This window comes from Phalacrocorax aristotelis, chromosome 8, assembly GCF_949628215.1.
Source record: "Phalacrocorax aristotelis chromosome 8, bGulAri2.1, whole genome shotgun sequence".
NCBI lineage: Eukaryota > Metazoa > Chordata > Aves > Suliformes > Phalacrocoracidae > Phalacrocorax > Phalacrocorax aristotelis.
This window is the reverse complement of record NC_134283.1, coordinates 38,211,155-38,349,975: the sequence shown is the minus strand read 5'-3', so window position 1 is coordinate 38,349,975 and position 138,821 is coordinate 38,211,155. Positions and strand designations below refer to the sequence as shown.

Here is a 138,821-nt window from a genome sequence, read left to right as displayed (position 1 = left end):
CTTTACAGCTGCTATCCCTGTAAAAAACGAGGGTCTGCCTTCTCTGCCTTCTCAGTCCCCTGGCAGGGAGCCCCAGGGCTGGCAAAGGGGCTCGTGCCAGCACCACACAGCCCCAGGCTGCAGAAGAGGAGGTTGATGCACAGATCTGCAGGCAAAGGAAAGCCGCCGGGGACTTCTGATCATCTCATTAACTCACGAGAACAGCAGAAAATAATTGCTCGTGGTTCAATGCAGTCCATCTGTGTGGGATTTTCTCAATAATAACTGCATATGGCCTGGTTTTAATGTTTTTCAATGTTTTTTAAACTGAAACATTTCCTAGTGCTGAAGCCCGGGCAGAAATCAGTTCCAGCCCTGGGGGCAGCGAGGGGATTTAGAGGCACAAGTCTCAGGGTGACTTTTTAACAGGGTTCGTACATACTATCCTGCCCATAATGCTCATGTAATTGATGCTTTTGAATACTCCAAGGAGGCCGAGATCCTCTGAGGCTTTGAAAGTATGTTTTACGGTATTTTCTGATGTGATATATAAAAAAACCCTAATCATGAGTCAGGCAAGCAAAGCCTCTGAGACTGACTTAAAATTATTTACATGCACACACACCCCTTTTTAAGTGATAGCATTTAAAGCTTTTTAAATTTTATTTTTTTTTTAACAAAAGCTGATTTTTCACACAGTCACAGGACTCTGGCAGTTTTGGTGTAAAACCTGCCCCGCAGCCTGCTGCCGGGAGGGCAGGACGCGCCAGTTGGCCAAGGCTGGGCTGTGCCTTCCTGCAGAAGGGTTCAAAGCAGGAGCTGAATTGTCTTATTTCCCTGCAAGATGCAGTCTGAGACTTAACTCTGGCCAAACAGCAAGTGGCTGTGGGGAGTTTTGGTCATCAGGACAAAGCGATGGGCTCTGTCCTTCCCAGACCCTGATTTTCCCAGTCGATGAAAGCCAAGCAGGTAACTGGAGCAATGTCCCTGGGATAAGGGAACTTCACAGGCCTCTTGCAAACACACAAACACAAACACACACACACAAACACACACAAAAACACATACACACACACACTCTCTTGTTAAAGCCGGCTCTATTAAAGTGACGCTCTGACCCCTGCCAAAAATCTGTCCTAATAATTTCCCCATGTGGTGAAACGCTGGGCATTTATTGCGGCTTTGCTCCACCGCCTTCCCCTGACGAAAGCACCGGGGGCTGCGCGCCCTTCCCGCCCCACAGCTCAGCCCCGTCGCCAGCAGCCCCAGCCCCTATCCTATCTGGTAACTGGCGAGGGAGTGAGAAATAACCCTCCTAATCCCTTATCAGGTTTGTGCACTTAATCCCTCTTTTAAGTGGCACCAAGTTAACTGGCTCCCTTTCCAGCGGCATTGCTTGGGTGGGAGTGATGCACCCTGAGAGGGTCACGGTGGCCCCACCGGGCCCCTCTGTGCCTGGACCGTGGTGTGAGGCTGCCGAAGCCCCCGGCAGCAGCCAGCCCCAGCCGCCTTGTCCTGGCTCTTCTGCTCGGGGCTGCCTCCATGAGACAAAGCAGACCCTGCTCCCCCTGGCCTCCCCATCCCAGGGCTCCCACAGGCATAGCAGCACCCAGCCCAAGGACCCCCTGATGGCATAAGTTCGGTGGCACAGCCAGGAGCTATCCTGGGGAGGGGGTTTTCCAGGGCCACCATTGGAAAGCTTGAATAGCACAGGAGTCCGAATTTGGCCCGAAGCATTTCAAATATGCCTTGCTGTAGCCTGGAGCGCTGAGCCTGCCTTAAGTGGGCAAGGGATTTAGTAATCGCAGCCTGCCGTCGTCCCACCAAGGGCATGCGAGCCCTGCTCTGGCCGCCACAAAATACTTGCTGGAGGCTGAGTATTGCACAATTTTCCACCTATCCCCGAAGCCTGCAGTGGAAAACTCGGGCTGAGCCCAAGCTGTTGCACCTGCCCCAGCTGTGGCTCATGTAGTGGGGGACTTGTGGGGTTTTCCAGGGGTTATTGGCTATTTGGATCATAATGTCCTGGGGCCAGCTATTGAGATGAGTGAGAGTCCAAGAGAGAGAAGCAGGAAATAGAATAATTGGATTTTGGGGAAGCCAGCATGGTGCCACTGCCTGTGCTGGGTTTCCCTCCAGCACGCCCAGAGGGTCTTCCAGCATGGTAGCAGGCGTCTCACCAAGACCCACATTTTAGGACCTGCCACCAAAACTGAGACCTCCCCTTTCCCACACACTTACTGGCTGCTTTGGGTTTCACAGCTGTCCCCAAAAATATATAACGGGGAAACATGGAGATTTTGGTGCAGAAACACTACAAAGAAGCTTCATTTAAAGGTTGCAAATTACTTTAGGTGACCTGAATGGTTCTGGTTCAGTTTGATTTTGGAGGAGATGCTTTCTAGATTTTAACGATTTTTTGGTTAACCCCTTCAAATCACAGAAAGTGAACTTAGGGTGGAGAGGAAACCTCTCTCAGACATGGAAAACCAAGTTGCATTTTTAAATGGCGCTTGGCCTTTCTCAGCCTGTACCCCACGCATCCCTCCTGCCTTGCTAAAGCCGTTCTGAGTTTGATTGGGATTTATAAATAATTTTGTTTACCCCCAAATTTACACTTCTTATAGTGAATATCTACTTCTCCAACTATTTTTGTGTTGCTGATGGGTGAGGCCAGTTTGGCCATGGAAATGAAAAGGTGGTGGTGTGTTCTTTCCCTGCGTGGCTTTGCCAAGGCAATGGGAACTCCGTGAGCAGTGGTGTGACCCAGCACAGCCTGGCCGGCACCTGCAGTGGGGACACACGCCAGGAGCAGGCTGATCCATCCTGGAAAGGGGGTGACATGCTGGAAATGGGTTAACCTGCTGGAAATGGGTGACATGCTGGGAATGGTGTGATGCATGCCAGGAAGGAGTGACACACTGGGAATGGGGTGACCAGGATGGTGTGGCACACATGCTGGGAAGAGTGTGACACATGCCAGGAACAGGTGACACTTGCTGGGAAGGGGGTGAAAGACATGGAGAAGGGGGTGACCGAGTGGAAAGGGAGCGACCTATGCCAGGAAGGGGGTGACCCCCACCAGGAGAGCAGAGCAGGACAATATGTCCCAGCCCAGCAGCTGCAGATGGCATAGGACAGCCAGGATGGCATTGGTGTGCATTAGCATGGCTGGATCCTGAAGTTTCAGGCCACCTTGTCCATCACATGTGTGTGCTTACGTGCGGGGCAGCCCCAGTGCAGCGCAATGCACCGCGGAGCCACTGCTTCCCTCTGCCCGGAGGCAATACCCGCCACTGGCGCTCGAGCTGTGGCTAATGTCCTTTCACCGTGTATTATACAAATAATATAAATAACTCGTCCTCAGACTTCAAACATGCCACTTCAGATGTATGGTGGGAGATTACAGAGTTTGTTAAAGCTCAGGTCTTCAATCATCCAGGCAGCTTCGAAGCTGCTCACTAAAATACAGATCAATGCTTCAATTTTATGGGAGGCCTGTCCCATGTGACCAGACTCAAATCCCTTATTTTATGGCTTGCTTATACATTCCTGGTGAAAAACGGTTTACATTTTGGGCCCCGGGAGCTCTCCTAAATCAGCTGCCAGGTTTTTGCAGCTGGTAGTAAAGGGAAGCGCTGTCATCGAGCTGCCCGGAGGTGAACAAACGAGCCGCCAGGCATGGGACTGACGGCTCACCCCGAGCCATGCGCCAGCTCCCTGGCTGCTACTGTGGCAAGGACACCGCTCCAGCAAGGGAACACTGACCATTGCACCCTGGGCACCCCCCAGCAACACCAGCCCCACAGCAGCATCTACCCCAGGGAGACCCCAAAGCTCCAGGGCTTTGGAGACACGTGGATGAAAGGGTTAAGCCATGCTGGATGGCTGGAGAGGAGAGGGATACTAATCCCCCAGCTCTGGCCGCTGCTAATTATTTGCTGATTCAGCTGCGGAGCTGAGCCCAGCCCCAAAGCAGGGCCTTGGCTCATGCCTGCTATCAGCGCTGGGGATGCGCGGGGCTCAGCATTGCCTGTTTTCTCTGGAGAAGCAGAGCTGAGCGTGGCGTCTGAGCTCTGGCTGCCCTTCTGCCTTCAGAGCCGCAGCATGTCGCAAGCAGGTTTTGCAGGGAAACTGAGGCACGGGTTATCCCTGGGCAGACCCAAAGAAGCCTGATTTTAGCCTCTCTCATCTTCCCACAGTGCTTCATCCCTTCCCTTCACCGATACATGAGAAAGGGGGCTGAGGCACTTTGGGGTCTCAGTCCCCTTGGAGGACCCTGAGCCCTGGCAAGGACCGGACCTGCTCCCTGCCATGATGTCATGGGGACCTGTGGGGACGTGCCAGGGGGGCATTGCTCGGCAGCACGCTCCCGCCTTTGCCGACTGCATAGCCTCCCCTCCTTTAATGAGCACAACAAGCTTCCAGCATTTCCGGGCAGCAAAGTCCCCTGAGGTTACCACTAACAAAGTCCCTTCCAAAGTACACAAACCCGCCATTGTCAGTTGCCACCTCACCCGGGCGGCTTCGGTGTTGAGTTATGGCCAGGCCGCTTAGCTCTCGCTGGCTAAGCAGAGCATGCGGTCAGTAGCAGGCGATGGCCGTAACTCCTGCCTGTACAAACACCTCCTCACCCTGGCTCCTTCCCAGCGGTGCTGTGACAGAATGCAGCTGCTTTGGTGGAGAAGGGACCTTCAAGCTGCAGAAGGTGGAGGTCGAAGGAGCCTAAAGGATAAAGGTGAGTGCCCAGTTGTGCTGATGGGGTGGTGAACCCAAGAGAGCCTGAAGCGACGGTTGAATGTGGTGTTGGTTGGTTGTGGATGTGGATGGATGTGAATGGGGTGGGAGGATGGCTGAGCCCATGGGGCACATAGCATTTCCCTCCCACTGCTTTCTGCTGAAGCTGATGGCATGGAAGGAGAAAGCCCCATGGGGAGGTTGCACCCAGCCCATTCCCCACCTCTCCTGCATGAGGAGGTTTGTCTTCTCATGGCCTTACCACAGGTTTTCCTCCAGCGTGGCCGTTCCCCCAGCCCAGCAGTTGAAACTGGCCCCACAGAGAGCATGTTGCCTCCAGTGAGCCCCAAAGTGGAGAGTGGAGCTGCTGCTTCCCAACAGAGGTGTCTTATGATACCTAAATCTGTGATGGGATGGTTGGATGAGATGAGTCTGAAACCCAGGTGGGCTGAGCTCCTCCAGCTCCTGCCCAAGTGAACCTCCGTGGTACTCAGGCAGTACCCTGAGAAAACCCAGCTCCTCTCACTGAGGCACCCAAACCAGATAAAACCAGCCCTCAGCTCCTGACCCTGCAGTGCCGAGGTGCTGGTCTCCTGCTCTGGGCATGGCTGGGCAGGGTTCTCTGTCCCGCACCCTGGTGATGGCCAGGGCAAGGCTTCAATAAAATGCCAGGCAATCTTATCCCACCCTTATTAAACAAAGCTGAATTTCCATCTTGAGGAAAGCAGACAGCATCCTTCCGCTTTCAGCTATTTAGGGGATGGTTGGGATTTTTTTCACTGTTGCAAATGGGTAGCTTCATAAAGAAAAAGAAAAAAAAAGCCATATTCATCTTGCTTTGAAAATGCTGTAAATAAATCAATTCACTCCCAGGGATAAGCTCTGCCTTCTCTTTGCGGTTGACTCCTGCCAGTGCTAATTGGAGCCAATAGGCACATCATGAGGGGAGCAACCCCCTTTACAGGCAACACTTCAGCCTGGCGAGCATGTTTACAGCCTTATTTCAAAGCCTTAAGGAGGAGGGATCTGTCATAAACCCTGGCAGCTTTCGCCAAGCAAACAGTGCTGCTAGAATATTTAAAAACCCAGTGTTTGGGTGGAAAAATATAGAAAACACATGTGTTTCCATCCGAGCTCTGCTCGGAGCTGGATTTGTGGCAATGCGGCGCAGGCGGGAAGCTCAGCCCCCAGCCCTGGCAGGGACAGCTCTTCGTCACCTCAGGACTAGCAGGTCCTGTCCCAGCAGGGACAGGGAAGCAGGCCCTGAGGACCTCCTGGGACGCCCACCCTGCCCATGGCAGGGGATCCATATAAGCTCAGTGCAGAACTCAAGGAGACATATTCCCTATACTGTGCCTCTCCTTAAATGAGCCCTCCAACTTTTGGGGTGCTTGAAGACAGTGATCGAGAAGAAAGCCACCTTTCCCAGTCAATGAATGAGCTTGGCATTGGTTTGTTTTTTCTTTTTAATGAAAAAAATTTCTTGAGGAGACTATAGAAGTTAGAAAAGATTATTTCAGGGTTACTTTGAAGAAAATAAGAAGAGATTTCCTGCATTAAAGATGTCAGTAAGGTTTATAGGAAAAATACTGTGCAGGGATTGGTGAGTGGGTGAAGGAGCCACACACTGGATATGGGATGGGGGGAGCACAGCCCCACAGGCTGGAAGAGCAGCAGGACTGGCTGCAGCCAATGCTTCCCAATACTGGACACTTCATCTCTTCCTGTGGTGCCTTCTGCTCAGCACAACTGCCTCATGTCTAACACTTGGGGATAAACTAAGTGCAAATAATTAAAAATAAATCAGGTCTTCCTTGCACAGACCCCCTTGACTGTGCCCTTTGCCACCCACCCCCCCACACACAGTAGCTAGCAGTGCTATTTCCCACCCTCCACAGGGTTAGGACCTCTCTGTCCCAGCAGGGTAAGGAGCAGGAGGTTGGCAGGGCTCCAGTGGGGACACAGCACTGCCACAAGCCTCCCCCAAAGATGAATGGCTGCCAGTTTTCTTAATCCAGCCACTTTGGAGAAATTGTTTGTTCTCATCCTGTTTGAAACAGCTTCAAAGTGGCTCCAGTCTAGACTGTGCCAAGATAAATTACAAACCCAAAGCACTGATATAAACCATAGGGGAAGGAGTCATTTGCTCTAATGTAATTAAAACAAGATATCATAATATATGTAAGTATGTATATGTGCAGGCACACACTCTCCTAGCAGGGAAGAAACAAGATGCTAACACACCACTCCCAACAAAAACCCACCCCATCTCCACTGCAGTGAGGGCTTCTGCCCCCTTTAAAGGGTTGAGCAGGGAGACCACGCCCCCAGCTCCCACCAGCCAATCAGGCTGTGCCAGGTGACTTTGACATCACCACCTCTGGTATAAAAGGGAAAGGAGGTGAGCTCTGCTGTAGGTGGGTGGTTGTTCCCATCTGTGATGCTGGGGTGTGGTGGGTGGGTGCATCCATGATCCCGCATGCATGGCGGTTGGTGCCCATATGTGGGGTTGCTGTGCAGTGTTGTTGCGGGAAGCAAAGGGAAGGGCAGCAGTGTGGCAACAGAGGCCCAGGTCATAGTCGTGATAGGAAGAGAAAGGCAAAAGGTGGTCTGCCCCAAAGATGAAGTAGGAATGTAAGTCTTCCAACATCAGGATGCCTTTCATCAAAGTGCATCTGATGGGGCCCTTCCTCCATACTTCCCATGGGAGCAGCTATGGAAAAGGGCCTTTCTCCACAAAAAGTACAGGGTGAAATGAACACTTCTTCCTTCACCTGGAATAGGTCTGATTTGTGATGAACTAAGTAAAAAAATAAATCAGTAATGCTTCCACTTCAATTTCAGTGCAACTCATGTGAAATAGATCGGGATCCCCTTGCCCTTTAAGTCTTAACTCATTTACTAATAATGAGGAGGGAGGGGAGAAATGGAGTAGAAAGAACAGGCTCTTACATACGGGGAAAAGGAAATTAAATAAAATTAAGATTATTCTAATTTTGAGTCATTTTGTTGACAAATAAATGAAAGAGTTGTTGATGAGTAATGCTTGTATAAATTTAAAAGACTTTTAAAAAAGTTTATGATCATTAATTTTTCACCATGACCTGGCATACAAACAAAGCTCAATGAAATTGAATCCTATAAAGAGAAACAGAGGCAGTTACCAGTAAAGGTGTGTGTCATTTTGGTTTCAATAGCATTACATTTGAAGATTAAGATGCATGTATGTACAGCTGGAGGTTAATATGTGTATGAACATATGTATGTATATATGTTTGTGAGTGCATATATATTGCTGTACATCATCATCCCCCGCCCCCATACTGCCCTCCCCAAGGCCACTGCTGTGCTGCAGCCTGGCTTTAACCTCCCTCGGATGTCCTCTCTGGGTCTCTTTCCCCACAGCCTGCAGCAGTAGATCATCCAAACGCCATCTCAGGTGTGAGATGCTTTCACCCCTGCATCAACTGCAGCACAATTCTTTTTCCAGTTAATCCTGAAATACCTTTTCCTCTGGTGCTGCCCAGATGCCGTCCCCAAAGGTGTGGTGGCGGTGCCGATGGGGCGACAACCCTGCAGCTGGGATACCCCGATGTGATGTCTGACGGATGTGTGTGGAGTTTCAGCTCATGCCACAAGAGGTCTCACGGATTTCATTGGGACCATCAGAGGAATAAAATCCCAGTTAATGCAAGCAGGGGTAATGCTTGTGGGACTTCTCCGAAGCAGGTGGAGCATGGTTGTGTCTGGGCTCTTACTTTCCTTGGGAACAGCCCTAAATCTCCCACCTGACAGCCCACAAGCCAGCCTCTAAAGCAACTTTATGCCTGGTGGGACAGTTGTGTGTGAAAAGCAAATGGCCCTCATCACTTCTGGCAAATTACTCAGAACACATTTTTACGGGAAGTCTTGGGAGCTCACGGAGCAGAGAGCCCACAGCCATCAAGCACAACCCTGCCTGGGGATGAGCTGCTGCTTTTATTGTGTTGTGCCCGTCACAGTGCAGGCCAACCTGCTTTGTTCCTCGCCTGCATCCCATTTACATCCCGCAGGAGACTTTGTCAGATCCACAGCTCCGCATGGGCAAACCATGGTCCCAGCATCACGTCCTGCCCACGTCCCCACCCTGGGCTGCCCCCAGCCTCCCAGCACCCATGCGGGCTCTGCGGCCATATAAATTTCGGCTCGGTGCTTTGAAGTCACCAAGGAGGAGAGTTGTTGTTGTTTGTGGTGTGGCTTATCACCACAATGCCTCCTGCCTGTCTCTCGCCGCACGGCCCTGGCCTGCCGTCCATGCAGCCCTGCTGCCAGGGACCGCCAGGCTGCCAGCGCCGGCTGATAAGGATGATGGATGTGGAGGAGGCTGGCTCCACCATGGCCAGGGCGCTTCCTGGGAGTCGGAGCCGGCCCAGCGCTCCCTGAGCCCAAAGGAATGCATGTTTGAGGGATGGAGAGCCGGCACGGGATGTAGGCGGCTCCCTGCCTGGCTGAGGCCTCCACCAGCCCCAACAGTGTTGGCGTTGGTACCACACATGGGTACCGCCACATCAGCCAGGGTCCTTCCCATATCCCCTTGCCCATGGAGCAGGGTGGGCAGTGCAGACCCAAATCCACAGCCTGGCAGGGGGATAGTGGGGGGACATGTCACCCACCCTGCTCCTTCACCTCCAGGGTGGCTCTGCAGCCCACCTGGGTCCCCTCCATGGGATGAGGTGGCTTTGGCAGGTGATGGAGATGGACAGCCACCATGTGGCAGGGGCAGCACCACACCTATTAGCACCAGCCTCATGGCATGGGGAGACCTGCAAGCAGATGGCCCTCACTTGTCGTGCCAGGGAAGTGCTTTTGTTTAAATTAGTCTTCCTGGGGCTGGAGCGGAGCTGAGTGGGATCTGCACACCCTGGTCCCTTTCAGAGGGCGCAAAGGCTTCAGCATTGATAGGTCCCTACCCTGGGTTTAGGTCATCCCAGCAGGGAAATGATGCTGCATCACACCCCTTCATATCTGGGTCTCCCCAGCCTTCAGAGAAGCTCTTTGCAGTGATTTTCACAATGAAGCCACTGCTAATATACCTGGAGCAACTCCCTCCATGGGTCAGCACTTGTTCCTGGCTCAGAGCAAGCCAAGGGAAACATTTTCGTGCAGCTCCTGCAAGGACCATATTGTAGTTTCTTTGCAATGCTATGCTTGCTTCTCTCCCTTAACACAATTTTTCTTTACTTCCATTTGATCCAAAGCTCCCTCCTTTTTATATTTCTTTCCCATCCCCCTTCCCCCATCCTGCTCCATGGAGGACAAAACACCTTTGCTCCCAGGTTCGAGCTGCAGAAAGCAGCCAGACCAACTCCCCTTCCTCTGGCAGGAGTCTGGATTTGGTCCCCTGTAACAGGCAGCATAACGAAGAGCCCAGAGCATGGAGGTTACTGCTAGCCCATGTCCCCAAAGGATTGCTCACCCAGCTGTCCCAAATGCAAACCTGGGATAAAACATGCTAATTGCAGTGCTTCAGTCAGACAACGATAAAATCAGATGCCTTTCCATGCCAGCCTCATTACTAGGGTTTCTTAAAGAGGTTGTGCTTGTAATTAAATAGCCATATCTTGGCTCCCAAAGACAGGAGGAAAAGGCAATTTGAAAATGTATTAAAACAGGGGGTTTGGCAATTCTCCTGGATTTAGAACAATTCATGGATTTAAATTGTTCCATTTCAAATATGTGTGCTTGCTTTCAATAGAATTAAATAAAGATGTGTAAGATGGAGGGAAGGCAGAACTTTCCTGGATGCTTTTCCCTCTCTGGCTGTCAGGGGAAAGGGTAACACTGGGCTTGGAGAATTTATTTGGTAGAGTGTGTTTTCTGGGCTGCTCTGTGTGGCTGATGCTGTGACTGACTCAGCTGGTAAGTACAGGAAAGCAAGAAGTCCTATTAATGCCAAATTTTCTGGCTTCTGGTTTTACGCTTACCTCCTGCACTCCCGACCATGATCCCGCCACTGGTGGGACCGGCTCCCTGAGCACGAGCCGTGACTGTCTGGGGATGGGCAGGCTCCTTGTCCCCAGCTGCCTTTTCTACAGGGATGCCACATTAAAAATATCAGTCTAAAGGCTGATAACAAAGGAATCCTTGGGCACTGTGCCTTTATACACACCCTTTGATTTGGCATGAGACATTGATAATATCATCATTATAAAAGTTTCCACATCTACAGGGAGAAATGCATCAGGTAGTTGAGAACCACATTTAAATATAACACCTTTTTTTACTCCAAGAGCAGTAGAAACCTAAACCCTGAATTGCTCTTTATACAACATCTCTCATGCTGGGAAGGTTTATCTCAGTGATAGCAGTCAAAGCTCCTTACTTGATTGTGGGTAGCTGCTGGGGAGGAAGTGTCCAGTAGCACCCCAAAAAGACATCCTCTCTTTTAGATACCTTCAGAAGACGGCAACCTCTTTGCAGAGCACTTGCGCACATTTGCCTGCTTGTGCATTTATTAGTTGCTTATTTTAAGCCCAAATAACAGAAAAATCCTCTCCCTTCTCCCTCTGGCTCCTCTAGCATCATATGTGCGTGTGTGTCAGTGGGCAGCTGAGAGGTGAACAGGAGATCAACTATGAGATGACTTATTCGGGTATCAGGGAGGATGGAGGAGTAGTTTGAATCCAGCCCAAATCCTGAGCTCTGTAGGCTTGACATAAGCATTTAAGCCTTTGGTTGGGATCTGGTGATAGAAGAGGGCTGGAAAGCACATTTCTTTTGTGGTTAAAGGTCCTTTTGTCGGTCCATAAATCCAGAGGGAGGTCTGTTTATTCTGTTTACTGCAGTTACCTAACCTGTGAGCCTCTGCATAAATCATGGCAAGCTGTGATTTAGAGAGGAGCTGGTCTCCCCGTGGCGTGTGCACCGTGTCCCTGCCCAGACCCCCACGCAGGCAGTGTGCTCCTCCAGAAGCCCAGAGATAAGAGCAATAAAAGCTGCAGCTCCCTCTCCAGCACCAGTACCACTTCATTTTCCTTGGCAAGATCATGCATTGCTGCTAACGGATGGAAAGAGGAACCTGAGCCCAAATTTTTTTTCCTTTCCTTATTTTTAGGAAGCAGAAGGCATTTCCCGGGGCTTCCTGGCTGTGATGTCCCATTTCCACCCCATCACCCCTGGGGATGTCTGAGCACTGCTGTCTGATGGTGCTTGGCCAGACAAGGAGGTGGCCAGGCTGATAATCCCACCATGGGTGCCTGCTGTGGGCAGCTGGTAACCCAGCCTTCCTCACCTGAGAGGTGCTGACTCCCCGGAGCCGAAAGCGGCTGCCAGATAAGGGAGTGACTGGCAGATAACGGCGCCAGCTTCTCCGTATGAGCCCCCTGGGGAAAACTGCCTGTGCTATGTGTCAGCAGGAAGAGGACGGTTCAGGCAACTGAGGGGGAAAAAAAAACACCTTTGAAAACCCAGCCCTGGCATGCCAGGCTTGGTTGCACAGGCTTGGCGATGGAGGAGGGATGACGCAAAGCTGGAGGATGGCAGCCAGAGACCCAGCTCACCTGGGGGGGATTGAGCCCCCAGCCCTGGGGAGGGAGCATCCCTGCTTCCCACAGCCCAGGCAGCATCTTCTAGGGTCCCTTCAGCCCTTCCTCCGCTTCCTCCCACCCACCTCCATTAAGCAGCCACAGGATTCCCTTGGCCTTCTCCGTTAGGATGTTGCTGCCAGTTTTGATGCTAACCATTGCATTCCCCTGAGCCCTCCCCATTTCCAGGCTGGAGCAGTGCAGGGGGGGATCAGCCCAGGTCCCCGCTGTTTAGTCTACCAATCAGATTGGTGACGAGGAGTCTAGCGGCTGGCAGAAAGCACTTTCATAATTGCTTGGATGCCGGCTTCGAGCTGTTCACCTAGTGGATCTTTCTTTCTTTAAATCCTAGAGGAGGGGTAAGGGGAGGATGATTGGCAGGGGTGGTTAAGTGGAAAGTGTTATATCCCTGGCATTGAAGTCTGGGCAGCTGGAGATGGCTCTCTGCTGACCTCAGACATGAAGGGATTTGGGGTGTTGCTCAGTGGGAAAAGTAAAGGGGCAGCTGGGCAAAGCACAGCATCCTTCAGGCAGGTCAGGTTGGCTCACTCCACCTTCAGGTTGGAGCATCCTTGGCTGAAAAGCTGGGCAGGCTGTGCATGGCTCTGGGCATGAAGATGTGTGTGCAGATGTGTGCGTGCATTTGGTGGCCCCTTGCAGGGAGGGTGAGGGTCCAAGGACACCCCAGCCTGGAGCCTGCCAAGCAGCTTGGACCCTTTGGCCCCAGCCATGATGCAACGTGATGTTCTGCCTCGACTTAAGGGCTTGAAGCGTTGAGGAGCTCATGCCCCACGTCCAGCAACAGATGAGCCTCATTTGCTGGAAACCAGAGCTGTGTTTCTGAGCAAAAGAGATGGCAGAGAACTTTGCTGCACATGGCATCATTGAAAGGCACACCAGGGCCAGTCTGTGCCAAAGAGGGAGCCCAGATAGCCAAACCTCACTCAAAACCTGCGAGTCATCTGCCTGGCTTCAACTCACCTGTGCACTCGAGCGCGTAGGCAAAGCAAGTGACCTCGGGTGGTGTCCGGGCTGTTGGGGTTCCTCCTTTGGACACTGATCAAAGTGAGCCCTGCGGGGCTCGGGATGCTGACAGCTTAAGGAGTCAGTGCAGCAGCAGGGATGATGAAGGGAACAGCCCGACCTGGCCAAAGAGATGGGGTTTGTTTTCTCTAGAAAGCCAGAGACGGAGGGCGACATGATAAGAGCTTCCCAAGGCCTCCGAGACAACAGTGATCAATCGGTCTCGGGGTCTGCTGGAGCTGAGCCAAGATGTAATCAACTTAATTTGCAATGAGAAAGCTCAAAGGTTAGGTATTAAGACGAAGGATTCAGGCACCATAGGAGGACAGTCAAGCCTGGGCCAGGTTACATGAAGCGTATTTTAAAACTGAGCTAGACAAGGCTGTGTGGGGAGCAGTCAGGTGCAGGCATGGGGCTTGGAAGGACTCTAATCCCCTGAGCTCACTGGTCAGGCAGGGGACAGGCAGCTGTGCCATGAACCAAGGATCCCTGTCCTGTATCCCCAGCCACCACCCTTCCAGCAGCTCAGCCTGTCTCCAAATTGGCTGGACAGGCTTCACCCAAACCATCCAACCCTCCACCGCAGCACAGCCTGGGCCATTCAATGTCCCCGTGGCAGGTCCTGCCCTGCAGTGGGACAGGGACTGGTGAGACCTCCCCAAGCCCTCCCTTGCCCCACAGCACTGCTCCAGAGGTGGCATTTCTAAGCCCAAGATGGGGAAACTCAAAGGCTTTTAGACACTTACAAGCTATTTAACAGGAATTTTCTAAGCCTTGTTTTGGGCTGGTGCCTTTTGGCATTTTAAAGAGAAAAATTATGAGGGGACTGAGGCTTATTAAAATCCAAACCTCGACCACTCCTGCAAAAACAACCCTGCTTGTTCCAGGCTGGGTTTTATGGCAGTTATATGTGTGCGATAAAAATTGGCTGGGGCTAGCGGCAGAGTGGTGTGGCTATTGCCATATCCCAAACCGCATGTTCACGGGTGTGTTAGTGATTTGCTGAAGCACTCTGACTTTGGGAAGGTTTCATTCAAACAGAGAGGGTGGGGAGCGGTGCTTGTTTGGGGTTTTGTTGGCTCATTTCACGTGAAGTTAGTTCTCCGGTTAAATAAGCAGAATTAATCAAGATCAGTAAAAAGAAAAGCACTTTCCTGCCTTTTTGGAGGGTGGCTCCAAGGAGCATGCATGCTCCATAGCCACCAGCTGCTGCAGGAAAATTCCCAAATCCTGTATCTCCCCAAGCTCATGCTCCTGCCCACATCCTTTTGGTTGGTGCCTGCTGTCTGCTGGTGACTAAGGAGGTTTATCTGCAGGGCTTTGCAATCAAAGGGCTGCGATAGGCAGGGTAGGATTAACCCCAGAAGGGGAGGAAAATCCCTAGCTGGCCTCCTGCCCCATACATCAAACACCGCGGTCCTGTGGCTAATCTGCTGCGCGGCCCAGCAGTTAATCATGAAGGAGCCCGTCCATTTGAGATGGAGGAGACCTGAGATCTGGCTCCTCTAGCCCCTGGCTGGGCTGACACGGGACCCTCCATGAACCCCCATGGCCTGGGTCAGCCTTGCGGCTCCTGCTAATGCCCATCACTCTCCTCTGGGCTGCTCTCCCGAGCTCTCCCACCCCAGACCCCGTTGGGGCTGGGGGTCCATTTGGCATTGCTGTTCATGCAGAGGGAGCCTGATGGGATGTTTCGTCCCATAGCTGTGTGACAGACTGGGGACGAGGTGTCGGACACGGCCGCTCCAGCTGCCGAGCCTCCCATCCCTCCCGCGGGCAGCTCCAGCCCCTTGGCTGCCTGCCGAGCCCTCCTGCACCCCTGGCCCGGCCTTGGCCCCATCGCTTCGGGGATCAGGTGCACGGCGGCCCGGGGACCAGGCGGGCCGTTAGCTCCATCTGTTGACAGGCAAAAAGCAGCAGCCAGCACCGGCGGTGGGCTGGGAGAGCAGCTCTCTGCACTGCTGGGCGCAGCGCAACGCGGTGCAATGCAATGCAGTGCAACGCAGGGCGGGACAGGGCAGGGCAGGGGTGCAGTGCGGGGCGGTCTGATGCTGGGGTGCAGTGCAGGGCAGTGCAATGCAATGGGATGCAATGCAGGGGTGCAATGCGGGGCGGCGCAGCGCTGTGCAGGGGTGCCGTCTCCCCTGGGACTGGAGCGCTTCCCTGGGGTTACAGCAATCTTTAGGAGCCTACCGGAGCAGAAGCCGTGGTGGTGAAGACGAAGGTGGGGTGACCCAGCTTCTTGCAGGAGGTGTCAGGGACAGTGGTGGGAGCAGGGCCCTGCGGGGCTCAGAGGGGACAGGGTTTGGGGACAGCCCTGTCATGCACCCCTTGACTCCCTGACTGGAGGCGGGAATTTGGAGGGGGGGGCTAGAAGGGAGACCGCCACATCCCTTTGCCCTTCTATTGAGGTGGCTTGTGAGGCCACCCTGGGACCTGCCCTTCAGTCTCTCTGCCTCACTTTGTGTCCCCATACATGGCTTCCCCCATATAGTTTCCATCTCACTTGCTAATGCTTTTTGCTGATGATCTCTCTGAAGCTTTGCCCAGTTACCATGAAAGGCAGCAGCCCACAGCACAAGCCCCACAATCCAGAGTGTTTATGAACTCACCACCTGTACAGTTGCCCCCTTCATTTTGGACCAACCTGCATGTCCTGCAACCCCAGCCCAGCCCTTTCCCTCCAGTGCTGAGTGCTGGCTCACACCCGCTGCAGCTGGCAGCAACATCATGTGCTGGGGACAGCCCTTCCCTGGGCAATGCCACCATCTAGAAATGGCACTGAGCCACATGGATCCCCCAGGAAGATTTATCCCCCACCAGGACTTCAGAGGGAGCCGGACAGACTTGTAGACAAACGTGTGCACAGCTAATGCCCTGGTTGCTGAACACAACAACCAAGAGTGGCTGTAGCATCCGCCTGGCAGGTGAGTGCTCCCTGAACAAGCAGAGTAGTTTGATATTTGGAGAAAAGCTCAAGGTGAGATTATGGGGAAAGATCCTGATTTTGCAGTCGTACGAGTTTCCTTAGGGAGGAGATGGCCATCCCTGCCCTGTCCTGCAGCAGGCAGCTGAGCATGAATGCTCCAGGCTGAGCTGTTATAATCCACAGCCACCCTCAGTTTAGAGGGGAACACCCCTGGGACCTGCAGCAGGCAGCCAGAAGGGGAGTAACCAACCCAGCATTGGGTACTTGTGCTGCCAGACCTGCAGCTGCCAGCTGGGCATGTTTTCAGGAAAATGCTCAGTGACGGCCAAACCCCTGGAAAGCCAGTGAATGCCCCACCTCCCTTGGTACATCGTCCTGGCAGCTCATCCCCTCTGGTCATGGCAAGGAGCAGCGCTGGAGCGAGAGCGCTATGTCAGGCAGGATGCAAACGGCTCCCAGGGTGCAGGCAGCACTGTCAGGCTGGCAGCAAGCGCATCTTGCACGTACATCCGTGTTTGGCTGGCGGCGGGAGGACAGGACCTCCAGGGAGGTCTCTGCTTTGCCCTCCATGGTGCTCCACTGATCAGCACACGTCCATGAAGGAGTGCCAGACCTGTAAGTGATGGGAGCTGAAGGCCAAGCAGGCAAGCCCGACCTGACTGCAGCTCTGTCTTAAGTCTTGAAACCCTGCTTATCCACAGTGGGAAAAACTCAAAGGAGCAACGGGGGAGGTGCATGTTGCCCGTGCTGCAGGGACCTCCCAACCACTGGTGACCATCACCCACCAGCAGTTTGGCCAGCAGCATCCTTGGGCAGGGGGTGACCCAGCATCAGCCACGGGGCTCAGCCTGGGAAGCTGGATTGGGCCAAGCCCCGAGCAGAGCCACTGGCCACAGTCCACATGTGCCACCCCCTGGACACTTGGCGTAAACGACTGGAAGCGACTTCCAGGCCCGACTGCCGTTGGTGGGAAAGGCAGATGTTTGAAACCCCTGGGACTCACCCCCTGGCATGGCGGGGCCCAAAGGGGCACCGAAGCTCAGAGGCAGACCTCTGGATAAGGGGTGGCATGGGGTGACCTAACCATGCCACCCTGCAGCCCCGCCAGCCCTCAGCGCATCCTCCTAACCAGGGTCTCACTGTTTTTGGGGGAGTTTGGTTCTCCTGTCCCTGAGGAGCACAGGGAACCACAGGGAGCAACAGGGTTTAGGAACTGTTCCATTAAATTCTCTCCAAATTTGCAAAGACTGAAACCTCCGGGCTTTTTTGTTGTCAGGTTTCTGCCAGCCCACCCCTCCAGGGTATAGCTGGGGTTGGTGGCATCTGGGCTGTCTGTGGAGCTGAGATTTGGCGAAATGGGGGAAGAAATCAGCTCTCACTGGCCCTGAGAGCAGAGGACACAGAAACAAGTATGGGAACCCATGGAAAATGGGATTTTATATAAATGTATTGCACATATTTGCACCTTTATGTACACAAAGGTTATTGCTCTTGCAGAAGCGTTGCTGTTTCACCTGGCACTGGCAGTGTGGGATCCGGGCTCTGGGAGCTGAGATGCTATCTCGGGGACTAGCTGGCAGTCCCAGCCAGAGTCAGGGCATATCAACCCGTACTGTGCTGAGGACACTTTGCAACTGTCTGGACATGTTCCTCAAATTTATTCCTGGGCTGAAGCCAGGCAGGAGGAGGCTTTCTGCATGCAGCTGCCTGCCAGCAGAGCTTTGCCCACCCAGGGCTAGCTGCTTTTCAAGCAAACCCTTTGCCCCCACAGGTCAAATGCCTCCCTTTCGAAAGGGAGAAAGGGTTGGTTTTGATGTTTTTGGGTGAAAGGGAGATCCCCCAGATGAGAAAATCAGTGTTCTTGGTTTCCCTCTGAGCTGGGCAGCGCTTGGTCCCGCCGGCCCCGGGCTCGCTGTGCAGCAGATGGCAGCAAAGCCGGGCTCGGGCTGCGCCTCGGCTCCCCCGGGCTCTCCCGCTCCCAGGCTTAGCCTGGAAGAAGGCAGCAGCAGCATTTCCTTCCAAACTGATTTTCCTTGCAGGGCGAGGGACTTTTTCCCTGTCTCTGCCGTGCCCTGGCTCCTTTCCCAGCAGGAAAGGGGAAGCACACTGGCAAACTCAAGCCGGCTCTGGGCTGCTCCCTGTCCCCAGCCACCCAAAGACACCACCACAACCTAGCCAGTGCTCTGTGGGGCACGGTGACAATCCAAACATCTCTCTCCCTGCCCCATCCTGGGGTCTCATCCCTCCCAGGACAGATAAGCAATTCCCACTGCATCGGCCAGTTGTTTTGGATGCCTCTTGAGAGGGGCCAGGGAGAGGGGGGAAGGGCCCCCCAACCACTCTCTGGGAAAATAATTTTAAAAAGCAAAGCACAAGGCTGTGAGAGCTGTAAACAGGTTTTCAGCTGGGTTTTTTATGACACCTGCACCGATGGCTGGAAGCACAGTCAGAGCCCATGGGGCTGCACAGACGGCCAAGGCAGCCGAAGCTCTCCCTTGGCACCCAGCGCCAGGGCGGTGCCAGAAGGGGCCTGAGGACACCCCCTTCTCGGAATGCTCAGGGGTGCCTGTTTTTGGGGGTGGGTGATTTTGTTGAGTCACAGGTCAGGGCTGGCAAGCGCCCAGTGCTGCACCACCAGCCTGATGGAGGCTTGGGGAAGTGTCACCCTCAAAAAAACAGTGGGGGAAAAAACTGTAATCCCTGGCAGGAAGCTGGGAACATCTTCTCCAGCCCACTGGGCTCCCCTAACATCCCTCTTGGTTAAAAAACAAAACAAAACAAAACAAAAAAAAGACCACAAAAATTAGGGAGAGAGCAACATCTGCTTTGCGAGTGCGGAGCCCTTGCAGGTGGAGCAGCTCCTGTCAGCAGGGTTGGCATGGGGATGGATTAGGCTGTTCCCAGAGGCATGGTGGGGGCTTCAAAACTGGGCCCAGGCCCTGCTTCAGTGCTGTATGATTTTAGGAAGCCCAAGCCTGGCAACAGGGGCACATGAAGGCTGCTGCAAACAAGTAGCAGGTCTCAGAGCCTGCAAGTGTCTCTGAGCAGGAGAGGAAGTGGCTGGGGTCAGCCAGAGATGCTGGTGGTGCAGGATCTGCAGCTCCTGGTGCTAAGCTGCCCCCTGACATGTCTCCTTTACTCCCTGGCTCTCATCCCTGGAAGAAGGCATGGGGGCATTTCTCCTACCACCCAGCCCAGGGCAAGGGAGGGAGCACCAGCACCAGCATTGCTGCTTCCCAGAGAACTGGCTGTGCAGGGAAACCCACCACAGCTGCACGACTTCTTGGGCTGCACCAGCATCTGCTGTGGTGGGAAATTCTCCCTGTCAGAAGAAGCCCCCTCTCTTCCTTGACAGTTCTGCCTTGTGGGGCACCAAGTTATCTCTGGTGCTGGGGTCCTGGGTGCCTGTGTCACCGCACCCAGCCTGGCTCGCAAGAGATGCAGTTAAGAGCCAGGGCTGCCCTTTCCTGATTACACACATGGGTGCTGAAGCTTTTATCGTAGACAAAGCCCTGCTGTCTCACTCAGTCCCTTTGGCCGCTCCCGAGAGCCCTGTTGTGCTCAGAGCCCGGCTGCACTATCTCCCCTCTTCACGTGAACCGCACCACTTGCAGCCTGCCTATCTGAAAAGCAACACCAAGCAGGACAGGGTCCCTGGCCTCTGCCCAAGGGAAAGTGCCATTTGCTGCTACTGGGGAACCGGTTCTTTCAGGGAAGGACAGATCCTGATTGCTCTCATGCTGCTGTTGTGACCCTCTGAACACCAGCAGCTGCTCCTGGGACAGGTCCAGCCCAGGAGCTGGCTCCAAGCCCTGTCCTATCCCTGGGAGTGGGATGAAGGGGCAGGATTGCCCTCCAGCAGCCAGCAGACCTTCAAGATGGGATGAAAAGGGTTATGCAGTGTATGTTAGAAAATGTTTAAATGTGAGCATCTGACCTCACTGCAATTTCCCTGGGTGTCTTCCTGGTGTTTGGGCTACCACACAACCAAGTAGGTCACTAGAGGGGTTGCATGGAGAACAGCTTCACTAGGGTAAGCATCCAAACAGCAGCACTTGGGAAAGCTCCACGGAAGCATCTTCCACTGCCCTGTGAAAGGACAGTGCCATCCCAAATAGTCCCCAAAGAGCAGCTGTGGCCCCTGCCTTAGTCACTGGATCCCCTGCTTGGAAAGGGGGCAACATGGAAGTGTGTGGTCCCCCAGGGAGCATGGGGAGGGGAGACAGGCTGGAGAGCCCTGGGAGAAGGTATCTGTGTTTGAAGATCAAGCAGATGACATGCCCGGGTGCCCAGCAGTTAGTGTGAGCACCAGCGGCCCAATGCCCTGGCCTCCACCAATATTATCAGCAATTGTGGCGTGCTGTCACCATGTGCAGAAAGGCAGGAGGTGCCTTAATGAGGCTCACTAAAGTAAATTATTAAATTAACAGCTAAGGCAGTGCAGCTGCCAAAACAACTAGCGCTGGTGCAGGAATCGCAGTGCTGTGCGGAGCAGGACGGCTCATGCCTGCCGGAGGAAGCATGGCTGGCAAAACCGCCTCGGGATGCACTGGGAAAAGGAATGGGAGAGCTGGCGATCTGGCAGGCACAGGAGGGGAGGGATGTGTGTGTGCAGGGGCTGATGCTGCCCTGGGTTTCCCCCTCTCTGGTGGCCCCATCCCACCAGGCAGGAGAGAGTCAAAAGCAGCCTCTAACATGGCTTTTGTCCTCTCGTGCTGTACTGGGAAGGTCTCATGCCCCACCAGCATTAACTGTCCCCAGCTGCTCTGCAGCCCCCAGCTGCCATCCTGCTCCAGCTCCGGGCCACCATCACATGCTCCTCCCTACTTTGATAAACTGCGGAAATATTTTGGTTTGGCACAAGCTTTGGTTTTGCGTCTTTAGGAGAGGAATTACAAAATAATATGATAAGGCTGTAGACTGGAAGCAAGCCTGTTTTGAGTGTAAAGAGGTCTCTCCTGCCTGGCCGACTTGTGGAGCAATCTTGATTTAGGACATAAATTGCTGCCAAGGGTACCTGGAGAGCTGAAAAGCCCTCAGCGCTGCCTCGGGGTAGTCCAGTGCCAACCTTGTGCTGGGTCTACTGGAACAGAGACAAGACTTTGCTGTGGGAGCAGGAGCTTAGAGGCAACTTGCAGGGGTGGAGAGGTGTAAAATGAGCTTTTCCCTGTTTTTGTTGTTTGTTTTGGTTTGGTTTTTTCTGAGGATGGAGAGGACCTGAAAGGTGTCCCTCTCTGAAGAGGATAAGCTCCTGTCCGGCTCCTGTTGTTTCCACTGTGAAGTCCTGGCCCTCCTTGCTGTCAGAAGAAAATGTGTTTCGGAACAAATGGGGTTAGCTGAGAAGCATTAAAATCAAACAGACTGAAACACAGGTGAAAAGTCCAGGCTCTGATTGTACACGCTTCATGTTGCATTTATTTTGCTCGTAATTAACTTCCAGGTCTACCAACCAGCCTGGCAGCCTCACATAATAAAATCCACCTGTGAATTCTGCGTTTCTGGCCTGAGATCCTTTTCAACTAACGTGGCTGGAGCTGGTCAGTGGTTGTCACACAGCAAAAACCTCCCTCAGTTAATGTCATCAGGACCTCTTTGTTTGCTTGATATAACTGATATTGCTTGATATAAACATTAAAACAAATGCATCAATGCAGAACATAGCCACTGCACGCCCAGCCTTGCAATTAAACTTCCCATCCCACATTAATTTCCGCTGACAGCATTGGGGGCAGATGACTCGGGTCTCTGCAGTGGGTCTCTTTTTCCCTCATTGCTCACTTGGCTGTCAAGAACCTCAGTGGCTTGTTGCGAAGTACAGGGGTAGAACTGGCAAGGGCAAGAATAAAATCATAAAACACAGTCTCTCACAGCCTGGATTCCTGGTCCCTGGACTGTACTGGCTCTCCATGGGCAGTGGATTCAGGATCATCTCGGATGCTTTGCAGAAGCATGTCCATGAGCATCCCATAGTCTTGCTTGCCCCCTGGAGCCAGGAAAACAGACATGCTATATTCTAGGGTTAATTAGAGATACTCCACTTGATGCTTTTGCAACTGCTGGTCTCGATGAGCCTTTCCTACAGCAACAACTTCAGGCTGACTTTTTTAAACCACTGATGGAGCAATTACTTCCCATTGCTCCTGTCTCCAGGACCAGGTGAGGTTCTCCAGCCCTCCTGAGGACCACTACAGAGCCAGGGAGCTCCCTGCAACCTTCCAGGCACTACGGCATTATCTGACATCCCCAGTCCAAGTCTCCACAGGGGGGGGAGCAGGAGGACCGGGGGTTCCCCTTGCCAAGGCCAATCTCACTCTGCTGTCCCCAGCCCTGTCACCCTGCTGGCTGCTCGGCTGAAGGGAGGGCTGACACGGACACTGCACGTCTGCCCCTCCACAACCCATTCCCATCCCATGGGATGGATGGATCAAAGCATGAACATGAGGCTTTTTAGCTGCCGTGTTTGTATACACAGGCCTGCTGCTGACACAGATCTCTTAATCCCCTTGCCTGTGTCCTGCAGACCATGCTTGTACAACGGTGGCCACGGCTGGGTGCTGGCACTGCACTTTATTGAAGCTCTTTTACCTCTGACTTGCTGATCAGCTGCTGACGGGGTGTTATTGGGATGCTGCGGCGGGCTCAGTGGCGGTGCCAGCATCCTGGTGAAGGGGACTGTCCCCAGCTTGACTTGGTGGCACCAGGACAGGCTGGTGGGGGCAGGGGGGAGGACTGGTGCATGCTGCTCAATGCTTTGGCATCGCTTTGCTTCCAGTTTATCATCTCTACCACTTTGTGGGACTTCAGCTCAGAAGCAGAGGTTGCTCAGCTCACGATTCAGCAGGCTGATTTTTGCTTTGCACCAGCAAAATATTTGGGAAAGCAAGCACAAAGCTGGTGAGGCTGGGTGGGAGTTACAGCCAGAGAGCCTGGATCACTGCAGGGCACAACTGGAGAGGAGGGTACGCTCAGAGCAGGCTGGAGCCATGGCACAGAAACCTCCCCGCAATGGGAGCAGGGAAGGGAGCAGAAATGTGCTTTTGGAGGAAGACCCTCATCACACCAGGAGCGTGACAGCATATGCCCCTAGTTAAAGGATAGTGATTTAGTTGCACCTGGGAGCCAGGCAGAGCCAGGCATGGAGCTTCCCCCACTTCAGCCCCTATGTTCTTGTGCACGATGCAGCTCTTGGTCACAGAGAGATCCACTGTCCCCTCCCGGGGTCCTGTGCCACCTGCGATGTGATGGCTGGTGCTCAGGGCAGGCAGCCAGGCTGGGCTGGGGAGGGAGCAGGTGTGCAGAGACCCTCCACTGCGGGTGATGGGAGGAGACCTGAACACCGTGAGGGAGAGCCAGCCAGGCAGTTCGGCTCCACCATTCAGGACTGGCTCCCAATGGGCTTTCCTGCCTGGTTCCTCCTCCTCTGGTACCCCGTGATGCCCATCAGAGCCCAGGCTGCTCGGTGCTTGTGCCTGGTGCTGAAGTCGATGTGGCTGCAAAAGTGGAAAGGAAAGCATCGTGGTAGGATGCCTGGTGCACTCAAAAGTTGGGGGGCAAAAGCCTGAACTCTTGCACACAAAATAACAAGAAGCTTTAACTTCTCTTCTTGCTGTTTCTCAGGTCCCTAGCTATCCCAGGAGGAGAACCGCACTCATCGGATCCATACATATCCATGCAGCGCACAGATCCTACCGTGCTGCTTGGCAGAGAAACACTGGGCAGCAATGTAATTGTGCTGTGGCTCAGGGTGAGATTCAAAGAGCAAAGCCCAGGGATTTGCTTTGACTGCAGAGGGGTAAAACAATATTTAAATAACTGCCAGCCACTGAAAGGAGCAGGAGTCTCATGGGAAAAGACAGAATTTGTGGCCGTGCGTGGCCGATGGTTTTTATCGTGAACATACAACCTGCAAAGGGAGTGAACAAAGCTGCTGGGAGCTGCCTCTGATTTAGTATTTCATAACTTTGGTGGTTGACTCCAAGCATTTTGGCTGTTAATTATCCTTAGGTGCCTAGAGGAAAATATCCCAGCAATTCCACCTGTAAATCTTATTGATTCTCACCTTGAGTCTTTGGGAGCTTTTAGGGCACCTGCACAAGCTGCCACTCTTTGAATTAATTGAGCTCTGGTGCCTTCCCGTACATTAGGCACGAAGCAGAAAGATGTATGTCCCCAGCCAGCCCTGGCACAAGGTGCTGATGGCAGAGAAACACAGACTCCTGGGACTCACAGCACATGGTCAGCATGCTTTGTTTCTCGGTGGGGGTGGCACGTCCCCAGCTGGCCTGACCCAGGGGCCTCCATGCCTGCTGTGGGCAGCCAGGACCTGAGAGGGATGCAGGACATTTCCTCTGAAGCATGAAGAGCTTAAAGCATTTTGAAGAAGGATGCTACAGCATTTATCTCTCATTCCTCTTTGTACAAGTGTCTGAAATATTTTTGCTGACATTTCTGCTGGCAGAGGGGTGGCATGGACGGTAAATATCCATCAAGCAAAATATCAGCCTTGTGGTCAACTTATGCCATGTGTTCATAAGCACCTGGAAAATGAAATGGCTTAGCGGACATGTTAAGCAGCCAAGGGCTAATGTATCTACAGCCAAATATACAAGGTAGGAAATTCTGGTCTAGAGGAGGTGTTGCTGTCTATAACCAATGTCATCTATAACTAGGAAATGGGGGGGGGTGTCAGAATTTTTCTTGAGCAGACAAGGTTATCTATTGGCTTTGAGAGAGTCCTACAAGAACTGTAGCTTTTGGATGAAAAAATTGTGATGATAAAAGCAGTTATGTATCATTGGATATTCCCCCCCCCCCCCAGTCTTTTATTAAAAACATGCAAAAACTGGCATAGCGGACTTCAGATTTTTAATTATGGGATACTTACTCTCATTTAAGTCTGACATCCTGATGCCAGGAAAATCCATGTCGTGCACTCTCAACACAGACATGTTTGCCACACCACTTCCCAGAGGGCAGAAGATGGGTGGAAGCAGCAAGGGGCCAGCAGCTCCACAGAGCTGCTAGGAGCTGGTTTCTACCCCATGCGTGGCATGAGTGGCCTCAGCAGCACAGTGCCTGCACTGGCTGCAACATCAAACTGCCAAGCCTGAGCCCGAGCCCCTGGGCCGTGGAATCCTGCTAAGTGAAAGCACTTTTTAATGGGGATGTAATGGAACTCGTTAGTGTCTGCTGTTTTATTACAAGGGTTGAAAATTACTTATTAGTGTGAATGCGTTCACTCTTCATGCTGATCCTTCATATGCTTTGCTAGAAGGGTCCAAGCACATTTACCTCAGAGCCAGGCAGTATCTTCCATCTCTCTGGGTCACATGGCTGCAGATAGAAAACATCTACAGGACTGTCCATGAACACTCAGTGTTTTCTCATCCCCTTGCCCTGGCAGGAGAAGTAAAGAGTTTTCCGCTCTGGCTGCATGTCATGCTTTTTGTGCATGGCCCCCCTCCCCAGAGAAGGCATATGAGCTCTGGGGTTAAAAACCCTGAGCAAGGAGAGGTTAAAAGCTGGGTTAAGGAAGGAGATGTTGCGGGAGGTGTCTCCAGCAGAAACCTGCAGGAACAGGCGCTTTCTTCTGGTTCTGAGATAAAGCGGGTTGAAATTCCAGTACTTGGGGTAGTAGAATAAAAGGTTTGGGGTATTATTTTAAAAACACTTGAGTCCTTTGTGATGGCTACAATGTACCACGAATAGGTGTCTGCTGGGGTTGGGAGGTACCTGCCATGGCAGCGTGACAGGGGCTTGCTGGCAGCCTGCCCTCGGCCCCAGTCACTGCTGGGGCTGCAAACTGGGACTGGCATTTGGGCTTCCCCCAGTGTGGGAAAGAACCTGATCCAGAATGAAATCGTTGGGTTAGAGTTTCCTGATGAGGATCCTTAGGGCAAGCTGGATATTTTTCAATGGGAAACTGTCAGGTTTTCTGAAACTGAAAATTCCCAGTTAGACCTTAGGGTTGTAACTGGTGGCCTTGAGACCTGGGAATGGTTCTGCACCAGCGTGATGTTTCTCTTACAGGAAAAAGCTCTGGGTGCCCTTTGAAAAGTTTTTTCCCCTGTGGATGCCAGAGGTAGCCCTGCAATTTGGTTGGCCACGCTGCATTTGCAAGTCCCTCAAGAGCAGGGCTGCTGCGCACCCCTCTGGGGCAGCTGGGTTTGCTGGAGCGCAGGGCTGCTGCAGGAACATTTGCCCAACCTTGAGTACATCGTCCCTGACAGTGTTTCTGCCTGGCAGGGTTCACGGAGCAGTAACGACTACGTGAATAAGGTAAAGCATATGGCTCAGGATAGGAAGTTTGGGCTTTTCTTTGCAAAATCTCCTTTCCCTTTCGCAAAACATTAAGGGTGCCTAAGCCTTAATATTCTACCAACCGTGCATAAAGCTTGGGCTTGCACCTACTCCTCACCAGGGAACAGCGTGTCCAGTACTGGCCGGCAGTGAGCACTGCTGGTCCGAAGGTGCTGGGGAATAAGAAGATTCCCTTTGGAAATGCAGTCCTGGTCCAAGTTGCCCATGAGATCAGTGCAGCCCACTGATGCAGGGAAATGAGATTTGGCCAAGAGTGCACTGCAGCTGCCGATGGGCATTCGGTCCTCAGGACCAGGCTAGAGCAAAAGTAAAACTGCTGGAAATGTGTGTAACGCTGCTCCACTGTCCCCAGTGCCTGGCAGGCTCTGCTACTTGCTGATGTAGCTGCTGTCATTGTAAGACTTCTGTTGCCTAGCTGGGCTCAGCTCTGGTTTTTACGTTGCTGCTGTAGGGAATGAGAGTGAAAAAATGGTTTCCCCCCCCCCCCCTTTTTTTTTAGCGTTAGTTATTTATAAACACAACTCACTTGGGAGAATAATACTCCAGGTTTGGCCACAAATGCCCCAGGGGTATAAGTACCTCCTTAAATACCAGTCAGTTCAGAAACTGTTATCACAAAGGTGTTTGTTAAAGTACGTTAGCTGAAAGGTTGAATGCATCGGTAGCTCTGCCATGCCGCTGGCTTGGTAGCATCCTGGTCTGGGCTTTCTGAGGACTAGGGGGAAAATGCATTGGGTGAAGTGCAACAGCTCAGCCTGCTCTACTTGGGTCACAACATGGTGCTCATGTGAACAGAGACAAAATTAGACAAGTGGAAACAGGAAGGGGCTGGGTTACTACCCAGACAGGATGGTGGAGGTAAGGGGTATTTCAGTCACTTCTGCTGCATTGTGCTTCCCCCCTACACACACCCCTCACTCCAGGCCACTGAATTAAAGTTGTTCCCAAAGGGAGGGTCAGGACCCCAGGCGAGGTCGCCAGCCTGGCAGAAATTAAACTGGGGGATATTCAGGGCCAGGAGAGACCCAAAGATGCTCAAAGAGGTTAACAGCCGCCATGGAAGCATCTTTAAACCTCCAGGACAGTGTCAAAGCAACCAGGCATCTGCGATAAATATGCAAGCCACGCTTCAGTCAGGGACAAATAAGTGAGTTGTTCTGCATGGAGCAAGGGAGGTGGGGAGCTCCTGCCCAAATCACTGCTCAGTAGAGGAGTTTCCCTGGAGACTGCTTCCTCGGAGCCTGCACAGCCAGCACAGGGCTGGGAGGCAGCACCCGGAGCTGCTTGGCATGGCCTGGGCAGGCATGGGGACGCATCTGGGATGAGGGATGAGGTGGAGAGGCAGGCTTGGGGATGATGGTTAGGTGCTTTTGTTGAATTTGGGGAAAGCAGAGCTGGATTTGTTCCCAGTGAATTGTGCCACAGAAATTCAACGACTTCTTAGCTGCTTCTCCGTGAATCCCCAGAGCCAAGGAGCCAAATGTCCCAGTGTTGTAGATGCTGAGCAGAGCAGAGGAAGATGGATCCGGAAGAGTTCAGGACACCGAGGGAGGAATGGGGTGTGTGGAGGTTGCTAGACACGGCTGGTGTGTTTGCACTAGGCAGAGACGGTGCACACTGAGCTTCCCTTCACATGACAGATGAGTGTTTAAGAGCCAACCAGCCAAGGTGATTTGTCCCCATGGCTGATGCAGAAAGGTTGCACGGACACTTCCCTTTCTCCTTCCCTGGCCCATGCATTTGTTTTCTAATATTTAAAACTATTTGGCCTGGCTGGCCATGGAGCAAGCGTGGAGGGTGACACTCGCCCAGCTCCCTCCTGCCTGGCAGCCCCGGAGTCAGTTTGGCTCTCAGCCACCGCAGGCTCCTTCCTGCTCACGTGGCAGGCAGGGTGGCATTCCGAAAGGACCGAGCGGCAGGAACGCTGGGGGACGGGACAGGGACCCCCCTGGGCTGCATGTCCCCTACCTGCAGCCACCTTCCTCAAACAGCAATGGGTTGTGCTCCCCATCCAAGAACCCACTCCTTAGAGAGGGTAAAGGTGCCACCTTGGCTGGTAAGGAAGGCAGCCCGCATTGATGGGAGTTGTGCAGCCCTTGAGCCGTGCTGGAGAGGAGTGAGGTGACCCCTTGACAAATACAGACTGGTCCGTATGGAGTACAGGACATGGCTCATGTTATTGCTACTCAGGTATCAGAGCATCCCCTCAGGACATTCAGCCAGGCAGCCAGGCCAGCAGCTGGCCCTTCTGGAGTTATGATCAACTTTATATAACTTCCTTTAGGGATTTGAAAGCCAGATTCTTAGATGTATTTGGGATGTGGCACACGCTGGCGATCCCCAAGGCTGCAGTACACAAGGGTGCCCTCTGAGCCAAGAGCTTGGTTCTGAGGGGTGCAGGGAGCCACAAAGGTCTCAGCGGAGCATCTCCAACAGCCTGAGACTCCCTCTGGGCATCCGCCAGCCGCTTGACGCTGTTGCCCTTCGAATGGGGTGCTGAGCTCATGTTTGTATGTCGCCCTCTTCTCCCTAACAGCTCCGCTGTGAAATCAGCTTTTCATCCTTCTCCACGCACTGCCAGCTGGGAGCTACACCTTCGGTGCCTTGTCATGCCATCGGGTCTCCTGCGGGGTTTGCACACCTGTCTCACTGGGGCTACGGGACATGCTGGGGCTTCCAGGCAAACCTTTGTACGGAGAAGCGGGCCGGCGTGCTCCTTGGTACAGAGAGAAGGCCAGGAAAGGCTTTCTATGAATAAAAAAAGGCAGCAATGAAGGGCCACTGTGAATTAGGCAGGTCGCGCTAAGTGATAGCAGCGGCGCAAGTTGCCTTTTAAATGTGTGTAATTTGTGTGCGCTTATGGACAGGGTTTGGCCTCTCTGGCCTGCCGGCTGTAAGAATTAGGGGACAAATGCTGAGGACGACGGTGACCATGATGAGCAAGCGACATACCGTCAGCTGAAGGTTAATCCGGTGTTTTAACCTTCTCTCATGGAAGCCTGCGGGCTTTGCTGGGCCCAGGGCAGAGAAGGGGGTTTCCTCGGGGTTGCTTCCCCAGGACACGCACCAAGGCCCTTCCCGCACCTTCCACTGGAGACGAAACCATGCGGTCTGTTATCCCCGGCCGTGGGTACCAGAGACCATCCCTGTCCCTCGGCTCCGGGTTGAGGCGCGGAGCAAAACCCCCGCGGCAGCCGCCGCTCTCCGGTTCGCACCCGGTTGGAGGCGCCCCACTGCCAACCCCCCCAACTTATGTTTCACGCAACAGCGTGTCGCTGCCGCCGTGGGGTCTCCGAAACTGGCGGCAGCACCCCCGAACCGGCGGGGCCGGGGTGCAGCCCGGCGGCGGGGCTCGCCCTCAGCGCGGAGGGAGGGAGGGGGAGGGGGTCGGCACCACCCCCCCCCCCCCCCCGCGGCGCGGTCCCTTTAAGCGGCCCCCCTCCCCACCCCGCGCGGCCGGGCGTTGCATCAGGCACGTGCGCGCCGCCGGCCGGCCCGCGGGGGCGCGCCCCTCCCCGCCCCGCCCCTCCCCTCCCCTCGCCGGCTGCGCGCACGGGCGGGCGGGCCGGCGCGGTGCGCGCCCCCGCGGCAGTCGCGTGGTCCCCGCGCGTCTCCATATTGCGGCGGACGGTTACCGGGGGGGGGGGGGCGGGGGGACGGCGGGGCTCGGGGGGCGCCGCTGCTGTGCGAGGGGGAGTTCCCCGGCGTGGGCGGGGGCGCGCAGATGGCGACGCAGGTGGAGGCGCTGCTGCCCGGCGCCCCGCTGCTGCCCGCCGAGGAGCGCGCCCTGGTGCTGAAGCCGCCGCAGGACGGCGGCCGGGAGAAGGGCGAACCGCCCATGGGCCCCGACGGCGGCCCCGCGGCGCCGCGGCCGCCCAGCGCGAAGCAGCAGAAGGAGGAGAGCAACAACCAGGAGAAGGAGAGCCTGCTGCGGGCGGGCGGCGAGGCGGAGGAGGGCTGCGAGGCGGGAGGCGCCGGGCGCCGGGAGTTCATCGAGGCCCCGCCGCCCAAGGTGAATCCCTGGACGAAGAACGCGCCCGCCGCCGCGCCGGCGGTGAACGGGCAGTCGCCTCCAGGTGGGTGCCGGGGGTGGCAGTGGTTGCGGCGGGTGGGTGTGGGGGTTGCACCGCCGACCGCGCCCCGACCGGCCGCGCCATGCGGCACGGCGTGGGGAGGGCCCTGCGGCCTGCCGGGGAGCGGGGCCGCGGCGGCGGGCGGGCAGCGGGGGTGCGGGTGGTGCGAGGCTCTGGGGGTGTGTGTGGGGGGCGCTGCCGGGGGTAGGAAGCGGCGGTGCCGTTCGTGGCCATGAGGCGGGGAGCGCGTGTGCGGGGGAGGGGAGCGCGGCCCGGGCAGCGGCCATGAGGAGGAGGCGGCGGCGGCGTGGGGGGAGCGGTGGGTGCTGAAGGCCCGGCGCGGCGGGCCCCTGTCGCTCAGCGGCCGCAGGAGCCGGGCCGCGGTGCTCGGCGGCCGCAGCGCTCGGTGTCCGGGCCCCGTGTCGGCGGGCACGCCGCGGCCGCCCCGCTCCAGCTCCCCCCCCCCCCCCCACTCCCAGCATTCCGCCGCAGCGCAGCGCAGGCAACGTGGTCGCTTCCCCCCGGGCGCCGCCAGCCCGCGGCTTCCCCCGGGAGGGCGGCCCGGCTACCCCCGGGGCGTGTGACTGTGTGCGGGGGGACGCGGCCCGGCCCCGGTCGCGGTCCCGTCCCGCGGCCTGGCGCTGCCCACGTGTGCGGCGGCGGCTCCCCCGTCGCGCAGGCCGCGGCCGCCTTTCTCTGCCGACTCATGGCGGCGGGGCCGGGGGCTGCGGCCGAGCGCGGCTCTGCCCTCGCACGCCTGCAGCCGCGGACGGAGGCTGTCAGCAGCGAGGCGTCCGCGGCCCCCGCGGGGTGTCCCCCCAAAACTGGGTCGCGTGGGGAAGCAGAGGGGCAGCCCCCAGCGGCAGGGAGGGGGTGACGCTGTCCAAATCGCGGCTGTGACCCGCTGCTGTCGTCAGCAAAGGCTGAAATTGCCGAACACCATTTCCACGGGAGCTGGGGTAGGTGCTGCTTCTACCAGGAGGGTACCGCTCATAATACCTGCTTCAAGTGAGTCGGTGCTGAGAGGAAGACGCAGAAGTTTTCACTAAGCATCTTCTTTGGGAAAGACTTAATTTTTCCAGCCTGCCTCTATTCACTCTAAAATCACGCTGTTAGATATGACATCAGATTCCCTATTGCTGTATGTGCTGGTGTTTTGCAAGAACTGTTACTGCTTAGCCTGACGATTTATCAGAGGTATTGATCTTTGGAAGACGGACAGCTCTGCAATTTCTACCTGGAAAGCTGTCATCTTAATGGGAACTATAGAGGAGAAGTTAGTCGTGCCAGGTAAAAGTCTGTGTTCTGACGGTTTGGTGGTTTGTCATTGTCCGTGCCAATGTGAGCAAAGCTTAACAAAATCCAGGACAGTGGTGTTGTCTGCGTTTGCCTCTTGCGCTATGACATAAAACTGATTGCATCGCTCCTTTGTGTGAAAGCTGCACTCCATCGCGCTGCCTTCCTATGTAACAGTCCCTAGAAATGAACCAAAAGATGCAAAAACAGAAGACCGAACATTCCTTTTTGAGGCTCACGTCTGAGGCGCGTCTGGATTCGTTACGTGGCCCATCACAAAGGTGGGTGACTCGTCAAAGTGAGCAGGCACGAGGCAGCCTGACCAACATAGGGATGGGGCCCTTGCAACTCCTGAGGTAATTTTTTTTGAGGGAGAGAGTATGTCAGTAGCGTGTCCACCATATGGTAGGGTAAGGCAGTAATGGAGTAATGCTGCAACACTTGGAATTTTCTTGGGCCTGGCACAATCGTCCCGGTATTCCCAAAGGCGTTTAAATAATGGAATTAGTTAGTGGTACATTTTGGGACGCTTGGCAGCAGCGGTGGCTCCTGCAGTGCCCTGGATGCTGCCACTTGGCTCTCCGCTCTTGGGGGATTGTTTCTTTTGCTGCCTGTTCGTTAGCAGAAGAGAAGATGTGTAAAATAAACACGTCTGGCAAATTCCCACGAGAGGCAGGCTGGCAGCTGACCCTGCCTGGTGGCCTTTCGCCCAAGTACCTTCTGGTAGTGTTTGTAGGCTCCTGTCCTGCCTTCGCTGCTTTGGATGGAGGATTCCTTTTGGCAGGCACTTAGAAAAAAAAAACTGGAGCATGAGTTTGTGCAAAAGACAGTGCCGGTGAGGTGAGTTGTCATGATGCAGGGACCTCCACGAGATTGCCTAAGGAGAGTCACTCCTTTATACACTTGAAGTGGATCGAGAGCTTTTAAACTCTGGGAAGTTACTGCTGGACATTTTTGGTTTTTCAGCAAAGCTTAGACAGCCATGGCCCCTGATCCAGCAGTGTTCCCAGAGCAGTGCTTGTGTGCTGGAGATATTAAATGTTTCCAGCCCTGATGCTGGCAGAGGTGGTGAGGAGGCCAGTAAGGACAGCTCTGTAAAGATAAAGAGATCCCTCTATGACTTGTTCTACAGGCTTTGAAAGCCCTAATTTTTTATAATGGTTATATTAATTACAGGCCCGTAGAGCAGATTTAATGGACAAGACCTGCTCCTTAGGTGTTCGCCCATACTGTAATGGTCTGTGTTGGAATGAATGCTTCTAAAAGTAAAGGGACTGAGCTCTGGCCCAGAGAAAACAGAGCCACCTTCAAGATCTTTGTGAGTTTCTGCTGTCTCTGTCAGAATATGGATAGGGAAGAGTGTAACAAATCCACCTCTGCTTGTTTAGGGCTGTCTGACTTGCTGCAGCTGTGAAAGTTTAATGCATTGGGGGGCTGATGTAGGTAGGGACTGAAGAACAGCATCACTTTTTGACGGGTTAGGATTCGTCTTCAGAAATTGGTGTCTTGCTACGTGCTGCAGCATTTTTACGCTCAAGGTTGGCAGTGAGGTCTGTAGCAGGGTGTTTGAGTAAATGTTTCTGTTTTTTCAGGAAGGAGGACTATGGAGGCAAAGCCTCTCCTTGCTTCTTAACCCCTCCTCCCTAAAGCACAACAGCGTGGCAGTAAGTGGAGCAACCATTAGATCGAGTTAGACAACGACGATACTGCTGATGCTGTAAGCGAGGCTGAGGCTCAGCTGGAGTAGCACACCAAAAAATCCTCCCTGGTGCTTCGGCAAGATGTGTGTTACGTTTCTTTCTATTCGTTTGCTTTTCATACTAGGGGTACAAGAGAGCAGAGGAGGATCCTTTTGAGTGCTGAGAGAATGCACGGTCCTGTCCTATGTGGCAAGCCTTGTATTTGACACTGCCTAGTGCTTGTGAGGGACGCTGGCAGAGCTGGTAATGATGCCTCATTTTTACTCTCTAATGATCCGGTAGCGAGGTCTGTGTGACTGTCCCCTCGTTATTATACGTTCTCTTCTTATCATGTAAATAAATGCGGCCAGCAGCCTGACTGGTGAATGCATGATGGTAGTGTGTGTGTCTGCAGTAGCGAAGGAAACATTTTCTGGCAAAAACAGCTTTGCACTTTTGGCTATAAACCAAATTCAAAGTATTTTCTCAAATTCTTCTACAGAGGAGAAATACGGCTTGCAGTTAAGACAGCTCGACCTTCTGGAACATGTTGTTCTCCTCTGCTGTGCCCTGCACCAGGGCCGGTGCTGATGCAAGCATTGGTGCAGACAGGTGTTAACAGCACCCTATTTTGAAAACTTGCTGGATTTATTTCAAGAAATGTTGCATCAAGGCATTTGGCACTTTTAATTTTTAAAGCCATTTACATCCTGGAAGCAAGAACACGCAGGTTTTAATGACTGCCACTGTAACTGCCAAGCATTGCCCGCACTGACTTTTATGCCAGTTTTCATTCTGGTTGCAAACGCTCAGCCAGGAGAAAGCGGCATATTTCCTAGTGGAGATGCAGGAGATGTTTTAATTTCTTGAGTAGAGTTCCTTGCTTGCCGTTTGGCAAATGTGCTGGGCGGATAAGCAGTACTTTCCAGAAGGCACACCTTAGCTGCTAGCAGCAAGCACCGGAGGTTAGCTGACTATTGTTCAGAGAGAGTGTGTTGCTTTATGCCAGAGCAGAGGCTGGGTTGGGTTGGCTACCGGTACTGAGAAGGCAGGGGAAGATTCATTAGCTTCTCACCCCTCGCTGACTAACTCCCCATAGGGCTTTCCTTGAAACCAGGCTCCAGTACGGGAGATAAGATGCATGGGAAGCTTATTTTACCTTTGGCATTTCTTTGCATTCAGAGTAGATGTGAGCATCTGCCTGCTTCGGTATCCAGCTCTGTAGCACTGCACACACCTATTTCCAAAGTATTGGGCAATTCTCACTCTGTCGTGGCATGTATTTGTGGAGCTCTCCTGCCTGTTTGTTGCAACAGAGGTGCTATCGCAGCAGAAGTCCTCCCCGCTCCACCGCCCCAAGTTTCCTCTCTGAAATACTGTTCTGTCCTGATCCCACAATTCGTGTTTGAGTAACTTTTCCCATCTTGTCAGGGAGGATGAGGGTAACTGGAATTTGCTGCTCCAAAAAAAGGTAAAGGTTAGTGTTCTCCCTCCCCCGCATACCTTTGCTCTTCAGCTTTGTGCTGGACCTTTGCCCTGTTCTGCACTGTTTGTTTCGGGAAGGCTGGGGAATGCGGCTCAGCTCCTGAGAGCTGACTCGCTGGCCCTGGTTGCCGGGCTTCGGCCCTTGCTTCTGTCATGACCTCTGGTTCCAGATTGCCAGGTCCGAGGTGTCACTGGAGGATTCTCACCCACCACCTCCTTACCCTGACAAGTCATCTTTTCAGCTGTTTGTTGTCTGTGGTACCATGGGGGTTTGCACTGGGATTGCATCTGGGATCACTGGCTTGGGTAGCGGAAGGACAAACTTGGGTCAGATGTGAAGAGAAATCAAGTGCGAAAAGCAGGGCTGGGAATGGGGGCACTGGGGCTGCAATGCTCTACTCTCCCTTCTAAATTATGACACCTGAGCCTTTTGCTGTGCTCAAATAGTATGAAATTATCCTCAGGGGTATGCCAGATGCCAACTTGGATAAAGTTAGGTTGCTCTTTGCATACTTGAAACTACTTGGTAATGAATCTCCAACACCACCTCAGTGGTAGTGCTTGTTTGGCTAAATAAGGAATGGGCATTTCAGTAGAAAGCTGTGCTGTCTAGACCAGGTTGGATGTTTCAGTCCTTACTACAGCTGCAAACAGCAAGGGTTTAAAAAAAAAAAAATCATCTGAATCAAAATTTAAATACACTTGAATGCTGCCAGAGGAGTGTGGTGTCCTTTAGGGTAATGCATCTCTCAGGAGCTCTGCTCCCATCTCAGTAACCAGGTAAACAGAGGCACGGTGGCCTTGCTGTAGATCAGGCACATAACTGATAGGACAGCTGGGAAGGCTTTTTGCTGTGCTTTTCTCTGAAGTCCAGGTGGGAGCGGTGAGCTTTGTTCATTCACAACCACGATATGCATTTACATTATGGTCTTTAAAATTTTCTTTATCCTCTGGTTGTTTTGGTGTTGGAACCTTTGCTGACTTCCTGCCAAGGGCTTAAGTGTCACACTGCTGGCTCTGTCAAATCCCTGGCTTGCTGTCCACACAGAGAGCTTGGGAAAAGAGGTGGTGCAACCTTGATGATACCTGCTGGGCTCTCTCCTGGTGGTATTGCTATCTAGGTGGACCTTTGCATGGGCAAGAAGTTGTCTCCTGGGTTTGGGTAGAGCTGTGGGTACTCTGCATCTGGCATGGCCAGCTCTGCATTTTTTACTCTCCTTGCTTGACCGGGCTTCAGTTCCAAACTTTTTCTACATGTCCGAGCCCTTGTCAGTGATCTCTGAGGGGAGTTGTGAGATTTTTCTCCTTGCATTGAAATAACTGGCTAATCTGAACATCTAGTAGCAAATGATGCAGCTGCATGACTTGAGCAGGTCAGAGGAGAGGTAAAAGAAAGGCTTTGAAGAATTTAATGCAGTGTTGTGAGAACGTAAAGCAGCTACTTGTGTATTTAGGCAACAATAACTGGTGACGAGAACAAATAGGAACTGAATTTGGCCTTGAATAAATCAATTACCAGACTACTTTGTGGGGAGAGTCCCAGGTCAGGGTCTCTCTGGATTGCTTGGTTGAAAGGAGGAGTGGGGTGTGCCTGTGAAGGTCCTGCAGCTGTGGAGTCAAAACTGGCACGAGGCGTTTGGTGAAAATAGGTTTGGTGACTGCAATTCTGATATGGTGCAAAGTACATGTGGGGTTTTTTTTTGGGAAGGTTTGTGGGAATGGTGGTCGAGTGAAGTGTCAACATGTTTCTAAACAGAGGCTCATCCTGTAATTGCAGGTTCCCAGAAGATCCTCCTAACTGAACTTTCCTCTATCGGAGTATACCTTTGTGCTACAGTTTGGGGGGCTTCTGTGGGCAGGCCTGGGTGGATTGCCTTTTCTGAGAAAATTGGCACATGATGCGTTGCAGCTTTGCTGGTTTCATTATTGCACCGGATTGCTGGTACTGGTTTTGCTGCTGGAGCCATCCTTTGCAAGTCACCCAGCCCAGCTTTGGTGTGACGCTTGCTATGGATTTTGCTAGGATCAAGAGCTCTTCCTCCAGCATTACAGCTACGTGCGCTGGGGGATATTCTGCTGGGACATGCAAGGAGAAAGGGCTGTAACTGGCTGATCTAATACATGCATTATCAGTGGTTTACCTTCAGTGTCCTTATGGTCTGGAGCAAAGCTGACTTAGCAGCAGCTTGCCTCGACACCTCCACGTGTTGCAGTGCTGTACGGGAATGCGCAGTGGGCAGCTGGCTTCAGTACTCCGTGGTGTTTGTGATTTTTTTGTTTTGTTTTGTTTGTTTTGAGTCATCCTGTTCCTTTACATGGTCACAAGTCGGAAGGATTGGTAGAGATCTCTGCTGCAGATAGCTTGGCACTGATGGTGTGTGGGAGGTGGCCATGGTGGCCCTGGCTGGGTTGGATACTCTGGCATGATGGCTCAGGTGGAAGCCTCCATTTGCTTTAGAAATGGCCAGTGGAGGTGGCTGTTGCTGTGACTGAGGTCTGTCAGTGCTGTTCAGTCTGGTTCTGATGGCGCTCAGAGGTGACACAGGCACCCTTTCTTCTCTTGATCCAGAAAATGGCACTCTGGTTCCATCCGGAGCATGCATGGCACGCACAGCGTGCTGGCGGGTGCAGCTTGCCCCGACCTGCGCCCCTGGGGAAGCACATTCACTTCCTGCTCAGCACCCCTTGAAGTGGCTGGAAATGGGTCTGCAACCTACTTTAGGAGGCAGAGCTGGCCCGTGACCTTGCCACATGCCCGCAGGTGCTTCTCTGTGTTCTTGACTTGCTTCCCAGAGTGGCCCTGGCCTCTGATGCAGCATGGGGGAGGCATCCCTGCCCCACAAGGAAGGTGGTGGAGGGGAAGCATCTCCGGTGCTCCACAGTGTTACTTGTTGGGTCTCTGGCAGGCTCTGCAGAGACCCCTTGGTGATGGGGTGAGAGTGATAGCCAGGGGGGTGCTGGGGAGAAATGGGGGCTCGGATGGGCCTCGTGAACCTCACGTGTCCTTGCCACAGGAGCCAGAGTTAAACCGTGATTGGAAAGCTGGGCAGGGGGGTGGAAATGTGCTGCGTGTCCTTCCCACTGGTCACTGGTGCAGCCGAGGGGCTGTGTAAGCCTGGGGGGCTGGCACACACGTGGGAGTCTGGCGCTGCTCCGCTGTTCCCTGCACAGGTACGGGGGTGCAGCCCCAGAGGCTTGGGGGGTGGTGGGAGGAAGCAGAGTCGTCCCGAGCGCTTTGCTGAGCACGTTTTTCCAGCTGAACGACAGCGTGCGCCGTGCTCCTGCAGAGTGACTCTGCAGTCTGCAGGGCATGGCTGCGTGCTGGAAGGGATCTGCCAGTGAGAGGGAGGACGCGGGGGGGCTGCTTATCTCTTCTCCTTTCCTGGTAGTCATTTGACTTCTTTGACTTGCCTGCCGGATGCATGCTTGGAGAGAGCAGATGATTTTCAGGGCTAGATAAATTAGGTTTTAAGAAGTCTGAAACACTGAGAAGAGAGGTGAGTTTTTTCTGACTAAAAATGTGGGGAAGCAAGTATGAAATTGGAAAAGCCACAAAAATGAGGAAAGGGTAGAGTTTTCTTGATGGGAAAGTAAGAGGAAAAGGTGTGTGGGGAGGCTGGTGTCTTACTTGCCTGGTAACTTGGAGGTGCCAGAAGGTGGATATGTTGCTAAATACTTAGCACTCTCTCCAAGCAGATTATTTGTAATATATATCCAGCCTTCACACTAAATTAACCCTACTTTTTTTTTTTTTTAATTTATAACTGTTCTTTTGAAAGCCTCTGGTCAGCGGTGCAAATGAGTGATTATTAATTTACCAAATGTTAGTTACCAAACTATCTGGTTTGCGCACTTAGAGATGGTGAAACTAGCGATGGAATGAAATAGTGAGAACTTACAGTTAAGAAGCAACACTCGTATATTTGATAAGCCAACATTCCCTTCACTTCAGACTACAGGAATAATTTCTTCATATTCTCCAAGGTCAGATAGTCCATTTTTTGTATTAAATGTTGCAAAAGAAGCACTAAGTTTATTCCTGCAAGACACTTAGGATTCTCACTGCAAGAATTTTATACCTTTCCTGTAGCCCTTCCAAATAGTCTCAAACTCAGCATAGCTCAGGAGCATTGTCTGTTCATGTCAGCTCTCCTGGTCTCACAGAACAAGCCTACTGAAAATAAAGACTTGACCATAATAACAAACAGCAATGCCCTGGGCCTTATCTAGCACAAAAAGAGTTATTTAAAGGAGTGGATAAAGGACTGCACCCTACCTGTGTACCTCCAGGTGGGCTCTCGTCAGCAAGTTGGCAACAAGGCTGTGCAAGGGGACAAGTAAAGGAAAAAAAAGAGCAAAGAATTAAGTGTAGAGTGACACCAGCATGCATGATGCTGAGAACTTATGTGATTGTAGCAGCAGATATTGAAATGTGGAGAAATGCATCCCAAAAATGCTGTTGGGAGGTTTTACTCTGGCAGAAACAGAAGTGATAGGATATTTGTGTGCGAGATCCCACCCAGCAAGACAGAAAAGCAAATCACGGAGGTGTCTCCACCATGTGCTTGGATGACAAAGCATGAGACTGTGCTGGCTGTAATCATATTAAATTTCACTTCCCAACTCCCAGCTACACCTTGAGAGCTCAGGGGAATACCTAATATGATCTAACACATCTTCTGAGTGCTCAGAAATCCTCTGCCACTGCAGAGGGTCTTGCACTGAGCTGAACAAAAGGGGGACCAATTTCTTTTTACTTCCCCATTTCAGGTGAACTCTTCTAGCTCCCCTTTTTTAATCAGAAAATGGCAGATGTGACATTTGCATGCTGTGCAGGGAGGAATTTGCTGTAAGTGACCCATGTTTTTAAAATGCAAAATTTAACCTGTAAGTACAACTGCAGAGATGATTTGGAAGAGATGTGGCAGATTACAGACGGACAGCCCTCTTAACCATAGTTGGAGCTGAAATCTGAGTTGATCTAATTAACAGCAGAGAAGTGGTACCAAGCAAGGATGGGGTTTTGAGGGTGATTGGAAAAGCTGTATGTTTGATTAAAACCAACCAGATAGCCTGGACCGGAGGGCGGAACATCTGGGACTGTGAGTCTCATGATTTCTAATTCAGTTAAGAGATTTAATTATGTTGTCTTCACTGTGCTGTCTTGTGTATCCTAGAGACCCCCTGCTCGGCGCTCTGCCTGCAGCCCTAAGGTGGAGAGCGCCTTGCAATTTTCAGTTCCTGGGGTTTTCACATGGGTTTATGGCATCCCTGCCTGATGTTACAGGGCATACTGATACTGGTGCTTTTGAGCAGGTGGGGGCATCCTCTTTCATGGAGAGGCTGGATTTCTGGCTACGGTAATGGATTCTGCTCTGTAGGGAGAAGGATCTGAGTTGCCCGCTGCTTACTGAGCTGTCCTTAGGCAAAGCTTCTCTGTGGTGTCTGAGACTGCCTGCCCTTGATGTGTGTGCAGAAAAGCGTGTTGCAGCACAGCGTGCAATAACCCTGTCAGAGGAAAATGCCATCATGTGAATGTTTCCACGGTGTGGGATCTAGTTGGCTTCTGGGCCACACCAAAATTGTTCATGTGTTTCAACAAGAGTCCCTGAGACATGTTAATTTTGCTTGACCATGCCTGAAATTTTACTGCCTGTTCAATATCCAGTAGCTTGAAGGACGCTTTGGGGAGTGTGACTGATCATTGGGCCCAGACTCATGTAGGGTGGGTCTCCTGGAAGACTGGAGGCTTCCAGTGGTGTCACTTCAGGCTTATTGGTGATTAAAGGATGTGAAGCAGAGAGCTGGGTCACCAGCTGCTTCATGGGAACAGTAACCAAGCACCTTTAAGGTGCCTTGTACTTCCTCTGCAGCTTTTTGTTGTGTGTGTGAATAGGAGTCCTAGGACTCATGTTTGGAGCGTCAGCACTTTGCTGCTTCTGTTTTGGAGGCGAGGGGAGAAGGGGTTAATGGGAGAGAACACATAGTGTTTGTTCTCCCCAGTGCAAGCACTGATAAGTGGATGGGAGTAAAAACAGCCGTGACCTTACAGTTATTCCTCGTGTGCCTGCGCGTATGTGAGTGTTGGATTCGCAGGACTGTCTGTTTGGAGAGCTCTTGTGTTTCTTGTTTTTTTTTTCTGGTCAGGGTGACCAGATGCATTCCTCAGAACCCTGTTGGCATCTCTGGTGCTTGGAGAAGAGACCTGGACCCTCTTCCAAGTAGATCCCTGTAAGGTGTCTTTGCCAGGCACAGAGCTGGTCCCACTGGTGACCGCGTGTTCAGCCAGGTACAGCCGTGCTCAAGCAGCTCTGCTCCCCTTCTGTCCGGAAGAGACTGAACCTCAGCATTAAGGTACTAATTTAGTTTAGCTAATTTAGTGGTGTGAAGTTAAAGCTAGGGAGGTATCTCGGACAGATAATGCTTTGATTTTGGAGTAGGTGATTTTTTTTGTTTCCAGGGATGTTCCTCTTGCAGCTTGGTGGTGCTGGAAGTCTTCATCACTTCTCAAGTACATGAAGTTAGCACGGGCACCCCAGCTGAGCTTCACCAAAACTACAGTTGTTTATACACTGAAAATCTATTTCAAGCATTTGTTTCCATGTGGTTTGTGGAAAATCGATGTCAGAGTTCATACTGGCTGCAGCTCTTTAGCCATATGTGTGGGTGATGGGGGTGTCTGAGAAGGAACTTCGTCTCTTCTCTGGATGGAGAGCAGAAGAGCACTTACTGGGGTCCGGTGGTCTGGATACCCTTGCAGAGAAACAGATTTTGGAGACGATAACTGCTTCTGTAGCTGTTCGTCTTTTTCTTGCCCAGATCTTATTGGTGTCTTAGGACCCAACCAACATCAGGTTAGGGTTGATCCATCTGTCTCAAGCTTCTGCTCCTCTTTGAGGGGGTAAAGATACTTTTTATTACAGTAGCCGAGTGTTGTTATGAGGCATGGGAGGTGTTTGCCTGGACCTGGCAGCTGGGGAGGGTTTGGAAGATCTGGGTGGCTGAGAGCTGGACCCTCCCCAAGCCTGCTTGGCAGGTAGAGAAGGAGGGGAGCAGGAAGCAAGTGAGATCTCAGGAGGTACTTAATTGGCCATGCTAATCTTTTTGGGGTTTCTTGCTTTGCTACTTTTTCCTAGCAGACCTCACCCCCTTCTCTGCTGAGCGTTGCTTTGAAGAGGCCCATAACTGTCTTGGGAACCTGTGGAGGCACTGCCTTGGCCTCTGAGGGGGAGCCAGGTGATAGGGATTTGAGCTGAAATGTTGCCTGGGGACGGAGAAGAGATTCAAGCAGCATTGGTCTCTTTGCAGCAGACACTGGACTACATAATTTGGACCTTCTCCCTGCCTGCACTATTTGCACTGGGAGGATTGCCCGTCGTAGCCAGAGGAGCAGAACTGAATCATCCCTGCTGGGCGGCAGGTCAGGTTAGGAGGAGAGATCCCCAGCGATCCTGCTGTCTACCAGCATTTCCCTTCCCTGTCCCTCTCTTGGGAAGCCAGCACAACCCTGCAGCTTTCAAGCCGTTGCAACTGAGTTCTGGTCATGTCTTTGCTCCCAAGGTCCTATATGACCTTGGAGAGGTCATTTTTTTGCTGACATCTGAGTCTTTTGTCTGCAAAACGTGGATAATGATTTAGTTAAAACTTCACGGGTCGAAAGCCAGAACAGATCAGCTGGTGTCTTCCCGTAGCAGTGGCAGTGTGGATGAGCCCCGTGTCCCGCTGGGAGCGGCCGAGGAGCACGCTAGCATGTGTGCTTCTACCTGTGCGTGCAGAGGAGCAGCCCTCGCTCAGCACACCGGTACCAGTCGGTGTGCTTTGGTGACTGGCATGTGACATAAAGCACACTGGGTATCTTTCCCTCCAGTTTGGAGAGCAGAAGGGTAATTGCAGGGGAGAGGGGTGGCCAGTGGGGTGCAGGGAGCTGGTTCTTGCTGGCACTCAGCCTGAGGCCGTGCTGCCCCTCTCGGCAGTTACGCTGCGGGTTGCTGTGATAATGAGTCAGCGTTTCTCTTGTGTCAGGGCTAATGAGCTGCTCTACAGCCGCTGCCTCCCGGGCCCTGCTGGGACGAAGCAGTGTCCGTGGCTGAAAAGGGGCGCTGCTGGTGGGGGGCCTGGGGCCAGGCAGCGGGTGGTGGAGGAGGTCCCTTCCCAGCAATAGCTCCTGAGAAGGCAGGCTTCCTGTGAGGGCGTTTGGATTCAGCGCTGAAGTGTGGCTGGTGGAGTAGCCTCGTTGGCAGCGTGCTTCTGCAGCGAACGGGGCGAGCGGTGGAGGGGAGGAGCGGGCTTATAAATGGGGTAGCCTTTCTGGACTTGTCCCAGATACCTGAATAGCTGCAGTGGCCAGGTAGCCCCTGGGGAGGGGGTATGTGTGTGGACGCATCAGCTTTTCTCTTTAAATGCCCCATTTTAGCATACGGTCTCCTCCTGCGTATAAAAATACCATCAGGCAAAAATTGGGATTCTGTATCCATCCCCCAGCACCACCTAAAATAAGGATGACTGCCCTCAATTTAGTTATGCCTCCTGGGGTTTTTGTGCAGCAACTCTGGGTATTGGTGCTCAGAGCAAGCACCTCTGTACTGTGTCTGCACCCTCACGTGACACTCCTGAAAGGGATGCTCCGTGCCCGTCCCGACATCCTGCTGGCTGCAACATGCGCCCTTGACCTCCTCCTGCTTGCTCCTTCCTCCACCCGCCTTTGCTGATAACAGGGAGAGTCATGAAATGTGCTTTCTGCTGAGCTGTTGTAGGCTGCATGGATACAGAGCTGAGGAGGATGGTGAAGGGCTTGGCAAATACCTGGCTCTACAGAGACCAGCACTATGATGGAAAGATTGCTGGTTCCTGTGGCGATTTATAATCCTTCTGTTTAGATACTAAGTCTTTCTGGTTTTGGGCCCAGGCTGAGAAACAAAGTGTCTGCATGCAAGAAGGGGAAGGAAATACGAGACCATGGGGCCAAAATTTCATGGGTCTTCCTTGTTTGCATCGCAATATTGTTAGTTCTTGCTCTTTCCCATTTGGCTGCCTGGGGGCTATTTTGTATCGGCCCAGTCTGGCAGTCTGGGTTTGGCTGGGAGGTGTGGTGCAGGCAGGGGCAGAGCTGCCTGCTCCTACGTGGGGAGTGCCCACTGCCAGGCAAGTGGCCTGTTGGATGGTGGAGAGCTGCTGCAGAGCATCATCCTCCACAGCATCTGGCCTGCGTCAGGATACCTGGCATCAGGGTCCCTTGTGGGAGGGAAGCAGGTGGGAAAGCGGTGCTGTGGTGGGAGGAGTTGGTGGGGCTGGTTTGCTGGCTTCAGCTTTCCATCTTGGGATTTCGCTTGAGCAAAATCCCAGCCTGGTCTCAGTGCCTGGGGCCTTTGTGTTTGATTTTTAACCTTGGGAGTGCTGGGAAGGGAGCTGATCTGGACAGACGGGCTCAGTCCTGCAGTGTACTAGATGGGCTCCTTGGAGAGCAGCCTTAGGGGTTTATCTCTGCCCTGCCAGCCACACACACTTCTGCTTCCTTCCCCACCATGGCTTTCTCGGGAAAAGTAAGTGCTGCCTGATTTAAACTCCTCTTGGGCACCTCAGGTGCTGCCCTGAATTGGCAGGCTAATTTCTAATCTAGTTAACTTGTGCTTGCAAGGGAAATAGGCGTCCCAGAGGGTCGTTTTGCCTAGTGGTCCCTGACCAGCCTTGCCTCATACGTGTCCTCTCAGCAGCCCTATTTTTCAGAAGAGCAAGCCCTGCAGACTGATTGCTCTCTGCTTGCTCTCAGCAGTGGGGAAAGCTGCCTGCAAGCCCAGTGTTCTGGGTCTCTGCTCTGGAGAGCTTGGAATCAAATCAGCATTAATTGTAGGTGTGATGAGTTGTCTAGGAGAGACTGAGCTTGTCCAAGAGGCGTAGGACTGGAGGCAAGTGTCCTTCCTCATCAGGAGTTGCACTGGCAAACCACTCAAGGTGAATGTGAGTAATATCTGCTCCTGGCCATCATGTGTGGTCCTTGCTTTCTACTGACCTAAGAAACTGAAGAGTTTCCACTGCTTTCTCTAGCAAATGTAATGGCAAATCTGCCATTGAGTTATTGTGTCTAAGTTCAAGAAGCCAAGTGAACCGTGGTGCGCATCTCTAGAGCTGGCTGGGGCAGTGGGGGATATAGCGGTGAGCTGAGTGGAGGCCTTGAGGGAACCCAAGCTTGGAGTCATATCGGTGGCATGACTGACAGGAGATGTCCCTGAGGGGTCACCTGTAGTTGCTGCCTGATTTGGTAGCAGCTGTGGTTTCTAGGAGTGGGTAGCTTGGACCTCTTGTGGATGGCAGGTTGTGCAGATGTCTGGCCAGGCTGCGGCATGCATTCGATGAAGAGTTAGTTGGACAGCCTAGTAGGAATGCAAACCAGAGAACTGTACCTGGTGGCATCTAGCAAGGGGAATGGTTGCCAAGGCCCATAGTTCTTGGCTGCCACACAGGAATTCCTTTTCTCGGCTGCTGTATTATTTTATTATTATTATTATTATTAAAATTTTGGGTTTTGGTAATAGCTGTACAGCTAGCTGATCCAAACAGGTGGGATAAACATAAACCAGTGCTTCCACCTTGTTCCTCTGCAGAGAAGTTGTATGGGAGTTGCCCAAGTAAGGAAATGCAGAAATTGCCTTTTGTTTGGGACTTAGATCAAGTACAGGGTGTTTCCTCTCACTGTTGGAGGAGCCTGACCTTGCCACTAACCATCACAGAAATACAAGGTGTTTAGATGAGCCTGGGTGATTTGCTGGTGGAGGGTTGCAGTAGAACATGCCGTCTGCAAAGGATCCAGACTGGTGCTTGGAGGATTTTCTGGATATGTTGGTTTTTCCCTGAGACCATACCTTCGTCTTGGCCGCCACAGACCATAACTCTGCTTAATGTCGGAGGGAATTTTATTTTATTCCCTCCTGCCACCTTACTTGCTTCTGCTGCTCATACGTAGGATGAAAGCATCGCTGCCTGAGGATGCCTTGACCACTGTGCACTGTCAAAGGCAGAGAAATAGGAGCTCTTTGGTAGAGGCGTGTTTTTGCTGTTTCTGCATTGATTGAGCCCAGGCCAGAGAGCATTGCCCCGTCCAAGGGGTAGCCCTTTCTGCAATTCTTGTGACTTTTCAGCAGAATGTGTGTTTTGGGCAGCTGATAAGCAGGAGCCAGGGGCCTGCCCCTGTCCCAGGAGGACCTTGGCTTGCTGGTAGCCTCCCTTCCCCCTCTTAAGGGTTCCTTGAGGAAAGCATAGTGTATTGCTCTCTCAAAAGTGCTGTTTCTGTAGCTTCTTGGGGAGCCTGTATCAACAGGGTTTCTCCACACATGCTGTCCTGCATGCTCCTCAAAAAGCCGAAACATTCGTCTGGTCCATTCAGCTACTTCAGTGGACATCTTCCTCTCAGCCATAAATAGGGTCCATCAGGAGAAGGATCTGTACTTCTAACTGGAAAGAGCTTGCGGGGTGGGAAGGCTGAGTAATCTGCTTTGGGATCCGAAACTCTCCAGACTCCAGCAGCTATGTGCAATGGGCTGTGCTTGCTGGCAGAGCCACCTGAGATGGGAAGGCGAAGGTGTTCTCTTGGGGTGATGCGTGACGTGCTAAGGCACCGGGCGCCTGTTTGGGTGATGGGTGCATGCTTCTGGCTGCCCATTCTCTGGTACAGGTGCTGTGTTGGAGCCAGGCACAGCTGTTGATGTCCCTGTGGCTATGAAAACCAAGAAACATCATGAAAATGCTCACTTTGCTTTTTGCTTTGGCTGACACCTGCACTCCCCAGCTGGTCACCATGGTAGATGTTCTCTGTGCAGGTTTCCATTTGACAGTGCTGGCCAGGGGGAGCATCGGGGTGCCACTGACTAACTCATTGCGTGGGGCTTTGTATATCTCACGAGCTTTTTTTGATTACTCACTGCTGTCCGTTAAAAACCAATATGTAAGTTGTTTATGAGAGCAATATATTTAGGTAAACACTGTCCTCTTCAAAATCTTTCTCACAACAAGCAGTTGAACTGAGGTGGGTTCCAAGCTGGATTGATGTTTAACTTGGGATACTAAGAAAATACTTCCTCTGTTTAGCTAAAGCAAACAAATCAAGAGAGGAGGGACCTTTTAAATATGATTTGCACTCCAGCCACAACCAATACTGATCTTTGTCTTCTTTTTTTTTTTCTTTTATAGATATATTTCCAACTGATGGCCAGTCTGGTATGTATTAATTAAAAAGGGAGCTCTTCAAACTTCCCTCTTCCATGCCTTCCCTGCACTTCTCTTTCTGTAGAGTCAGCGCTAACCAGATTTAGAAGACTGGTACAGGAATATGCAACAGATGTTATTTAAAAAAACAAACAACAAAACAAAAAAAAACCAAACAAAAACCCCAAACAAACAAACAAAATCACAACCCAAACACCCAAAAACCCCAAAACAAAAAAAAGCCCCTCCAGTATTTGGCTGTTCCTGTATGGCAGTGACACGTTTTACGCTTTCCTGTAGTGATGACTACAACTGCAGGAAGGTTACTTTCCTCCCATTATGTTGTAGCATGGCAAATTTGGCTGCCCAGGGTGAAAGAATTTGGGAACTCATAGGTCTTGATCATAACATGTAACTGACAACATTAACATCTCATGATGCAAATGTAACTCGGAATTGCTGCTGTCAGCCTGTGTGTTAGTTCTTTACAGCTTGATGGGTCCATGAACCTGAAAATATATGTTTGAATTTGCAATACTCTGAAAAGATGCAGACTTCCCCCTTGGATTGTTTAGTCTGTGTGTTGCTGTTGAGTATTGCTGTTAATGACAACCAAATTACACACTGTGGTGCCATCAGTGAAAGACCAATGAAAACTTCCTGGCCCCAGTAATGTGTGCAGCCTTGCGAGGAGGGACCCTATAGAAACGGATTGGGCTCCTTCGGACCTTCAGAGGGAGGGGGGGCTACTCTGGGTGTGGGTCCCAAATCAGAAAGGGGATGTAATTTTGTAAAAGCAGGTATTGATGATCTCAATTCTTTCCTTTCTCAAACTGTCGGGAACTCTTCATCCAGGTTGATGTTGTTGAAGTGCCAAGACTGAAGGAAAGGTTTTATGTTCTACCCAGTGATACCAAGACCAGTCAGTAAGATCCTCTTGTCTGAGCTATAGTGCGTTGTGGAGATGTCCACAACTCCAGAACTGGGAATGGGGGTCAGTGCCTGGCTTGGCCTTGTGCAACTTCGGACATGTCACAATGTCCACCTCCTACCTGCATCTTTGTCTTTGCATGCGATCCCATTTCCCCAGTTCATGCAATAGCACGAGGATAAATTACTGCTGATTGCGGAGGCAGTGTGTGATCAAGGTTTGGAAGCTGGGGAATCCGCTCCATTGTCTTAGACCTGATTCCAGTAAAAATAACTCGGTGGTTTTGAGCGGTCTGGGTTAACGTTGGAGACAGTGCAATCTGACTTCATAAACTGAACAGATGTCTGGAAGTTGTGCAGCTGTACGTGTTTCCAGAGCTCTAGCCAGCTAATGAGGGCATGGTATATAACTAGATCAACTGGAGTGTTGCAGGAGATGCCTCTGTAGGTGTTGGAGAAGTAACCCAGGTAGTAACCCAATCCATTTGTAAGTCTCTCACGATTTTCTTGCTTTTAGAACATGTGTGAGAGTGAAATATTAAGACTGGTTTTGAAGGAGCAAACGTATGTTCCCATGTGTTGGGTTCATAAGAGGCTTTTCTCCACCCTGCTGAAGATCTGCCTTCATTGGATGTTGGGTTTTGTCTGCCTGTGCTACAGACTCAGATGTCCTTTGGCTGGCACAGCTCCATCCTCTGGTCTCCAGCTGGTTGGGGACATTCACAGCTGCCTCCAGGGTGGGGCATGAGTTTGTGTCTGCAGCAGATGATAGGGTTTCAGTAAGTGCTTGTTACATGTCAATACTGTTGCAGAAAACATTACCTACAGAACTTGGGTTTTTTTCACAATTTTATATTTTTAAGGAGCTTAACTGAAAGCTTAAACAGTATTCTTCTTAATAGTAGCTGCACAGGACACTGCACAGTCCTTTCTCATGCCTCCTCCAGAAAAGCCTTAAAGCTGGTGCCATACTTTTTCTTCCCAAGCACTAAGTTTCTCTGGAAGCCCTGATATCTGAAAGCACAGTGTAGTGTGAATGCAGCAGGGGAAGGCAGGGTAGCACCACTGGCAGGGGGCAGCAGGCTTGCCTGCAGCATACCTGCTCCTAGCATCAGAGTTGTTGTGCACTTCTGAGGTGGCTGGGTTTGACTCCCTCACCTCCCTTTCATTGCTGAGGTTGTTTAACGAGTTAAGTTGCTCAAGTCTGTTACTGCAAATCACCAGGACTCCCGTATCTGTGTCGGTGCCTATTTTTTAAGGTTAACCTTGTGAGGCCAGGTGGGTCTGTATGGGCCTCTTGGTGAGAAGTCCATTGTTCTTCCGCCCAAGGGAGTGGTTAGCATAGTGATGGAGGATGCTGAGTTGCGGTGACAGAGTTGGGACTTGAATGGGTAGGGAGCCTGAGCCAAAAATCAGCCATTTTGTAGGCACAGCAGCTGCAGCGTGCCCCAAAGCATGTTCTTGCTTGTTAGCGTATGGATGCTGGAGGCGTTCTGCCCTCAGCCTGGTGTCACGTGCAAGCGCTGTGGAGGTGAAAGGGCAGCAGTGTTTGTGTCCCGGTTACCTAACAGCGCTTGGAAATAAAGCTGTTCTCGGAGAGAGGCGAGTGACTTTCCTACTGTCTAGCACAGCCGTTCCTCAGTCCTCTCCTCTCCCACATCCAGCGACTAGGATCTGGCAGCTGTAGGGTGCTCTTCAGAAGAAGTTACTTCAGACTTTGTGATCTGAAGTTCAGGTAGAACACGGAGAGATTTCAACACCCTTGGGAGGTGCGGTGCTGGGTTTGGTGGTGTGGTGGCAGAGCAGAGGGATGGTCTCTCATACTCCCTGCTTCTGCTGTTAGAGGAGGGCTGTGAGGGCACATCTCCACCTGGACCTCTGCAGACATGTTGGCCGTGAACGTCTAAACGCTCTGTGAGGATGCTGATGCTGTCCACATCCCAGGACTTGTTGCCACATAGGGTGGTGAAGTTTGCTGCCTAGTATTTAAGGAAATAATGTTGTTTGCTTTAAGCAGATCTCCTGCTAGGTTCGTGTGCTGTTCTTGGTTCTAGTTGGTCAGGAGGTACTCTCCTGGCATGGTATGCCACAGCCAGCCCTCCTCAGCAGTGGTGGATCCCAGCCTTTTCAGTCTCACCTCTCAGGGGGCTGCCTGTGGGAGATTTAAATTGCTTTTCTCTGTGCATCTGTAACACTGCTGTGCCCTTTTTGAAATGCAGAGACGAGAGCTGACTGCAGGGTGCAGTTGCAGATGAGCCAGTGTTCAGCACAGCAAGTGATGCTCTGTCTTGATCTCGCTACTCCTGATTTTATAATCTGCTGCTGCACCCTGAGCTGATCATTTTGGAGAATTGTCAGCAGTGGCTGAAACTCCTTTCTTGAGTTATAGATGCGACTTCAAATTAAATGCTGTGAAGTTTTCTATAAAGAGATGTGGGTGATACTCCCACTCCAAGGAAGTGGTTTGTAATCCTTCATAAAGAAAAGGAGGAGAAATGGATCTTAAAATTAGGAGAGAAAGTGCTGTGTTGCATGCTTTTGTAGCTAGGTATTCCCAACTCCTTTGGGAAGGCTCACTCTGATTAGGGTGTTTTTACTCTTTTTTGCTGTGTATTGAGACAGGGGAGGCAGCCACCTGTAGCACCTGGATTGGAGAGAGTGGTTGATGCAGCAGGATCCACATAATTGTGCACCCAGGAAGAAAGTTGGCAGCATTTGTTATTATCAAAGTTACTTAGAAAAATCTTGAATTTCAGTGTCTGGCTTAAGGTGGGGGGGTGTAAGTGAGGATGCTGTTCCTTGCGCTTGGAGAGCGTGCCCTGAAATCAGCTCAGCTGATCCTTAAGTAGCAAAAAAGGAGCCTTTCTGCCTGCTCTCAAAGGTTGGAAGGATGTTTGGCTGCCTGGTTGTTGTCACGGTTTTAATGTTCTGGATTTGCCAGTGGGAAGAGGCTCCTGTACCTGTGCTTAGTTCAGTCCAAGTGGTTACGGGACTATAGGGTTACTTCAGCTCATTGCTGAAGACTCCCTGCTTACTGGGTGACCTAGGTCTGGTCTCCCTGAATTCCTGGGAATGTTTCCTGCACCTGGTCCTGCCACCAAATTGCTATTGCTTTCCCCTGCCCCAAGAGATGGGGCTGGATTTCTGCCTGGTGGTGGCTTTGTCTTCCTTGGCTGGGCAAGCTGAGCTGCTGTTCAGTCTCCTTTTACTTATATGCAGTCAGGGAGGCAGATTTGCAGCTGACCTGGTGCAGGCTCTGAGGGTGAGGCCTGGCAATTGTTTTGCAAGTGGCCACTGCACAAGGGACGTGCTGGTCCTGCGGAGATCCCTCTGCAGAAGTAGCCAAAGTCAGGTACAGGAATCACAGTGGGGAGGAACTAAGAATGATGTTATTTAAATTAACTCATGGTCTCCTTTCTAGAAACCCAGTCTCTGGCTCTGTTGTTTGAGATGATAGGTTTTCCAGAGGCATGTTTTGTGCAGAGTTTGCACCTTTGCCTTGTACGACCCCTCGCCCCCCTCTGCTGGCATGGGCAGTGGGGAGCCACACGGTCCCCTCCTAGACAGCACGAATGCGTGGAGCTGGAGGGTCTCGCGGCAGGCGCTTGGCTCTCAATTCCATCTCTTCGTTGTTAAATATTTGCAGTGAGACATACCAGATGCTTCCCAGGAAGGGTTTTGTCAGCTTCCAAGTCCCCAGATTCAGCTGCAGAAGGGGCTGACAACAATTAAAGGGATCGCATCCGTGTGGTGGCCTGGGTTCGGCAGCGACACGGTGACCTCTTCTCACTTGTGCTATGGGCACTGCTGGTTGTGCTGTCTCATCGGCTGCAGCAGGATGCGGGCAGAGAGCACCCCTCAGCTGATGACAGGAGATTAATGATGTCTGGTCCTCGGCGTTGTTTTTTTTTTCCTTTCCTTTGAAGCTCTTCCATGGCAGTGGGAGGGGGAGTGGGTGATGCTCTTGGCTTTTGTTGCCGCACGTGTTTTTTCTGCGACCCTCTCTCCACGGCGGTGGCATGCGTGTGTGACCGCTGCACAGCTGCCTTTGTTCCTGCTCTGTTCTCCGCATGGCCGTGTCTGTCTCGTTTGCCCAGCATCCTGTAGAGAGAGATGGGTGGGCTCTCAGGGAGCACCACCTCTGAGCATTGCCAGCCCTGCGAGTGCAGAGGCTCTGCACTGGTCACACTGGTCAGGTTCCCAGTGTGTCTTCTGTTTTCATTATAAGGTCCAGGACCTTGGGCTGGGCCCTGTTTGTTGCTCTTGGTGCTTATCAGCTTTTGCCACTGACAAGGTGACCTGCTGCGCAACGCTGAGGATGGGGAGGGAAGGTCCCCCAGCCCGAGCTGCTCACTGGCCTGGACCCCCTGGGACAGCCCGTGCATGTGGATGCACACCAGGCTCACTCCCGTGCCGGGTGTCCCCATCTCCGTGTTACAACTCCTGGCTGGATGAGGGGCTTCCCAAATACCGTGGAGGTAGGACTTCTGGACGTGGCAGGTCAGCTCCTCCAAGGGGCGGGGACCAGGGAGGGGCGGGCTCGCTAGGTCATCGTTTTTCCAACTAAATATAGTTGCCCGTGCTTTCATAAGGCCGGGATTTTTGCATCACGTGATTGTCTTATCCCTCCCAGCCGGCAGTCGGTCAGAGTAGGGGATCGTGTGTCTGAATGGGTAATAATTAACTGTTAACTAGCTTTTCATTAGAGCCTGGCAGAACAGGCAGAGCGGTGCAGCAGAGGTAAGCAGGAGCAGAGGAAACTGCTCCTGGTCCCTCCTGGAGGGTGGACACCCCCCTTTAATTTGCTAATCAGTTGCCCCCAAAGGTGAGTGGGTTGGTTTTGGGTTGTAGTTTTGGGGTTGTTTTTTTTTTTTTGCTGTGTTTTATAAGGAGCCGCGAGTCCTGCCATGCCTTGTGTGTCTGTCCTTTCTTTCCTGTAGTTCCCACTCACGCCACCCCTCCCTCTCCCTCACCACTGATTTTTTTAGGTCATGAACTGTCAGCTGGTCTCTGAGCCGGCTTGGAGGAGAGCCTGACCCTCCAGGTCCTCCACGATTTGGCCTGCCTGCATGCCCCCAGGCCCCTGCAGCCTTGCCTCAGGCGCCCTCCTATCCCAGCGCTGAGGTGTCTTTGCTGTGCCTCACCGCCCTGAGCGGCAGCTGCATCAACTCACGCCTTTTCTCAAGGGCCCCAGCCTGCCAGCAACAGACTGATGCAGTGTTTGCCCAGGAGCACCACCGGCCTTTCCAGCCTTTTCTCTGAACCTTTTAACCTGATGGAGAGCATTTGCAGGTGTCCTCGGAAGCTTTTCTCTCTTCTGAGGTGGCAGAGGAATTGCTGGCTAAATGCTCTGCCAGCTGGAGACTTGTCTGCAGCAGACAAGCTGGGTCAGGCACTGCTGCTGGCGGAGCCTCTCCCGCAGGGGTGGCAGGGTGATGGGTGTCTTTTGCCCTGCTCAGGGAGAGCAGGGTGGCTCAGCAACTGTGGGGACTTGAGCCAGCCCAGCTCCCTGGTTTTGACAGTTTCTGGAGTCCGGTTATCTGGGTGACCTTGGCTGCGCCCCCAGTGCGATGCTTCCTGGGTCTGGGAACCACCAGATTTCCCAGCAGAGACCCTTTAGTTTAGGGCTTGGTTTTCCTTAGAAAACTGGTGGGGTTCCTCTGCTGTCTTGTTCTGCTTAAGCCTGGCATCTCGGGGATCAGTGCGGTGCATGAGCATGGATCGGGTGTCAAAAATTTCCTAGAAATCCTCTTCGGGGAAGAGCTTTGCTTGAAAAGGCAGTGGAAAGATGTCACTCACCATTGAGAAGGTTCATTTGCTACCTTTAATAGTAGCCATCTGTGCCAGGAAGAATCCACGGTGCCCTTGCTGTTACGCCTGTCAGCATTTCGTAACCTGCTCCTTCTGGAGTGTAGCTTGGCCACAAGTTGAAGGGTTTTTGTCTTGGACTGGGAGGCTATGGGGAGGAGGGTTATGCATTTTTCTAAGTCCAGACCCTTCCTTCACCTGCCCTAGAAGTAAAGGTCAGACCCTGCAGATAACTTGTGCATGCAGAGCCTGTAACAGTTATGTGCATTTAAAGTGCAATACAGTTTGTCAGCTCGCTGTGACCAGGCCTGTGTTACATCTGGTGCCCACTTGCTCTGAAGGTCTCTGTGCAGGTCTGCACTGCCTCTAGGGTGCTCTCAGCAGAGAGACCGGCTCTGCAAGTGTCTTGAGCTGCCTTACGTCCCCCTGCTCCAGGGCTGTCTTGGGAGTATCAGCTGAGGGATGCAAGGGCTTGCAGGGCTGGGAATGTAACTGGGGTGCCCACGCTCCCAGCCTGTGATGGTGTATTGAACCTGCCTGTGTCCCTGGCCTCTCTGCCTTCACTTTTCCAGGGCAAACATTCCAGGGCAAACTCCTGAGCTCTCAGAGCCTGCCTAGGACACCCAGGTGGGAGTGTTCTCATACTCTATGGAGCTGTCAGATGCCCTTTTTGAAGTTATTTTTAGCGAGCGATCTTTGCAGCAGTTGCAGAGAAGTGTAGGCAGCTCCCTGCTTCCTTTGCTGTTACAGTAGAGCTTGTAAGGTGGAGCTGTCTGCTGAGGAGCTGCAGAAAATTGGTTGGAAGGCTTTGAGCCATGGTGCCTGCAGCTTGTCTCTTGTTCCTGCTGAACAAGCTTCCCACATGCTTTACAAGCCCGAATCGTGCTCCGCCATGCAGCTTAAGAATCCGGTCTTCTGCTTGGTCCTGACCTTGCCCATTCTACAGCAGTTTTTCTTGCACATGTAAGAAACTTCTGATATTGCAGAGGTGTTGCATATATTCCTCTTACTTCTGTGGACAAAACCAGGTGCTGTGCTGCCAGCTGGGAGCTGCAAGACTGTGTGCTGCAAGTGGTGGGGCCAACCGTGGTTCTCCACAGTCCCCAGGAGCAGACGGGAGCCCTTCTTGTGGACACCAACTGTTTTATGCTGGAAGATGTCGTTGTGATAGTGTCTGATTTAAAGCTGTTGAAGAACTCCATCCCAGTGCTCCCTTGATTTCCCCCTCCATGCACGCACCTCTAGCTACAGCTGTGATTTGGTGGGAGGTAGAACCATAAAACATTGCAAACCTAGAGGAGGTGCAGTCTGCATGCCCAGTTTTCCCTGACCCTTGCTGGTTTTGTGTACCTTATGATGTCTTCAGCAGAACATGAGTGTGCCAAGCAGTCACCCCAGGCTTTTTAGCTTGTGCATGGAGATGCGGAGGCAAGTGTTTCCCACCTCAGTCAGGCATTAGTTCTGACACGTGACTGAGGCCGATGCTGGGAGCAGCCCCTTGGGAGGCAGGAAGAGGTGGAAGCTGCTACTTGGTCTCTGGAGGTATCTGCATGTGTCTCTGCACAGAGTGCTACGAGATTGCTCCTGGGGGGAGACCCAGGTCCCCTCTGCTGCCATGTGCTGAGCATTCCCATCTGCCCATGCTTCCCAGCCCCATTACAGTAAAGGTGTGTTGCCCATGAATGCCATCTTGCTGATGAAGAAATGGGTGTAGCAACCCTGGGTGGTGGGCAGAAGGCGTTTGCCTGTCCCTCAGGGCTTTCTCTGCTTGTAAATTCAGGGGTGCTCTCTGTGGGATGGGCTTTCAACAAGAAAAGCCTTCAGCGCTGTCTGCAGCTGGCAGGCTGCTGGTGGGAGGGGGAGGGCTGTTGTTGGCCTGCAGTACTGATCCTGCAAAAGTTTCTGGAGAAGGCATGGTGTTGGTGGGCACGAAGCTTACTAGCTGTGTCCTTTGGTAGCTCAGTCAGGCTGAAACCCCGAGCTGTGGAACTTGAATGCGTGGGCAGTGATGGGTGCCACAGGAGAGCCTCTGAATCAATGTCTTGCCCTTGCTGCTGCGTGGATCAGGCCACCCTGGGAGAGAGTTTGCTTGAGACCCAGGGGAAGGACAGAGACAGGATTTTGGTGCCCTGGGTTTCCCACATTGGCAAGGTGGAGACACACCTTCATATAGTTGTTCTCTGTTGGCTCCTAGGTCTCCTTTGCAAGAGGATTCTTGTAGCCACAGTGGGGTCCTGGCAGGCTTGGCTGTTGCTGGCTGCCTGCTGGGTCTCTCTTATGGGAATTGCGTCGCAGGTCAGTGCTGTCCACCACATCTGTCCTGTGCATGGTACTCTAGGAGGGACTCTCTTGCCCTCCTGTAAAGACACTGAAGCAGCTAGCTACCTCTGGGGGAAACGGCTAATCCCTGGACTGATTTTTGGTGCCTGGAAAATTAGCGTGTATGTACAAATAGCATGAGTGAGTAGTAGTCCTCTTAGGTGTAAGCTGTCTAGTGGTTTCTATCTTTAGCTTTCTCAGAGGTTGTCATACCTGGGTGTCCTTTAGTCTCTCAGGAGGTTCATGCAATGCCTTTTTCTTGCCATGTCGTTTTGGCTGGGGCACTTGCAACCTGCCCAGACCCCCCAGCTGGCTCAGGGCTCAGCTCACCCTTGCCCAAGCTGCACCTGCTCTTCCTCACCTGGAGACCTTGAAGGAGCATTGCTGGTGCAGCTGTCCCCTAGCACTGGCTGCAGGCTGCAGTCCTCAAGCGTGCCAGGAGCATTCCACGGAGTCCAGGGAGGAGGAAGGATTGTTTGGAGACTGTCGAGTGGTGAAGTTGATCCCGGTCGACTGCTGGGCACGTGGCTGGCTGTATGGTACCCTCAGGCTCCTGCCAGGGCTCCAGGGAAACTGGGGATACCAGTTTGGCTCTTCCAGCCCCAGCGTGACCTGCAACATGGAGCATACGCCCCTGCCTTGGCCTCTCCAGCACAAAGTCCGTACTCTTGGCTTCAAAAGCAGCTTCATCAGCAGTTTCTCCTAGGTGCCAGGCTGTGGGTTGGAGCAGCTCAGGGGAAGGCCAGCTCCTTTCTGTTGACTTGACTGCCAGGGAAGGAGGGGCGTGCTGTGTCAGGACAGAGCGCATGCCAGAGCTGAGGACTCTGCCTTCCTCTGTGAGCCTGTCTGCCCTCTGAGGCTGTCCCAGCTGATGCTGGGGTGCTCTGATCCCTTGTCCATGTTGCACATGAGTGGTACACCAGGACCAGGCTCTACAGTGTTTTTGCTAGAGGTGCAGGTATTTCTGCTGAATAACACCAGGTCTCTGCCCAGCCCTGCAGATTTATTCCACCTCTTCTTTTGCCTTCTCTAAAAATCCATTACAAGCTGCACTGGATGGAAGAAAAGGCAGGGAACCAGGCCATCTGGGCATTGGGTTTGATTTCCCCAGGTAAGGTAGTAAATAAGTCTCCTAGGCTGAGCACAGTGGTCCTATGGCACATGTTCCTCTCACGGGGGGACACATTTAGCTGTGGAGCTTCTGTCGCTCAGGCTGTCTGGTCTTTGTGTAGTGGCTCTTCTCCTTCCAGGTACGAGGTGTTTGCTCACCTGGATGCCCCCATGAGCTTCCCGCCTCAAGGGCTGCTGTGCCACAGCCAGCCACGGGCTGGAAGGAAAGCACAAGGTGCCTGCGCAGCCTTGCCCTTCTTGGTGCTTGCTGGGTGCGTCAGGGAGCAAGTGTCAAAAGCCAGTGAATGCTTTGGCTGTGCCTTGGCCATGGGAGGGGTTTGCAGTACTGGCATCAGGGCCATGGTGCTCCCACCTGTGCCTTGTCCCCATAGTTGTTAGGAAATAACCTCTTCTTGGCTTGGCAGCCCCAAGGGCAAATGAACTAGTTCTGGCTGCAGGCAGCAGATCAAAACCTGAGACCTGCTTTTCTGTTCCTGGCTGTGCCAGCATCTGGTCTGTGACTGCAGGCAAAGATGCTGAGCCCTTGCCAGTCTCGCACCACTAAAGTCCCAGCTCCCACTGCAGCTGTTTTGTCTGTCCCCTTGCATAGAGGGGCCCTATTTCGGGCGGGGGGGGGGAGCGGGGGGCAGTGCTAGTACAACTGAAAATTACTTACTGCCACTAAATAAATGCAAAAGGAGGCTAGTGAAATGCCAGGAGGTCTGAGACATCTTCCAGCAGTTTTAAAGGGCTCTGCTATCAACCCAGGCAGTATCTAGTAGCCCTTGGTAGCACTGCTTGTCTGGAGCTCCTGTGGTGGGGGAGCAACACCCATCTGCTCTGTATTTCCCAGGTTGATGCAGTGACGAAGGGCAGTGGGGTTTTCCTGCAGCGGGTCTTTTCAGCTGTGTGCCACAAGATGTGTTGCTGTCCTTGTAGGAGGGTTTTCTTCTGAAGCCTGAGCACATGGATTAGCCTAAATGTGTTTTGGGTGGGTTGGGTTTGGTTTTTTAAACACTTGGGTTTGCTAGAGTCTCTGCAAGGGAACATGAAGAGCAGTTTTGGGTTTGATGTCCAGGAACTTGACACAGAATCGCTGATGGGTTGGAGCTAGGGCTCTTGGTTAGGTTGGCATGCCCTGGAGGGTGCCAGGCATGCACAGCTTCTGCTCACCATGGCTCTTGTTCTGCAGATGCCATGTGTCTGTCAGTCTACCCACTAGCACAGTCACACCCCCTTGGTCTCCTGCCTTGGTCTGAGCAGTCTTTGCTGTGACTTGCACATCTTGACTCTATCCACGCTGGCAAGAGCCGCCTGCAGCTCCCGCTCCTCCTGCCTTGCTCTGAGCAGTCTCCACCATGACTTGCAGATCTCAACTCCATCCACACTGGCAAGAGCGCCTGCAGCGCGGCACTGGCCTGGCTGCACTCCCTGGAGCAGCCTCCCTGCCAGGCTGCAGCTTTGCTTTGCTTTGTGTTTTGTCTTCCGCAGCACTCTACAAATGCTAATTAGTCTTCTCAGCACCTCAGCTAGATAAGGGATCCCTGTTCCTATCTTGCAGATAAGGAAAGCAGCAGAACTTGTTTCAAACAATCTCCTCCCTCCCCACAAAGATGATAGAACCTGTGACACCCACGCCTGCAGCCTGTGCCCCTGCATCCTCTTTCAGTAGTAGTTGTGAGGGGGCCTCTCTTTGACTGGTCCCCAAAAAAGCGCAAGAACAGCTATGGCCGTGAGGCTCCTGAGCTGAAGTAGTTGGAGGAAAGGGCTGGATGCTGTTGCCACGCACCCCGGGGCTGCAGTGCAGTGCGAGCAGACACCCAGGTGAGATCCTCGTAGCAAGAGGGAGCCCCTCTCTCCTCCAGCCAGAGATCCGTGCCTAAATAGGCTGTAGAGCAAGTTCAGTTATTTTTTTCCACGGTGCCAGGCATGTCAGTGCTGTCGGAGCAGGCAGGGGTGCTCCGTACCTGTGGAAAACCGGGCTGGTTGTGGGTTTGTGCTGTGGCACTTGGTGCCTTTTGAAGCTATATTTGGTTAGTGACATCTGTGGGCGTTGAGTGGAGAATTCTAGGGACTGTTTTGAAAGCGCTTGGTCTTCCTACGCTAGCAGGAAAGTTTAAAAGCCTTGTGGCAAGCTTTGTGCTGTGGATCTGGGATTCTCAATGAGGTGCATGTGGAACAAATGAGGGACATGTGGGACTGCTGCAGCTCGTGGGGGGAGGCAGTGCCGATAGGCTGGGGAGATCCTGTGGGGAAAGAGGAGGATTTGGGGACCCAGCTGAGGGCTTGGGCTCTCCCAAGGTGAAACCCCCACGCAGAAGCCTTGGGAGAGAACCAAGGAAGGGGAGTGCACATTGCTCTGTCATGCCGTGTCTGACTCTGCCTTATTGACACTTCAAAGCCTCCAGCTCTGAACAAGGCTGGGCCAGCAAGATGAATCACAGGTTTCGAAGGGGACCGGTTTTGATCATCTAGGCAAAGTTGTCCTGCCTTACACAGGAGATCAAAGCCAGCTTTGAGTGGAGCTGGGTAGGCTATTCAGGGTGTTTCCCTGGGGCATCCCCAGATAGCCTCTGCGGTGCCTTGGGGCTCTTCTGTTCACCTCTCTCCCACCCTCGACCCCCGCTGCAGTCTGAGGTGCTTTTCTTCGAAACACAGCCAGGGGAGTCAGCGGAAATGCTCGCTCCTGCTGGGTGTGTGGCACCTGGCACGGGCTGCCCCTTGAGGCAGAGGCTGATCCCTGTCAAGCACCGCTATTGTGGAGGAGACCCTCGTATGTGGTCCTCGCAGGGCTGGTTTGCGTTTGGTAGTGGTGTGCTGCTCTCCTGGACTCTGTGCATGCCCTGCATGAGCCTGCTCCCGATCCGGAGACCTTGCAGCTAAACCTAGGAGGGAGAAAACAAGTAGAATTTCTTTTCCTGCTTGTAAGGAGGTGGTGTGTGAGCAGGGGAGCTGAGATAGGTGGGGCTGAGGCCTTGACTTGCTGCAGGTCTTGTGTGAGGTCCATGGCGGTGTGAACCCCAACAGTTGCACTCTGATACCTTAAAACACCCCAGAGACACTCAAGTGCCTGAATACTTTTGGCTGTAGCAGGATTTAGGCACTTACCAGATCTGGCTCCTCCTCTCTGTATGTTCCCTCTCATGAAATTGCCGCCCAGTGCTGGGATGCACTGGAGACCACCGCGCGAGACGAGCAGTGCCTGTGTGCTGCGGGCTTGCGCGTCCCTCTCCCAGAGCTCTGCTCTGCTCCCTGGGGAGGGCCAGCCGCATCGGTGCCGTGATGGGCCTTGCCTGTTCAAGGGCATGTTTGCTTTGCTGTGCATAACAGCAGATCAAGTTCTGTGTGGTACTTCACAGAGTGAGCTCAGCTCCTCACCACCCCTCCTCCCTGGCTGGTAAGGCCAAGTGGGGACAGCTGAGCTAAGTCAGAGAGTGCCTTCCTGCCGTGGGATGGGGTTAAAGGTCCATTTCTTGGCCACCTGTACTGATTAGGAGATCATCTGATCTTGATGGGGGCCTTCTGAGACCCACATCAGAAGCCCTGTTTTCTGTTCACCTTTTCCTCTTAGCTCTCCTTTACTGAAGGGGACACTGACTTGCTTCCCACCTGCCCTCTAGGTCTAACACTTGAACAACCCTCGGCTGTGTTTTAACAGTTTTGTTCTCCGCCTCTTGCAGAACATACAACTCCTGCGAAAGTGGTGAGGGCTGCCAACCCAAGACAGCGGAAAGGAAGCAAGGTAAGGCTGTGCCTGCCACCCCCCCTCGCTGGCCTTCAGCTTCTGGTGCAGTTGTCAGCACTGCATAGAAATCTTGAGGGTCTGGTAAGCAGACCACTTCCTTCGCAAGGCTGGTTGTGGAGGGGTTGACGTGCTGGTCTGGCTACTTCCAAGAGCGTGGAGAGCAACATCCTCATTCTCCATCTCCTCTTCAGCTTTTTAGTGGTCTTGCATGCTGCCTGGAGTGGTTTTCCGTCCAGTTAGGCTAGGGGAGACCTTCTCACCTCCCCTTTTACAGGGAGGCACTTGGAGCACAGTGCTGGATGTGGAAGGCCTCTCCCCCCACCCCAAGGACACCCTGAGTCCCTTGTGTGCTTTGCCAGTGCCCTGCTTTGCAGTGCAGACAGGGTGGTTGTGGGACAGAGCACTGTGTTTGCAGGTCCTTTCTTCCCTGTGCAATCTGTTCTTTATTGGCATGTGGAGAGCCAGAGTAATAGATTTCAAACAAAGAGACTCCTTTGGAGGAACCAGGGCAATCTGTTCCAGGGGATCAGCATATGATGGAGGGACAGTTGCTTCTGAAGATGTTGCATGCAGCTGAGACACAGCTAGGGATGTGGGCTGCTGGTGTTGGCTCCCAGCAGCCAGTGAAGACACATCTGAAACTTGATATGACTTTCCTTATCTGTTCCATCTCAGGGAGAGGAGAGCCCTGGGGATGGAAGGTGCTCCTGTCTGTGAAACAGGCATGGCCCTGCACTGGAGGTGGTTTTCTCAGGAAACCTGCCTCCAGGGGAGAGGAGCATGGCACCTGAATGTAGAGACATGATATGATGGGGACTTGGTGACTCCAAATTAATTTAGAAATAACAACCCCACAGGGGCAGGGAGGAGTTTCTGTGCCCATATAACCATAAACGTAGTGCCTAGCTATGATTCGTTGTGTGTCTGGGCAGCTGTTTGGGTCCTTCCCTCTCTGTCCTGCAGGTCCTCTCTGAAACCTGGAAGAGGTAGAAATGGTGGTAGTGGCCAGGTCACTTACTCAGCAGACAAGTGACTGGTGGTCCCCCACGTGGCCATGGGGTGTCTGGAATGAGGGAGGTCCCATCACCATCAGATACCTGCCTGAATTTTCCCACCAATTCTACTACATGATCCCTTTGCTTTGTTGTTGCCAGCACTTGGTTGCAGTTGGGCACATAAGTGAAGCCGTGCCTGGCTGTAACCTGCCACTAGGTGGAGGCAGCTTCGTTAATGGGATGTGTTTGCTTCAGGTGGGTTTAGGATGCTGAAAGCCTTGTGCCTTCCTTGTCCAAGGGACAGTGCCTATGATGAGCCACCACCTTGGGTGGCTTGGTGACAAATGCTGCTCTTGAGGCAAAAATTTTGGTGGGAGCTGTGAGGCTGGTAGCTTATGGGGCTGGAGGCAGCCTTGTTACAATTGCTGATAGACATAAACTTGTCTGCAGTTATGTGGGATTAATTTGGGGGCCCCACTTAGATGGGGATAGGGGCTTGTGTGTATGCAGCTTGGGTGCCACCCCCACACTTCCCGGGGACGGCCATCTGCAGGACGGTGGTGGGCGGTGGCTGTGACCGTGGCTGGAGGGGCTTCTGGCTGTCGATGCAGGGAATGGCACCCGCAGCTCGTGTGCTCATGAGACCTTTCTCTTTGGATACAAGGTTGGTGACTTCGGTGATGCCACAAATTGGCCGACACCTGGAGAGATAGCCCACAAGAGCGTCCAGGTGAGAACACAAAATTGCTCTGGTGAGCAGGATAAGGCCCTTGCAGAGCTCCCCATCCCTCTGTGGCGCTGGGAGTGCTGGCTGAGCTGGGCCATTTGGGGTCCTGAGTGTCAGTGCAGAGGCAGCCAGGAATAGCGTGCAGGGTGCAGGGGATTTCCTTTTAGGGCTGCCCTGTGCATCGGGCTCACTCCCTCGGTGCTATTCTGGGAGGCTGGAGTCCAGTCTAAGCCCCTGGGCTGGGTGAAGCAGGTAGGACAGCTCCCAGACCCGCTCTCCTCAGGGCTGCTCAGTCCAAAGAGGTGCCTGGGCAAAAGCCAAGACTTCCATAGGAGAAACTGAAAATGCACATGAGAATGGGCTAGTGTGCCCGAAGGGCATGGCCTTCCTTTCCTACTACAGACGTGGGTGTCGTTGAAACCTTTCTATTTTTGGATGCTGCTTTGCCAGCTCCTGGCTGCCTGTCAGGACATGAGGGTCACTCACCCTTTTGCCATGGGGGCAGTCCGGTCTCTTGTAGGACACACCCATCCAGGAGCACCCTGACAGTCCATCTCAGTAACTTTTGTGCCTGGGGCTCGTGTCTCAGCTCGAGCATTTTCCACCATCTGTAGAGCCCCTTGGCCTGCTCTGACATAAGCCCCTTCCCCAGGAACAGGACAGCTCTGGGAGGCAAAGAGCAGGGATGCTGCCAGCCTAGGGCAAGTCCTCCTGTTCCTGCTACTGCTGGGACAGCTGGGGTCTGCCTCCAGATCTTAATTTCCCCCATCTCTCACATCTCACCCGCACTGGTGTGTCTCTAGCAGCCACACAAAGCACCAGCCCTCCGGAAACTGCCTGTCAAGAAAGACATGAAAGAGCAGGAGAAGGGCGATGGGAGTGACGGCAAAGAGAGCCTGAAAACCAAATCAGATGAGTCTGGAGAGGAGAAGAATGGTGATGATGACAACCAGAAGTCAGCCCAGAAGAAGAAAGGTAAGGCAGGACCCAGCAAGGACAGTACCCTGGGCTCAGCCTGACTCCCCCTCTGTGACCCACAGCCAGGTGGTAGCATCCACCGCTTTCCCTAGGGGCTTGCTGCAGGACATGGTCCCAATGCAATGAGAGCTGCGGTGAAAAGGTGTTTGCAGGCTTCAGTGGGACAAAGTGTTATTTTGGTGGGAGCAGGTGGAGCAGGGCCCAAGTAGGGGCATCCGTGTGTCTGTCTGGGGAGTGTGGCAATAGTATGCCCTCTCACGCACACTGGTGGTGCAGAAAAGGCCCTGACTCTGGGTTGCATCAGCCATGGTTGACACGTGGGCCTGAGCCTTGGCGGGCAGAAAGGGGCAGAGGGAAGAACAAATGCCATGAAGCAACACGGAGTTCTGTGTCATGTCCCTCCATGCCTGAGAGTCCCAGTCAGGGCTTTTTTGCATCTGGTGAGGCCTGGAGGGGGATGTCTGAGGGCAGGGTTGGTCCAAAAGCCCCCCCTGCTTTCTCTCTTCCATGTGTAGGGGTGGTGTGGTAAGAGGGAGCTGCGGGGGAGGAAGCAGGTGCTCTCTGAACCTGTGTCACACCCAAACCCTGTCCTTTTGCAGGCAACAAACACAAGTGGGTCCCTTTGCAGATAGACATGAAGTCAGAGGTGCCTAGGGACAAAACGGCCTCTCGGAACAACCGGCAAAATGAGCAGCACAGGCACCCCTCCAACAACCGCAGCGAGCTGAAAGGTGGGTTAGAGCGAGCCCCGATGCCCACCCATGGCATGGGGCAGTGGGGATGCTTCCTGTGTTCAAAGGGCTCTGGGGGCAGTCAGCTTGCTCCAGGGAAGTGCCTTCATCCTGTAACACTCCTCCTTCTGCCTCTCCTTCCCCGTCTGCTGCAGGCTGGCACCCAGACAACAAGCATGAGCGCAGCTGGCAGGACCATGATGAAACCTCCAGCGTGAAGAGTGAGGGAGGAGCCGTGCGAGGGACCTTCCGGGGACGAGGCCGGGGCCGTGGCAGGGGTCGGGGCCGTGGCAGAGGAGGTGATGACTGTATGTGTGGTCTTGTGACATCAACAGGGCTCTCTGTGTGTGAGACCTTTGTGTGCTGGGGAGGGCTGGGTGCTGTAGAGATACATGGAAATATTGTGGCAGGTAATCCCAGCTGATAAATTGAGCTGCTTTTATTAAAAGAAAATTATTCTTAGTACTTTAATAGAGGCAAAGCTCTCAGGCCAAGCTCTTCCACCTGTTTTCTGCCCCTTGCAGTACCTCTGAGTGCAGGAGTTGAAGCATGCTGGTACTCTGCATAGGCTTGATGTCATGTGGAGAGCCAAGCTGGAATCTTGGCTTGGATGAGGAAGAGCATCTGCCCTGGCATTTGGCAGGGCAGTGTCAGTGCATGGCCTTCATGTGTCACCTGGGCTGCCCAGTTGCTCCTGAGTAAGATAGCTCCTGGACACTTTTTGGCTTCGTGTGTTGAGGCTTCATTGGGATCCCTTCTGTGACAAAGGCTGAGATGAGGGATGTGGGTCAGCGATGCCCCAGTGTGGGCTGCCATGGGGGCCCCAGGAACAGTGCAGGGGGAGCTGTTTGTGCAGGAGTCTGGCCCCATCTGGCAGTGCAGACTGTCTAGCACATCTCAGGAGCTCTGTGCTAACCCTTACTGGTGTCCCACAGGGCACTTCGACTACCAGTATGGGTACCGGAAATTTGAGGGCTCGGATGGCTCCCGCACCCAGAAGTACGCTAGCAACATCACTTACTACTTTGACAACATCAGCAGCGCTGAACTCTACAGTGTGGACCAGGAACTGCTCAAGGACTACATCAAGCGGCAGATGTAAGCACCACCTCTTCTTGTCTGAGTGTTGGTTTGTAGTGAGATGTTCACAGATACCCTCTCTAGCAACTGCGTAGCTAATCCCGTGGGTGAAGTTAGAGCTGAGGTGTGTGACTGTGTGCCATGCAGCTTATATCACCAGCTTGCCCCAAGTCTGGGATCCCCAGGCTCGCTCTTCAGCCTCGTAGTAGCAGAAGTGTGTGTGGTGGGGGTGTGTTTCCTTGAGGGTGCCCAGAGGAAGGCGGCTTGGAGCTGCCTCTCACTGATGTGCTGTCCATACAGAGAATATTACTTCAGTGTGGACAACCTGGAGCGAGACTTCTTCCTACGTCGCAAGATGGACTCAGACGGCTTCCTTCCCATCACTCTGATCGCCAGCTTCCATCGGGTGCAGGCACTGACCACTGACATCAGCCTCATCATCAAGGTGAGGGCAAGGAAAGATGAACTTTCTTTCTTGTTCTGCTTCTCACTACCCCTGTCTGAGGCCTGTTTTCTAGAGGGACTATGGGTGAGGTGCAAGTGGAGCCTTCCCTTGACCTTGACTTGCTCTTTCCTCCTCTTGGTCCTCCCAAGGAGGAAGGGCTGGGGCTGTGCTACTCAGTGTGCCAAGACAGGTCCCTAAGTTAACTGGGTATCACTTGGTTCCAGGCTCTGAAGGACAGCAAGGTGGTGGAAATTGTGGATGAGAAGATCAGGAGAAAAGAGCAGCCAGAAAAATGGGCTCTGCCTGGCCCTCCTATGGCAGACTACACACAGACAGACTTCTCACAGTTCATTAACTGCCCTGAGTTTGTGCCCCGGCAAAGCTTCCAGAAAGAGACAGGTGAGCCCTGGGGCAATGCGGAGGGAGGTGTGGGATGGCAGTGTTGGTACTGCAGCAGGACTGAGACGCTGAGACTCAGGAGTGTTCCCCAGGGCAGGGCTCTGCCATTTGCTTTCTGCTTGGTCGTGGGAGCTGGTATGGCCTCTGCCCTCAGACCCCCAGAGTGCTGCTGCCTCTCTATGTGGGGAAATATGAAAGAGACTGAGTCTGTGGCTTTTCTTCTGCGGGGGCTGAAGGGATTCAGGGAGGGTCAGTCCTGACGGAAGTCTATTGGCTGTGCCTGGAAATACTATACCACTGCTGGGCAGAGCAGAGGACACCTGTGAACCCAGCCTTTCCTTAATGGGTGAGGAGATACTGAGCACAAATGGGGTAGCAGGTATGGAGCTGTCAGCTGAGTGCTGGGGAAGGGTCTGCTGTCCCTCATGGGCTGTCCCCTGCTCTTGTCACCCCATCCCATGGGGGCTGGCAGGAACACAGAGCTGGGCCTGAGAGGCCAAGTGGAGGATCTTCTTGGTGCTGTCATAGGGAGTTAGTTTTGGCAGGAGAAAATTTGTTCCTGCTGGCTCCAGGCTGTGTTGGGAAGGTTTCCCTGAGAGTAAGAGTCACCACCTGCTTTAGGGCTCTGTGTGTCTGGGATACTGTCACCTGCAGAGCTCTGTGGCCACCACTGTCATCACAGCCTTAACTGGGCACTTCCCTGCCTGCCGCCTGCCCCCAAACTTGTGGGCAGTGTGCTGGGGGTGCCAGCTAGTCCGCAAGCTGTGCCATGCTGCCAAAATAACTCCCTCTTTGGTCAGGTGTTTTAAGTACACAACACCCTCCCTCCCACTAAAGTACCTTGTGGTTTTTCTTGGTTCTAGAGTCTGCTCCTGGCTCCCCGCGTCCTGCCAGCCCAGTCCCCACCAAAACAGAGGAGGTCAGTAACCTGAAGACGATGCCCAAGGGCCTGTCCGCAAGTCTGCCAGACCTGGATTCAGAGACGTGGATTGAAGTGAAGAAGAGACCTCGGCCCTCCCCAGCCAGACCTAAGGTAGGTGGTGATGTAGGAGCTGTTGGGGTGGGGGTTTCCCAGCTGTCTGGGTGACTTGAACCATAAGTAGGCAGGTTTCAGATCAAATAAGGTCTGTTGGTAATGGGAGTGATGTCCTAGTCTCTCTTGGCCTCATCTGACCCCCTTTGGAGCCGCTTCTCAGTGGTGTAAACAAGGCTTTCTCTGCAGATGTGCAGCTCTGGCTGCAGTAAGGAAACCTGGGGCAATAGCTGGCTCTCCAAGCAGTAGGCTTGTGCCGCTATGTGGTCTTTACGCTGTGTTACCCTTGTCCCCTGCGTGTAGAAACCAGAGGAGTCAAAGACACCACAGCAGCAGAAGCAAAAGGACCAAGATGAACCTGAGGAGCTAGACTTCCTCTTTGATGAGGAGATGGAGCAGATGGACGGCCGCAAGAACACCTTCACCGACTGGTCAGATGAGGATTCGGATTACGAGATTGATGATCGGGACGTGAACAAGATACTTATCGTGACACAGACACCTCCCTACCTGCGCCGGCATCCTGGTGGGGACCGGACTGGCAACCACACATCCAGGGCTAAAATGAGCTCAGAGCTGGCCAAGGTGATCAATGACGGGCTGTACTACTACGAGCAGGACCTGTGGACAGAGCAGTTTGAGCCAGAGTATTCACAGATCAAGGTGAGATCAGCTGATCCAAGGAAGGGAGTGTATGTGGGTGCAGGGCTCCTCCCAGGGAGCTTTGTGTGCAACAGAGTGGCTGCCTTGGTGTGGGGTGGAAAGGGCAGTACAGCGGATTACGGCACACTTGTGGGGTAGAGCTAAGCCAAGATTAGTCCTCTTGTAGAACTCAGGATTCAATATGAATGGTTGGACTTGATGGTCTTCAAGGTCTTTTCCAACCTAATGATTCTGTGATTCCTGACTGTCAGCGTCATGCTCTGGTTTGTCGGGGATAAACACAGCTCTGTAACATGGCGTAAGGCTGCAGCCAGGTAAACAAAGTGCAGGTGACAAGGTGACCTGGAACCTGGGGTCCATTGCTCTGCTGTCTGCCGGGTCTTGGCAGGCAGTGTCAGATAAATGGAGGGAACCGGGTGATCTGCTGCTTTGAAACATTTGAGTCCTAACTTGGCGACTCTCATGGTCGGGGACTTGCCTAGCCTCTGTTGGCAGCTGAAGTTACTTTGGCTGCAAGGTGGGATGGCCTGTTGGAGCTACCAGCTGGGCTCAGTGTTCCTATGTCTGGTACCGGGCACACAGCTGAAGCACTGCTGCTCTTTGAGGTGGCAGAAGCTGAGGGTGTGGTGAGAGCAGGTGACAGACGGGCAGTGTGTGCTGGGCCCATGGGTCCTTGAAATATGTAGAAGTGTTGTACCGCACTGCCAGTGTGGTGGTGAGGATGCAGGGAGGAGGCTCCAGGGGCACAAGGTGATGGAGACGGTGGGGTCCTGGCCAAGCTTGCCTTGAACCTTGCTGCCCTGGTGCTGACGCAGGTGGGTGAAAGCCTGAAAGGAGCAAGTGATGGTTAATGGACCTGCCTTGTAAGATCCCTGAAAGCCTGGGAGCAGCAAGTGGCTCAGATGTGGCCCATGCAGGGCCCCATTCTCTGCTGCATCTCCCCTTCCTACCTCTGTGCAGCATGTCACCATTTGGGCCACCAAAGCCTCGTGGCTGTGCTCAGTGCCCAGCATTGTGGCTGTTGCACACGCAGAGCAGTGGCCACAATGAGCTGACGGGATGAGGGGTAGAAGAGGGCAATCGGTTGCTTCATCGTCTTCCTCTTCCAATGCAGCAAGAAGTGGAGAACTTCAAGAAGGTGAATATGATCAGCAGGGAGCAGTTTGACACTCTGACCCCAGAGCCCCCCGTGGACCCAAACCAGGAAGTCCCTCCTGGTCCCCCCAGGTTTCAGCAAGGTAAGAGACGGGACATGAGCAGGTAGGACTGACTTCATCCATATTCCTCCTAGTGAGAGGTCCTCAGAGGCTGGGTAGCAGCTGGTGAGAAGGAATTGGGGCCACTGGTGTGTGGGATTATCTTTCCCAGAGCAGTGCTGTTCTCCCAGCTGAACATTTTGGGGCTCCAGAAGAGGAGGCCCAAAAGCAGAGGTCTCCCAGCAGAGCGAGGAGACTTTGGCAGACTTTGGTGTAGATCCCTGGATGTGACTTTTCTTTCGGACCCTCTCGGAGTACCTGGAAGGCAGCTGCCCACTGGGCCTCGCTTGCCTGTGTGTGGGGCCTGGTGCCCTGTCCTCCTGGGGATGGGGAACTTGTCACTGCTCTTAGCCACTGGGAAGCAGATACCTTGTGGAATCCCTGGAATCTCAGTCCTTGGATCTGCTGCTAGGCTTTGGGCTGTCTGGTCAGTCTGGATTTGAAGCTGCTTGTCTTGGAGGGCTGGGATGTGTCCCTGCGTCCCTGCCGCTGCTGCTTCTCATCTGCCAGATGGGTGTCCCTTGGCTGTAGTGATGCTCCTGTGATCAGAGCTCAGCTTGACCCAGGGTGGGGGGTTTCTCTCTGCAGTACCTACAGACGCTTTGGCTAACAAGTTGTTTGGAGTTCCTGAGCCTTCAGCCATCGCCCGGTCTTTGCCTACGACTGTACCAGAATCACCCAACTACCGCAACGCCAGGACCCCCCGGACCCCTCGCACACCTCAGCTGAAGGACCCGACGCAGACGCCCCGTTTCTACCCAGTGGTGAAAGAGGGCAGGACGATAGATGCCAAGGTGGGACCAGGGGTGTGGTGTGGGACAGGAGCTGGGGTTTCCCAGTGGGGCCTGGGGAGGAAGAGGACACATCCCTGATGCACTGTGTCTTGCAGACACCACGGAAGAGGAAGACGAGGCACAGTTCAAACCCCCCGATGGAGTGCCATGTGGGCTGGGTGATGGACTCCCGGGAGCACAGGCCTCGAACTGCCTCCATCAGGTACCAGCGACGGGCATGTGTGAACACAGAGGAGGCAGAAATGGGAAGGGTAGCAAGTGTGGGAAGGGAGGGGAAAGGTCGGGTCTGGTCTTGCAGGGGAGGTGTCCTGATCAGTGGCTGCAGAAAGGACTGGGACCCAACTTATCTCTCCTGGAAGGAGCTGAGGAAAGTCTGAAGCCTTGGAGTATCGAGATGAGACTCAATTGGAAACATAGGTTCCCTTCCAAGTGGCTCAGGTTCCAAACCCAGAGTAGACAGCCACAGGGAGTTGGTGGGACCAACAGACAAGTGCTGTGGGGTGGAGCATGACCCCGCTCCACTATCAGCTGGGCGATGCCAAGGAAGGGGATTGATGGGAATCTCTCGTGCTCAGCTCCAGCCCCTCGGAGGGAACCCCAGCTGTTGGAAGCTACGGCTGCACCCCACAGTCCCTGCCCAAGTTTCAGCATCCTTCGCACGAGCTGCTCAAGGAGAATGGCTTCACACAACATGTCTACCACAAGTACCGTCGGCGCTGCCTTAACGGTAGGGGTGCCTGCACCGCAGGGCGTGGGGCAGGGTGCCTGTGCTCCGCTGCATCGGGGGCGCAGGGTACAGCTGCAGAGTGCGCCCATGGAGTTCAGCAAGGAAATAAGCAGGGTCCTACAGGACTGCCTTGTTGGGAGTTGATGTTTCTCCAGTTTGTCCAGCATCGGGACTGGGTGTAGTTACGGTGCCGCAGGGCCCTCCTTTACATGAGTCCTAGTGCAGAGCTGGCTCCCTGGGAGAGGATCTGCCTTGTAATCATCTCCTCTTCTTGAAACAGAGCGGAAACGACTGGGCATTGGTCAGTCCCAGGAGATGAACACGCTCTTCCGGTTCTGGTCCTTTTTCCTCCGAGATCACTTCAACAAGAAAATGTATGAGGAGTTCAAGCAACTGGCTGTGGAGGATGGGAAGGAGGGATACAGGTAGGAGAGAAGGGGCAGAGTGGCCTTCCCTGGGAGGGGAGTGAGGGAAGAAGGATTCAGTCTGTTGCAGGGCTCACAGCAAAAACAAAGGCAGCATCTCTGCCTTGCTTGGAGGTAGGACTGGGGCCACCCTCGGTCACCTGCTGGTGCTGGTATGCAGCAGGGCTCTTGCCTTGAGAGCCTCTGCCCGGCTGTTGCATGCACCAGTGTCTGACCACCATGTGCCACTCTGTTCCCAGGTACGGTCTGGAGTGCCTTTTCAGATACTACAGTTATGGGCTGGAGAAGAAATTCCGGCCAGACATATTTAAGGACTTTCAAGAAGAGACTATCAAGGATTACGAAGCTGGTAGGTGCCTCATTTGGTGCCCCCTGGGCTTGGCAGCGATGTAGCCCAGTTGCACGACTGCCTCTGGGCCTCTTGTCGTGCCTTTGGGGAAGCCATGTAATGCTGTACATTAACGTGTGTGACGGGGACTGGCTGGATGTCCTGTCGCTCGCTTCACGGGAGAGGGTTGAGTGGATGTGCACGAGCCTGAAGACTGCTGAGGGGATGGACAGGGGCAATGGGAGGCTGTGGCTCTCCCAAAACATTTCTCTAGAGGCACTGGTTTCTCTAGGATTTCTCAAGACCCTGCAGTAGCTGAGCCTTGACACCACCAGGTCAGCTGAGCCTGGGGACATCCCCTGTCAACAGGGTTGCCCAGTACTGATGTAGATTGCTTCCCTCCAGGTTCTCCATCTCGCCTCAGTTGTGCCCACCAGTGGGACAGGAAAGGAGGAAATGGTTCTGACATCTGCTCTGATTTTTTTTGTCCTGCTGACGTGTGGTTTGGTTTTCTCCCTCTCCAGGACAGCTCTATGGGCTGGAAAAGTTCTGGGCCTTCTTAAAATATTCCAAAGCCAAAAATCTGGACATTAACAGCAAACTGCAAGAATACCTCAGCAAGTTCAAGCGCCTCGAGGACTTCCGAGTGGATGTGAGTAGACACAATGCCTGCACCACACTGATGGCCTCTGCAGACACCCCTTGGTGCCCTCCAAGGAGGGTTTTAGGAGCTGGTCCCCAGGTAGGGCCAGGCAGGGGAAGTCAGTGACACCTAGCGTCATGCCCTATCATTGCAGCCAGGCCAGGAGGAAGCTGCAGGGTTTGAATATCAGAAATCCACTTCAGCGCAGCTCTGTGGGGAATTGGATGAGCCCATCTTTGCTGAGGAGGGAGGAGGAAAGTGAGCCTTGATGGCTTGAGTGGAGCCAGCATTGTGTGGAGCTTCAGCTCCCGGACTTCTGGACTGTGCCTCTGTGTGGGAAGGAGGTCCCTAAGAGCAAGTTGTCACCCTTGTGCTTGACTGGAAGTCAGTCTGTCTTCTGTCAGCAAATCTGGCAGCGGTAGATTTGGAGAGGAGGGCAGCTGTGTGCTTGGGATGGGTTTGTATGTTCCTTGTGGGTCAGGGAGAGAGGTTGCGACTAGAGGTTTGCAGGAAGGCCGTTCTTTGATACGGGGGGGCGCATCTGCATTTGGAGGAGGCTGTGCTGATACAGGGGTGCTTCTCTTCCAGCCACCCATGGGGGAGGAAGGTGGACACAAGAGATACCCCACGACGTCAGGGGGCGATGGCAGGAAGCGCTACCCATCCCAGTCTTCCAGCAGAACGGTCAGCCAGTGCCCATCCAGCCAAGCCCACGCCTCACCCAGCCAGCCTGCACAAGAGGATGCCAAAAACCTGAGCCAGCAATCTTCCGCCCTGTCGGCTGCAGAATCGCAGACAGTGGGGAAGTAGAGAGGCTGCAGCATCTGCTTCCTGCTGGGGGGACGGGGTGGATTGGCGGGGGACTGGCTTGGAGAAGGGGAGACGTGAGGGGGTGGGACAGGAAGGGAGCTGGAAGGTGGGTGCCCAGGAATTGGCTGCTTGGGAGAAACTTCAACGCACATTTTTTTTTTTTTCCCTCTTGTGGCTGGAAAGCAAAGACGATCTGCATCTAAAACACCATTTTGCTATTACAACCCTTACCAGAGCCAGACCCGCTCCCAGCAGACCCACCTTTTGCTTTCCCTTCCCTCCCTTCCTATGCACACACTCATGTCTTAGTGTCTCTTTAAAAAAAAAAGAAATGTTCTGGCTGGGTTGGAAAGGGGAGATTTTTTTATTATTATTATATATATATATATCAAGTTTTAAATTATTGCTAGAAGTTTGTCTGGATTTACCAAAACAAGTCTGCTCTGTGCGGCCCCAGTGACTCCCCTCTGTGTCCCCCCTCGGATCGCAGGTCAGCCTGCTCAGGAAGCTCCGAGGAGCGAGGTTCCCTGATGGGGGACCGAAGCCGCAGTGTGTTGCGATGCTGCGGAGCCTCTGATCTCCATGACCTGGCCGACGTCTCCCATTCCACGTATGGCGGTGCCTCTCCGACACCAACCGCCACGACAGGAGCATCACCCTGTTTGTCCTCCTGGTCCCTACTCCCCAGCGTCTTCACCTCCAACCTCCCTGAGGGTCTGGCTCTCCCTCTACCCACGTCTCCCTTCTATCATGGACGATTTGGAAGTCAACCAAAGGACCTTTACCAAGGATAGGCTTGTTCTGACTCCTTCCTGCGAGGACAGCTGATGGGAGGCCGGCAGGCACCTGGACTCGAGCCTGCGTGGACGGTGCACCCGCTGCCCCAGGAATGCCCATAGCATGCAAAGACAGGACTTTGCCAAAGGAGGTTTTCTCTTCCTTTTCCCTTGGAAAAATGAAACAACAATAACAAAAAAAAAAACAAAAAACACCACAGACCCCTCTAAAACAACAACAAAAAAACTTTGAAAAGACACATCTTCCTTTGCTTTCTCTTCCTTGGAAATATTATTGAAGAAAAAAAAGAAAAAAACAAAAAACCCACAAAAAAAAAAAAAAACACACAAAAAAAAAGTTGCCTTATGGTGGAGCTAGACTGGGGAGGCTTGCTGGCTTCCCGCACCCTGGGGCGTGCCCCCGGCCCAGAGACTCCTCACGGCAGAGCTGCTGAGCTGATCTTCCCCGCGGCCTTTCTTCTGACCCACAGCTCACTCGGATGCCTCCCCCCATTGCGGAGACACCCCTGCCAGCCCTGATTCTCGTGGGGGAAGGGGCCGAGGACAGTCAAATCCAAGACTTGTGCTCACAAAGTAGTTGAAGCCGCTACGTTGTGTATATACCTTTGTAGCATCCTCCCAGCGACAGCAACTGTACGTGCTTACGGCCTCGCTCGGACGCCCTGTGCCCTCTCTGGGCAGGCTGGGGCAGGAGGTCGCTCCGCTCCACACCTCCAGCGTGGTCGGGGCGTGAGCGGGGAGATTGTCACAGCAGCCGGAGGGACCGGTCCTTGCTGCGAGCGAGTGGGAAGGCTGGCATGTCCTGGGTGCCACTTAATGCTGTAGCCTGACGAGGGAGGGACACAGCCCTGGGGAACCAGTGTCTCACAGCTGTCACTGGTCTGGGGCTGCTGTTGGGACGTGTGCTGGGTGCGAGCAGGAGACCTGCCCGGCAAAGGGGGGCTCTTGCCTGGGTTTCCTGTGTGTCATATGTTGGCAGGCGGCTGTGTGGAGTCTCCTGCTCAGGGCAGCATCCCTGTGCATCTCCAAGGGCTGAGATAACACCATGCGGCGCCTTGCTCGGCTGAGGCAAGGGCATGGCTGCAGAGCTGCTGTGGCATTTACTTGGTTCCTCTCCCCAGCACTGGGTGGCCTTTGGCAGGCAAACCCTCCCCAAGCTTGTGAGCTGCGTTCCCTCGCAGGGGGCATGTGTTGGAGGGGTGAGATCTGCTCCTGGGGCCCAGAAGTAGCATTGGAAAGTCATGCTCCCGCTGTAAGGGTAGAAGCTCCTTTGCAGCCAGAGCCACTTGCCTTGCTGCCACTGTGCTCCGTCTCCTGGGTCGGGATACCTGCTTTGCAGCTGGTCTGGCTGCGGCTCTGGCACTGCGTCCTCGTGAGCTGCAGAGCATGCTCCTGTGCATGGTGTGGAGCAGGCACTGCAATGGGCTACTCAAAGATGCAGCTAATTGCGTTACCCTCTGTAAAACCACAAGCTAGCAATGATCGGTGTTTTCCCAAAGTATCCAGTTTATCGAGAGTTGCGTCTTACAGCTGGGAGGAGTCATCTATCCAGGGCTGTCCCCGTACGGCTGCAGGGCTGGTGGATGAGAGCAGCTAGGAGCCAAGAGTGGAGATCAAGGGGGTGAGCTTGGGCAAGTTGTTGATCAGCAGTGGCTGTGGCTGCTCGAGGGGCCCTGGCTGATGTCACCTTCCCAAACTGACACTGCGTCAAAGATGCTGCTTTAGTAGGTGGGGGGGGGGGGGGGTGAGGAGGGCTGGTCCATGTGGAGCAGCTTTGTGAACTGCTGCTAGAACCAAAAGCACAGCTGGGTTTGAGTGAGGCTGGGTAGCTGCTACTTTGCTGTTTCCTGGTGGTGTGATCCTGCCCTGGTCCGTCCGCCCCCGCCACATCACCCTGTAGCTTGGTGCCACTCACAGGCCCGACTTCAGCATGCCAACCTGCCAGAGTCCGTGGCTTGCTCCATTACAGCAGCAGTGCTCTGGGGTTGGGGTTGCAGGGTGGTAACTGGGCAGGACAGGCAAGTAACACTTGTACAGTGCTGTGGCTGTGACTGTTATCCCTGGATTTCCCCTCTCTCGTGAGCCAGAGTCAGGTCTCTGAGGTTACAGATGCGGCCGGGTTTGCCCCCAATTTGGGAAGTACGAGCCTTGGAGGCTGGAGATGGGGGTTGGTCAAGGACGGTGGTGGTGCATTGCTGGGTGTTTCCAGGTGGACGCGGATCTGGATGTGCCACGGGTGGTCCTTGCTGCTGTGTCCTTGTGCTCCTCTCGTCAGTGCGTGTTCGTGTTCAAAGCCAATTGTCTGTTTTAGCAACAAATGACATAGGAAATGAGGACAAATGAGCTCCTGCTGTGGAGCTGTTGCTTGTTGAACAGACTGTGGAATTGCTTGAGTGATAGAAGAGGTAAGAAAAGTCCCAGAGAATTTCCCAAAATCTGAATATTATTTTTTTTTAAATGTCTAAAGCTGAGACTCTAGTCTTGGCACAGAAAAATTTCCCCCCTCTGCGGAGTCAGTGGTTTGTCACACCAGTGTGGCTGAGGGCCCTGCATGAAGCCTGTGTTTCCCAGGGGAAGGTGGGTCAGAAGAGCCATCCTAGCGGTCGCAGTCCCGCCGCCCTCCAGGTTTGCAGACTGTGCCTTGTTTGCTGTCTGTCCGACAGCAGCGTAGCCAGGGAGCGAAGGAAACACAGACCTGACAGCCTGAGGCAGCTGTTGCTTGCTCCCACCTGTCTTTCGCCATGCTGAGGGAACACGGGGCTGTTCGCTTCTGCTCTCTGCCGGGGCGCGATGCCCACCGGTCCCGCTGCGGGTGGTGGCAGAGGGCAGGGAGCTCTGCAGAGCGCTGCTGCCAGCGCAGCATCCCGCACCCCTGTGCAGCGCGGTGCCCGTGGCGAGGCTGCAGAGCGCGTGGCCAGCGCCAGGCTGGGGCAGGGCCGATGCAGCCAGGCTTTCCCTTGCCTTACGGCTGGCACAGGGAACAGGTCTGCAGAGGCACTCTCCCTCTTGCTGCGTACAGAAGGCATCGCACACGGCTCACTCCACCGCCGGACAAAGGGACAGGTGTCCAGAGAGGGGTTTTGCTTTTGAGAAAGCTCGTGCCCTCCTGCTGAGGGGGAGTTTGGCCTTGCTTCCAGCCTGGATGCTTCACCACAGTCATGTTTTGTGCTTTTTTTTTCTTTTTCTTTTTTTTTTTCCCCCCCCTCTAGTGGTCTGAGCGATGGGGCACGCATACTCCTGTGAGCATTGGACCGTTGGTCCGTCCCGTAGCTCGCGAGGGCTGCGCGGTGCTGGCGCCCAGCGTGGCTGGAGGGAGCCCTGGCTGCTCTTGGGAGGGCTAGTGGAGGCCGGCGGGCAGGGCAGGGGGAGCACCCCCATCTCACCCCTCTTCTCGGGAGGTCCCAGGCTGCTACAGCTGGAGCTCCTTGCCGAGGTGCTGCGTGTCAGCCCGTCTTTAGGATGCAGGCGGTTACAACAGGTACAGAGCTCTGGCACGGGATCAGGGGTGGAGGCGGAAGGTGTGTTTCGTAGGAGGCTCTGTTGCTTTGCCATGGGCATTTGGGGGGGGAATTTTTTAAAAAAGTAATAAACCTGCTGTTCTTTTGGCCTGTCTGTCCCTCTTCCTGCTGCCCCCCTCGCACCCCTGATGGTGGCTTGTCACTGTAGCTCTTGGGGTCCCGTGGGTTTTGGCAACTGCTCATCTTGCTTGGGACTGGTTGACTGTACTGTAACAAAACGATGCGTTAACCTCAGTATCCTGCCACGTGTCTGTACACGTTTAGCATGGCAGTGCAGAGGGGGCCTTCTAGCTGATAATGCCTTTCCAGTTATTTTATGAAACGGCAAAAAAAAAAAAAAAAAAAAAAAAAAGGAAAACTGTAAATGTAGCAAGCTGTGTTTGCAATGCTTATTTTTTTTCCCTGTCTCCTCTGAGGCTGGTTATGTCACTTTGTCACTGTTTCAAAATGGATGTTAGGCTCTTTTTGAGAGGGTTGCTACACTTGGTGTTAAATGCCTCACTGACTTTTTGTTTTGGTTTGTTTTTTTTAAAAGGTTTCCAATACAGGTAATAGAGGAATTACCTTTTTTTTTTTATTTCTCTTTGAAGAAAACATTCATCTCGGTGGCGTGGAGCGGGTGGCTGGAGGGCAGCGTTTCAATGAGTAGTTTACAGTTTCACTTTCTGCAGACACTTGAACATAGGACCGATGTATCTGTGACAAGCACATCCCTTTGGTGGGAAGCTCCAGAGGAGCGGGGAGTGCCCTGGGTGCCAGCCAGCCCGCCGCGGCGTGCGGGAGCGTGCTGGGGTCACCCCCCGGGTCCCCGCGCTGTCCCCTGTGCCTGGCTCTCCTGGTGTCAGCCCCGTGCAGGGGCTGGCACCTGCCATGGTGTCTCTTGGGGCAGGGGGTGCTTGGTGCCTCTTGGTCCCTCGAGCCTCCCTGGTGCAGCCCCGCTCCCCCTCCTCCTCTCCCAGCCTGTCCCGGTCCCACTGGGGTTGGAAACCTTCGGATCTGTGGCTCAGAAACCTCCGCTGAGCTGCACCCCAGCAAGGGTGGCCCTCTGCTCTCCTGGAACAAAAAGGGGTGCTGGTTCGATGTGCTGGCCCTTCTCAAACCCTGTGTGTCCCAACCTCAGCCTTCTGTTTCCCAAAACTAGAACGTGTGTGCAACCTTCTTCAGCTGCATTTATCGTAGAGACAAATTTAAAATGACTCATCACAGACCATGTATCACTTGGGAGGAAAATCTTGTTAATACGGCCCGCTGTACATGATCCATCTTCTGTCGATAGTACATAATCTTTGACCCATGTGCTAGGATCATCATCACATATAAAAGGAAAAAGAGAAAAATGTAAAATACTTGAATGAGAGCTTGTATTATAACATTAATATTATTCAGAGTATCTGCTTTCTAGGCTGATGTGATTCATTATTCTAGTAATGCTTTAGTCCTTTGTAATTTGTGGTAATTATGCTTTTTCCTTTTTAATACAAAAAAAAATGTATAAAAATAAAAACTTCAAAAGACAATGCAGCCTGGGTTTTCTGTTCTGCTGGATTCCCCTCCCTGGGGGGCTGTGGGTGGCTGAACAGGCTGGGTTCTGTTCTGTCTGGTGGTGGGGACTGGAGGAGGGTGGGGGAGGAGAGTTGGCTTCCACAGGTGGAGCTGGGCTGACAGCAGGTGAGCGCAGCACCCGTCAGCTCTGCATCTCCTCTCCTCGGAGGGCTTGCTTAGGACGTGGGTCTAGCCATGGTGAGAGGCAGGGGTCATTTTTGTCCCAGGCCCCCAGACAGGATTGAGACTTAAAAAGATCCTGGAGAAAATTCACAGCATGTCTCGAGATCGGTTGGGTAGGTACCTCAAATCCTGCGTTCAGTTTTGGGCCCCTCAGGACAAGAAGGACATTGAGGTGCTAGAGCGTGTCCAGAGAAGGCCAATGAAGCTGGTGAAGGGTCTGCAGAGCAGGTCTTATGAGGAGCGGCTGAGGGAGTTGGCAGGGTTTAGCCTGGAGAAGAGGAGGCTGAGGGGAGACCTTATCACTCTCTACAACTACCTGAAAGGAGGTTGTAGCGAGGTGGGTGTTGGTCTCTTCTTCCAGGTCACTACTGATAGGATGAGAGGGAATGGCCTCAAGTTGTGTCAGGGGAGGTTTAGACTGGGTATTAGGAAACATTTCTTCACTGAAAGTGGTCAGGTACTGGCACAGGCTGCCCAGAGAGGTGGTGGAGTCACCTTCCCTGGGGGTGTTCAAAGACCATGTAGATGTGGCATGTCAGGGCATGGTTTAGGAGACCTGGGGGTGTTGGGTTGGTGGCTGGACTTGATCCTAGACATCTTTTCCAACCTTAATGATTCTATGATTATGGATGTGCATAAAGGTATGGGTGCTTTTTGTTGGGTCCTTTCTTACAGGGCTTTGCTGATCTCCACACAGCTCAGGACAGCAGCCTCTTCTTTCCCTGGAAAGGCTCTTTCCATGTTTTATCATTGTACAGAGCTGCTTGTTTTGGTTTGTGCCTCCTTTTGACGCGTGGGGAGCGAGATGAGGCTCAGCAGGAGCAGGTGATGTACCAGCGCTTCTGCCATGTAGCACATCAGCTTCCCGCTCTGCTTCCCTGTCCAGTGAGGGGGAAACTCGCTTTATGTTTGCATCATTAGTTTGTGGAGCAGAGATGAGGATGTGACAGCCCCTAGCTCATACCTGTACTGACATCTCGCGTGAAGAAAAACTGCTTGGGGAAGTCAGGCCTCTGTTGCGTGTGCAGGGGAGAGTGTTTCTAAAGTTATGATCCCGCTGACTTTCCATGGGGTTGCATCCTGTATCCCAGGTGTTCTCAGTCTCAGAAAAATAGTGGTTTTAATTCCTATCATACATAGTTACAGTGATCTTACTGGTATTTCTACAGAATGCTGCTGAAAGAGGCCAAAGCATGGCCTGTGAACACTGAAGCATTAAAACTTTAATAATGAGAACTCCCTGGGAACTCCCCAAAGCCACGTGGCCCAGAGCACATCTGGATTACGCGCAGGCAGCTAGAACCAAGCAGCAGCGTAAGTAATTAAGGAAAAAAACCCTCTAAACTCCGTTTAAAAATAGCTTTCTAGAGCATTTTTTGTGCCTTTTGTAGAAAATAACAGGCAGCAAAAGTACAGTCATCTCAAGTAGCATGTTTAAGTTCAGCTGCGGGTTTCATTACGTGTGAACAATAGCTTGTTTCCCAATTAAAATACTATTTGGCATAAATCATTGTCTCTCGCCCTTCCAGTCACTGGATCTGCAAGAAGCACAGGCTGCTGCCTTCACTCTGCCCTCCTGGGTGCCTCGGGGATGCTTTCTGAAAGCGGTGTGAGGCTGAGGAGGACCCTGTGTCTCTTGTAGGCTTTGGTTTGTCTGAACACTCTATCGGTTCCATGCAGATAATCCAGCACTCCCAGGACTCCGTAGCACTGGTTGAACCTGGAAACCAAACAGAGAATAAACATTGCTGGAAGTTACTGAGGCTGCCTCGCCCTTCCTGTTTCCATCTCCTTTCAGAGCCGTGATAAGATCTCCATGCGATTTCTGCCACTGCGCCCATCTCCCTCGCAGCTCTAACAAAGCCTGGGTGGAACTTCTGCAACTTCCCTCTCTGGGGCCATCGTTACTCAGAAATGGTGGCACCGAACCAGCCGTCTCTCTCTTGGTATGGAGGGTTGACCCTGGCTGGACGCCAAGCACCCACCAAAGCCGCTCTGTCACTCCCCGTCTCAGCTCAACAGAGGAGAGAAAATACACACTTCCAGCACCGGGACGATGGCACAGCTGTTCTGCCCAGAGAGTGGCTTGGCTCTGCAGTGATCTGTGTCCTGACGTGAGCTGAGCTTCGAAGGAATTGACTGATAAGGAGAACTGGCACCATTTGGGCGTTGCCCAGCATTTGGGCAGTGATAGAACTGCCACATTGGCTGTTTCTGCAGGAGAGGCAAACTGTGCTCAAGGGAATATGCCTATGACTTTAGTGCATGTCTGGGAGATGGGAACACTTCTTCCACTGCTGTGGTACATATTCCTCAAGAACCTGCTGAAACTCTGCTCTCTCCAGTGCAGGAGGCGGCTGGGAATCTCTGCCAGGAAGGGTTAATTGCTGTTGTTTGGGCAAGGTGTTATCTGATCAGTGTTACTGTCCCAGTGTATGGCAGAGGGACAGACAGAGAGGCCGCCAGCAAATTTATTTCAGCTGCGTGACTTGCCCTTGCTCTGTCTTCATCCTAGATCACATGCAGTGTCTGCTAAACTTCTAGGAAGAGCCTTGCAGAGAACTCTCTCTGACCCTGTGCTTGTGCCGGGGAAAGTTCTGGTGATACCTGCTGCTTCAGACACTACGTGCTTTCTTTCCTCCCATGTAATCTTAGGAAACTTGAAACGCCAGGCCCCAGCTTGCGGTGTTCGTGCTTTGGAGAAAGTTTCCAAGTCAGCTGATGAGGAGGGTAGATGTCAGTGAGGCGGCTGGCAGTTGTGTGGGCAGTGGGCTGGAGTCCGCCAAAATCCCAATCTCTGTTTAACTGCTTTAAGAACTGACAGCATTCAGCCTGCTGTTGGGCAAACTGGATAGGCTTTGCTGCTTGTACCCGAGTTACGCAAACCCACTTGACCCTCAGAAAGGAGCTTTGCTTGTCAGCAGTGCCGGGGGCAGGCAGGAGGGGGAGGGGAAGCTGAGCAGTGCCCAGACGTACTTGAGGTGGTGGAAGTCATGGAACTCTGGCGACGGTAGGAAGGGCAGGTGGTAACCGCAGTGCGAAATGCTTGTTGTCAGGAGAGCAAGGGAGAACCATGCTGTGATTGAAACAATGTGAGACCCCATGACCATCGGGCCAGTCATGACAGGCAGCGTGTTGGAGAGCTAGAAATGAGAAGCAAACTACCTCATTAATCGGTCCACGACAAACAGACCCTCTAGGAGCTGAATTGTCTCACCTGGGTGATACATTAGTTTTGCACAAACAGCATAAAGGGAAGATCCCTATGCAAACACTGTACTAAAATTATGTAACCATCAAAGAAATAATTTACTCTGAGGTACCTGAGTTTTACTCACTGCAAAATTGTGAGATCAAACCCGGGGTGTGAGGTCAGCATGATTCTAGTAAATCACCCTGGAGTCAGAATTTCAGCTTCACTTTGGAATAATGCTGCTCTTGGGAAACCTAGCTGTCACAGGGCGCTGGCCTGGGGACACATGCAGTCAGAGGCAGTGATGTGATGACCCCAGCTGCATGGCTTCATTGTGTCCTACCAGTGGCACCAATGGCTGTCACTGCCCAGACCAAGCTTACTGCGCCAGCTAGGCTCAGCTGAACTCGAATATAAAAAGTCATTCTGCTGCCCAAAGACTGTCAATTAGGGAGACTCACAGAGCCGGTGCCACAGCCCAGGACTATTGGCAACAGGAGATGGTGCTGAGAAGCGGAATCTTCCGAAGGTGGGATGTGTTTGGGAAGGTGGGAAGTCTCGGCTGGAGCAGTGCTGGGAGACATTCCTGCAAACACTGATCCCAGCTACCAGCATGAAGATCTTGACAGAATGCTGACTCCATGCAGTAACACAGACCGTGTAAGTGTCACATCTCGTGCTGAAAGCCTCGTCTGTGCTCCCAGCCCTCTCTGTGCCCAAGGACACACCATTCAGTCAGTTCCTTATCTGTTGGAGGCCCTTGGTTCTGTCTCTTAAAGCTAGCAGAGTTCTGGGTACTGCAACTCTTCTACAGCTAGGCTTCTTGGCAATGTCCTTAGCTTCCTCTTCCTAAGAAGAGTCTAAGGGCGCATTTGATTTTCTTCTCTTATAACTCCTCCTCATCCCATGGAAATCACAGTTCATGCAGGAACTGGAGGGTGACCATGGGGGAACCCACTTACCATATGTTCTACCGGGTGAGCATAAATGGAGACCACGCCAATGGGGGCTGTCCATTCGTGGTGCTTCTTGTGAATGTGCTTATACAGGAGTGGGAGGTGAACAAGCCTAAGTAGAGAGAACAGAGAAATGTAGATTTTGAGTTCCATAAGAAGGAAACGTAGAGTAACCTAACAGAATTTCTGCTGGGGATTTGCTCATGCCTATTCTTTAAAGATTTTAGAGCAGCTGGGAATAAGAGTGTAGGACTCCTGGCTTCCCTCAGTTTCTTTAACACAGAGCCCTCATTTAAGGGATGTGTCCACTGACTGATGTTAAATCCAGATAAATCCCATAAATCAAAGTCCCTGAATGACTGATTTGCTCAAACCTGGGAGTACTTTTGAGGGGAAGACTCACTTTATATTTCCACTGGTTTGACTTTACCTACTGGCAACTACTAGAGGCAGAAATTTAGGTTCTGTGGGCCCTTAAGAAACTGGTTTTTATGACCTTTCCTTGTGTGCATTTGCCCAAAAGGGAAACTTACGTAGTTCTGAGAATGCCTTCCTTACTTCTGCACAGCCTGGCAGGCTTTTTTCTTCCTTGCTTTAGGTTTTTCCTTTAATGTTGGTGTCAGCATTTAGAAAGCCTGCAATGTCAGGCACCAGGCCCTGTTTCGCAGGTGCCGTACAAATGAACGGGAGATCAGTCACTGACCTCTTGAGCTCTTTTTCTTTCAAGATAGCCAGTCTTGTTCTCCTCTTGTTGATAATGTTGGGTTACAGCTTTTGTGTGAGGCTAGTTGTTTGGTTTTTTCTGAGCGTCTAAGCTGCTCCACCTTTGTAATTTTACCCATTTTTGCTTACTAGAGTTACTAGCAGCATTGCAGCACCCAAGCCACATGTTGTAAGGGTGGATTCCAGGACCTGTAAGTCTTCTCTTATAGCTACAAGATTGGTGGAAGAGGGGGGCACTAGGACTATTGCTGTTGCAGGAGATGGGTGTAAGCCTAAAGGCATGGGGGAAAGCCACAGCGTCCTGTTCCTGTGCTCAGCTCACCTGTGTGTATAATAAAAGAGAATTTCCTCTATTAAGGTGAAGACGCTTAGCTCCACGAGAAACCACTGGAAGGTGGGTAATTCCTTGCTGAAGGTGTTGCCCCACCATTTCATGATGTAGAACATGGGCACAAGCATGGGTAAGGAGATAAAGAGCTGATTACACAGCACTGTGTAGATGGCTTGGCGCAATTTCTTTGTGTCCACCTGCAAAAGAGAAGTCAGGACTTGAGGCTAAATCAGAAGCAATGTGGCTTTGAGTTGGGAGGATAAAGAGCTTTAAGGTTTGTAGGCTGTTTCTGTGTTAGTTTGGGGACCACCTTTTTAACAAGCCGCCAATCCAGATCTGATCAGTAACCTAATTACAAGAACTACCTTCCCCTCTGCAGTGGATATATAAGACTCAGCTTGATTCTCCTTGAACCCTATCTGGTTGCAAAAGAAAAGCACACCGGGTTCTTCTCCCTGCTCCTAGCCTGAGAGACTGCAGGAAATGTGTAGCCAGCAGAAGAGGCAGAGTGAGAAATACTTACAGGATCATTCTTGCCTAGCTGAATGCGATAGCGAGTAATGAAAGTTGGCTTTCCTGTTACATCAGCCACCATAAGGATTCCATTGAAGCACCAGAAAGCAAGGCTAGGAACCAATGCAGCCCCTGTGGCATGAGGAAAGGGCAGAGATGTGAGAATAAACTGAGAGCTACAGCTAAATCAGAAACAAAATACAGTGGCATAGCATCCAGAGGACCTTGTTAGGACCCAGATGTGTCAGGTATGTATCCCCTGCCCTGAGAGGCTTTAAAATGGAATATGGGTAGGTTCTGGCACCTGGGTGAGACCTAGGGAATAGGGAGGAGGTTAGAGTAGGCAAGTGTCTTGTAGGTTGAAACTTGCCACGACTGAGGCTAACAAAGGGCTTTTCTGGAGGCTGGGGGATCTCTGTCATGCGGGGAGGGGGCTTTTATATACAAGTTGGAAAAGGTCAGGTTGATCCCTGGGACCTTTGAACATCCCTACCAGGCCTGTTCACCAGCTGTTAATCACAGGCAGAGTTTTGTAGGTGGCACAGCAAGAGTCAAATTCACTAATTTTACTTTAATTTTCAGTAATTAGGTCTACTAAGTCATTCAGTTCTCACAGGAGCAAAAACTGTGTTTTCAAAGGAAAGCCATTTCAGCAGCAGCAAAAAGATCAAATTTTCAATCTGTATGGGGGTCTAATGATGAACCAGTCCACAGGCAGCACAGTTGCACTACCTCAGCCGTGGCTGGCTTTGAAGCCTACATGTGCTTTTTCAGTGGGAGGATTAGTTAGTTTGGGAAGGCATGTCCATGTCCCCCTTTTAGATATAATACATGGATAGTTCCTCCTACAGCAGAGGGTTGTTAACCTGAGTAACTCACCAAGGAGGAAGATGGTCCACTCCTTTCCCTCACACAGGTAGTAGAACTTTAACCATGTTGTTTGCCAGAAATGGCCTGAAGTATCCCAGACGTTCTGCACATACCTGTGGGAATAAGTGTTCTTGGTTGCCAACCTTTTCATCATCTACTTTTTCTCCTCTCCACAGAAAAGTTTCTCCTCAAGCCCGTTGGTTTGAACAATCTTACCAAGAAAGAGAGTTCACTAAGGCAGTGAATATGAGCAGGCCTGTACCAAGGACATAGGCCGTGATCTTCATGGCATCCGAGAGCTTCTCTTCCTGTGAGCAAGCAACAAGAGTAACCATGTGCTGCTGTGTCCTACACTAGCATTTTTTGTATTTGAAGTGCAGGAGGTCCTATGAGGGCCCGTTTTGTTTCACCAACACTCTAAAGGACATAATAACAAAGCTGTTATGGGATATTGTGTGTAATTAAGGGGGGGAGTACACACACATCCATCTGCCATGTCACCAGAAGTGTCACTGACATGGAATAACCAAAGGGAGAGAAGGGACCATTGATTGTTTTTCCCCTCCTTATTTTTATTGGGCATGCTTCTCTGCCCCTGGAGGACTATAAATGGCTTCTCGATAACTCAGAGCAGTAGGCATGGAAGACCTGGAGGTAAGGAATGGTCTCCATCTCAACCTCTCCCTCACCCTACCAGTATATTCTCCCTCCCGGTATGCAGTACGCTTCCTTCCTGCAGCAGTCAAGAACTGTCGTGCTCAGATGATCTGATTAACAGCTCCAGTCAATCCAGAACCACTCCTCTCAACTTTCTTTGAAGACCGATTCTGAAGCCAGGTTCACATGCCCAGAAGCTTGCCTTTTTTTCCCCCAAGTATAACAGAGGTTTAATGCAGGATATTTATTACCTTTCCTTGCATAATTCACTTCGCTGTGCCTTTAGGCCACCATGGGTACAACTCATCTCTAGACTGAAAGTACAACTTGTCTAGTAGGTACAATCTGCCATCTGTATAGAACAACTGCACACTAACAAGGAGATAAAATACTCAACTTTTCAAAAGTATAAAGTTCTCTAACTCCCTGCTCTCAGACATGGAAATGTTATCTGCTAAAGAAATATTCCTGTGTAGAGCATAAGGGCACCTGTGATGTGTTAGCGTGACTTTTATTACAGTAAGGACTTTAACTACACAAAGCAAATGCAAGAGAGTCAGAAAATTACCAGTGAGACCTCTTGATTCCGGGAATAACTATATTAAAAAGCAGGATTCAATATACTGAGCACTTAAATATTAAAAAAAACCAAATTTTTTTATCAAATATATGACAAATATTTAATTAAATCTGTCTTTTAGAGTAGCTCAAATTGGAATTGGTTCTGGAGTTCAGAAGTCTTAATTTGTGTTTTTTGGGGTGTATATGCACCAATCTGCAGGATAAATGATTAAAAAAATAATCAATGCAATTCTAAAATAATATTGTGTAATAACCAGCTAGTGTCTTGTTCATTACTCCGTCCTTCCTGTTTTTAACTGTGGTGGTGTTCTGCAAAAACAGACTGGAGTAAAAATAGTATGATTCATAGTTGCTGTCCTGCTTGTCTCCTGTCAGAGAGGACAAACAAGAGAGACAGCTCACTAATAAACATTGAATGCAGGTGTGTTTAGGGTAATGCAACATAGAGGACTCCTCTCTACACGGCCTTCAGTGCTCAGAGCTTCTTTAAGATGCTGTAACAACTACAGAACATTAAACATCGCCCAGGACTTGTCAGCAATATTTATCTGTCCCAGGACAGAACTTTGCTCATTAGCACTGAAACTTTCCTTGTTAAAACAAACAAATGTTTGTGTCTATCATCTTTTTTTTTAATCAAGTTAGCAACTGGGGAGGAAGTAATTTAAAGGACTCTTTGCCCTACAGCTTGATGTTTGTGAACCCTATAGGTTTCTATTAGAAGCAATGCAATCAGTTGCCAGCACTATCACTGCGTGTACTGAGCTACAAATGCAAGGCTGGCAAAAGCCATCTATTCCAGCTTCAGATAGCGCACGCTGGATTCTGGGCTGGAGGTTTGCTCTCTTAGCAGTTTCATACTTCCAGCTGCATCCATGTCATGCCTCACGTATGCTGCCATGAGATAAGACTTTGTTAAACTTTAGACCCTGGAACAACATCTACATATTATTCAGAAAAAGGGTTACAAAAGCTATGAAAAGCTGAGAGCTTTTTAACAGAATCACATCCTCTGAATCCTTGTTTCTCCTGGGATGAAGAACAAACATACCAAAGAAAAACTCTGATGTCTTACAAGTGTCAGAATTTTCAGTTAGACCAAATAGTATTTCAGGTTCTTTAGCATCTTCCAGCTGAAAAACTCAAGGAGTTTCAAAACCTAATAACTCCTAACACGCATCACACACTTTATGTCCTGCTTTGAGATAGGACAGAGAGTAGGTAAAGCTCAGCACTTAAGCTATTTTAAAAGCCCTTTGGCTAGAAACTGTCTTGTTTTGAGGCTGTGTTTTTATTGCATGTGATGAAGTGATTATGTGAATGAATCCCACACAGTATAATTACCTAAACTGTACATGAGTAGAAGCAGAGAAGTTTACATTGGGGTGGGGGGGAATCTTATTCATCAAGCCCAAGTGCTAACACCCTGTTTCTCATCATGCCAACAGCTCCAGCACAGTAGTTTCCAAAATCTGATCCATGGATCACTTGAGATCTTGCCCTTAAAGGGCTTGTACAAGCTGGCAAATTCCTTAAGTGCAGAACAGGGTTGTTGCTGGCAAGGTAAAGAGACTGGGGCACATCAGCCAGGAAACCTGCTGTTTATGACCACTTTGGGAACTGGGACCAGTTAGGTGGCACAGCTTCTGGCTGCAGTCGAGTGTTGTTGTCTCTTGTCACGCAAGCAAAGATAACAGGCCCTTTGACACTTGATGCTGTACCTGCAGCCCACTGGAAGGGAAAAAATGCTGGGAAAATGTTGCTGTAGTGATGAGAGATGAGCTCCTAGTTGTGCTATAGTGATCAGAGCATGGATGTGTCTGTTGCTTCTCTTAGATGATGATTCAACACATCCAGCCTTCCAAAGCACCTGCATAGCACATTCTTTAAAAGATGACCTTGAGCCTTTACCTGCTTCTGCTGCTCGGCCATGGTGGAACATCCAGAGTCTCTTTTCATCTGAAATAAGAGGTGATGTAAGTAAGTGAACTTTGTACAGCTGGAGAGTGGAAGAATACACTGCTGACAGCAGCAAATCCCCTCAACTTCAAGCTCAGTTGCAAAACTGTAAACTATTTACTCTGTACTCCGTCCTGTCCTGCTCCCTCCTTTGTGTTGGTCATGCAGCAAAGCTGACCGCTTGAGAAGAAAAATCCCCTTGTTTCCTGATGAGTTAGTATTGTCCCAGAAGACAAACAGGGATGCAAGAGTAACAAATTAAAATGGGAGAACAGCCAAAAGCAAAGCTTTTTATTGTGGCACTGGTGTGTTGTGGCACGGCTGCCTCCCTGGGTCTGGCCCAGGAACACACTGCACTCGGTAGGAACTCCAGCCCTTCCCAGGCTGCAAGAAAATGATGATACGGGACATGCGCTCTTCCACAACGCTGGCACGCTGTTAAGCTAACAAGGATGAAACAAAAATCTGACTACAACAATGTAAGTTTGTGCCACGATGAATTAACACAGTAGAGCCCCATAGAGCCCTCACTCACGTGGCAGAGGAGCTATTAAGTTACAGCTTGAGAACATGATAAGTGAGAAAATCATCTTTGCTTCAAGTCCTGCTATGGTTAATTTGAGGTTTTAAAGTCCTAAATGGGCAGGTGGCCACCTCGTAATAAATCGCCCTGCATTTGGCTCTGGCTTGAAAATTTCTTGCCAGTATTGGTAACAAAAAAACCCAAAACACCAAACCCAAGGTTTAAACAGCTGCTGGGGCTTCACTGCTGTCCATGGCTATGGAAAGGTCTCGGTATTTCAGGACGTACTGTGGCTATCCTAGGGATTATTGTGTAGCTGTTTTTATATTGCTGCACTCTTACTATAAATTATAATTAGCAAAAGCTAACAAAACATTCCTTAAGGTTTTCTTGGTTTCACCCAGTCTTTAAGAACAAACACATGAATTCTAATAATATGAAGGCCAGATTACTGAGGATTGCAGAATTCAATCCATTTTGCTTTTCATACGCAGAGGAATATTCAAGCACAGGCAAACCGTGTTCCCCAAGATAAAATTGAGAGTACAAAGAAGGTAGAAAGGCACCTGTCTAAGGTACAAAGAAAAACATTTGGAAAATTATTCATTAGAAAGATTATATTCTATTACTTTCATGTTGCTAGCAAGCCTCTTGGGAGTATTCCTCTTGCAGTGCTTCAGAAAGGAGTAATACACTGCCAGAAAGAAATCCCTGTATTAGCCAGGAGGTTATACTTTAGCTTTGAAATGGTAGCTTTACGGGTACATTTTCACAAATGCAACTCTATTTACAGGTGTTTCCAGCTCTGTTCCCCTGTGTTACATGTTAGTAAGCAGGTCAAGGGGCACAAGACAGAAATATTGGACACCACCTTCCTGCTTACTCATGGACAGAAAAGGACAAGGCCAGTCCACTAAGCTACATGTTTTAGTGGAAGAAACTGATGTTAAACAGTTCTGAGAAAAAAAAAAAATCAGGTGAAAAGTGATTTGAAACTTGAAACCAAGAGCCTGAACTCCCAAATACCTATTTTGACACTAGGGTTGTATATACTCCTATAGGAAATGCTAACTTTTGGTAGCAGCCTTAAAAAAAAACAACCACCAAATCATGTTAACTTTGTCTCCCTTGGACAAAAAAAGTAGTGTGAAAGGTGCCCTAAGGTGCCCTAAGGTGCTATGAGAATGTGTTAAGGAAGTCACAGTGTCCTTGTCTTTCCCCAGATCTAGAGCTCCTCACTATGAGACTTCGTGAGCTACTAGAGCCAGTCTATGAGATCTTCTCTATGTTTTTTTTCTCTTCTATATCAAATTTGCCACAATCTTATCAAAAAAATATAGTTGGACTGTAACGTATCCGATGAAGCCTACCTATAACAATCACACATAACCTGCTAGCCTGAACAGAACAGTGTACATAACTTGCCAGAGGACAAATCCATCTCATCCTCATTTGCAAAAGACCTTGCGATCACAAAGATGCATTTTACGTTAGGTAACATGCGCTATATGCCCATCTCGTCACACAGGTCCTCTCAGCGCAGGTGTGCCCACTGTTGCTAAGAAAACACTACAGATGCTTGAAAAATATCAAGGTTGAATAGTCCATTCCTATTTGAGGCTTTGCTCCATTCCAGCTTTCCTAGGAGGTTTTTCTGAGCTTTGAACAGTTGAGTTTTTAGTATCTGCATGGAGGGGGATTCCACAGCTGCTCTGGGAAATCTGTTCCACTCCTGCCCTCCCCAGGTATCTTCTCTGAATTTCCCTTGTTCTAATTGGTATCCATTGCCCTTTTGCTGTGTACCTCCCCATCTTCTCTACAACCACCCAGTAGGGAGCTGAAAACAGCAATATTAAATTATTCTGCCGGGACAGTGCAGTAACTAGTGTTGGCCATAGTTTTCTGTGGTTAAAGAGATTATTTTACTCTGATAACATTGCAGTAGACACCATTGACCTTAGGGAGGCAGATATAAAAGGGGTATCTCAGCTGCTTGCTGGAGGGCCAATGCTCCAGAATGGTTCCTCCACACAGCAGTGCTGGGTCAAACCCTGCTGAATCTTTGCATGTGAGGAGCTAGAGAGCAAAGCACAGCAGGAAACGTGACTCTACTTTGAGTTTTTAGGAGGAAAAAGAGTCATTGCTTGACTGAGTCTCATATTCTGTGAGTTTAGGAAAGAGTTAAAATTATAATCACATTTCTAGTAGTACTCTTTTTAAAATACTCAAATTATAATAGAAGTCTTAGGCAAAGTCTTTCAGTTTGACACTGTAGTGCCATGTCTGCTTACTCTCCATCTCCCCAAAATCTCCGTACACTACCTTTATTAAGTCACAGTTACTGGATAAAATTTTACATTGTTTACATTAAAATAAGATAAATTTTGACAGATTAGTTTTCCCCAACAGCTCATTACCTGCTCTTTTTTGTTGGATAATGTCTCTTCTGATTCAGAATACACCAAATACATTAAAAAAGCATTCGTGTAACCATGGCTGTTTTCACAAACAAAAAAGCTATTCAGCTGCTTGGCACTGCTCTGATGTTATATGGCCCCGAATCAACCAGTGAAGACCTCAGCTGCCTGCAGCTATTTCCAAATATTAGCTAGAACTGGCACCGGTTAAAAAAAGAGAACTTCCTTTTTTGGTTAGTTCAAATTAGTTAACACAAAATTTGATCCAAACCAAATCCTCAACCCTAAAGTACTTGCTTTTCCAATCAGTCTCTTGACGTTAAAGGGGAAACATACACTAGTCAGTAAAGAATTCTAATACTTTTAAAAATTATTATTATTTCCATGTACTTCACCATTTGTCCAACAACTGTTCATTGAGTCACAGATCTGTTTTCACTGGATTTTCTACTTTAGGTATCAGAAAGGGCTAGTTTGTCTAAATCGTGTGTTAAAATGCTTAACATAATCTGAAAAGGAAAGAACCACCATATTTGTTACATTTGTTTTAACATTCACATTATTATTATGTCCCATCTCTGCTGTCCCCTTACATTTCTGTTGCTCAGACAGTCCCCAGCTGAGGCTGCACAAGCGCCTGCTTCTTCTTGTATTGTACCCAGTATCGTACCGTATCGTATCGTATCATTTCGTTCTTCTGACACCAGCCAAACAGTGCTGCTGCTGGCAGGTGCAGCTGAGTAGCAGGGTATGTCTGCTGTGATGCACTGGCTGCCTACCACAATTTCTTGGTATTCCTTTTTCCCTCCTGCTTGAATCTTCTGTTGTAGACCTTACTTCATTGGAATCAACTTTTATAACACTTAGGCAGTGGAAAACCGCCGTGCCTGAGAGAAAAAAGGCTACAAATAGCCAGGAAAGTATAGAATGTATAGAAAGGAAAATGTAAGGACAACTTACCTGGTCACCCAAAAAGTTGCATATCAGCCACACTATGTGGACAGCCGCAGGACTAGCTGTCGTGTTTGGCGGATGTCCGACTGTGCCAAGTGCTGCACAGATCTGAAGGCAGTTCCTAGAAAAGCTTACAAGTATACTTTAAGCAGACACATGACATTGCCTTTTAATTATTTCCTCAAAGTTTCTGTCATATCTTTTCACGCTACTACACCCCTGAGCTCTGGCTGCCCATTCTTTGCTCACCTTCTGCTGATTATAGCCTAGGAGAGGTCCTTTGTGCCTGTTCAGAGCCCAGAGCTCAACAGCTCAGCTTTCACTACTGCTGTGGAAACTTTATGAGGGTTTAGGCAAAGGCGTCAGGGGTGTGTTTCCAAGCAGAGGTTGGCTGTCCCCTCCCAGACAAGTCATGCGCAGCCAGTGACAGGTCACTGTTAGTACTGGCAGTGTTCCCTGTGCATATGCGCGTGCTGTCACTCAGTGAAGCATTCGGAATACAAGTCTGCAGGTAAATTGTTCATCAAGGGCTAATGGTTGCACCTGAGAACAAAAGAAGGCACCTAGATCTTAAAGATAAGTAGTCTCTGTAACAGCACTAACTAATGTTTTGAGCACAAAATAGTGACAGTGCAACTGAATGAGTCAAAGGTGTATTTGTTAAAAGTGGTAAGGGTTACTGTGGAATTTGGCAAAAAAGCAGCCGTCTGGTTTTCATTGTGTTGCACTAAATCTATAAATTACACCAGCGCTATTGTACTTAGTGTCCTCAGCCAGTTACAGGTTTTGGTTCCATCTGTAAGGACAAGATACAAATAGGTTACAATGTGCTGGAGCTCAGCTGTCTTTAAATATGATGTTTACAGACCATGAAGTCTATAATTATAGTATTGCAGAGGGCAAGATGTAATCTGCAGTAGCATCGCTCTTTATTATGCAAATGTGGCCCCAATCTATGTTATTTACCTAATATATAGTGCCCTATTACGAACTAAGTTCTGAGAATTGAGGGTGTTACTGGCCATAACTCGCCATAACTTTCCAGTTAAGGAAAAACAAGGATTACCACCTCTGGCTCCCAGTTAACCTTGTGTGGCCGTTCACAGGAAAAGCAACACATGCTCTTGTTTGGTGAGCAACACCTCAAGCTAGCAGCAGCTAGAGGTGCAGAGGAATCAGCAAGCCTTGTTGTCTGTGCGTGGATTCTTGTACGTACCATCTGTATTTTTATCAAGTACCCTTTTTTCTGGAAGGAGAGTATTCCCAGAATGCCCCTCCCAACTCCATGGTGGTTGTCCTCTTAGTGCGGGAGACATTCACCATTGCTTCATTTCAGGTTTAAGACTGTTACTGTTTTCATTGACACTTTCTCTTGACTAATCCTAACTATTCTTTGGTGGGGAAAGGGTTTGTAATTATCAGCCATTGCTACTAATTGTTATTTATCATAGGCAGCAGACTCAACGGGGGGAATGTAATTCCTTCAAACTGTTTACACATGTGGAGGGGAGGAAGTGGAAATCGGCATTTCAAGAGAGAAGTACCATATGAACGTTGTCCTGAGCCAACCTCTCTTTGGACTTGAGCTTGCACTGTGAGGACTCTTCATCCAACAGCCAAAAGTAGGTGATAAACCAGTGCACTTCACAGACCTCAGTGCTTCTTTTTAACCGTTGTTCAATTCCAACAGGGGTCATCTCTGAAATATTTATACCCAACAGGAAGAGACAGCTCAGCACATTTGTTTTAAGGATGTAAATGTAATTTACCCTCTGCTGCAAGTCTGTGTCTAGCACAGGTTGGTGGTAATCTAAGAGCTGCTCCTGTCTGTTGGCTAGCCTGTGCCCTGCGCTGGCATCTTCACCACAAACCCGCCAATGTTAGCGCGATCTTTGCCAAGCCACGCAAGAAGTCTGATTTCTTCTCAGCAGAGAGGCTTTTTGATCAGACACTTGTTAAAACAACTTCTCTTTATTCACTTTCCACAGTTTTTGTTTCACTATTTGTTTCTGTTTGAAAAAAACATAGGAATAAAACTAGGAATTATCTTTCAAGATTGTACAAACCTACACTGATAGTTCCTCTAATGTTGAAGGGGAATCTGGACTGGGCACACCTCACCTCATCGCTAATTCACTGCTTTCCGAACTATATTTTCAACCATCTGCCAGGGCATGCATGTGCCACCACGCAGTGCTGCAGCGGTATGCTTTGGAAACATCTGTGGAGCCATGCAAGTGTTAGGAATATGTAAATGATGGCCTCACTGCTAGGGTTCAAACGTGCTCAGAAACAGTTGCATCTTTTAACTCTCAATTCACATTTTTAAGACTGCCATAAGCAAGTTTTCTACCATTTGTGGCACACAACTGATTGAACAGGGCACAATCCAGGACGCGCAGCTCCAGCTGACAAATGTGAAAATGCTGAGCCGTAGTGCCCTTTCTCACACTTTGGGATGTGGTAGGTCTGCATGCACAAATTGTTTTGTTACTGTGGTCTTAACCATGCAGAGGGTGTGAGGGCTCTTCAAGAACCTGCTATGGAGTTTGGAGAACCCAGAAGCAGGTCTGGAAAATTCCAAATACAAGAACTATGGGACTTTTTTAAAGAGCAGGTGCCTTTTCCAGCTATTCTTTGCCTTTATTAGCCATGATGAAAATTAGCTATGAGTGAAGAAACAAATTCTGATCTCCTTGAGCAAAATGTTTCCAGGTCTCACCACTGGTGCTTGTAAACATCCTTGAATAGCTTTATTTTAAGCTCCATGCAAACCGTTAAAACATTACAAGTGTAATTTATCACAAGGGATTATTTCCTGCAATACATTTTCTATTAGAGCAGCAAGGCACACATATCTGCAGTGTCCTGAGAAGAATCAACCTCCCTTTTTTCCTGGATTCAACACACCTTCAAGTGCTGGGTTCATGAGCCAGAAAAATATGTATTTTACTCTCAACTCTTTAGGAAAAAAAAAACCAACTCCAACCTTACATTTACAGAGTGCTGTAATCTAACCTGCTACATTTACCTGCTAACAATGTTCGTTTTCTTGCACAAAATCCCAAACTCAAGTGACCATGGGAAGAAAGGTGACTTTCTGCCAATCCAGCATATTGCACAGCCTATAAATTACGCAATGCAAGTGACTGCAGAGCTGAGAAGGCAAAATGATAACTACCTGTCATCTATGAAGATAAACTTCGAATCAAAATAACATTCAATAATGGGATGTCATAAGCTGCTGACAGCACCAAGGTCACTTGATAGAGAGCAGTACTCGGAAAAAACCTCTCCTTTTCTAGAAGTTATGTTTCTGATGAGGTACGAACATTAAGCCTGGGACATTGAACTATGTATGAAGTGTAAAAGATACCAAGATTTCTTCTTCCAGATACTTGTACCACAATGGTAGGCAAGTCGCTGAGATTCAGCGAAAGACTCCCCAATGGTGGTCAGATAACAAGCCTGCAGAATTGCCAGAACTCCGGTGTTTATTAACAGATTCAACCCTGTCCAGAAGGCTGGCAGACTAAAAGAAAGGTAATACTATATAAGCTTAATTATCAGCAGACAAGCTTCCAAATAAATTCAGTCTCTGCTGCCGGCATCAGCCAGTGAAACGAGCTTTGGCAGCTATGTTACACAAGAAGTTACATTATGCTGCTTCACAGGATACAAACTTTTGCCAATGCAGCTTAAATCGCATTTCTGGAACAGGAGATGCAGTAAGCACTTGAACAGCGACTTCCACGCTCCTGCAGGAAGAGGCTGAACTTCCTCAAATAACGAGCTCGCTTCGCGCTACAAGGCGTGAGCAACAGCAGCAGTTTGCCCTCACGGCCTTGAAAAATACACCTTCGTCCCGCTCCGCAACCCTGCAAAGGCCTGTGGGTCCGGGGTCTGCAACCCGCCTGCGTGGGGACCCTCGGTGACCCGCCCGTTCCCCGTCGGTGAGGGAGGGACGGACCCTATCGCTGCTGGGGACGTTCAGCCGGGGCCTGGCACTGTCCCTGCCCCAGGCCAGCTGCCTGCGGGGCCGATGTGGGCTCCCCACATTCAGGGAGCCCACCGCAGCCGCCCGGCCCCGACGCCCCGTTCCCTCAGGGAGGGGAGGACACCTCCCTCCTTGATTTCTCCCCCCCCCCCGCGGACTTTGGACTGTCCCGCCGCGCCCAGAGCAGGGCGGCCGGGCGAGTCCACTGGCCGCGAAGGGGTAGGGGTTGGGAAGACCACTAAGCTCAAGGTCCGTGTTCTACGCATGCGCACTCCGCGCAGCGCCCCGCGTGGCATTCCGCTTCCCCCCCGCCTCCGCGGGAGCGCGCGGCCACGCGCGAGCACCCATATCTCCCTGCCGCGCGCACCCCCGGTGGCCTTTCCCACATCTCTCGCGAGAACAAAGCACCAACCCGGAAGTCCCGCCCCCTCCCTTGCTGGAGGCGCATCGCGCCTGCGCGGTAGGCAAACGGCCCGGCCCCGGCTTCCGGGCAGGTAGCGTGGGGGGCGGGGAAGGCGATGGGGAGCGTCGGAGCAGACGAGTGGCGGGGGGGAGCGAGGGCTAGAGTGGCCGGGTGGCGCGCGAGCAGGTGCGGGCGGGGCGGCCCCGGGGCGCCGTGCGGGACCTCCCGGCTGAGGGGACGGTGCGGGAGGACGCGGGGGGACACCGAGGGGGGACGCGGGGACACACACACACACACACACACACACACACACACACCCCGGGCCCTCCCGCTTCCCGGCCCGGAGGAGCTGCGCCCGGGCTGCGGGGGGCCCAGGTGGCGCGGGGCCTGTGCCGGCGGGCTGAGGGGGGTGCGCCCGGGGCGGGCTGAGGGGGGGCGATGGGGCCCCCCTCCCCAAAACCCCGGCGCGTTTTGCCCCCGTTGCTGCAGGGAACGGTGACAAGCGGTGGTTTATGCGGGGCGGGGCGGTGCTGGGGCTGCCGTTAGTGTCAGCCGAAACACGCTCGTGTCTGTGCGTGTGCCCTGTGAAGCATCTGTTACTGCTTTTAAAAGCTGTCGCCACAGCCGAGTATTAAATTTGAGGGTTCCCTGCCTGTGCATCTTGCGCCCAAAGTTTCCGAGCTTATGCCAAGAAGAAAGACTGGGAGAATGACTTTTTGTAGATAACTGGACTGTGAATTGTGCACCCGCTCTTGTAACCTGAACGCATGCTCTGGATTTTCTTCTTGTTCAGCATGTTTACAGGAGGTGATAAAAGCAAGAAAAAACTTACTGTAAACTTCAAAGGGGCTATCTGAAGCTGAAAAAGCGTGACTGACTCCAGCAGAGCATCGATTCTTTCATGTAGATCATTCTTTGTATAAAGCATTATTTATTTATCTGTTTAACACAGCGCACCTATAAGATCGCACAGCTTGCAATTCTACGCTGTCATCTGAGTTCAACATCAGCTGCCTTTACTCTGGTCCCTGCAAGATGCCAGCAGCCCTTGCAGAGAACAGCCAGGTTATCTGTGAAGTATGGGCCAACAATCTGGAAGAAGAGATGAGGAAAATTCGAGAGATTGTTCTAAGTTACAGCTACATTGCAATGGTAAATATTTTATACCTGACCTAATTGGCTTAAGTCAAGGGATTTTTTGGGGTAGGGAAATAAGTAGATTCTTGAGTGAGAAATGATTTCCTGCTGTCTCCACTTAAACTGAGCTAGAAGTTACGTGGTGAAAAATTAGAAAACAGTTCAGTAGAAGCTTTCCAGAATTTCATACAAGTAGCGTTGAGTATGGATTGAATGAGAGATGGGGAAGAGAGACACTACCTTAAAAACCTGAATTAGTTTAATATTTAGCTATTCATAATGTATTAGTTGTGCAACAGAAAAACGAGGCAGGTCAGATATACAGCTGGGCTTAAACCTTTAGTTTTCCACCAGTCTGTTTGTCCTTTGAAAGTCTTTGTCCATTTGGTTGTAGAAGATGCCATGGGCCTGTAGGACACAAGGGCTGCAAGTGACAACTAGTCAGCTGGGCTGCCTCCTTTTGAACGAGGTCAGATGTTGGCTCTTAGGGAAGGAGAATATTCTGGCTATAGGTATGACAGTGTGTTCAGAAAGCTTTGTTTAAGACAAACAGAATCTCCCCCAGGATGGAGGAATCTCTTCCTTCTTTCAAAAGTCTGTATCTGCTTGGCAGGATCCAGTTAGTTACATTAATGACTGGTTTTAATTATGATAATGCAAGTTATGCCAACTTTGCGTAGGAATGCTAAACTTCAAGATACAGAAAGACCTTAATAAAAGCATGGCACAAAAACACGTGCCCCTGCAGAGCATGTAGTATTTCAGTGTAGAACACAGTCGTGTAAGTAAGTACGATTTTTTTGTCATATGTCAATGGGAGATGAGCTTTCTTGCTTCTGTTTGACCTCATCGTAAGTGTGCTGATGACCTGTTTTAGTGGCTGTGCTCTGAGAGTGGACACAAAAAGATCTTGGGCAAGGGAGAAGTTTTGTCAGGTACACTGCACTGGATCCTTCCTGAGGGTTTTTGCAAACATGCTACTGGGTAGAAGTTGCGTGACCTGATCTGAGAGTAAAAATAGTCTGGAAGTTTGGGTTTCAGCAAAGATGGTGCACAATCACTGGCCAGGTAAGATGTTTTCCATCTAATAGGTGGTTGCTCTGGCATTAAGGTCTGTTTTGATTGGCAGGAGTTTTTGTTAATGTGGGCATTGGCTGTTCCTCAGAAACAGCGAGGGTTATCCCTGTCTGGACTATTGAATGAAGGTGGTCCGGGTGCTAAATTTAACTTGTATTTAGAACATGAAAGAACACTGAATAAATAAAAGTCCATTTTAGTAGATTGAAGGAAAGTGAGAGACCTTTGAGAGAGATTATGTTTGGATTATACGATACTGCTTATTGGGTGACTTTATAACATTTTTATTTTGGGATAAAATAAAACTTCAAGAAAGGATACCTGTAATAAATGAAAGCATGCCATGGTTAACAAATTGTGTAGAGTTTTTTTAGTGTCTGACTTGTAGCGGTTTAAAATCTGTATGAATATGGAAAAGGAGAAAAAAAAAAAGTAATTTTTTTTCTTTACAGAAGAGTTCACAGAATGCAGGTCTAGGACCTGCAAGCCTGGAACTGAACACAGACTCCTAGTAGAATAATAATAATGACTTGTAATAGAGTAAGTGGTGAAATAAGACTTTCCCTTCTCTCCTAGGACACAGAATTCCCTGGAGTTGTTGTAAGGCCAATTGGAGAATTCCGCAGTTCCATAGACTATCAGTATCAGCTCCTTCGGTGTAATGTTGACCTTCTGAAAATTATTCAGCTGGGTCTGACTTTCACAAATGAGAAAGGAGAATATCCTTCCGGCATCAACACCTGGCAGTTTAACTTCAAATTCAACCTTACGTGAGTCTCTTGAGCTCGGGAATAATTGCTGCTCTCTTCTGCTGAAGTGAGGCTTTCCTTTGGCAAATGCAGGTGTCTGTATGTTCGTCATCAGTGGCTGGTTCTGAGCAATAAAAATTCAGGTTCTGACACACATTATATGGAACCTATTTTGCCATGACAGGAGTTTGCCATATTTCTGGAACTCAACCCGTACTAAAATCCTATCCTTAATAGCCTTTCCCATGATAAATAGCCTATCCCCAGTAATTGCATTTTCCTTAAAAAAAGTTTAAAAATAAATAGAAAACGGATCCGTGCTAAAATGCAAACTGGGATCTAAAAAAACTGGTGTAATTGTCACACCTGTTCAGTATGAATCTTGTTAAATGGAGGGTGGCAGCAGTTCTTGTGTCCTCTGTACTGGAATATCCTGGGTCACAGCTGAAACAAGTTTCATTGTCCCTTCCCCTGTAACTTTAAAGACAGACTCAGCATAATTGCCTCTAGAGGTGCCTGGAAATAAGGAGAGGGTTTATCTGGCAAAAACACACATTTATAGGAAATCAACCAGTATTTTTATGGAAGTGTCATTGGAAAACACTAGAAAATTCATAGCTAGTGTGTGCAGATCATACATTTGTTGAACCCAAAAGTTGCAGTATTTACTTCCACAACTCTGAGGCTCTTAAAGGTATTGAAATCAGAGCGAAGTGGTTTTCACAGTGTGATCACTTCATTGGACTCAAATATCATATTTGGCATGAATTTTCCTCTGTGTTTTGTCACATCCTTTCCCCCACCCCAAATGAAACAAACCAGTATAAAGTCAGGTTCTTGCTTGGCTCTCTACCGCACATATTGTCACTCACCCATCCTCCTTCCTTAGTCAAGTATTACGCAATTTTACTTAGTCCCAGCGATGGATCTGGAGATGATTATACGCTGGTGTGTGCTGTGAAGCAAAAAAGAAAAATGTAGACAGGAATGATGCTCAGTGCTTCAGCGTTGCACGTCTTCCTGTTTGGGAGAGCTCCCCTTTTTTCCGTGCTGTCATCCATGGTGCTTCCCTTCGCCTTGCAGAAGTGACATTTTTCAAAATGTCATACAGTTCTATGGAGGTGGATTATTTGGTATTTGCACTAGCAACAGAATTATTCACCAGTTATGACGGCAGAATAGCTTGTTACGGACGTCAGAGGCTGCAGTAGTGGTATTAAAACTGATTGAGTTTGAATTTTCTAGAGATACAGATGTGGAACCCAGAGATAGCCTACTGATCACTCCAATTTTTGAAATACAGTGTGGGGGGAATTTTCCTAAAATGAGCCTGACTTGTTTAGTACCTTGAGTGCAAAGCTGCTTTTCTCCTTCAGCGAGGACATGTACTCTCAGGACTCCATAGACCTCCTTGCCAGCTCTGGGCTGCAGTTCCAGAAGCACGAAGAAGAAGGGATTGATACCCTGCATTTTGCTGAGTTGCTCATGACATCTGGGGTCGTCCTTAGTGACAGTGTGAAATGGCTGTCTTTCCACAGGTGGGTCTGAGGCGGTTGCTGATGCTGTGAAGCGAGAAATCTCCTTTTGACTGAAATACTGCTGTTTTTGTCCATGGAGACTGATACAGATTTTAAGGAGAAGAACCAGCAACTCTGCAGTTCTTAAAAGAAGCTTTAAGATACACAGGCTAAGTTTAAGAAGGGTTTAAGAAGTGTTCTTACTTCTTAAAATTTCTTAAAATGAAGCTTGGCACTTACTGTGGTCTGAATTTTGTGTATGCCTTCTTTGCAAATCCTTTCGCTGTTACAGTCCTACTCTGTGGAAGAAGTTGTTAACAAGTTGAAATGTGATCTCTACACTTACTAACTTGTGTGCATTGTAAAGGTTTTTGTTTCTTCTTCCTTACAATGTTGATGGTGGTCTCAGCTTCCATCTTGTGTTTCCATAGAAGAAATCTGTGTAGTTAAGATGCCTGTCTTGTAGCGTTTCAGGCAACTTGATTACAAAGCCTCTTGTCCTTGACATCATGGCAAGTGAAAGGACTTGAGGAGGAGGAGGAGGTGGTGACAACAGATATTTAGAGGTTTTCTTGCTTTTCTGTATCACCCATAGCTAGAGAAACTTGCAGTGTTGGGAATTATGTTCTTCCCAGCAGCTTAGCTGTTCTGCAGGTTAGTGGAGGCGCCCAGGGAGCATTCAGAAGCCCTACATGTCAGAAAATGTTAAGGTTTGAAAACTACAGCGTGTAAAAAACTCATGTGAAAAATGAGATATTAGCGCTGAGTGTAGGTGCTGCCTGCTTATCTGGTTTCTGTATGTTTTTGCTTTCAGTGGTTACGACTTTGGCTACATGGTGAAGCTGTTGACAGATTCCAGGTTACCAGAAGAGGAACATGAATTTTTCCATATCCTGAACCTTTTTTTCCCATCTATCTATGATGTAAAGTACTTAATGAAGAGCTGCAAAAACCTCAAGGTACTTGTGTCTCCCTAGCAAGCAACCGATGGATGGCAATCAGCACTGTAAATGTACACTAAGCCGAACAACAGAACTGCTATGTATATCAACTCTGAAAACCGGAATGTGTATAAAAGCTAGTAGTCACACATAAGCACCTATGACTAAGTCTGTATCCAATAGGTACTGCCTCCCAGTTTTAGACTTATCAATATGTATATTGTACAGGGGACATTCCCATAACCTTCGGTTTGCGTGTCAGTAATTTCAGAGGCTAATAAGAATTCAGCGTGCTTATCTTCCCTATGCAAAGTGGAGTATTTCTTCTTACATGAACTATTACCTGACTTGATTAACTGGTAGATGCTGGAGGGTTAAAAGTAATTTATGTACTGAGTCACAGTCTTGTTTGAGGAAGGGAGGAAAAGGTCCAGTGTTTGTAACCTATGAATGTGCCCACAGTCATCTCGAGTATCTGCAGCAGGAAAGCAAGGTACCTAAACTCGAGAAGAGTATGTGTTCTTGAACAATATTTACTGCTGTGTTTCACTCACTGCTGGTGTGTGTGTACTGCTGGAATCTGTATCGATTCATCATAGCTGGTGTTTGCCCTCATGTTTTGGAGAAGCGTGGCAAGAGATGAGTCTTCTGAAATAAAATCTGTTCTGTTCTTGTTGCAGGGTGGCCTTCAAGAAGTGGCAGATCAGCTGGATTTGCAGCGAATTGGACGACAACACCAGGCAGGATCTGACTCTCTTCTCACGGGAATGGCATTCTTCAGAATGAAAGAGGTACTCGGCATTCTTCTTTATGGTTCTTCTTTCTCCAGTTCCTATCCGTAAATGTCAACATGCACAATTTGTGTTTTGTTTTGGGGTTTTCCTTGTGGCCATACTTCAAACTGCCAGTAATAGGAATTGTTGACATTGGCAGACTTCTGTTTACTCCTCTTTCATGTGCTTATTTTAAATCCCATGCTGCACCTTATAGGTGGCTGACTTCAAATGAGCTGTTTAATTAGCATTAGGTGCTTTCTGATTTACAGGCACAATTAAACAGTATCTGTTTCTTCCCCCTTTTTTTGACCTGCAGTTGTTTTTTGAGGATACAATTGATGATGCAAAGTACTGTGGGCGGCTGTACGGCCTTGGCACAGGAGTGGCTCAGAAACAAAATGAAGATGTGGACTCAGCCCAAGAGAAAATGAGCATTTTGGCTATTATCAACAACATGCAGCCGTGATAAGCGGGTACCACTCAGCAGAACATCGTTACCATATTGGCAGCTGCTGTCCTCAACCATTTTCCCTAATACTGTGTCAAAACAAAAGGCATCTACAGTATACAGCCTGCAGAAGGCCTGCAGTTTTGCTGAAGAGCTGCATCTTCATTTGAAACCCAGAAGAGGAGAATTGACTGAATTCCTAATGCCAGCATTTGTGGTTTGCCATCTTTTTAATACCAAGGGCAAAAGACAGAACCTACTGTGTATACCTCTTGTTTTTTTCCTCTTTATACGGTACAGAATCTGCAAGGAAGACTTAACAGTAGAATATTCAGTAGAGCTGAGGGTCTGGAAATCCAGTGAAAATGGACACAGACATGCACACAAATTTGTAAATTGTGCTTTATAAAGCTTATTTTAAAACTTCTGCATGTTGTGAGGGTGACTGCTTCACCTCATGTTTTGCTTATTTTATCTTCGTGTAGTCTGTGGAAATTGCTCCCTTTGATCACTGCAGAGGTTTGGGAACGGATGACATTAAAATAATCCTTGCAGCTAAAGATACTCAGAGATTTGCTTTAACAACAATGGGAACGGATATTACTGGTGTTGATTTGATCAGCTCTCCATAGTTTCTAATTCTGTACGGTACAGGTTTGACCCATACTGAGCCTCAGCTTAGTTCTTACGGGTATTAATAAACTGTTCTGGAAATAGATTAAGAGGCCTAAAAGTTCACCTTTGACAGGGGATTGGACCAATACTCTGACTTCAGTTTTCTTGAACTTACTTAACCTACAAACTATTCTTTTCCTTGCAACACAAGTAGTTCAGCAGATGGATAAATATTTGTTCCTCTTCTCCCCCCCTGCTTCTCTAGCCCCTAATTCTACTATATGCATAACAACAGCCAAAACAGCTCAATTTCTCTTTATTAGAAGCATCTGAAAAGCGGTTAGAGGATGGAACAACTTGGGATTCTGACATTTTTTAAAAAGAGCTATGCTACAATATCTTTTTTCCTAACAGCTCCATAATGGCATTTTTTAAAAAAAAAAAAACAAAACCCAACAAAAAAACCCCAACCCTTTTGGACATGGGAATCTTAAAATTTTAAGACTTTGTCTTGCATTTTAAACAAGCTTAACCAATCCATTATTAGGAGTTGAGGTTTAGAGCTGGTATTTAAAATGCTTGTAAATACTACTTGTTTTTAATTTTTGTAAAATAAATTTTTTTAAACCAGGCCTTGTTTTGAATTTTCCATCAAGCACTAAAATTCCCAAAGTTCAGGCTTTAGAATCTGTATTCGAGCAATACATGCTCAAAAATGCTCAAGTAAGTTACTTTCTTCTTTTACCATTTACGATGTGCTACTGGGGTAGTTCTTAGTAAAATCTGCTTTTGAGCTTAGTTTACAGTAGCTGATGAAAGTTGAGCTTAAGATCTGTTTGAGGACTTGTATTCTCTTTCTCCTCGTCTCAGCACAACTGGCAGCATTGTGGAATATTCTTTCAGTGCAGCATAGCCACGTAAAGCAACAAATCCGTTTTGGTCATCTGTCCTATGTGAGGTTTTCCTGCTCCATTTAAACTCTACGGGTTCTTGCTTAAAACGTAGGAGGGCTGTTTGGTTAAGCACTAGCTCCCCCTCCTGGTTTTCAAGCGTTTTGTACAAAATTTAGCAAATTCATGGCAACAGTTTACCAGATGACCACATCTGGAGCATGATCTTCTTTTAGTATAACCCCTGGCTTCCACCTACTGCTCTTCAAGTTGTTCGGAGGCTTTACTTTTTGGAGCAGGAAATATTATCGGTATCAAGTCTGCATTTTGGCTGGAAGAATCTAGAACAGCTCTTGATCTAAAAAAAAAAAAATCCATCTGTCCTACTCTTTAAGTAATCTTTATTGTACTTAGAAACTTTCTAAATTCATGACCCCCCCCATCCTACCATGAACTTTTCTGTTGCATTTAAAACTTGCCTCTAGAAATTACTAAGATAGATGCTATGTTTAGTAAGGCTTTTGCAGCCTTGTTCTTTTCTTAGGAAGTGTTAGTTTTTCTAACAAGACAGGCAAAACCTTCAGGTAAACTTTAAGACTGGTCAGACCATTGCATGTTCGAGACTCCAGAATCTAGGGTTGGTTTTGGCACTTCTAGAATAGCAGCTTTTCTAGAGAACGTGATAGTGCCTCAACTCCGCCGTCACTGTAGCAAAGAAGCAGTTTGTTCAGCCATGGCTGCTGGCAAAAGCAGGGACTTTCTTGACCTGCAGAAATCCCTTATCTCCTGCCAGTTGTGCTGGAAACAACTATAAAAGGTCCTGCCCCCCCCTTTTTATGTTGTACAGGTGGCTTCACCCCACAAAGCTAAGTCATATCAGATAAAACAAGCGTGTGCCAAGTTTGATTTTATGTAGCACTTTAACAAAAGCAGAGGCTGATGTTTAATGCATTAGCCCTTGATTGGTAATGATTTCTAGCCATCAAATTAAAAGCCAATTCATGGTGGTAGAAGGCTTTATTTAAAAAGAAAATACACTCAGAATGCTTTTAAGAACACTACTGACTTAAGGGTCAGTGTGCTTGCAGAAACTGTTGTTTTTCCTGAGGGCAGCTACTATTCCTCCTCTGCTGAAAGGCTGACAGAGCTGCTCAAAACTGTTTCTCTTGCATGTAAATAGCAAGAGCTTTCATTAGGATAACTTCCAACAAATAAAAAGACTGTACAAAAATCCTGTATACAGTTCAAGCCTACAACCTACTGCTTTTCAGTTTTCTCACACAATCTCCTTAAATAGTAGTAGTTAATGACCATGACTGAATCTGTAAATAAACCTGATTTTTTGTAGTTTTATCCAAAATAACCACGGCTACCAAAACAAGCGCCTTCACTTGAAGAAAGAACAGCCTTGGTGTTAAGTAGCTGTAGGCAGTTCAAGGGAGACAGTTTGGTCTCAAAATGTCATGTCAGGAACCTCCTGCCAGCCTTTTTGTAAGTATTAGCGCTGCCATGTTTCCTAAGGAGATCCAGTGCCTGTTCGCATAGTTCGGGAGGGCACTGGGATCCAACGTGAAGGAGCACGAGGCAGCACTCCAGCACGTCGGGGAACGGGAACACCTGCAAAAATAGGAACATGAGGTGATGTCTACTCTTTCAACTATAATTGTTCACCTACAACATACTCAGGCAGCCAGCTCTCCAAAGACACTGCTTTATAGTATCTTCTGAACAGTCATGAGTCAGATGCATTTTTCCCTCCTCCTTTAGTACATTATCTCATGTTTAACCAGGTTTGCCCCCTCTTGCACAATCACCATGATTACCTTTAGTTATATCACAGACTAGGGAGCAGAGGGAATGAGACACCCTCAGAAGTGGTGTTTTCAAACACCTGATGTGTAGTTTCTATAGTTCCTGATCTACAAAGGCCATTTTATACCTTAAATTTCTGATTTCACTGTTTGGATAAACTTGTTTTGCACACATAATTCTAAATAGCAAAGGATTACTTTAAAGGGCACGGGCGAGATTCATACAGAATATCCCACTGACTCCTCCCGTGCAGGAGCTTTACGCTTTCTAGCTGCACGGAGAAAGTTATGCTTGGAACAAAAATATGACCCTAATGCCATGTGTCGATTCTCTCCCAAAATTACCACAGGATCACAAAGAAAGTCACTGTTCCTTACTTTCTGTATGAAGGGGATTCTATGAGGAGGCTGCACTTACAAGATCGTCTTTTTTCAGAACCACAATGCGTCTTCTGAAAACTTACCTTCAAATTGTCTGGAAATTCTGCTAGTTTCTGCTTTGCTTTTAGAAGCTGCTTTGTTAGTTCAGGGAGTGTAATTGGTTCCTTTACTTCACTGTCAAGAGAAGAGCAGGTGTCATGAGTAACCATTTTGCTTAAATGACTGCAGAGCTGTATACTGTACTGTATAGGGAGCACAGGACAGCTGGACAACGCTCTAGCTCTTTCTTGCCAAAGCCCCAGATAGTTGTTCAACAAAGACACAGACCGCTCAGAACATGCTTATCCTTCTCATTATCCTCCCCTTTTCAAGCTGCCCTGTTTATTCACTGTACCAACACACCCCGTGTATCAGGAAGTTACTCTGGTGTAGTAAGTTTATGCACATGGTGGTTCAGCCCCAGGCAAATGCAAGACTTGAGCTGTATGTTGAAGTGCTCCTGGGTGACACGCTTGAGATTAGAGGCAGTCTGAGCTAAACAACAAATCTGCTGCACAAACACACACACAAAAAAGCAATGCTTTTCAATCCATTCATTCATGTTCTGAAGCTTACCAATTCGTCTGGCTGCTGTCAGAGCACGGTTTGTCTGATTCAGCCTCTGAACTCTGCTGCAGGTTGCTCTCGTGGGTGCTTCCATTTGTGTTTTCCTGAAGACTGTTCCTCTGCTGCTGATGTTGGCGGATCATATCTGCTAAAATCTGCTGGACCTCAGCTATATCTCTCTGGGTGTTCTGTAAAGCAGCGATCTCTTCGGAAAGAAGCACTTTGCAGCCATCCAGTTTTGACTGTCTGTCTACCGAATTGCCTGAGCTAGTTCTTGAGTCACTTTCTGTCTCACACACACGAACTGCAGTTGTATTGTGGAGGTTTTCATCCATCTCAGCTGCAGTTTGATCAGCAGTTTCTTCAGAGGACTGACTTGAAACATAACTCTTCTCAAGAGCTGTCTGCTCACTGGGACACAGCACGGGATCCAAATCAGCCTTCTGCGAGACAAGGGAGCCTTTGGGTGGGTTCCACCACAGGTCGTACAGGATTCTGTAAGCCACAAAGCCCTCTAAACTTCTGCAAGCGTCCATGCTCTGAGAATTTGTGCTGTCCAGTTTGCGTCTCAGGTTATCACAGCCTAATAATGAAAAAAGGATTATAAATAAGTTTATAGAGATTTCCAAAGAAAAAGACCAGATCTGGTAAATGAACGGCTATCCTGGAGACCCAAACCAGAGATTTCCTCAGATTCTGGCAGAGTGGTGCAGGAAGCAGAAAAGCAAAGGCAGACATCTTTGGCATCTTTTTATACACAATACTCTGTTCTAGCTAGCATGACACTGCATGTTCTCATCGTTGACAGCAAACTTCTTTGGTCCAAAGCTGCTCATCAAGATGTTCACATGATGAAGAGCCACAAAATAAATGTGCTGCACACTCTGCAGAGAATGAAGGGAAGGGCCGATGGGAGCAACTTCTAACTATGAGATGAACACAGCTTTCCCGTGTCCCCGTCTCCTTTACCGAACAGAATTTGCTCGGTTTCCTACATCACCCACACCAGCTGATGCTACTGAGCTTCCTTCCAGTCAGGAATTTTGATCGCCCAACAGCCCTTGTACTAGCCAAACTCCATGGGTTTCCATATACATGGGCATGCCTTGCTCCTTCCAAGTGATTAGGCCTAGTAATATTAATGGACAAGGAAGATCCCCCTGTCTGTCCGTGCCAGGAGATACACAAAAAGAGACTTACCTTCAGGGAGGACAATACTGCAGATCTCTTGCATCAGAGTGAAATTACCAGCATCGTAACTGCGGGTCACAGCTCCGAGAATACTTTTCACTGCCTCATCCCACACAGCAGTCCGATAGCTCAGGGCTGCAAGGGTCAGGTCATGGGAGATATGGAAAAGCACCTACAGGAAGCACCAGAGAGCATGATTAATAATTCTACTGCACAGCATAAATTACTCACAGCTTATGACCATTGTGGAAGAGCCCAGAAGCACATGACTTAACTAAAAGCGATTTTACATAGTCTCCTTCATGCAGGAGACACAGCACTTTTACATTACTTACAACTGTAAAACCAGCAGCTGTGCTTGCACGTGTCCTACAACAGATGAGAAGTGGGAGTACACCAAAGGTCAGTGACTCACTGCAGTCAGAGAGAAGAGCTGCAGGAGTGCCAGTCTATGAACAGACCTTCTGAACTCCTGGATATTTTAACAACAAGCAGCCCTGCCTCTCCTAACAATCCGACACAAAACCCGAAATCACTGCTGAGACTACTCAGCTATGCCAATCACTCCCACCCAGCCAGCGCATCTCGGCGATCTCGGCGCTAATCACTAACACCGTATGTCAGTTCTCACCCTGCACAGAAACAAGTGCAGAAGCAAACTGGTGGCTACACAAGCCATCCCAGCTGCCTGTCATCTACTGCTCCCACATCACCACCTCATCCTGCAGCAGGGTGCAGGCATCAGTTCCCTGAGAAAGGCTGGCACAATACCACAAAGTAGCTGCATTTTAATGTGTATGCCATAGGAAGGCTTAGTGTGTGTAGAGATCTAAGTCCCTTTACCTGCTTTGGGTGTGTGTTGCTTGTAGAAACAGGATGCTCAATACTGCGCAGCTGCTCCCGTGCACACGTGGCTTGTTCGGTGGTGTCCATGCCCAATACATTCTGCCACACTTCTATCACCATGTCAAGAAATGAGGCCTCTCTGTTCAGTTCCCAGCTGTGATAACAGGGAGGCACGGGGCTCTTTCGGTCACAGGGATTTCTTTCACTAAGGCACTTGCAAAGCAGTTCGTTAAGGCAGAAAACAAGCCTTTGTCCCTTTAACAAGAAAAAAAAAAAAGGCACTGAGCTGCTGCTAGAAGAAAAACAATCCCTTACTGACCACAGCAGGTGGGCTGTTTCACAACTGCAGCTACCAAAGAACAATGCTGATGGACTCAGAGTCCCTAAGGTCAAAAGGAAACCTCAGAACAAGCCAAGCTAGCCTTCTGCTTCTCAGTCTGCACAAAAATAAATTTCTGGATTAAGCCACCAGCAGATGGACTTACAGTTAGCTCCTTTGCTCCTTCAATGTAAACAGCGAATACTTTCCTTCTCTTCTTTCTTCTATTATCAGTATTGCATACTTAAAAAAAATTCCCACTTTTCTCAAATACCTCTCACACAACTAACAGGCACAGAGCCTACATGCCTCCCCACCACGGGCCCTTTGCCTCTGCAAAGGCACATGCTTCTTCATATGGCCACTGCAATAAACTTGTAAAATATTCTGAGCTCAAAGGACTATCTGTAGACTGTTTACATATGGGAAGTGGTGCCAAGTAACCACCAGACTCACAAATAGAGTTTTATGTTGCTGAAGGACTTCCTGAGCTCCCACCCAGTTCCTGGATAACAGCAGGTCTTGGGCACATCTGAACGACAAGGATGCTGACAACTCCTCCTCTCCAGATATCTGTGCAACCTCAGCAGCAGTCTTAAGGGATGTCACGTCCCCCTTTCTTGACAACACCTTAACTGCATCATAGGGTGAGGAAGCCCCCAAATAACTGAAAAGAGATAAAAGCAAATCAACTTGATTAGTACTAAGATATAGTTTTTAAGTTGTATTGCAACACAATAGCACAAACCTACAAATGAAGGTAAACCCATATTTTCCACAGGTTCTCAGAGCTCTCATCACTTTCCCTTACCAAGGCTTACTATAGACATATGGCACCTGATCCAATGCAAAGCTACAAAGGGAGAGTCACACAGCCTAATAACCTGGACTGAAACCTCTGGTGGTGTGCATACCACACACGGCTTGGATGAGGAATAGAGAGACTCAAGAGACAAAGGTTATATGCAGTAGTTTATCCCTCCTGCATTTCTCTGGATTTCATCTGAATGCTTTCACAAGCATGAACACCCTCAAAAGTGCCAGAACTGAAATCAGCATTAAGCAAAGGACACTATTCCAGCCAAAATATTTCAAGCGTTATTAGTAATTTTGGTAGTCACAAATCTGAAGCACTCTAGTTGGAGGAGGAGAACCCCATGATTAGGATACTAGCTAAGGCCTCAAGAAAGTCTGGATGAACTGTTGCACTGCACATTTCCAGTGGAAAGCTGGAAACATCACACAGTATTTTCGTATACATCCTAATCTTAGTCTTGCTAGACTAGTCTTCAGAGACTTCCAGTACTGTCTATGGAAAGAGATGGCTCTACGGCAGTATGGCATTTGGACCTTCTGCTCTGAGCTGCCCTCTGGACCTTCTAGAGGAAGCCTGGTGACATCAGGCTCAGAAAGCACCTTAGACACATAATGAGCAGACCAGTTAACAAATTTTAGCTCCTACAAAACCAAGAACCTCCTTTGTTTCAGGTATGGAACCAATTCTGTCTTCTTCCCAGTAACACTCACCATTTGGCAGCCATGGAATAATGACCATCTTTCTCTAACAGAGCTGCCCAACTGGTGTAGAGATCCTTCAGAATTGGATCTTCTGGGCGCAACCTGGCCTTAGCAATTACAATTGCTTCTCTAATGCACATAAGAGAAACCAGATAGAAAAGTTAATTGACTGTGAACAAAAAGTGAACCAAAACGTCAAATCTACCCCACTAGAAAACAAGAGCAAATCTGAAATGTAAATATACAGCAACCTGTAAAAATGGTTCACTTTCAGGAGTTCAACAGCCTCATATACTTTATGGATGGACAGCAGATGGGAGGCAGCCTTGACATACTGCTCCTGAAAACACAGCTGCTTCACAAAGGCTTCTACTGTCCAAACCCAGGCCTGATATCCAACTGCAAAAGAGAAGGCAATACAATTGGAGTCAAGTTTTAAAAGTGGGAGAATTCCTGTGGGATGACATCATCACCAGTTGCTTCAACATGTACCTCTTCTTGTTTCTTAACCATCTAATTTCTTGTTTCTTAACCATCCTAATACAAGTCAATGAGGCAATGAAACAGGGCAAAGCTAGAGCTTGAGCACAACTGTAGGACTTCACTACCAGTAAAATAATTTAAAAGCATATTTAAACCAACAGCAAGCTGGAAAGACTCCTATGTATTACAAAGAACCATCTTTGTGCTTGTAAGAATAGGCCTGCTCCTTCAAGAAGTCCCAAAGGAAAGCACTCTATTTCCTGCTATCCCAACCTAAGGGTGCTTGTAGAAACATCCCAGTCTTTGTCATAAGTAGGATATGTTTTGTGTCTGATTTTTGTTATCAGGCAGTTAAAGAAGCAACTTCCTTCTAGTCTGGAACAACTGTGAGTTTCCAGCCCAGAACAATCAATGAGGCTACCCCTGGCAGCTAATTCCACCTGCTTATGTGTTACCAGAACAAACATACCCATGGGTGAGATTGCTACCAGCTGGTCTGTTAGCTCTCCCCTCTCAGCAGCTGCCTGGAGGACACCCTTCATATCTCCTTTCCACAACATGAGCTGCTGAAAGAGCTCTGGATGCCCATTCTCCAGGTGATGTTTTCCTGTTGGAAGCAAACACACTTCCTGTCAGCATGAGTGCAACAGCATTATTTGCCATAGTAAAATAACTTGGCAAAAGCAAGATTATTCAAGCTTAAGGTATTGCAGGTTTTCACCTGAAAGATGTAAAAACTATTTGGGAAAAATATATCTTTTTCTTCTTTTCACACAGATCTGCGTTCTTAATCCTAACACTTTAATCCATAGTAAAGAAAATTCAAGCATTTTTCCTGATTTGTTTTCTCCTTGAATGTAAGGGTTCCAATGGGCATATTGTCGAAGTGGATCCATTATTCCACTTACCTTCCACATCAATCATCTTGTGCAGAGAAGCCCTGTCTGTGAACAGCCCCAAGTGGATGCAGTCCTTGAGGTCAGGGGACACATCTTCATTATTATCTAAACCAGACAGAAAGGGAGAATATTTAAGATTTGGTACAATGCTGGGAACTGGCACTTGCCAAGTGACTGTACCACTCCATTCCACTCAGCTGTTGTCAAATACTTATGTCTTCTACTTTCTTTTCTGTACAGATTTAACAATTTGCAGATCAAACCTAGAACTTGGATGTAAGTTTGACTAGGAGGACTGTGTTTGTGCAGAATATTTATTGTAAATCAAATGTAGCATGTTCCTCTGCACGCTCTCATACTGAAAGAATACAAACACCTCCCTCATAGGTTATTTTCTCCTGCCCACATTATACTTCTGCAGGTGAAAAACACGTTGCATGTATGCAGAGAATTCGACCCTATCTCCACAACATAGGGTCCTACTCAAAACCTGTCTGGAGTGGCTGCAGAGTGCTGAAACACTGCAAGAGAAATTAGATAAGAGACCACAAATAGTCACATGCTTTGATAAACGTAAGGATTTTAGAAGAATAATGCCTAATAGTCAAAGTCCAGTCCTTGGACACATGCTTCTGAACACTTTAGAGCACCTACCCTCTAAATATTTTAGTTTTGGGTGGATACCTTTGGTTTTCAGATGTGTAGCCAGCCTCAAGCAGTCCTGATGCAATTCATCTTTTGATCTGTGATCCATGAATGTGCTGAAGGGTAGAATAGAACGCGGCTTCCTCTTCTTCAGAGAGGCATCAAGAGCTGAAAAATCAGACACATCGTAGTTGCTGCTGCACAGTTACAAGTGTGTCCTACAGCAGAACTCTCCAATGTATTCCCAGACCCCCTCTCCCTCACACAGGAAAACAAAACCCAGATGCTCAAGTGCCACGTGCATCTCTATTATGACAACTCTGACTTTTGAATACTGATCACTTTGCATGTTTTTCTGCCCACCTTGCCTGGAACAAAACTAGCAACTATAAGGAAATATCTAAGCCCACACTGAACAACTACTCAATTGACCTGACAAGCAGGGCAAATAAAAGCAGCAGCGATTTAAAACGTTTAAGAGATTTTAAGAGCATGCTCTTCTCTCTCTCTGGCACTTATTTGGTGACACGTTAGGAAGGGAAGCTGCGGCCAAACAGAAGCCTAGAACGAGGAACTCTGCCTTAATGCAGGACTGTTAAAAGTCCCTGAAACATACTAACTTGGTTTCTCTTTAGCCGGATCCTTTTTCACAGGAATGGCTTTCTGGATCACAAAAGGCTTTGGCAAGCTGAATGAAGAAAAATTATACGCAGATGATGATGTATCCTTGGACACTGTGGAGTTAAGTGATAAAAAGAAAATTTGGAAAAGCCCATAGCAGGACACTGGACGTATTCACATTCTATTACATTAATTTTGAAATATACAGAAACGAAGCTTTGCTTTGCCATGGAACTTAATAGCTTTTTAGAGAAAGGAAATATTAAGAAAACATTACAAAACTGTCAGAAAGCTAAATAAGATGTCAACAGACACTAACAAAGCTCTACCAGTATTACAAGATTTATTACCAGAAGGCAACACTGATTTAATATAACACTGTTTCAAGCCAAACACAGTAACTTTGTTCACCAGGCCAGAATCTTCTTATTTAAACACAATTAGTCCCAAACTAGTTTAGAATATTATGAAAGTCATTTCAGAACTGAAGTTCCTTCAGTGGGCTATCTCAATAAAAGCGTATTATGAGAAAATCTGCATGAAAATATTAAACTTGGTGATGCTCTGAGGGCTAAACAGTCTGGTAACTATTGAACTAAAGATGATTTGATTATTACCAGTCACGGAGACTTTATCAGAAAGCTCTGCCTCCTGAGCTTCTTTTTCTCCTTCATGGTCTGACACTCCACTTTCCTCTAGTAACATTTCCTTCGTGCTTTCATCTCCATTCACGGCATCACTTAGATCCTGCTTGGTTGGACTCTTTCCTATAGGCTTTTTCTTCTTCTTCGTTTTGACTTTTGGTTGCATACTTCTTTTTTTCTCTAATTCTATACTCTTTTTGCCTGTAAACGGTTGCAAAAATTACCCTGATATTATCTGTAGAGACTTCTAGTTTATTAGCTGTCTGTGTCTCATGATGAACATTTATTTTCCAAATAAGGTTACAACTCAATTTAAATCTAGACAGGAGTTTATTCCTGGAGATGTAGCAGGCAGGGATAAGAACTTATCATACCATTTCCATGTGGCAACCCTCTATTTCCCAGCTCCGACATCATCTTCAGGAAAGGATCTTCTTTTTGAATATACTTACCCTGAGGAGGCCGTGTATGCTCCTGCTTTGAGATGTGCCATTTGTGAACAGAAAAATCATCTGCTCCTGTATAAACGGAATCTGAATCCACTGGTGACCACTGGACACTCAGCAGCCGGCCCTGGTGCCCTCGGTAGTTGCAAAGTGGCTCTTCCTTCATAACATCCCATACCTTATAAACAAGAAAGAAATCCAGTTACTCAGAAAGTCTCATCTTCCCATAATACACTCTATTTTCTCTTCAGTGATTTGCACTTCTAGGAGCTTCTCTTTTAGGGCATTTGCACAGGTATTTCAAATACCAACATGCAAATGTAGAAAATTCAGGGCTTCCTTTGATTGCACCAATATATTTGCATTACATCTTTCTTTAAGGATCCAAAAGCACTAATGTGAAAGTGATAATGACCGGATTTACAAATCAATTCACAAGTCACAAAAATACAGACACCTGCATATTGGGTACCCAGAACCAGGAGATGGTTACCCAGGGTAAATTTGCAGTACTTCAGTAGTTTCTCTCACAAAAGAAGCTTTGCTGTTTCGTCAACTTGATTCCAAAACACTGGAGAATGTATGATTTGAAACTAAAAGAAATATACTTCTGAGTGGCTGTGGACCAATACCTGTGCAGTGCCATCGTAGCAAGCAGATACCAATCTCCCCTCATGGTGGGGACTCCAGGAAAGACTTGTGATTTTAGCTGTGTGTCCAGCCAGAGTTCGAAAAGGCTCTGTTATTATCAAAGGACTTTCTGAAGCGCTTTCTGAAAGAAAAAAGGAAAGGATCAAGTACAGCCAGCAAGACAAACCAGGAGGAAACCAAAACAAGATGCCAAGAATTGGAATATAATCTCCAAACCGTTACCTGCAACACTCTTCAGATTATGTACATAAATAGTGGCATTGATTGAGCCTGAAGCTATCAAGTAGCTCAGCTCTGGCTGGCTCCCATGCTCATGATGCCAACGAATAGCGTTAATCAGTTTATGATGTTGCTGGATAGTGCAGAGTAACTTCAAGTTTGGTGCCTGAAATATTTCAATTGAGCTGAAATGCAAGAACAACAATGTAAGAAATCCACCAGTCAGTGAAAATGGCTTTTTTATTATCCTACGTGAGAAGAGTGAGAGAACATGAAACAGAGTAACTAAGAGAGTTTCTCTTTTCTGGATTCAACTCAAACCCTTGTTTAGTACATCAGCAAAAGTGCATTTTCACCATGAGTGGATCCTTGAAAAATAATTTAACATGATGATGTGGATCCTCCATGCCAAGAGCGGCTAAACCAAATAACGGCGAGGAACACTGTATTATCACAATTAAAATATACTGGCAGTAAAAGAACAGAGACAAACCAGGGCAACAAAAAGTACTTTTGCTTCACTACAGTGATTCTAGTCAGGATCAGCACATATACAGCCTTAACCAACACGTGAAACATACCCATCTTCATTGCCAAGAGCCAAGAGTTTGCCATCTGGTTTCCAGCTGACCTCTGTACGCGCAGGCAGTTTGTGCTGTAGAAAGAAGACACAACTATTGCCAAAAATTCTTAACTCTCTCTTGCATACATTCAACAGAGCAACACTGTCAACTGCACACAGTTGCAATTAGTCTGCAAAATGAAAGTCACAGAGAGGTCCACTGCATTTTGTAGCAGTGACATAAGCTTGAGCAATTAAGAAGAACTGAAGATGCAAGAACCAGTGATTATTTTTATCAGTTCAGTGAAATGTCTCAAACGAAGTTTGTCTGGATTCCAACAGGACCTTGATGATTGATCTTCCTACGCTCCTCGGAAAGCCCTAGACATTGCAAGCCAATGCTATAATCTTTCAAAAGAAATCAAAGTTTACTTGTAATTATTTCTGTCCTAATTTAGATGAAAGATACTTACAACTTAAGCCCCTAAAAATGATCTTTTCGTTGCCTTTGACATTAGTCAACCCCCAGTGAGTCTTCTATGCAAGGAAGAAGCCAAAACACAGCTGAGATAAATCAATATAGTTTGACTGGCTTCAGTTGACTTACGCTGACTTAAAGCAATTGAAGATCTAACCCGCTTCACTTATTTTGTACTTTCAACTAAGAAATGACTGATCATACTTGAGAAGATGTTACGGTCAGTTATCACCAACCACTCTGCATTAGCTGCAGTGTAAATGGAAACAGACTCCTGCAAAATGTTGCCTGTCTTTACTGCAAAATTTATTAAAAAAAGAAAAAGTTAATGTCTGAAACAAGGGGACTAGAGAATTTGAGGTATTTAACTCATGCATGTCAACCACATGATCTAAGCTATGACATTATTCAGGACATTACCTCAAGTGCTTTGGAACTGGAAAGCTCTGTATGAACTAATTATTTTAAGCAGCCACACACAGATTTAAAACCAGACTCTATACTTCACTTTAACTTTTCTGGTGCAGTAAATTACACAGTAGAAAACTAAGTAACTGATGCCAGGAACAGATGTGCCATGTTGACATTGGGGTGGGGGGAAGACCCTTTTGCAGAGGCAAACACAAACTGTTTAAATAGTTTGAGTCAGTATTTCTGAACTTCATCTGCAGAGATTGCGGGATTCAAATTTTCAAATTTTGTATTTGTTACAGATACATCACGAAGGCAAAATCACACACCTGCAACTACAAGGCCACAGGAACTATGCAATAGTTACCATGAATCCATAAACCCCCTCAAAATAACACTCACTTTGATTGAATTAGTGTCTCGGATGACTTTGTTGATGTCATTTGCCTCTCCATTAAGGTTCCAGGGGTTGTGTTGAAAAACAGTGCCTTCTCCAGCACAACTATATAAAGTTACAGAGGGCTGTTCACCTTCTCCTAGACAACAGAGAGAAAAAAAGCTAAATACACCATGTTCTTCATCAGCCTTCCCAGAAGTAATCACTCCCACTATGAATCACAACATTATTTTAAAAGGTTATACATGTTTTAATTGCCTGTGACCTGAAAGCAAGAAGTTCTCACAAAACAATCCTCTGAAAGGATCTCTCATTTCTCCCAGCAGATCTGTCCATAGCACAATCACTGCAAGCATTAAAATTCCCTCTAAAGTTTGGTCCTTAAAAAAATTTCAAGTTGTGTAAGAAGAGTTAACGGAGCTGTTCTGTTTAGTTCAAATGGTAGAAACGTATTTCTGGAGCTAAGGAACCCACACTTGATCCAACACAGTTACTGCAGGAAGCCTGTGCAGTTACTGGTCTGCAATACCCTGAAGTAAGCACAGAGGTGTGGTATGCCCCTCCCACCTATTTCCTAAAGCTACTAGAATTAAAAAACTAGAAGACATTGTTTTGCTCCCTTGCAAAGCTATTAACAATTCCTCAAGCAGAATGCATTCTTAGCTGCTAGAAAGGATTGCTACCAAGCAAATGGGGCTCCTTTTCCTAAGAAGGGAGGCCATACCAACTTCATGGCACCTGTGTGCTCTGCATGGGTGTTCTACTTTGTCACAAGGTGCTGGAAGACTCACCAGAAGACAAAGGAGGAGTTGGCGGCCCCCAGGCTAGTGCGTATACAGTCTTCTTGTGGTAAGTACTGGAGATCTGAGGTGGTTTATTCTTAGCACTGGGCAGGAGGACAATAACGAAGCAGCGACAGTCAGATTTCAGCAAAGGATGATAATAAAAAAAAAAAAAAAATCAAAGCAACATATTTCCAGTGGTGAAAACAGACACCAGGTGCTTTAACATACTAAAGCCATGGCTCAGCCAAGCATTCTTTAGCATCTCCTGTAGGACACTACTGAAATCATAACAAACCCATCCTAATGACCATCACCTGCATGTTGCTCTTCATCCTCTGAAAATGTCTTTCTGGCTAAATTCTTCCTTGACTGATCACCTTGACAGGTGATCTCTGGTCATGCCATTTTAACTTTACCTTACATAAGGATTACCTCAGAAACCGCCAGACATAATGGAGAGATGAAAAGATGCACTGAAAATCTAACCGGTTGACCAGTTTTAATTTAACCTTACTCTTGTCTAACAGTAAAGATACACCTCAGGAAAGACCACACCGCCTATGCATGGTAACATACCAGCAGGATCTGACACTCATGAATTTGAAAGCTACTTTCTTACCTGCTGGAGAAGGTGTCCAATATGCCAACTTTTCCATCATCTGTTCCAAAAGCCAAGCAGCCTTCCTTAGTTGGATGCCAAGATAACTGCAAGCAAAACAGAAAGAGATCCATAATGACACAAGCTACAGACACTTTATTTCTAAATAATAAACAAAAGGAAAACATTGAACTCTATGAGCAAGCACCATCCCTTATACCCACTCTTCCGACTACAGCCACTTGATTGCTCTGCTATGAGTATCAAAGGCTCTCCCGCCACCAGCTATGGTGGGATAAGATGAAAAGGACTAAAATCATTAAAATGCTATTTGACACCTACATTACAAAACAGACACGGAGAATATGGTAGGATGGTGCAAAAACTTCTGGTGTGAACAAGAATAACTACTATGTATTACCACTACCAGTGGTTTTCCCAGGCAGTAGCCTGTGGCCAACCACTGGTTAAACCCAACCTGAAGACATCCATACTGGTTTTTGTGCTTGTCAAACTTCCTAGCAAAGCAAGGGCAACCATGGATGAAGCAAAGGAAGATCATGAAGGAGGATAAAAGTGAAAACATAATGTAACAGCCAGCTGGACTTCAGCTGATTTTCACCAAATGTAATGCAAGCATCTAGGGTTGTAAAAAGGTCTAAAAATTTGTTGCCAGATTCTAAAATGTATTGTATACCAAAAGACTTAAGTCCAAAAGAGCAATTTGGCTTTATATATTTTTAGTTGGGAAAAATCTTCTTCAGAGTGAAAGAGAAAGAAAAATATTCTCAAAAGAAAAAAATTGAGTGAAAAGAAAAGAGAGAAGGAAGAAAAAAGGGAATCAAAAGCACACTTACTGCTGTAACCTTGGACTTTATGCTTTGCCAGAAGGTTTTAACATCATAAATATTGTTCATGGATAAAGTATTCCACACCCGGATCATGCTGTCTCCAACACCGATGGCAAGACAGCCTGTGTCCACAGGGGAGAAGGCAAGACTATAGACAAACCCCCCAAGTGAGGGCAAAGTCCAGCTACAGTTGAGAGTTGAGAGGTCCCAGCACTTCACCTGGAGAGTATTTAAGGAACAAGGAATGGTTAAATGTAGAGTGACTGATATGACAAGGAAAAATGAAGCGCGAGTGAGATGAAAAATCAAAGGGTCAAATTCAAGGTTTGATACAGCCTGTGATCTGCAACCAGAGGATGACATGTCACAGTCAGGGCTGTAATGGTTGGAGGACTGTAATGGAATGGACAAAATGACTATATTTTAGTATTATGGTCCTCTTCTGACTTCAAAATAGGAGGCACTTTGCTGCCTGTAAAAGACAAAACATTAAAAAACCAAAGCTTTAGTTGGTACAAGTAAATGATTTTAAGAAGGAAAAATAGGCCTTTTTAAAAGGAAACATACAGAGGCAACAGATGCCAAGATCCCTTTATTAAATGCTTACCATTCAAGTCCAGAATGTCACGATCATTCACTCAACCACTGTAAGAGCTTGAGGTTATAAACTAAAAAAAAATCTACTCAACTGGTGCTCAGAACAAATTTTAAGTGATGGTGTTATAAAATGCTGCATTAAACCCAGTTCAAGAGAAAATCTGTGGCCCTACAAGGGGTAGCTTCACTCAAACTGTATAGGCACTGCTATTTTTACATTAATTTTATAAATGGTTCTTACATCTCTGTCCATTGAAATGGAAAAAAGGAGCTCCTTGTCTTGTCGCTTCACAGAACAGAGATTGAAGACAATACGGGAGTGATTTTGTCCCTCTGAAGATCCTAGAAGTGTCCACTTGCGTTTTCCAGATTGGGTCAAATCCCAGAGTAGCAGTTCTCCTCTGCAAAATTTAAAGTCTACTTCATTGCTCACTTCAAAAGAATAATATAGGCTATATATAGACTTATTACATGTATACGTACTGCAAGTGCAAGAGCAATACAGCTAGACACACATACACTACACGTGCCTGTACACAGGTACACGCACATGAACACCACCCTACAAATGACAGCTATACTTAACCACACTGAAAACTGACATGTCATGTTCTCCCAGTAGATGGGCAAAACCACAATTAGTATCGTTAGCAGTCAATACTCAGTTAGATTATCAGACAAATTATGGAACAAATAGTAGTTTTCTAGTAGTCTGGGCTCCCACTTTAACTCTTGGCCTGTCTTCTGTCCAGTTATACTGGGAAGGTGTCAATGTTTCATACCCAGTTCTTCCTTATGTATCAAAAAATGAACCTGCAGTTACTGACGGTCCCCAGGCTCCTGTGTGCCCCTACTCACCCAAAACAGCTGGATACAATTTCTGTGGAACGACCAGAAGGCCAGTGAACAGTCAGCCAAATGCGCTCTTTAACAGCGGGATCAATGGCTCCACCTCTTCTCTTTGTGGGTGGCAACTTCAAAGTCGTTATACCTATGGAACCAAGAGGGATCATCTAAACCAAGTACGTCAAAATTCTGAGAGAAAAAGAAGTCCTGTGAATCTGAAGCTTTAAACATGCTCCCCATGCTTTAAGCTATGAAGTTAGCAAATGAAGGCTGCAGTTAGCAAAGAGCTCTCCCACCATATTGTTATTGTTTATCTCACGTAATTAATCTTACTTACTTCTGCCTCTAGTACAGCTCCATATTCGTATGGTCTGATCTTTGCTTCCTGAAGCCAAGTAACAACCTTTCTTCGTTGTTGTGTCCTGCGTCAGCTCCCCATTTGGAACTTTGCTGTCCTCTGAAGGAACTACTGAATACCATTGAAGTTTTGTTACTACATTTTAAAATTCAAAGCTTTATAAAAATACATAACTGAAAATATATTGATTTGTGTCAGAATATACTTTCCTGAACTTATCAGTTGCCTCTGCTTAGCTACTTGCTGACTTTCTATAAGGAATTTAATTCCCTACAAGGACATTTACATGAACTAAAAATCACTTCACAAACTATTTATCACTTCTACATACCTTGGAGCTCATCTTGCCAAGCAAGTAACCTTTCTTCACCAGGCACAGGGCACCAGGCCAGACAATGTATTTCATCATCATGGCCTCTTAGCCGATGAATTACTTCTCTTTTCCTGCTGATATCAATTATAACCACCATGCCATCCTTGTAGCTAAAAACAGATATTTAAATTAATGAAGAGATTCTTTGATCTTTGTGGAATAACACCTGACTCAATTTCCGAGCTCTTTACCAGGGTCACTATCACCATATTACAGAGGGAGAAGCCAAATCACAAGCAGCAATGGGACTAGCAGGCTAACAGTCCATGGGAGCTCCAGTATAGCACTGGTGTACCTGCAGCTGCCTTTTCGAGAAGTGCAACCAGTACATTTGGTTTCAAGAATGGCAGCAATTCATTAGTAATAGAGCTTTCAGTCAAATCTAATTTAAAAATAACAGTTTTAAGAAACTTCAAAGATGCAAAACAAACCTAGAGCCTTACATTATTATGGATTTTTGTGTCTTGCAGGTCTACCAAATCTAAATCTAAATGTAATTTGTTGCATACCAGCAGAAAAAACAACCACCAAAACCTCCTAAAATTAACCTTACAACTGCATTGCAAAAATTCACAATAAGGTTCTTGCAGGAGAAGTATGGAAAATAAAATGCAATGAATATTCACCCAATCGCCACCAGGTTTTCATGATGAGGAGAACAAGTGAGACAAAAAATTGTCCGAGGCTCTGGGAAGAACTGCTGGCTGTCACTTCTATTGTGCCAGTAACAAACAATTACACCTTTTTCATCACCAGATACAATCAGATCTTTCACAAGAGGTGACCAGTGCAATGCCGAGATCGCATTCTGAAGAAAGAGAATTGATTAGAATCATTAAGGTTGGAAAAGACTTCTAGGATCATCAAGTCCAACTGTCAACCCAACACCCCCAGGCCTCCAAAACCATGCCCTGACGTGCCATGTCTACATGTTTTTGAACACCTCCAGGGATGGTGACTCCACCACCTCTCTGGGCAGCCTGTTCCAATGCCTGACCACTCTTTCAGTACAGAATTTTTCCCTAATACCCAGTCTAAACCTCCCCTGATGCAGCTTGAGGCCATTTCCTCTCATCCTAGTCCTATCACTAGTGACTTGGTAAAAAAGACCAACACCCACCTTGCTACAACCTCCTTTCAGGTAGTTGTAGAGCATGATAAGGTCTCCCCTCAGCCTTCTCTTCTCCAGACTAAACAATCCCAAGTTACCTCAGTTGCTCCTCATCAGACTTGTTTTCCAGACCCTTCACACATTCGATCAATACATTTAAAGCTGTCTTACCACCATTTAACACAGAGCAACAGGCAGAAAATAACCTGTGAGTACTCCTCAGCATCAGCTGAGTTTGTTCTTAAGTGTTTTGGTTCTTTTAGGCTTTAGCACAACTAATGTATTTCCTGATACATTGTCCTGAGTCACAGTAACTGTTCAAATGTACATTCTTAGTCTGTCCTGTGTGGAACAATAACTCGCTGAAAAGATTTTAAGCGAGCTGGGTTAAGTGGCAATGAGTACGCACTGCAAGCACGCTTGTTTAGCGAGGCTTTAATGGTAACCAACAGCTTTTAGCGAGGCTTTAATGGTAACCAACAGCTTATCAAGGTGATGCACCAACACTGCAGCCCTAAGGCTAGCACAGAAAGGCTGGCCGGAAGCATTCGGTGCTTTTAATTTCACCAGGTTTGAAACTCACCTTTCCTAAAGTACCATCACCCTGCTTTGTGTGTGCAAGCAAGACCTAAAAAAACCGACCGGTGCTACGAGTTCTTTCTGTCTCGCCCCCTCCGTCCCCACATCTCTGCGCCTACCTGGTGCAGGCTGTACTCCCCCACCGCCGCCAGGGCCTCCGTGTCCCAGATTTTGATGCTACCGTCGTCGGAGCTGCTGGCGCAGAGGTTGCTCTGCCCGGGGCAGTGGCAAAACGCGAACCCGGAGATCCTGTCCGTGTGTCCGATGAGCTCTCCTGCACCGACAGCGACAGACGGCGATGGGAACCTCCGCGGGGGCACAGTCCCCTAACCCCCTCCACCCCTCCCCCCCCGACACACCCCGGGGCTCCCGTCCGTCCGTGTGTCCCCCCCCCCCCCCGGGCTCCCTTCTCCCCCCTCCTCCACACCCCCGGTGCTCCCGCCCCCCCTCACCCCGGGGCTCCCACCCCCACGTGCCCGAGCGGCTCCCGGCGGAGGGGTGGCTCCGCGGGGCCAGGCTCCCCCACCCAAAAGGCGGGGGGCGGCAGGGTAGGGGGGGAGAAGAGGAGAGGGAAGGGGAGGCGGGGGTCCCGCCGGCAGGCCCGGGGTCCCCCCAGAGAAGAGGGTCGTGGCAGTACCGTAAAAGGCGGGTGCGGCGGCAGCAGCACCGACATCCAGCAGGCAGACGCGGTACCTCGCCGCGAAGCCGAAGAGGCGGCCATCGCTGCTGGCGTCGCTGCAGCGGCTGCTGTACCAGTTAGGGGAGGCGGGGAGCACCCGCACGCCCGCCGCCATCGCCCGGGGCCGCACCTCCCGCCCCGCCAGGCCGCCGCGGGCGCAGCCGCCGAGCGCCGCGCACGCCGCCGCAAAACGTCGCAAAACAGAGCGCCTCCCTGCGCCTAGGGCGCCTGCCGTGAAGCGAAGCGGGGAAGATGGCGGCGCGGTGGGCTGGCGGCGCGGGTGAGCCCGCGGGGCGCTGGTTTTGGGGGCTTTCGCTTCCTTTTTTTCCCTCACTCAGTGTGCTGTTTCCTTTCAGGTAGTGCCTGGGTGCGCGGTCTCCTCGGCTGGGCGCGGCCGGAGAGGTGAGTCCTGGAGAAGGGCCGTCCCGCCGGCGCCCCGGGCAGCGGGACTCGGGCCGCCTCGCTCGGGGGTCTCCGGCTCGGCCTTCTCGATGGCTGCTCACCCTGCCCCGGAGCTGTGGGGAACAGGTCGCTCTGTGTTTCCGTATTTAGAAATTTTGGCATGGCGGAGGTGTCTCTTTCTCTCCTGACCCCTTTCTGTCGGACATCCAGATTTCCTCTGGCTTTGTGGTGCAGGACACGGTAACACAGTAGCAGTTGCTCTCCTGCATTCTCCCCAGTCGTTGCCCTTCTGTAGTTGCTGGTCTTTTCCCTCAGCCTGGAGTCAAAGTTGTGCTCGGGGAGCATTGGTCACTGCTGACTGTATCCCTGATTTCAGAAGAAAGGCTGTTGTGGATTCTCAAAGCGCAGAGCTTTGGTCTCTGCTAGAGTCTGTGGAGGTAAATTGCAGAGACCTGTGTCATTGAAGGAAGAAGAAATAGGCTTGTGTTGCCTGTGCTTTGCTTACTGGCTTGCAGTTCAGCAGAGTTACATGCTAATCACTCGGTTTACTCAGTTCTGCTAGTCTGTACGTCTCCCACTTAGTGCTTATGTGTGACTCTTTCTAGAAAGGTGCTCAGCTTTTCCTTTCCTGTTCCTCGTAACCGTATATATAATGTACTTTTGTTTGTTGGTTGTCACTGTTTGGTTTTTTTTGCTTACTATGTATTTGTGTCCTCTTTCTTTTCTTAAAGTTGTCATAAACAGGTGTATGCAAAACCACAAGCTCTTTGCATGAGGTTGTATTACCTTAAGACAGAGGGACTGTAAGGTTCCCTACTTTGTTAAATGTGCCAAGAAGACAGTACTTAACTCACTATTGCTTAAGTTGTTTAACTGCAAGATGGTATTCTTGTGTCTATAAAATATTTTCCTGTATTAGTCAATTATATTGTGTCTGGTGATGATGAATTGTTGTCTTGATGAGTAAACTTTTTAAGTATTAAGGAAATAACTTTTGGTAAATATCTGAAAAAAAATTCCATAACATTTACATTTGTAGGCTATGCTACCCCCTGTGGATAGGAAGTGAAAACTTTCTAAGGTGTGCAATGTCCTCTTGAAACTAATCATCGTGTTCTGTTTGCCAGTTACTTTTAAAATGCTTTGCACAGTTTGGCTACGCACAGAAAACCATCTGAGCCTTAGTAAAAATCACAGTATCTGGTCTTGAACTCACCTGTTGTAGCTACGAGTGGCTGCACAGTCCTGCTTTTTCTAGTCAGCAGGGGGCAAAATGTAGCTTGGTTTTTCTGAATTTGAGGTGAGTGAACTGACTGAAGACTAGAGTTTTTTGCTATCAGCTATCTTGTATTGACCTGGTTGTGTTTTGAAAGTAGTTTAAAATATCTTCCCTTTCAGATGTCAGAAGGGACAAATGTTTATAAACTTCTCATACTGTTTTGGTACTCAGTCCCTTGAAAAGCTAGAAATTTTTACTGCTAAAAATTTTGTTGGTAAGAGTTATTATTTAACCAATACTCTAAGTGTTGGCTAGTCTTGGAAAAGATATAAATTGTTTGTGTGACTAATGAATGCCATGTAAGAACAAAGAGGTGATTGTCTCATTAAGTGTCCCCAGATGGTCACACACTGTGGAATGTCGTGCTGTACAAATTTGACTTATGGTTCATTGTTTGCTTTAGGAGGCTTGAGGCTTCTTGTTGAATTAAAAAGCCCTTTCAACATAAACTATAGAGGACTTGAACAGTTTTATTTTGTGAGTAGTCAGATGTGTCAGTTCTCTTTATCAAGACAGGTAAGTTCACAGTTTTCCAGATAAAATGGGCAGGGACAAAGAACCCTTGTGTTCAGCAGCAAAGACTGTGGTCTTTTCTTGCAGGTGGCTAGCATCCAGTAGCCTTTTTCCTCTGTCATGCATCCATACAAGCACATCTCTGCAGAAGTTTGGGAAGTGGGAGAAAAAGAACAGGATTGTTTACCCTCCGCAGCTGCCCGGGGAACCTCGCAGACCAGCAGTAAGGATACACCTGTGACTTTCCTTACCTGTTTATATTCAGCAATTTCCGAACAGATTGTCACTTCTTTGGGTGACTCCATAAGGCACTAGTCTGATAGCTTATTCCTTTGTTGTTTAAGGTTTTAGTCAGTTTGGCATATTTATATTGTAGAAGTTACCATCATTTTGAACGTTTTCCATTTCTAAATTATATTGGACCTTCAAGTTACTTGTAGCTGATCACCTACCTAATATGTGATCTGAACCATAACAGTGCCATCTTCTGTTTGTAGAAGTCTCTGAACTACAAGGAGGTAGATGTTACCAAGAATGTACCATTATACACTTGTTCTGACAATAAATTACTAAAGAAGAATGTGATTGTGTTGTTACTTCTGTGCACAAAGATATAAATATAACTTTCCTTGAGTAGTGGAACTAGTGGTGCCTGTTTGATGTAGGTACAATAAAGTGCATGCTCTTTTCATTTCTTAATTTCTCTCCATTATAGATTCTCTGAGGTCTGATTTTTGTGTTGCCTCTTGCTGTGGTCTCCCCTTAATGAAGCTATTCAGAGATTGTTTTCTGTCATAGTAGTTGCCTGAAATGTTTAATATGGACTGAGAGGTTCTAAAGTTGGGTGTCGAGAGCCATGCGAGTCAGATGTGGCATGCAACTGCAGGATCTTTTTCTTAGGAAACCATTTTATACTGTACAGTGGGGTTGTTTCTTCAGCCTGTTGCACAACAACTTGTGGTTTACTAAGCCAGAAACCGAAGCAAAGAATCTAAAATCCTTCAGCTGCCTGTGTGTTCAGGGTAGGGCCTTCTGCTGCCTGTTCAAGACAACTTTTGGAAAAGTCACCAGAAGTAACATGGTCAATTTTTTAAATGCAGGCATAAGAGATGAGTTTTTGATAACAGCAGGTTTATGCCTGTTTCTCCTTGTCCCCTCTTATTGATCATTTTATAACTGGGAAGTAGAGTTAAGTGTGAACAGAAGCAAGCCTCTTAAATTAAGTGATGTGTGAAAACTAAACGGACTAAGCAGTGCCGCTTGCTCTACGCCACAGCCTGGGAGAATTTTAGGTGAATTCTTCAGTAGTTCCTCGCTCTTGAGAACTGATATTTTGGAATTCCATTTTTATAATTGTTCTTCCCTGGGAAATAATGTGTTGTGGCCTCTGTTAGGCGTACTGCTCAGCAAAGTAAATAATTTGCATCTCAAAAGAATAGGGTTTTTTTTGGATATGTGCTTTTGTGGGCTGTAAGCATTTATCGCTTCTGTGAGTGTTACGGCCTAGGATGTAGAAGTACATGCTGTGTACTGTGCTGGCTAATGCGATGTATGTGAAGACACAGTTATTGACCAACTCGCGTACTAAATCAGTTTTTTACCTGTTCATAAAGAATGCATCTCTTTCAAATTTGTATCGATGTTAAATTTTGTTGGCTAATTTTGGTCTCCGTTGGTACAGTAATAATGTTAAATGGGTCTTTGGAGACAGCTCTTCATGCCGATCAAACTTGAAACCCTCTTCACCTCTGAAGAGCTAATTAAGTTCATCCTGGTAATATTGTTTGGTCGCTATCCCAGTAAGTTGGCTTGACAGCAGAGTAATGTTTTTAAGACTGAATGGGCATGTCAGTCTTAGACCGCTTCAAGAGGCAGGGAGGAGGAAAGGAAAAGATAATGAAAAGAAATCTTCTGATTATCCTTTTCAGGGACTTCTGTTTGAAAACTAATTCTCATAAGATTGTATTAAAATTTGCTGTGCGGTAGCTTTTTTTTTATAATGCTCTCAGTTTCAAATGTCAAAGGTATGCCTAATTTGGTATGCTCCTGGTATAGTAGGTGGAGTCATTTTATTCCTAATAAGACTATAGATTGTGGAGCAGACATGTATGTTCCATTCTTGTTTTCATAGCAAAATTACTGGTCTACTAACTTTTTTTTTTGTACCTAGGAAATATATCACTGTCGGAGAGAAATAAAATATAGCAAAGATAAGATGTGGTATCTGGCAAAACTGGTAAGCAAAAAGTACTTTGTACTGTGTTTAGTGGAATGCAAAATTTAATTGCTGTATTTGCCTTAACAGCTTAGTTCAATCACAGTCTAATCAGCGTCTTCATAATAGAGTCCTGGGGAAGAGCATGCATCTGCACAAGCGAACAGTTGTTTGTAGTTTGGTTTAGCTGCTTTATCCTAGTATGCTCTCAAATGTGTACTCAGGTTCTTATGGAGATTATGCAGTGTGGAAGAATTTTCATATTGGTTTCTGCCTAGTAATAGATGGGAAGGGGAGCTTGGAAGGATAGTAATGGACTGGTTTTCTCTTTAAGAAAAAAAAGAATGTTTTATCAAGATTAGTTCAATATTTAGCTCAAGTTCTAGATGTAAGATATTACACTGAAGAAATGGTAATTAAGGAAACTGAAGTTGTTTTATTTGCTCTTTATTATGGCAAAATATTTTAAATACTACCTTCTGAATAAAAGAAGGGAAATACTTGCACTTGCAGGAGTTAACTTTAACACTTTGATTGCAGATAAAGGGAATGTCCATTGACCAGGCTCTTGCTCAGTTGGAATTTAGTGATAAAAAGGGGGCAAAGGTGATCAAAGAGGTAAGTAGTAGTATTCTTTAACACTCCTAGTTTCAAGAAAACTTTAAAATCAATACCTATTGCCAGAAGTCTGGAGATGTTTCTATTAAGCCTCTTGGAAGCACATTCAAACAACACGGTTTTGTAGCAGACGTGTCATGTTGTGACTTATGAATATGTGGAGGTCACTTGTGGTGGCTGTTTTAACTTGAAATGACAATAAATTACATGTGGGTACCCTCTGTAACAGTGCTTGGTGTTAAGTTCACGGTAAATAATGCAGAATCCTTGTCTATGTGCATTGGCTCTTAAAATCTTAAGAGATGAAGGGTATCATCGGGGAAAGGACTGAGTTCTGTGGAGGCATGAAAGCTTTTCATACGCTGTGGTTGTGAGGAGTCTCAAGTTACTAATTTTCTTGGCCAAAGCATTGATTTCTGACATAATAATGGCAAAGAATTATCCTGTATTAGCTTAAAATATTGAATGGCCTAAGTTCATTTTGCCCACCTTGGAGTTTGTTTCTAGTCTGATGTCTCTAATTAGAGAGGAAGGTCCATGGGTGGATGGCTGAGAAATGCTGGTGAGAACCATCTTTTCCACTTGCTTTCCTCCCCCAAAAATGCAATAAAGTTGTCCTGAAGCTTTTCAGTCTGTATGCAAAGAACATGCTTGTGTAAAAGATGTCTGTCTTCTAACAGTTTAGATCTCTGTAGAATACTTCTGTAACTGACTTAATGTGGAAGAAATTGCCAGTTTATCTAGAGATAAGTAGCATTGCTTAAATTCCTACACAGTGTTTTCATTTCTTTTCCTTTTGTTACAGGTTCTGTTAGAAGCTCAGGAAATGGCAGTAAGAAATCACAATGTGGAATTCAAATCAAATTTACATATAGGTACATTTTTTTCTTATTCTAGTGCAGGAAAATGTCATCCTACCCTACAAAAAAGTTTTATGCTTCAAATCAGCAGAAATTAATATAGTTTCTAGTTAACTTCCAGTACAGTAAACGTGCTTCCAACTTGCAGCACAGCTGAAGTTAGTGTGGTTGTTGAGCCTGCAGACACCATTTTGTTATAGTTGGTGCCTGACTGGTGTTCCTCTGGCATCTGCTGGATGCATTCATCTGAGAATGGAGTTTCTGCTCCCTATGTGAAAAGAGGAAGTCCTGAAGGGAAAGATGCCTGATGTGGTTATGAAAGACTAGACAACAAAAAGCAAACTGTTATTACTTTTTAATGTTGCCAGTGAACAGATGCTGGAAGCTTTGTCTGTGGCTAGTACTACTACTAGCTTTGCAGGATCGGCATCTAAACTTCCGTTAGAAACAGTATAGAAGTAAATGAATACTGATGGTAGACTTCTTAAAAAGGCCGTCTTACAGGTGATTGCAGGATAAACGTGTAATAACTACAGCACTTTCTTGCACTGGAAAATGTTAGAGAAATGTTTACTTGTATGTGTTTTTAGGCCCAAAGGAAAAGTTCCCATTTCACCAAATATGGTATAAATGTTATTAAGCTGATCTCATAAGCTTAAAGTAACCTGGATTGCAGAGCAGATTTGATTAGGATTCTTCGGAGCCTTCCAGGCCTCTGCCATTAGAAGCTTTATCTGCTAGGGCAGGACTGGATATGTAGATAATGAAAATACCTATGATGAATGCAATAAAGGGAGAAAGGAGGGGAAATGAAGTCTGTAAGGCTTCTACAGGAATTCATTAGACAAACTTCTGAGAAGCAATGGAATTAATACCACCTTAAGAAGAGCTATATAATCTAGTAAGTGCTCAGTGTAGCTTCCTTTGGATTTGTCCTTTACTATGTATTTGTCTTTGCGTGCTTTCTAAATTCACCTTTTTGGTGCTCTTGAAGAGTGTTAATTCAACTCATGGGTTCCTCTGTAGCAGTAATCTGCTAAATGTGATAGAAGGAAGATAGAGGAATCCTGAATAGAATTAACTTTTCATATGCAGTCATGAAAAATACACTGACAAGACAGTATTTCAGTTGCAGATGTGTGTAGTAGTTTATTTTTGACTGAATAGTCTTCTTTCTGCTCCGCTCCCCCGCCTTTTTCCTTCAGCTGAGTCAACGACAGGCAGAGGCCGCTATGTGAAGCGGATTCGTTACCATGGCAAAGGCATGTTTGGCATCATGAAAATCGTCAGTTGCCATTACTTTGTGAAGTTGGTGGAAGGTCCTCCTCCTCCTCCAGAGCCACCAAGGACTGGTTTTGACCAAGCAAAAGAATACGTGCAGCAGCTGCGAAGTAGAACCCTTATTAATACACTGTAACAAACTTTTGTGACTATATAGGTATTTCTTGTTTGACAATGTAATAATGTGAAAGAATAATTAAAATATTTTAGTTACATCTTTGTTGCTGGAGCTAGATGATGCAAGAATGATCGTAAGCTTTTTTCTTATTTGTCAAGCTGTAGGTATGGAAAAGTCTTGGAAAAATTGCGACAGGTGTTACTTCTTCTGAATTACTTGGACCACAGCATTCAAGCTATACCCTGGACTATCAAATCTAGAACATATGGTGCTGTTAAAAAGCTTGTAAGGAACTGGTGTCCTCAAATTCATGCAGCGGTCTGTTATGTATGGTTGGGTCTTTTATTATAAAAATATGTGCTTGACAGTCATGTTGCAAGATCAAGACATGGACTAAAATTACTAAAATTTCACAGAGTCACAGGTTGGAAGGGACCTCAGGGATCATCTAGTCCAACCTTTCTAGGAAGAGCACAGTCCAGACAAGATGGCCCAGCACCCTGTCCAGCCCAATCTTAAGTGTCTAACGTGGCCAAGTCAACCACTTCCCTGGGGAGATTATTCCAGTGGTTGGCTGTCCTCACTGTGAAAAATTTCCCTCTCATGGCCAACTGGAATCCCCAAGAGCAACTTGTGTCCGTTGCCCCTTGTCTTCTCCATGGGACTCCTTGTAAAAAGGGGGTCTCCATCTTCTTTGTAGCTACCCCTTAACTACTAGTACACGGTGATGAGATCCCCTCTGACCCTCCTTTTCTCAAGGCTGAACAAACCCAGCTCTCCCAGCCTGCCCTTGTATGGCAGCTTCCTGGTCCTTTGATCATCTTGGTGGCCCTTCTCTGGACCCCTTCCAGCCTGTCCACATCCTTTTTGTATAGCGGGGACCAGAACTGCACACAGGACTCCAGGTGTGGCCTGACAAGCGCTGAGTAGAGTGGGACGATGACTTCTTTATCTCTGCTGGTGACGCCCTTTTTGATGCAACCCAGCATCCTGTTGGCCTTCTTGGCCGCAGCAGCCACTGTTCGCTCTTGTTGAGCTTCCTGCCCACCAGGACCCCCAGGACCCTCTCCACAGAGCTGCTCCCCAGCCAGGTGGATCCCAGTCTGTGTTGCACTCCCGGATTATGTTTTCCCAGGTGCAAGGCCTTACACTTGTCCTTGTTGAGCTTCATAAGGTTCTTGCTGGCCCACTCTTCCAGCCTATCCAGATCTCCCTGCAGAGCAGCTCTCCCTTCTGGAGCGTCTGCTTCCCCGCTCAATTTGGTGTCATCTGCAAACTTCATCAGGCTACACTTGATCCCATTATCCAGATCGCTTATAAAGATGTTGAATAACATTGGGCCCAATATCGATCCCTGTGGGACCCCACCTGTGACAGGTTGCCACTTGGAAAAGGAGCTATTTACCACCACCCTTTGGGTGCGGCCTGTCAGCCAGTTCCCCACCCACTGCACAGACCACTTGTCTAGTCCATAACGCATTAATTTCTCCAGGAGGAGGCTGTGGGGAACCGTATCAAAGGCCTTGGAGAAGTCCAGGTAGACAATGTCCACTGCCCGCCCCATGTCAACCAGGCAAGTCACTTTGTTGTAGAAGGCCACCAGGTTTGTCAAGCACGATCTGCACTTGGTGAAGCCATGTTGGCTTTTCCCAATCACGTGCTTCATTTGACTTGTGATGGCCCCCAGGGGGATTCGTTCCATAACTTTCCCAGGGATTGAAGTAAGGCCGATGGGCCTATAGTTACCCAGATCCTCCCTCGATCCTTTCTTGTAGATAGGGGTAACATTTGCCTTCCTCCAGTCCTCTGGGACGTCCCCCGTTCTCCACGACTTCCCAAAGATTATGGAGAGTAGCCTCGCAATGAAGTCAGCCAGCTTTCTCAACACCCTCAGGTGGATGGCGTCAGGCCCCATTGATTTGTAGGGGTCAAGCTCCTGTAATAATTCACATACTAACTCTTCCTTCACTGATGGTGGGTCGGTGTTTAGATCGACTGGGAATTTTGTTCCCAAAGCCTGGGACCTGCCAGTGTTGGTAACGACAGAGGTGAGGAAAGTGTTGAGAACATCTGCCTTTTCAGCATTGTTGGTGATTGACTCTCCTTTTCTCTTTAACAGTGGGCCTATGTTTTCCTTCTGTTTCTGCTTGTGGTTGACATACCTGAAGAAACCTTTCTTGTTATTTTTGACATCTACAGCCAGTTTCAATTTGAGCTGGGCTTTTGCTTTTCTAACTGCCTCTCTGCACACTCTGGCAATGCCCTTGTAGCTCTCAGCAGATAATCCTCCACTTCTCCATCTCTGGTATGCTTCTCTTTTGGTTTTGAGTAGACCCAGGGGTTCGTGGTTGAGCCAAGGGGGCCTCTTGCTCCGCTTGCTTCCCTTTCCTTTATAGTGGATAAGCTGGTTTTGTGCTTCCAGGAGAGGGTTCTTGAAGAACTCCCAGCACTCACTAGCTCCTTTATCTTCCATGGAAGCATCCTGTGGAATCCCTCCCAAGTGAGCCCTGAATGAGCTGAAGCTTGCTCTTCTAATTTGACATCTTAAAGTAGCTGCAACAGTGGAAAAAGCAAGCAACAATAATAGTTGAGATTATCAGGCATCAATTTATTATTTCTTTATCTTGGCCATAATGCTCTTTCTTTACAGCCTCTGTTGTGCATCTTAGGCATTGTGTCTGGGAGCGGGGAATAAAAAAATCATTTAAAGCTCAGGTTTTGACAGAGTCGGTAGGTGGCAATGTTTAGTTTGTCAGAGAGGGAAGTGAAAACTTATAGCATGTTGAAACTCTGTTCTTGATTCTGACCATGGCATTAATAGTCTGAAATGTGCACGGAGTTCAGGCTGTTCTCTGTGGAAACTCAGTATGGGTAACAGGCACAATATGGAGAAAAGCTTGTCATGATGAAGAGTGAAGTAATTATTCGGTGCTGTCTGGAAACAAATTGCTTTTGTAATGTTGAGGCAAGTAAAATGTTCAATGGATTTAATATGGAATGGCTTGTTGCATATACAAATCAGGCTTTCAGTTCTCTGAAAACAATCCCATTCTCATCATTAATTTAAAGAAAAAAAGACTGAGGTCAATAGGGGGAATCTAATTTCCCCCAGTCAAGTGTTCAGCTCTGATGGCCAGAGATCATGAACCTCGGCATAAAAAGAGAATGAGTAGTTGCTTGTTTATGAAAATGTCTGCTACTTAGACCTTTCTTTTTCATTCTGGGAGCACTGGAATGGGAGATAGATTGCTTACCTCATATGGGTCTTTTTACCATGCCAACTAGTGGTAGCCTTTCTTACATCTGTCTGCTTTGATCAGTACTTGAATGATGGCAAAGGGACAGTTCCTATGAGGAAACAAATTATCTTTGTTGTCTTAATGAAGGTGGCATACAGCTGTTTCTTCTGGCTACCAAAGAAAGGGTCTCATGATCTTAAAGAGTGTTAGCAGATTGTGAATTTACACAAGAAGTACATGCATGGCTCAGTACCATTAATTGGTGCTTATTTGCAGACTGTTTTTCTGCAGTGCACTTACAGACTCATTACTTGCTTTAAAGCCACAATTCAGTAACTTTTGTCTGAAAGGTATGTTCCTGATAAAACACTCTATCTCAGTAGTCCCTGATGTGCATTTGAAGAACTGTTGATGGTGTGCTGTGATAAACAGCTGTGCTTTGCTGTGCCAGCTGCTGTTAAACTCTTTTGTCATACTGAATCTCTTACAAGTTGTAGCAAACTTGAATTACTCCATCTTTTTTGAGGGTCAGTGATCTGGGAGAAGATTAAGCAATCGCAAAATAATCCAAGCTTAATAAGCACTTGTCATCTAAGCATGTAAAACCTGTTTTCAAGATATTTTATTCCAGTACCTGTTTCTCCTGCGTGCTGTAGATTTCCCATCAGGTCCCTTCTGGACCTCTAGACATGGTGTATCCTTATAGATATCGTTGCTCTAGTTATGAATCTGTAGTTGGGGAGAGAAATGAGGATGCGACCGATGTCTTTTCCAGCTTCTTTATGATGTATCAGGTGGCCTTGATGTTCCTTTAAATAACTAGATCTGGGCTTTGAAAACTTTTCAGTCAAAAAGCAAGGTTGTTGCTTGTCAAGACCTGTGTTCTTCCTCAATAAGTGGGAAGACTCTCTTTTGACATGCTTTTCAGCATTCCTCTTATTCCTTACTACCCTTTTCTGCCTTCTTAAGGATGTGTAACCCATAGTGGATCTTTACAGTGTTGGCTAAGAAAGCACCACAGTGGTGGCCATGACAGTACAGTGATGGGAGATTTGGTGAGATGAGGGGCTTGAGCTGGCTCGATCCCTGCCTTTCACTGGTGCGATGGTAAGAGTCTCTGAAGTGGTTTCTGTGATAGGTGCATCAGAACATTGGTATGGGAACCTGCCTGAACCTTTTTAAAATTCAGTAAGATCTAGTGATTAAGCTTTATATTGTCAATTCTATATATAAATAAAATTTGGCGGTTTTGATTCTACTGAGCTTTCCTGGTAATTAGTACATCTGCACTTCAGTTATATATCTGATATGGATTCAGACAGAAAATGCCATGCTAACTGCAACAAGTCTGTAGCAGAAGATCATTTGTTACAGTGAACTCCAATAAAAGAACATTCCTAAATAAGCCACCACCAGAAGGGAGGGGGAGAGGCACCTATGCCTCTACTTGATGTTAATTTTATTAGTAACGTCTGGGGGCACTGTAAACTCACCACTTCTATGTGTACATATGTGCTGATGTTACAGAAACTGGAGAAGGAGCAAGTATGTGAAGGTGTAGTAAGGCTTCAGGGAAATCTGAAGAGAGCAGAACTGTGAGCTGTGCTCAGCAATGTGAGATTTAATTGAGGAAAACTTAAAAACCTGCTATTGAGCTTGTTCATAAACATTTTAAAGTATTCAGTGAGAAAGTTGAAGTACTTTTGTCAGACAGCCTCATGTCTTTTTGGGTGTGGGTTTTTTTGCTTTTTAAACTCTGGGGCAGTTTACTGAGAAGGTACTTCATCGAAGGTAGAGTTAGGAAAGACTCATGAATATGATTATAAAGTGATCATCAGCCATTTTGAAAACCTGGAAGGTACAGGAGGATACATGTGACTGTGATAAGATGACTGGACAGTGACCCCTGATTCTGGTCAGGTCTGTACTGGAAAATGCTGTGGTGAGGTGGACTATGTTAGGACTCGGGTGATACCTGGGCACAGACAGGCATGTTCTGCCCAGTGCTTCCGCTGTGTGGCTGTACCTGGTGTGAACTTGACTAGACCAAGGTGTCACAGCGCGAATCCTCTAATCGCCCCTCTTTGCACAAATGGGAGGTGTATAGCAGTAGTGCCACCCTCGCATTGCAGAGACGCTTGGGAAATCCTTCAGTCAGTGGAGTGAGGGAACAATAGGAATCACTGTTGCCTTTCTGCCAGTCCCGATGAAAACCCACTGTTGGGATGCTGGAAAGGCATTTGCAAATGCCATTCCCCTTTAAATAGAAATAAGATTACTCCTAATATCCTCAATGAACCATAGAAATAAATTGTTACATTCTTCACCATATGAGCTACAGTCCTGCTGAAAATGACCCTATTTCTAGCTTTTTGGAAGAATAAGCCTTTGTTGCTGAATGACATCTACCCAGCTGCACTTCAGCCATGTAATTTAAAATAATTACTAATTAAACAAAATAAAAGACTGTAAAAGCAATAATAATTACACAAGTTACTGTTTGCTGCAGCCTTACCTAGGGAAAACAACTTGAAAGGAGAGGAAAGTTTCAGGACCTGACTTTGGGGTACTTAGACTGAAGTCAGGAACAAGATATCTCTTGGGAGTAGTCAGCAAATGCAGAGCTAATTTTGTATTTGCTCTATAACATCAACACTCTCATCTTGTTTCAAGGAAGTTGTATGCTAGTACAGAGGGCAGGGTGCCATTGGAGAGAACGAGCCAAGGAGAGTGCAACTTTACATTGCATGAATTAGACATCCACCTCAGAGTACTGGCTGAGGAAATTAATCTGAAAGTCTATGTATTACACTTGAACAGAGCATTCTTGAAACTGGAGACAAAACATGGGGCAGAGCATCTGAATAACTACCACATCTGTGGGTGCTGCTTCTGTGTA

General features: G+C 49.0%; 5 protein-coding genes across 15 annotated transcripts; 3 read left to right on the top strand and 2 right to left on the bottom strand.

Moving 5' to 3' along the window:
• The first annotated feature begins 30,214 nt into the window (after positions 1 to 30,214).
• LARP1 (La ribonucleoprotein 1, translational regulator) lies at positions 30,215 to 79,056 on the top strand. 7 transcript variants are annotated; one of them, XM_075102637.1, is made up of 20 exons: positions 30,215 to 30,626; positions 47,264 to 47,290; positions 61,126 to 61,187; positions 62,850 to 62,915; positions 63,719 to 63,887; positions 64,490 to 64,621; positions 64,777 to 64,929; positions 65,557 to 65,719; positions 66,002 to 66,146; positions 66,371 to 66,545; positions 67,409 to 67,578; positions 67,882 to 68,241; positions 69,356 to 69,479; positions 70,086 to 70,291; positions 70,387 to 70,493; positions 70,867 to 71,018; positions 71,299 to 71,443; positions 71,683 to 71,792; positions 72,296 to 72,423; positions 73,003 to 79,056. In XM_075102637.1, exons 1-20 carry the CDS (start codon positions 30,275 to 30,277, stop codon positions 73,222 to 73,224), a joined length of 3,168 nt encoding a protein of 1,055 aa, XP_074958738.1. In that variant the 5' UTR covers positions 30,215 to 30,274; the 3' UTR covers positions 73,225 to 79,056. The 7 variants fall into 7 exon arrangements, with proteins under 7 accessions (XP_074958738.1, XP_074958741.1, XP_074958740.1 ...); XM_075102638.1 differs by having other exon boundaries at positions 30,216 to 30,626; positions 63,716 to 63,887; positions 64,777 to 64,920; XM_075102636.1 differs by having other exon boundaries at positions 30,216 to 30,626; positions 63,716 to 63,887.
• On the bottom strand, positions 77,222 to 93,302 carry FAXDC2 (fatty acid hydroxylase domain containing 2). Of its 3 annotated transcripts, XM_075102646.1 has the most exons (11): positions 93,192 to 93,302; positions 92,949 to 93,063; positions 92,582 to 92,875; positions 89,001 to 89,048; positions 86,067 to 86,158; positions 85,860 to 85,963; positions 84,991 to 85,112; positions 84,459 to 84,664; positions 83,420 to 83,525; positions 82,241 to 82,407; positions 77,222 to 80,984 (listed from the first exon to the last, which is right to left on the bottom strand). In XM_075102646.1, exons 4-11 carry the CDS (start codon positions 89,046 to 89,048, stop codon positions 80,828 to 80,830), a joined length of 1,002 nt encoding a protein of 333 aa, XP_074958747.1. In that variant the 5' UTR covers positions 92,582 to 92,875; positions 92,949 to 93,063; positions 93,192 to 93,302; the 3' UTR covers positions 77,222 to 80,827. The 3 variants fall into 3 exon arrangements, with proteins under 3 accessions (XP_074958747.1, XP_074958745.1, XP_074958746.1); XM_075102644.1 differs by lacking the exon at positions 92,582 to 92,875; XM_075102645.1 differs by lacking the exon at positions 92,582 to 92,875 and having other exon boundaries at positions 92,949 to 93,072; positions 93,192 to 93,297.
• A 4,060-nt stretch (positions 93,303 to 97,362) lies between these two features.
• On the top strand, positions 97,363 to 105,233 carry CNOT8 (CCR4-NOT transcription complex subunit 8). 2 transcript variants are annotated; one of them, XM_075102634.1, is made up of 7 exons: positions 97,363 to 97,433; positions 98,295 to 98,494; positions 100,133 to 100,326; positions 101,682 to 101,843; positions 102,637 to 102,781; positions 103,444 to 103,554; positions 103,856 to 105,233. In XM_075102634.1, the coding sequence occupies exons 2-7, from the start codon at positions 98,378 to 98,380 to the stop codon at positions 104,003 to 104,005; spliced, it is 879 nt and encodes a 292-aa protein (XP_074958735.1). In that variant the 5' UTR covers positions 97,363 to 97,433; positions 98,295 to 98,377; the 3' UTR covers positions 104,006 to 105,233. The 2 variants fall into 2 exon arrangements, with proteins under 2 accessions (XP_074958735.1, XP_074958734.1); XM_075102633.1 differs by having other exon boundaries at positions 97,421 to 97,528.
• On the bottom strand, positions 104,903 to 125,576 carry GEMIN5 (gem nuclear organelle associated protein 5). Of its 2 annotated transcripts, none has more exons than XM_075102631.1 (28): positions 125,356 to 125,576; positions 124,838 to 124,992; positions 123,655 to 123,836; positions 122,987 to 123,138; positions 122,635 to 122,766; positions 122,310 to 122,442; positions 121,693 to 121,852; positions 120,861 to 121,073; positions 120,025 to 120,110; positions 119,412 to 119,506; positions 118,626 to 118,759; positions 117,354 to 117,427; positions 116,776 to 116,957; positions 116,535 to 116,674; positions 115,909 to 116,080; positions 115,430 to 115,657; positions 114,812 to 114,925; positions 114,231 to 114,359; positions 113,556 to 113,651; positions 113,117 to 113,254; positions 112,416 to 112,563; positions 112,174 to 112,293; positions 111,103 to 111,313; positions 110,325 to 110,582; positions 109,491 to 109,653; positions 108,300 to 108,873; positions 107,768 to 107,858; positions 104,903 to 107,109 (listed from the first exon to the last, which is right to left on the bottom strand). In XM_075102631.1, exons 1-28 carry the CDS (start codon positions 125,510 to 125,512, stop codon positions 106,954 to 106,956), a joined length of 4,593 nt encoding a protein of 1,530 aa, XP_074958732.1. In that variant the 5' UTR covers positions 125,513 to 125,576; the 3' UTR covers positions 104,903 to 106,953. The 2 variants fall into 2 exon arrangements, with proteins under 2 accessions (XP_074958732.1, XP_074958733.1); XM_075102632.1 differs by having other exon boundaries at positions 122,635 to 122,763.
• A 5-nt stretch (positions 125,577 to 125,581) lies between these two features.
• Positions 125,582 to 132,780, top strand: MRPL22 (mitochondrial ribosomal protein L22). Its single transcript, XM_075102635.1, has 7 exons — positions 125,582 to 125,677; positions 125,754 to 125,799; positions 127,679 to 127,814; positions 129,762 to 129,827; positions 130,347 to 130,424; positions 131,230 to 131,299; positions 132,490 to 132,780. Exons 1-7 carry the CDS (start codon positions 125,650 to 125,652, stop codon positions 132,699 to 132,701), a joined length of 636 nt encoding a protein of 211 aa, XP_074958736.1. The 5' UTR covers positions 125,582 to 125,649; the 3' UTR covers positions 132,702 to 132,780.
• The last annotated feature ends 6,041 nt before the right edge of the window (positions 132,781 to 138,821 follow it).

Coding starts and splice junctions, on each gene's coding strand:
- FAXDC2 (XM_075102646.1), bottom strand. CDS start 89,048: ATGAAAAGAGACTCTGGATGTTCCACCATGGCCGAGCAGCAGAAGCAG. Junction 86,159..89,000: donor TGGCCGAGCAGCAGAAGCAG/GTAAAGGCTCAA, acceptor GCTTGCTCACAG/GAAGAGAAGCTCTCGGATGC. Junction 84,665..84,990: donor AGCTAGGCAAGAATGATCCT/GTAAGTATTTCT, acceptor TCTCTTTTGCAG/GTGGACACAAAGAAATTGCG.
- LARP1 (XM_075102636.1), top strand. CDS start 30,275: ATGGCGACGCAGGTGGAGGCGCTGCTGCCCGGCGCCCCGCTGCTGCCC. Junction 65,720..66,001: donor GACTACATCAAGCGGCAGAT/GTAAGCACCACC, acceptor CTGTCCATACAG/AGAATATTACTTCAGTGTGG. Junction 71,019..71,298: donor CCGTCGGCGCTGCCTTAACG/GTAGGGGTGCCT, acceptor TTCTTGAAACAG/AGCGGAAACGACTGGGCATT.
- CNOT8 (XM_075102634.1), top strand. CDS start 98,378: ATGCCAGCAGCCCTTGCAGAGAACAGCCAGGTTATCTGTGAAGTATGG. Junction 101,844..102,636: donor AAATGGCTGTCTTTCCACAG/GTGGGTCTGAGG, acceptor TTTTGCTTTCAG/TGGTTACGACTTTGGCTACA. Junction 102,782..103,443: donor AGAGCTGCAAAAACCTCAAG/GTACTTGTGTCT, acceptor TTCTTGTTGCAG/GGTGGCCTTCAAGAAGTGGC.
- GEMIN5 (XM_075102631.1), bottom strand. CDS start 125,512: ATGGCGGCGGGCGTGCGGGTGCTCCCCGCCTCCCCTAACTGGTACAGC. Junction 123,837..124,837: donor GGGAGTACAGCCTGCACCAG/GTAGGCGCAGAG, acceptor CTCTTTCTTCAG/AATGCGATCTCGGCATTGCA. Junction 117,428..118,625: donor GAGACACTAATTCAATCAAA/GTGAGTGTTATT, acceptor TTCTTTCTACAG/CACAAACTGCCTGCGCGTAC.
- MRPL22 (XM_075102635.1), top strand. CDS start 125,650: ATGGCGGCGCGGTGGGCTGGCGGCGCGG. Junction 129,828..130,346: donor TGTGGTATCTGGCAAAACTG/GTAAGCAAAAAG, acceptor CTTTGATTGCAG/ATAAAGGGAATGTCCATTGA. Junction 131,300..132,489: donor CAAATCAAATTTACATATAG/GTACATTTTTTT, acceptor TTTTTCCTTCAG/CTGAGTCAACGACAGGCAGA.